Here is a 130006-nt window from a genome sequence, read left to right as displayed (position 1 = left end):
TGGGAGATGATTCCAGTCAGCAGTCTGAATTCAAGAATATTGTATGCCTTGTGTATGGCCTCTGTTTCCCGAACTGGGGAGTCTCTGCCACCTTCCTTCTCCTCCTCAAAAACCAATGACATCTTGCCACCAACTTCTAGAAAACATGTAGTGTGAGAAGAGTCCATTTTTTCTTCTTCTTTCATTGGTTGTGGCACTGAAAAGCTCTGCAGAGTGAGATCAGAGCTGCTGCTGTGCTGAGCCTTCGGGATCAGCAAGATGTGAGAATGAATTCATTCTTGATGTCTGGATCCTTCTCTTCTTCCCTAGATCAATCAACCAGAGCACGGAAGAGTTGTGATGGCAGGAATATAGAGAGCAGTCACCAGCCAGGCTCCTGCCTGCTTGCTGTAGCCTTGAGTAGAGGGAAGCAAGTTTTCTCAACAGCCTTGTATTTGCAGTAGGCAATACCCTTGGATTAGAGCTATAAACAGGCAGACCAGGAAATGCCACTATTGCCTTGCAAAGCTTTAATATATGCCTTCTCATACCCAGCATTATATGTAAAAGGGGTACTGTCTTCACTATGGGTCAAAAAAAGTAGATTTTTTGAGTAGGTGCTAAGATTTTTCTGTTCTGCTGTAACTTATTCCTTTCGTCTGGTTGTCTCCAAAAAGGCAAAAGAAAAAAAAAGATTTGTCTGCGCTTCAGCCTTAGTAACAGCCTGTTATGCCAACATAAAACTAGAATAATGCTGTGGAGAACTGGGCTCCCAGAGTGCATACAGTTAGGAAGTGTCAGGAGAGTACCAGAGAGCACCAGAGGTAACTTGTGGATAGGAGTCTGGATCCTCCTGACAACTCTCCCATCTGCATTAAAACTAATTGGGCTAAGGTACTGACTGCCATTTTTTCTTTTTATTAGTAAGAAAATCACCTTTTGGATTAAAGCAAGCATAGAGAACTTCAAACAAAGGAGAAGACAGTGAAGTTTTTGAAGCCAAATGCTGTCAGTAATCATAATTGTTAAGCTTCCATTCCTAGGCTATTCAGTCATTTCCAAAATGACTTTTAAAAAGAACATAACATTTGAGGACAGATGTTTTATATCTTTTCTAATTTGTCCTCGAACACATCACAGCATATGATCTTTAACTTGTTTTTTTTTCCCCCCTCTATTATGTATCATACCCACTTGCTTAGAAATAGTAAACACATCAATTCAGGAGGAAATAGAAGAGCTGCAAATAACTAGCAATGCAAAAAAGCAGGCCATATTATCTTGGCTAAAATGAATCCGTACAGGATAGATGTTAATGCTCTCTCAAGAAGAGGAATTCTTGGAATTGGGGAGCCTATAGACTGAGGGATTTTGTTTGTATTGTAAGATGTCTCCAGGAAAACTTACTGCCCGTATAAGAGGTTGAAAATGATGAAATGAAGTGGGAAATAAAGATCAGAATACCTGTGCTATTAGTGAACTACTGTTAAGAAGTGGGGGAACAATTCAGAAAGATGAATTTGAGGTAATGTCCCAGTTTAGCTATGCACTATTAGAAACAGCAGCCCAACAACAAATACGAGAATACAGTTTTAAAGGGAGATGACATGGTGTACAACGTGGTTTAGGAGGTAGGGGTCCTTCTTCCTACTGCTGTGTTCTATTAGGGAACCCACCAGCTAGATTAGGGGAGACTTTCACTCTATCCTGTAATATGATTTGTTAACTTCTTTTGAGGGCAAGAGACCAGATGTAGTGGTTCAGAGGGTATGGCAGCTGCTGCATTGCCCTGCAGCGGATTAACTTACATGATTTCTGATCAAAATCCATTGGTCAAGCACTGTTTAAATCACCTATCATTAAACAGACACTGCACTATAAGTCCTCTAGATGTGTTAAGCTCTGCTGCTTCAGGAGGAACTGGTAGAAGACTGCTTAGCCAAAAGACATGATTCCTTCCATTGCTCCAGTCTGTAAGAGAAAAGTGATAGGACACAGAACATCTGATATTCTGGCACCTGTCTCTATTCTTGCTTTTTATGCTTTGGGTTTCCTCTCTGTTGCTCCTCCCTCCTGTTCATGTTGCTGCTGCGGTCCTGCAGCGACAGTGCAAGCTAGTTGAGCTGTTGTATTTGTTCCCACTGAGCCTTCCGGTGTTTGAGCTGAGTGGCAAGTCAAAACATTCCCCCTGTTGAGAACCTGCTCAGAAGGATGGGAAGAAGTACTAGATGCCTAGTAAGAAACATCTTCAAAATGCCCAGTGATATATTTCAATCTAAAATTGTTGCAATGGATTTGCTACAATGTCCTTCAAGCTTTTAATTGTTCTTGAAAATGTTGTTGAATTCAAGCTGTACCTTGGAGTTTTGCAATAAGCAGTTATGTCACCTGCAGTGTAAATGAGTAAATATTTGACAGAGCTATACTCTTAAAACCAAATTAAATGATTCAGCTTTTTAGGGGCAGTGGGAGAAACAAGTTCTTTACTTTGAAATTCACTACTGGAAATGCTCTGTCCTTTTGTGAGTGCGTAGGTGCTGCCAACAGAACGTGCCAGTAACACCATAACCATTCTGCATAACACCTCTCAATAGACTGGCGGCTTAATTTGTTGCCACCCACTGTTTCCAATATATTCATTATCACTCCTCATAGATTGTGAGGCAGCTCTTCAGTTCTTAATTACAGATAACTATGGCAAGGGCCAGAACAGAAAAAACTCTTGCAGTCATCATGTTACATACAGAGGATAAGAGGCACCCTGGATGAACTCTAATAGGTATGTTGGTGCCATTCTTGTTAGAGCGTTCCCTGTACCAAACAATGTGCCTCCGTCTCAAGTGAGCTGAACCCTAGCCACTTTGCCGCCTATCCTAACCCATGCAGGTGAGATGCTAAGCCATCTAGATTCAGTTAGAGGGCCCAACATGAAACTGATACTGGCGTTGCCACAAAAATATCTCTTATTCAGAAGCGTAATCCCAGGGTCTCTTAAAAACAGGAGTGTCACCAGTCAAATGTGATGACATTCATCTCAGTCAGTCAAGTCAGTAACATCTTAGGGTCAAAGTATTGAAGGCTGATGAAAGGCTTAAAAATCATCACCAGAATGCCCCAGTTGTTCATTTTCTGTTACTGGTGACAGGAGAAAAGGGGGATTCAATGAGTAGGACCAAAACAGCCTTTCTGCAGTACCACAGCAGCAGTTCATTTTGGGCATCAGGGAATGCCCACAGAGGTAAAGCTTCCTGCAACTTCTCGCTAGCAGGCTAGAATAATATTGCTTATGCTATCAAATATTTGTTAAGATTAACTCCAGAAGGAAATGAGCTTTGAATATAGGAAATAACCTTTGGAATAATTTATTATCACCCAAAATTTAATTTGGCATTTTTTTCTGCTTGATTTTACCAACTGTAAAAGGCATGAATCCAGCTTGCCTAATACAGCCAAAGTTCTCTGTGTGCTTCCTAGAGCTGGTATGTGAAATTGGCCAAAATTCAGGAGGAAGCAGTGCTACATTCGTCATAATTTCCAAACACAACTACAACTCCATCAGACAGATCCAGCCAATTCAGCTTATATTTTATCAATCTTATCCATATAAAGTGTAAGTATATGAAATACTTACCATGCACGGGTTAGCTGAGCTGTCCACCACAAGGCCAGTTCTGCTGGACAAGACTTTGTGTATGCTAGTCTGGTATTGTTGAAAGCTTATTGCTCCTATAGGAACCACAATGTAGGAAATAAAAAAGCTAGAGCTGATTCAAGACAAGTTGCAGTGGTTGCCACAACTATTTTATATAATTTATCACAAGTTGTAATGCACAAAAAAAAATGAGAACATGACAACAAGGACTTGACATTGTGCAAGGAATCTAAACAGTTAAAACATTCCATTTTTGCCATGTAGAAAAACAAAAAAGTTATCAAATCTTATACAGGAGAAGAACGGAAGCTTTTAAGAGGTTCTAAATGTAACAAAAAAAAATTCCTTGAGAAGTGGGACAACCAAGTCCAGGCATGGCACTGCCTGTCCTCCTTCCTCAGCATTTGCTCTCAGATGAAGCAAGCTGGCCTTGAAAAAGTGGCTCAGTGCTGAGTGCTGTGACCTAACATGAAACTGGAGCAGTTAGATTTGACAACAGCTCCCTTCCTCACATTTGGCTTGATAAGCAAAATCCTTTCCCCTTTCAAAGATGTTTTCGACTTACCTAGGTACGTTGCCCCAGTCAATATCGTGACTGTCTGCTGTAGCCCTTTGGACTTTGCACCCTGCCTATTCACATGATGCTCTCCTCCTTGTGGAGGCAGAAAGGCAAGTTCCCGCTGCTAGGGAGTGGAAACTTACTGATTGTACAGAGGTTGGCAGCAGCTTCCAGCTGCAGTAGCTCTCGTTCCAGCCTCCTGGCAAAAGCAGAGAGACAGGCTGCATCTTTGTAAGTGCTAGGCCAATAAAAACCTTCCTATTTCCACACTGATGCTTCTTATCTTGCTGTCTGTCCCCTCCTCCATACTGAAGCCAAGTATGGAAAGCAAGAAGGCTCCTCATTCCTGTGCCTAGTCGGTGACACTGAGGCAAGGTTTGGAGCGAATAGCATCAAGTCCCATTATAATAACATTTTTGTTAGAGCCCTGCGGGTGGAGTTGCCTACGGCAAGTGCGCAGATTACATTTAATGTCTGGCACGTAAATTTACATTAACATATTACAGCAGAAGATGGAACTGTTCCGGAGAAGACAGTCCCCAAATGAAATAGCAGTACAAGCTGGTTTTCTAGTGCTTGGCGCTGTGTCCAGCACTCCATGTTTTAACTCCATGTTAGCCTCAGCCCAGGGCATGGAGAAAACTGCAGTGATTCTGTGAAGTGGCTGCTCTCTACTGTTACAGTTCAATGATTGTATGAGCTATTGTTTTACTGTAATATCCATTTACTTAAGCTCTTTTCTGTAATGGAAGTAGATACCTGGGTATTGCAAAAGCAGTATCAGTGTATGGCTGTTTCAGAAGAGAATAGCTCAATGCACAGGACACAGCCCCTTTTTAAAAAAAAACATTCCTACAAGCAAACTTCAAGAAGGTGGTTCAAACACACCACTGACCTAAAAGCCATAACTGTTATTATGCTATGCAGATGCTTTGGGGAAGGCTTGGTGAGGTATTCCTGGAGGTTCAGAGCAAAGTCAGCCAATTTCCACCTTTTCTTTCTATTGCTTGATGTCTTTTTTTAATTAAAAGGGGTCCTTTAAGTAGTAACTGGCTGACATGACTTCTTAATAAAGTCCTATAAAACATGCATTACGTGTGATACCACTTATGGGAAGAGACATGCACAATGATCAGCCTTAAAGGTGCATCTCCAAACTTTCATTGAAATAGCCAAGATTAGCTTTTCAACCAGGTTGTTAAACCTTTATTTTTGCAGGCATGCACTTGCGTCTGGTATGCCTGCATTTATGATATATACAAACCAAGCAGAACACAGCCTTAGTGTTCTGCAATTGTGCTATTGAAACTGCGGATGAGATACTTAGAAATTTAAATCTAAAACCAGACCTTCTTACAATAATTCTTACAGAATAGTAAGAAATATTAAAGAACTAGGTCTTCTGAGTTTGGCTAAGTTGTAGTGCAGGGCTGAGTGTAAATATATAGTTAATAAGTCTCTGATGGGTATGAATGCCAATGGAGAGGAGGATTGGTGTTGTACTAGTAGTTATGTTGAGATGTCCTTTGATGAATCAAGAATGTGAAAAACTCTTCTTGGTATCAGCAAAATCCATAAAGTTGAAGTTCAGTTAAAAGGTTCTTCTTTCTCAAGAAATATTTAAAAATCCAGATTTGGAAAAAAGCCCTACTGAACATAAGGACCCGGCTTTCACTTCCAGGAAGATAAGACAGATGAGCTAAGGCTTTTTCCCTCCCTCTCCTTTTATGGCTTTATCTCCTCTGCTTGGCTGCTGGCTGCTGCGTGCTGTAACTCACCAGCCACCCTCCACCCTGAGCAGAGGAGCCAGCCAGGAGCGCGGGGCGGCTGGGTAGGGAGACACTGGCTCCCCACTTGGCAGGGAAGAGTACGCGGCACATCAGGAACAGTCACTGCTGGGCAGGCAGAATAGTTATAGTTCAGCCTCCTATTAATTCAGAGAAAGAAGGTACTGAACTTGCTAGGTTTTGCAGCAGGGCATAGATAAAAGATTGGTAAATTTGTTCTTTTTTCCCTACCCTTGCCACTGTCTCCCCTTCCCAGCCACAAACAGTCATTGCCACAATGTCGCGGCAGGTTTATTATCTACCATCTGTGTTGCATCACCTTCCTAAAAGGCAATTTTCCCCTGGAAGTACTATCTTGGCTGGGAACCTTGAACCTGTACAGGTCATAGTCATTTCTAAGTGGCAGAATAAGACATGACAGGGAAGAGGATATCATGGCTAGGCATAGGTAGCTTCTGGTTATAACATCTATAGCACAAACAGGGGGGAGAGAAAATGTCAAATAGTGGATGAACAGACAGCTTGAAGTCCAAGATCTTGTATTATTGTTTGGGATTTTGTTCATGAGCAGTGACTAGCTCCATGGCAAAGGACTCTTGCACTGTTTGCTTTTTTCGAAATATAAAATATTTTTTATGGAGAGCACTGGGAGAACTTAAAAAATTAAAAACAAAAGAATTTATTTCATGGAGCAAGGCCCGCTATGAGAGATTATATATTATACAATTAATTAGTTTAAGAAAGTGTTTTCCTTAGCTAAAAATTTTGAGAATATGTAAAACTGAGAAAAATGGGGAGCTCCTCAGTGCAGTGAGTGAGTAGAGGCCTTTTTCTGGACAACTTGATTGATTTTAAGAATGAAAAGGAATTTATAAAGAAATACAATGTTATGGAGACAATTGTTTGAACTTTGGATTTGCTAATGCTTATAGCCTGCTGATATCCTTGAGAGGAAAATCCTTGGTAATAGGGCAGAACAAGCCCCAGTGCTTTGATCTGCATTGGCAAAAGCTGTGCTGAAAACATCACTGCTGTGAATAAAAGAGGAGAGAGAAAGAGTTACTGTCTGATCTGCCTCGAAGAATAACAGAGATGAAGGAAGCAGTGTTCTGAGTCCAATATAGATGAAGTTAAGATTAAGCACTTGGATTTGATTGTCCAGCAGTGTGGTGAGCAGTTCCCCTGAGAGTTTGATTGCATCTTAGTGGAAAGCTGGTGTTTTATTCTGAAGTTAGATTGCACATTTCTCAGTAGGAGATATATCTTTAAGCTTCTCTAGGAAAAGCACATAGGGGCTTAGCATCTTTGGGGATGGTAATAGAGAATAATCAGTTCTCCAAAAATGTTGCAAAATAGGAATCCAGAAATCCTGGTTTAGGCCAGAAATAATATTAAAGCCATAATGTAGGCTTTCCCTCCTTTTAATGTGTAACAGGATTTAGATCTGGGCTTTACATTCTGCCTTGTATCTGATGATAGCTGATGACAGCTCTGAGGGAAGTTGTTGTGTCGAGAACTCGTGAGAAGGCCAAGCAGAACTCGTACTGAAAATGTTCTCTTTTTCTCCAGTTATCAAAGTCCTTGCAGCTCCCCGTCAAAGCAAGCAAATCCACAACACCATGTACTGAACATGGTAGTTAATCCTGAATGCTTAAAAACAAACTAATGTAAGGCATCCACATAATCTCCTTGGCTGATGCCAACTGTTATTTAATCACTGTGTGCATTTCCCACCCATCATCTGTTTCGCTTCCTTGTCTTCCATCTTGCTTTGAAGTTAGTATCTGCCAAGCTTTGAACTGTGCTTAACAACTCTCTTTGAACCCAGCTTCAGCTGAAAGCAGGCCCAACCTGTGGTAGGAAGGGCCTAAAACTGTCTGATTTGTTGTAGTAGAAATATATTTGACTAGAAGCAGACAGGGACGCACTTTATTAAGTGTTGGACTTTCATTCTTCCTTCCAACAAATCAGAGCTGAAAACTGGAGCCCTTTTAAAAGCGGTAATGCTATTACATGTTGTATAAATGCTTTAAAAATCATTTACTGAAAAACAGCCGGTTCTGTTATAGCAGCATTGTTGGGGAAGGCAGTGTAAAAACACAAGCTGTCACATTTCAAGAATTGTCCACACAGGGATAGACAACACAACCAGAAACACCGCCACTGAGATTGATGTGTGTAAGGCACATACTGGACAGATATCCACAAAAGCATTGTAACAGTACCTTCTAGGTGCTAAATGTGCATCAGCTAATTAAAAACTTACTACTGCTACTACTACTGCTACTGCTAAGCAGATATTGTCTTGAGGACCTAACAACGGTGTAGCTTTTGAACGTAGCTTTTGGACAGCCACTACTTGTTTCCACTCATGAGCATGTGGATAGGCACAAACTATTTCACAGCGTATTTTATCAAGACATAATGCACATTATAATTTGGGAAAACAGCAGTTTCATGTATATTCCTTCTTTGCTCCAGCAAAACTCCATTTGAAAAGACTTGAAAACTACGCTCTCTAAAGTCCGTTTGGAGCTCATATAGTCGACAGAATTGTTTCTGCTGACTTCATGGGGCTCTGATCTAAAAATATATACGTAATGGAATTTGTATATTTTATAAGAATTAGGCACTGAAATAGCCTTACAAGGAATTTGAAAAAAAATACTCCCTCTGTTACAGTCTACACTAACAGATTATTGCTTGTGTAAAGATGGAAGCAGGCAGGTTTTTTTAATAATCCCACAGTTCATCATTTCTAATATTAGTAACGAATTATATAACTCCTGTTGTGTGAGTCATAATAAAATCTAGATCAGAGATGTCATTTCCCAAATAATGACTATTCAGAAAGCTTCAGTTCATATGATTCTGCAGATTTTTGCTCTAACAGTGTGAACTTAATATAAGAATAATCAGATGCCACATAGAGATTCAAACATCAAAAAGATTTAACAGTGACCAGGATGAGATGAAACTTGCTTTTTGGCAAGAAAAAAAAGGGACAAATGAATGACATGAAACTTCATGAATGCTTTTCTGAAGCCTAGGGCTGGTTCATATTCCCTGGCGTTGAAGGCATGTGCTTCACCTGTTCTAGTCTCTTCATTTCACCAAATCGCCACATTGGTTGGCTTGTGCGTGCCCCCACCCAGCAGAGTCAGGACCAGAGCAGCAGGGTTACTGCATTCTAGTGATGAGGAGTGTTGGCACGGGTGGCTGGGGCGGCTGTCTGGGACACTGTCTGTCTTCCACACTGCACACACCCAAGTGGCTGTAGTCACTCAAGTTCTATTTAATTAAACTTCAGATCTCAGTTTCTCAAATGCTCCTCAAATATTCAAAATGTAGATGGTAGCACAGGAAAAAAAGACCATAGCAATTCAACTGACCAAGCTTGTTTTCGTCATTAGGCAGGGAAAAAAAACAGTTCATAAGACAGCAATACCTGAGGCAAATATAGATACTATGCTATGCATGCATGTATAAGGCTTCCTTTTTGAAGCTGTTATTAAATATCCTGATTCTTTTGCCTCTACAAGTGAAAGGTTGTCTCATACGTCCCCTCATTACACGGGGCATGAAGGCAGCAGTTCATCAGTAATGCTGGGTGTAACTTTAATGGCTATTCTGATCCCTTCCTTCATCACCTCTCCCATTTGAAAAGCCTGTGCAATAACTCTGCTGGCAGGAAGGGATTCAGGTTCCTCAGAGACATGACAAATGAATAAACCAGTCTGAGCATGAATCACAGCTGAGAGGGGCTGGGTTTTGCATTCAGATTGCAGTGCAACAGTGCTCAACTGGTCATGAAAGCTTTCCAGTTAGCTGCAGTAGTTATACCCATAGATGCATTTTTATGTCTAGATCTTAAAGTGCTGCCAGGGTTATCGACATTGAACATGAAACATTTGCGTCAGATGTGGAAGTTCATAATCTCTTATAAATCAGAATGACAATGGTCATGGAGAACAGAATCATTTCCAATAAAATTTGGGATGCAGGAGAATCCCTAGTCTCTGCAAAGTGTGGGCTGAGCAAAAACCACAGTGGCAGCGCTTGGGAGAATGCAGGGAGGAATGATCTCCTGGAGCTGTTTGCTGCATCTCAAGAGGTGGGGGTTGGATTGATGCTTAGGAGGCTCCAGTACCAGAGGGGGGACTGCATATACAGGGTTGGAGGAGGTGAAATAGAGAAATATGTTGGTCCACACTCTGAGTTACCTCATGGGGCAGCGTTGTGCTACTCCGCGTGATGCTATACTAAAGCAGATCAGCCATGCTCACAGTTAAACGGACCAAGAATACTTCAGGGCAAATTGGGTAGGCTCTACCTGTTTATTCATCCTGCCATAGAGGATGAATTGCAGCTATATAAATGGAATGACTTTTAACTGCTTCCAAAAACTTAGTTCCCCTTTCTGCAAAACAGCATAATCTGAAAGAAACATTTGAAAAGAGACATTCATAGAAATTACATTTACCAGCTTGTGACTCAAAACATGCCTCACAGCATGAAAGAGTCTTAAGATATCTAGAAAACATAAAGCAAAAACTACATAAATGATTTGTTTGCCTTCACTAGGATTAACATCAGCATTTACAAGGCAGGTATTATTGCAGATGTTTACTTGGAGGCATATGAACTTAGGCAGACTCAACCGCTTATCAGAAACATTCCCTTGCCATGCAGACTGAGATCTGACTGACTTGCTCAGGTCTCAGAGCAGGTAAATAGCAAAGCAAGGAAAAAGATCCATCCTGGTGGCTCAGAGATCAGTATTAACGGTTGCATTATTTCCCTTCTGCTCCATGAGGGATAGGCAGAGGAAGAGGTAGGCAGTGCTGTTGGCATAGGCAGCCAGTGAAAGCATCAGCAGTGCGTGTGGTGGCACTGGTTACTGACCAAAAGGGGATGGCAAGGTGGTAGCGTAGCTGGCTCTTGAAGAGTTAACAAGGTAAATGCCACGCTTGGCTGATCGTACAGGCACACTGAAGTTGCTCTGACAACAGCCCTTCTGCTTCCTGGTGTAATCTGCTCTCACCTCTGCCCAGTTTTATTCATATCACAGAGGCATACAATGTGCTATTGCAATGGCAATACCTGGCCACCAGATCGGGAAAAAAAGTAATCTCTGAAATAAAGGAGGTGTGGGGAGAATAGTATTATTTCAGTTATGTTTTAAAGAAAAATTTTTCATTTTAGTTCCCTGATTGGGTGCAAAAAATCAGAAAATGTGTTTAGTTTTGTGAACAGATTCTGTTTCACTTGCTCTGACTTAACAGGTCTCATTCCAGAGTAGGTATGTACAGTGGCATAACTGATACAAATAAAAGTGACCACCAAACTTTAGACTTGGAAATAAACAAGACGTGTGTGCAGCCCCTGAACCACTACTTGACTTCATCTGCAGTAGTTTCCAAGGCCCCCAGCTGCTGAGCGTGTGATGTTCAGCTACTGCACCAGAGAAGCTGGCCTCACAGCACTGCTAAGTAGAAAAAACTTACAATGCTGCAAGTGGGAGGCATTGGTAAAGTCTTGGAACTGGATCTCAGGCTTAACTAGACAGTATCCAGCTCTGTGCAGGTAGATCTTTGATTTCTTCTGTCCATCTTGAAAGCAGAGTCAGATTTCCTCAAATGTGCAGAAATATGCAAAATGCATGTTCTAGACACAGTGAGGGCAAGTCTATTCAAAATCAAATCAGCGACACTCAGCATCACGTCTATGTGACTGGCTCTCAGTCAAGCCAGTGGTATTCTTCTCTCCCTTTTTGATCCAAGTCAGTTAATATTAAATATTTGTAATTCATTTGGAAATAGAAACACAAGGGACACTTGTTTCAGGGAAAAAAAATCACATCTCCCTAACATTTTCCATACCCCTATATGAAGGTAGAGTAGATTATATGAATTAGAACAAACAATCTAAGCTTTCAGTTTATTTACTTTACATGTTTGGAAGAATTGTGTATAGTCAACTTCTGTTTATTTTGCTTGTATTTTTCCACAAAGAAATAGAAAGTAACATTTTGGAGGCATGTACCCCTTGGCTTCCCTAGAAGCGAGAACATTCTGAGGAAGACTCAAGGGCAGCTGAGTTAGAACCTAAACTTTTAACACATGCCATGCTCTTTTTAATTGACTTAAGCTAGTAAGAAGATACAATTTTCATGAAATAACCACACTAGTTTGGATCATTCACAGGTCATTCTTAGAGATAGGCCACCCTGGAAAAACACAAAAACAAACAGGACAGAGAAAAGAAAGGAATTAGCAAAGTTAAAATGTAAAGTAAATCTTATGCTAATAGGAATACATTTCTTAAATCTGGTAAACTAAAGTAGTAAACTCTGCCTCCACCACTACACTGTTAAAGAACAGAGGCTGCAGTATTGGCACGATTATGGGAATTGTAGATGAGGTGTAGGAAATGGTGTGCGTCTAGGAAACAGCACTGAAATTCTTGTGTTCACAGAATAAAACAACAGCAAACATTTTACTGCTACCAGTAATAGCTGGCTGTCAGTTATCTGCTGACATGTGATTTAGTGTATATGCTCTACTTTGCTGGAAATTGGAAGCAAAATAATCCAGAACCATGTTTTTAAGGAACACAAAATAAACAGTTCAGTTCTGAAGCTTGCTAAATGAGTACCACTCACAAATAATCAGATGTGAATTAAGAAATTACTGTAAAGATAGTACCTCACCACTTCTGTACAGTCCAAAGGCTGCTTCTTTTACTGAATAAGTAAATTTACAGCTTCAGGTAAAAAAAGCTACTTCTGATATATTGAATTTCCAAACTGTTTGACCCAGGGAGAAAAAAATCCCAAGAGCAAGCAGAGAACTGAAGTAAGAAGCGTCACTCTGATAGTTTCAATTATTGTGTATTTTGATTCTGTTTCAAAACCTGATTTTTAGGAAGTGTAATGGAAACCAACGCTCCAGTTACTGATATTTAATTTCAGCTGTAACAAAACGCAAAGATTTAAAACTGTAAGAAATACCCTACTAGATCAGACTAACCGTCCATCTACCACACTGTTCTCTAGCAAACTGGGGAGAAAGGACATGCTTTTTAAGGAGATGGCACCAGTCTGGCTGCCACACATCCCTGTGTATGCTGCCAGCATCCACAGTTGTTTCGTTAGGGCTGCCAGAGGATACATCCCTGCCTACTCTCTTAAGCATCCATTTATGGAGCTGTTGTCCATGAACTGCTGAATTTCTTTCTGAACCTGCTGATACCGTCTGCCTCTAGGAACGCCTGCGACAGCAGGCTCCAGAAGTTTCTCACCCACAGTGTGAGGAAGTATTTTCTTTTCCATCTGTTCTAAACCAATCCACCAATCTCCTCCTAGATTCAATGAATGCCACCTAGTTGTAGTATTGCAGGATTTGGTGAATAACAGTACTGCATTCACCTTATCCACAGCTTTCATGATTTTGTAAACCTCAATCATATCCTTCCTCAGCCTTCTCCTCTCTGAAATGAACAGTCCCAGCCTTTTAGTCTGTCTTTGTATGGCAACTGCACATCCTTGTGATCTGTTTAGTTGCCCTTTTCTTCATCTTTTCTAACTCTTCTATGTCCTTGAGATGCAGAGACCAGAACTGCACACTGTACTTAAGATGTGTGCAAAGCAAGGTTTTATATAGTGGCAAAATGATGCTTTCAGAATGTTTTTTTTTTTTCCAGAGCAGAATATTTTGCACCTTATATTCCCCTTATATACCTCTTTATATTCCATTCAGAAATCAGAGCCCTAGAAAAGCAGTTCTTTATGCATCTTTATTTCCTCTGATTCAGTCATATGAAGCACAGATTGGATTAGGCAGCAGCTATGCATCTTGTAGCCTATGCACTTTACATCAGTGACTGGAAGGAGGAGGTGAAATGGCAGCAGCTGCGTTGTTTCTGTGCTTGAAGTCACTGGCTCCTCACGTGTGCCAGTGGTGAGACACATTTGCTATCTCACTATTTCCCTGTGGGACAGCCTGTCTGATAAGGTATCTGGAAGATATTAGATGCTTTTTAGTGAAAGTATCCCACGTAAACAGGAAATCTCCATTTCTGGCTGTTTTGTGGTGCTGGAGTGGCATCCAGCAGCCTCGGCGTAAAGAACTGGCCCCTGGACAATTAAAACTGCACGTCATCTCTGTTTGCACAGTCTTGATGGAGCTGTGGATCAATTCTCTCTCTGCTCTAGGTATAAATAAAATACTAGAGAGGAGCTTATTGCCAGCAGTTACTGAGAAATCTGGCAGTGAATTATAAAAACAAGTGTTTAATTAAAAGATTTATTCAATCTCATGGCCAGACAAGCTCAGAGTAGGCCGTCTGAACGAGTGAGAACCCGTTAAGACCAGTTTGTTTAGAGCACCACTTACAAAAGCATTGGCAAGGGAATTATTTTAGGAACACTGCTTTACAAGGAGAAAAAAATCCCATTTGTTCTTATCAGTGCGGGGTCTGTTTAGCAGGTTCTGAAAACTGCCTAACCCTTTCGTGGGGGTAACATATATTTATTGTCACAGCTGCATTTTATTTTTCTTTTACCATTACTACAGACAAACAACTTTAATGGAAAACTTCACTAAGTAGGATTAAATAGGACTTCATCTAGGCCCAGTTCCCCTTCTGTATTTCCCGTACCTAAAACTTCTTTCTAACTCACCAGCATTTCCTAGGTTTATTCAGGAGCTCCAGGATCTCTGGAGCTTGGTTTGCTCATCATTAGATGCTAGAATATAAGCAGTCTTGTTTATTCCAGTCTTCTGTCAAATATCCTTCTCATGTCTCCTTCAAACATTTATTCAGAAAAATGTATCTTCCCTTTTGTCGATGATTCATAATTCTGTGATCTTGCTTACCCTGACCAACTGTCTTGTGTTTGTCTGTTTTTCTTGTCATATCTTAATTTCTCATAAAAGTAACATTTTACTGGTCCTGTATGCTCTAATATTCCTAAAGACCTCAGTGTGGTATCTTCTGTCTGCAGCCCAGTCCTGTCTGCTCAGGAAGCACAAGTTTCAGAACAGAAATGCCTTTGGACATTCAAACGACTTCTTAACTGAAGAGCTTGATATAATGTGCAAAATCTTTAGGTTTGGATTCTTTGTACTTTACAACCTTGTATTCCCTGTCTGCCTCGATTTCACAGTCTTTCAGACTGAGGATGTTAAAACCTCTGTTTAGTTGCCCTTTTCTATATCTTCTAACTCCTCTATGTCCTTGAGATGCAGAGACTAGAACTGCATGCTGTGCTTAAGATGTGTGCAAAGCAAGGTTTTATACAGCGGTAACATATGCTTTCAAAATGTTTTTTTCCAAAACCTTATATTAATTTATAATCAGTACACCCTTCTGTCAGGCACATTCATTGCCTACTTTGGACTTTAACACCAATGGATAGACTGTATGATGAAGAATCTTTTATAAACCAAATGGGGAAAACTATCCCTCTTGTACACTAAGAGTGCAGAATCTGCTCCAACAATCAACACTGTTTAGGAAACAAGATTGCCTGTGCAGAAGAGCAAATTTTGTCCTATACTGCATGAATTATATTAGACCCACTCTACCTTCTAAAGACCTAAAAATATTATTCAGGGCCAGAGTTAAGAAGACGTAGAACCAACCCTGTTCTAGAATAACTAAAATATTCAGTCTCCAATGGGCAGAATGGCCAAGACAGCACAGAACCACGAATATGCTTCTACCTTTTTTTGAAGCCTTTCAGAAAGGCTTCTTCCCCCTTCCATTTGCTGATCCCTCACAGCATCCTGGCATCTCACATCCTTACACCTAGCACAAGGCCTCCTTCCCTTCTGCTCCCCCCACAGCAATGCAGAAAAGTTCCTGGTACATCTAAAACCTGGCCATATGCTCAGCCTCAAGGAGATTGCTTTGTCTGGGTATACTAAATTCCTGCAAAAAGCACTTGTTTTTCACATCAAGGTGCTATATTTTTCTATTATTTATGATTTACCTTTGTCCTTGGTATGGCTGAAAATATGATACTGTCATATTCACTAGTTGTTTGACTACCTCCTGCTTTACCTTCCAAAAAACCTAGGTCATGCTCATTGTGAGCCTTTTTATTACTCTATAATTTCCATCTAATTGTTATGTTTGAGCGTTCTTCACTGTATGCAAGCAGTTTTCAGGGTTCTCCTTATCTTTTCGTGCTTTATTCTGTATTCCTTGCTATCTGCTATCTGTCCCTTTCACCTTTGAGAGTAAATGCCTTTAAAATTCTCCTTTGATGCATATATTTTTCTACCAAGCTTTTGAATTTATTACTTAGCTTGAGAATTAATGCTGTGGAGTTTTTAAAAATTATCATTTCTTATTTCAACACTGTCTAGAAGGATTTTTTATCATCTCTTTCTTTCTAATCTGAATCAAAGTAGTTGTTCATTCTTGTTATGTCTTGGTGCCTGAATTTTTAGGCCTATTCTTTGTGGATGTGGTCTTTGTTCTGTACACTAGTTCTTATTAGTGAACTCTCCCCAGTGCAAGCCCCACATTTTACATGAGCTGACTGCCCAGTGAAGATCTGGCAGAGCATCTGTGCCAATTCCAGGTCACTTTCTGTTGAGCAGAAATGAATGTGTATCTCTATTAAAAGTCTCACTTCACTTTCTAATTCTTGATACTAATCTGGAGAATCAGTCATTGCTTCCCTTCTTACTTTCCAAAGATACTTGTTCCATGTGATGACATTGATCATGACTAACTTCATCTTTCAGCATTTGAGCTAGGTCTCTGTTCTGTCCACACTGATTCCAGTAAGGATTGTACAATTGCAGGCCACTAATTCGCTGAGAGAGAGTTTTCTGCAGCAACCACATTTCCTCTGAAATGATAGTGGAAGATTTACTTGAAAAACTGGTGATGCCACCCCTTTTTGTTTGCCTGAGTAAAAATTGGTAGATATTTATTTATCTTTGGCCCTAAGATAGTCCTTCTGATAACTGTTATATACAGTTATTATATTGCTATGTATTTACAATTCTTCTATCGTTTTTCCAGGCACTGCATGTTTATTTATGTTAAAACTCCTCCTGCTGTCCTTTTTCCAGATTTTAGGATAGAGCATACCAGGAATGAAGAAAACTTGCACCTAATCCATAGCTTTGGATTTAGTTTTACATGTTCAAAGTCTATGTTGAACTTCAAGTGTGGGCACAGAGAAACTAAAAGTTTACGACAGGAAATTCAGAGTATTGACTAAAATGCTCTTACTGTTTTTACACTGATTATAGAAAAGGAACAAACACTAATAAACTATTTGCTGAGGACTTGAGCCCTAAGACTGTGGAAAATCTTGTTAGGAAAAATTTCCAGGATAGCTAGTATGTATTGAGTTACAAATTGTGTGACTGATTTCTTACTCCACTTTCCATCCGTAAGTATTTACTGTCCTATCTTGATCTGTGAAGAACTCTTTTTGAGGTGAAAATATAGATGAATTCCTGTGTTCACTCAAGCCTTTGATGACCTCTCAATACTGCCAAAATGTCACATATTAGTGCTAGTTTCAGTGGAGGCAGTTTGTCTCCTGAAAATTGCATTGAGAACATGAACGAGTTTCAGCGTCAGCACCAAATTTCTTAAGTCTGATTTTTACTCTAACTAGCAACCACTGTTTCAGTTGTTTCAGTTCCTTCCTTCTTCTTGCAGTGATAGAAACTCCTTGAAAGAATGGACCCTTTAAGTACCCAAGCAAGAAGTGCACAAGAACGCTACCTTTAACTAACACAGCAGCCTTTTCTCAAAGTATCTGAGTGCTTAACAAACCCTAAAAAGGCCCGCTACATCTCTGTGAGTCATTTTTAAAACCTGCTTTACAGGCTGGTGAGCTGAAGCATGACAAGTTAAACAAACCAGGGCCGGAATAAACCACAGCCAGAAATAAACCAAGGCCAGAAAGTAGGTTATATTCAGACTGCAGAAACAAATTTTAAAAATCTGGCCTCTCAATCTGTCTGTGTGCTAATTAGTATAACACACTTTTTACTCCATTAGGCTTCTCAATAACAATATTTACTGCAGTGATCTGAGGTGGTGTGAACCCACTCCAGTCCAGCAGAATTCAAGGGAGGAACTGAGCTTCTCAGAGGTCCAGTGCCTCATGGTGAGCTGGCAGCCCACTCCTCCCATGGTTTGTGTGCCCTTAGAAAACCAGGGACTGGCCTGGGAAGGTTTGTGGCCTTTGGGGATACGCCGTGAGAAGAGCTCCTGCTCTTCTCTTTCTGTTCTGAGTTACCCACGGAAGCACAGAGAACGTTCTGGCCTCAGCGTGAGATGTTGGATGAACCCTGTTCACTTTGTGTGCCTGTTATAATTTAAAACTTGCTTTTAGAATAAGCTGTTTTTTGCATCTGTTGGTTATAAAGTATCCAACATCATTTCTTACATGCGCATAGCTGCTGGGTGGATATAAATTGTAGCAACAAGGTGTTGCATACTGCTTTTCACTTGCCACAGGTTCTAAACTTATGCTGAAGAGGTGGGTTTCATCATTACCAATGATGTATGCATACAGACTGTGGGAAGAAGAGAGCTCTAAAAAAAAGGCAATTAGATTTTGTGGACACACATTTGTAGAGAATACTTCTGAAATCAGTATTCTGTGTGTTCACAGTTCCATGTGAAATCCAAAACCTAACTGTTTGGCTCCTTTTCTGTATCAATTGATTTTAATAAGGAAAGCCAAACTTTTTAGTTATAATAGATTTACAAGACTTGCCTTACATGAATCTATAAATATGGGTGTGTATTTAAGACTTCTGTTACATAAGTTCAAAAATCAAATGCATTTGAAAAACAGATGTTAAATTCACAAGAATTTAATATTCTGCCTTCAGGGGTTATAACTGAACAACTAAAATAATCTTTCTTACTCTACAATATGGCAGATACCTCTGGCTGCTAAAAACCACTCAGGATCCTAGATAACTTGTGGATGAGCTAGAAATGATGAATGCTTTTATGACCTTGGCAGAAGAGAGAGAAAAACAAGCTGACATGTGTTTTGGCTGCAGTATTTCTTATGTTTTGTTCCTCATCCAGGTCTTGCCCTCCCAGCCCTCATTGCCAAGCTCATAGCCCCACTGTTGATTTTGGCAAAATGCTGTCACACGTCACTGAATGTCAAGGCAGGAAAGCACATCCTTTCCACTCCTTGTTTCTGTTTATGTCTTTGCCTGTCATTCCCTTACGAAAGTGTCCTCTCCCAGTTGCACCATCTATACTGATGGTATAGCTGATCCTACACTGAAAGCTTATTTGATTTGTTTTTCTACTAGTTACATAAAGTGGATAAGGAGTATGCACTGATATTTTAATACCTTATTAAGGTCCTCAAGCACCTACACAAAACACTGAAGCAGTGCCTTGATTTTGCTTGGCTATGAGATAGTCTCAGACTCTCTCACATTACGAACTGTTTGGGGGTGGCTCTTCAAATGGTGTTCTAATTTATTTTGAATTGTGTTATCTGAAGATACATCCTGAGATCCTTATACTTTACATTATTTCTCAGTCTTTACTCTCATTTTCCACTTCCCAGTTCAGGTTAACGCATCTTAAATGTAAGTGAAATATGTAAACAAGTGGTAGGAACCAGTTGGTTTGCTCCTAGGGAAAGCAGACTCTAGAAGGCAGATTTGCCACTGAGACCTGTCAGATTCATTAAGTGTTTCGTATCTCTCTGTTCTATTGCAGGTCCCAGAGTATGCTCCTTGCTATGGGCTCGAAGCCCTGCTATTCCGTGGTGATCAGTCCGTTTCTAGGAAATTGCTGTGAAGTCCTAAAAGGATAAATATTGTCACTTTATGATTTTTTGGTCAAAACAAACTCAAAACTGATCAGTGCTGGAGGTAATGTAAGTAAAAATCCCATGTTTTGCCAAATATACTCATTTCCTATTAAATTGTAGAAGAGCTGTTCAAGAAAGACATTGCTGTGTGAGCTAATGTTTCTTAGGTTTAAACAAGTTTCTTGCTTTTTACAGCATTTTTGAGTGCTGTCTAGTACTTATGTAGAATGTTGTGAAAGCACATATATCAGTTTTCTCCAGGAACTGTATGTATAATTAATTTACAGAACTGAGATAAAAATCCCTAAAAAAATTGCTGTTTGGGAAGGATCATCAATGGAAGAGAGAGAAAGAGATGCCCATAACAGAAAGCATCCCACCATGCTAAGTGTGCCTCTGCTCCACGTTGCGCTTTGGGCCTGTGGGGAGTTTAGGCCTGTCTGTGACACAATCCAAGTGCTTGCCTTTCCTTTGGGGGTCGGCAGAAGAGTTTTTAAGCTGTTTTAATTGCAGCTTAAAATGGCAGTACCATTGGAAAATGGTCTCTGGGACAGCCCATTGCCTTTCCAGCCCATTCTAACCACATCTGGGCCTCACAGCAATTTCTTAGCCAATAGCTACTGCTTGGGAAGGAGTGTACTATAGAATAAGCAAGCTGGTGCCAGCACAGGTCCAGCAAAATGTGTCCAAATATCAAAACAAATATGACATTCACAAAGTGTTAAGACCTTAAAATGCTTGTGGAGATGACAGTCATTCTCAGATTGCAGTGGGAGAGAAACCTTGAAGGTGATGCATGGTGAAAGTCAGGTTGTCCAAACTCTGAAAACAAATACTGGAGGGAAGAAAAACCCTTTCTTCATTTAGTGTTGCCTTTGAGCAGAAGCCTAATTAAGTACATAGGGAGAAAAAAATTACCCTTACATCTGGTCAAATCTACTTTTCAAACATTACACTGCCTTAAGCAATGAGAGGATGGTGCCTTGTAGGTCTGTATATTTGTGACCTACTGAAATTTTGGGCAATAATTCATTAGCAAAGCACAGAAATAGTTTACTAAGCTATTTTGCTGAAGTTGAGACACAGACATACATCCCACGGGGTATTTTTGTTTAGCCATAGTTATAGAACAATTTTGTTCCAGTTTGATAACTCTAAATCATTGAAAAATGCCAACCGTAGAATCTCAAGTTAAAGTGGAGATGACATGGTCTCCCATGATCCGTTCGCTTCTCTCTGGTTCTTTGCAGGCTATTCAATACTGTCTAAGTTTGGGGGACCCGATTTATCCTTTCCTTCTCTCATTTGTGTGATCCTAATTGTTTTCAGGAAACTTTATGTACTTTTAAAATAAACAGTTTGGATACATTTTTTAATTGTGCTTTTCTTAAGCAGTTATATGGGCGCATCCTGCCCTCTAGTGATGAAGAAAAATAAGACTAGGCTTCAGACCTGCAAGACCTGTTAAAAAAGATTAAAACCAGTTGCAGTGTTTACCCACTGGAAAATCAAAGGCAGAGAACATCACGCTGTATGGGAGCTACGCTTCAGGGGTCAGTGAGCCAACAGAATTAATGAGTTTTGAAAATGTCCTTAATGCAAGTGATTATTTTATACAAATAATGAAAATTGTTCTAAAGTGTCCAAGCTAAGTTGTTTCGATATTAATAATAATTTGGTTAAGGTGATCTTTGTTGTACAACAAAGGGAAAGGCTAATAATAGTAATAAACACCTTTAACCTATTCCAAAAAGCAAACAAGCATATTACATCAGTGTTATAATCAGCCCTTGGACTGGAAAAGACAAGTTTAACCAAATTCTAGCCAAGAGCTTCTTTTGAAAAAGCCTCACCTCTGAGATTAGTTTGTTCAATTGGAACAATCTTATCAGAGATTAGAGAAGCGCCAGGATTACTGACATGTTGTTTTGCCTATGGTGATACTTGTGGCTTCCACAGCACACACAATTTCCTTTTGCTTATTCTAAAATATTTTTGGGCTGCAATGGGTCAGAGAACGGAGCTGCAGAGCTGCTGGGGGGCTGAGCACTGCGCAGCCCCTCGGCAGGGCCGCGCGAGCCTGGAGGCAGGCGCTGTGGCTGGAGAGCTTGCTACGCAGTGGAGAGGGTTGTTTCTTTTATGCATGGCTGAGCACTGGCTGGGCTGGGAAGAAAAGGATGCATGAAGTGGTTACAGGGGACCATACATAAGCGGTCGCTTAAGTAATTTCCATTCACAGGTCTGGCAGCTTTTTTGCTGTCCTCAGTGTCTGCCTTTTGAAGAAATCTACAGGCTATTTGTTTTGGACAAGTTCTCTCCTTACGGCACAGGATCTTACTAACCCAGCGCTCCCTAAAGAGAGTCCACAAAGAAATGATGGGCTGTTTGCACAGAGCACAGCACATAAAACTACGACCTTTTAAAAAATGTTGGTAAGCAGCAACCGGTGGAAGGAGTGCAGGAAGGAGGTGTGCAGCTGGCAGCGGGAGAGCCTGCAGGGCCCGCGGCCGCCCTGGCAGGAGGGCTTGCGGGATGCTCTTTTCCTTTGGGTCTGGGTTCCTCAACATCTTGTTCTCTTCAGCCCAGCAACATGCTATGGAGGGCACTAACCACAGGGAGGCAGGGCAGGCAGCCTTTAGTTATTAGGCAAAATTTTCAGCGTGTCAAAAGTTACTGAACTTACTACATTCCAAAAATACAAAAATGTTGCCCCTAACTCCTATTAACGGGATATCTTGCTTGTGCACTAATTAAGACACAGAAAAAGAATATAGGCAAGTGATCAGAGAACTGTGTTCACTGAAACAGTGAGAGATGGGGTGGAGTTGCTTGACTTTTTTAAACATAGCTGAAGACTAGCTGGTGTGCAAAGGAAATGACGCAGATGAAACAACGGTGATGCATGAAGTGTTTTTTAGGAGACCACACAGGCAATCACATTTAGTAATTTCCGTGCCATGACCTTCAGCAGGCATTTTAAAGTTCCCATGCAATGATGGCCAATTACAAAGGGAGCTGGAGGGTGGAGGGAGTTCCTCCACATACGTATTTTTTCATTTTTAAAACTCACTGCTCAATGCAATTGAAGCAAACAAGGTTCCCCTGGCATCATAAGAGAAAAAAACAACTCTTTTTAGAAGTCACACTGTTTACTCTAGCTTCCCTTTAGCTAAATTCATTATAGTCTTTGTGTTTCCAATTTTAAAGTGATCACTGGCCAAGATTTGCAACATATTCTTCTCACAACATTACATCAGGTGCCATAAAAGCAGCAGCTTCTTCCAGAGCAGCCTCCCTCAATCTGTTGTGAAACGACACCCCCATCCAACATTTCTGAAGACAGTTCAGTTCATTTTAAGACTTTCTATGCTGCACTAATCATTTTATTCTAGAAACGCTTCTTCACAGCTAGTTTTGTTTATAGCACAGAACATAAAATAGAGTTGTTGTGTGAATTGCATTTCTTCTACTACAGTGAAATTGCAATGGATTTCAGAGGAACTCAAAAAATACTGTTTTTTCTTCACCCTTCCTTGTCTGATGACTATGAACTTTGTTGGGTGCCTGTAGATTTGCCAACTTTTAAAGTTTTTTACTACTTCAGAGAAATGAAATGGAATGCTATGGAAAATGGGCAGAAATCTGGTTCTCACTTCCTTTTCTGGCTTCCTAGCTATCCAAATCAGTCTCATTAAGGAAGAGACCAACCTATTATATTCTCCTTTCATCCAGACTTTTGCAGAGTATTCAGAAGACAAATAATAATTAAGCATAACAAATAGTGACATAGATCTCAGTTTACTGTAATCACATTCATTTCAAGGGTTTTAAGAAACCTAGATAGTATTATAACTATGAAGACACCCAGATGATCTACTAAAAGAATGATGTCAAGTCTTATTAGGGTCCAAGGAACCACAAGAAATACCAATTAATTGAAGCCTGCTAGCTTATTACAGTGCAGCCTGCATTAAGGACCACATCTAATAAACTTTGAATTCTTTGCAAGTGACCACTTTTAAGGAAAACTTTTCAGGATAATTTTATTCAAACTTTACATGGTGATTTAAATATTAGTGCTTACTGGTCTCCTGACCTACTGCATAAGACAATTGTTTGAGACAGCAAACTATTGCTGCACCACTATAAAGGTGGCATTTGCCTGGCAGAGAAATCATCTGAGAATCTGAGAGCTCTAAAATGTCTTTAATCATACAGATGCACTTTAAATAGCAGCAGTAGCCTTAACCATAGCCATTGCTATTCTTAAATTTCATAGCACCCTATAATTTTTTCAGCTTTTTCTAAGCTTTCTTGAGCAGGGAAAAAGCACTGTGTACATAATCTTTTAAACAGACACTGCACCTTGTTGCAGTGAGACATTCATTACCTGCCTTGAATAAGTGCAAGTTATCGCTTCATCTATTCTTTTTCCTTGAAGGAAAAGGACAATTGTGCCTTTGTGTTCTTAAGAAAAGTACCTGTATGCCCCATCTAATTTATTCTGACATCTCTTTTATAGACATATTATACAGCTCATTAAAATATCCACAGTGTAATAGGACATTTCTACATCTGTCTTCCAGAACTGGCTTCTTCACAAAGACCTGGCTCCCTCCTCCATCTAGATGTGAAAGAGAATAACTATTCTCACCTTCCCAAGAAATTTTCTTTTTAGTTGAAACTTAAAATGGAGCAGGGCAGTTTACGCTTTTGGGGAGGAGTTATCAGACTAATTTATCACTTTGCCAGTTTAAGGTACTACCAAAGAAGTGGGCAGTGTAGTATGGTGGGAGATGGCATCCTTTACCTTTGCTGAAGGAGACTGGGATTAGCACAAACTGGGCAGACATTCCTTGCCTCTGCTGAGGGAGAGGGTGAGGTATTGGGGAGCACTTTGGGATATGGGGCAGAGGTCTCCCTCCTAGCTCCATTTCTTCCTCAGCCTACAGAGCAAGCCCCAGCTCCTCTCAGGCCAGTGCTGGTGGAGGGGTGGGAGTTGCTCCTCACAGAGCTGTCAGTGAAGAGAGGGGACACAGACCTCCAGGTATGAAAAATAAGATATCTTTTTCAAGTCTTTCAAAGCCTTCTACAAAGTCCCAAAGCTTGCTGTTGTGAGAGCTCCCGTCTGAAACCTCACTGACTGACTCTTTGCAGTTCACAGCTGTCTTCAGACTTTCCCCAAGATCCCACCGATTCCTTGTAGTGCCTTTTCCTCCTAAACCCTACTGACCATTTTTATTCCACAAAGTACCTTTGGCCTTGTCCCCCTGCCACCTCAAACCTGCTCTACCTCAGCAGGTTTTGCTTCTCAAAGGGTTCTTGGGATAGCAGAATTCAGTTTGATCTGTTTTTGTGGGGATCTTTGAACCCACTCTGACCTATCAGAACCAGAATGGCACTACATTGTCTTTTGGAATAACCCATCTCTGCCTAGATAGCTATTTAGGCTGTTAAACAAAATAAGGGTCATCAGTTGATGAAATGCGATTTGCACTGTATACAGTAGCACGTTTTGTACAGACTCCCTGTGCTTATTTCCCATACTCTACTCCTTGCTTAGCTTGGCATTCCCATGGAGGAAGCTCTGGTTCTGTCAGCAGTGTGGTAGGGAAGTAGGAGTCTGTGCAGTCCATTCACCCCTGCACATTACTAGAAATGTGTTATCTTCTCTGACTTTCACAGAGCCTCTACTCCCCTCTCAAAGAAAGTCATGGTAAATAAGGAAAGGAACTTCACAGGGTTTTCTTCTGCTTCTCTTTCCACCCTGCTACTCTCAGAGCAGTTCAGCTTTAGAAGAGCAATTTGCTCAAATTCTGAGTTTCTGTTTTCTACTCTGTTGGTCCTTTGAGGGGCTATGACAAAACAAAATTGTCATTTATGTTCATTTCCTGCATACGGTTCCAGGATCTTTCAGGGTCAATATTCACATTTGCCTAAAGTCATTACTGCATCTGCTAAGTAGTGAATAATGAGGTTGCCAATAGAGCAGCACTTTATTCATTTCATGAGGGAAATATGTACCGACACTTAGATAGGAGTCTATTTTGAATTTTTCTGACTATTGATCTACATTCTGAAGTGCACCTCAGACCTACTGTCTCTTGACCTGATCATAATTTTTAGTCCTTCATTTACCATGAATTAAAGGATCGTTTCCAGTAAAACCAAGTGCAGCCCTGGAATGTTGCCTAATTTGCTGAGAAGTGCTGTAACTGCTGTTTTCAGAAAGATGTTTGTACTTACATTCTTAAAACACAGGCTTAGGGCCAAATACTGACCTCATTTGCACCAAGGTAAGTCTAAAGTAATTACTTGGCTTTCAGTGGAATCCTTCTCTCTCCCCATCCTCTCTCTGTTTGTGATTTGCAAAACATTTATCAGGAGTGGTAACAATTTCCCATGAAAATATCTCCAGGAAATGGTCAAAAGACCAATTGCTCCAGGAGTGGCAAATCTCATGCGATTTCCCTACATTAGCCAATGAAAAGATAGATACATCGAGTAGGTTATTGCTTGGTCTCTGGTACCCTGTGTTTCAAGGTCTGTGCTTGTACAGCATTTTTCAGAAACTGGAGAAATATTGAGAGCCTACCTAGCTCCATTGTTAGCAAAGAGGTTCTTTCAGCATCCTCATTAGATTAGTCCAATTCTTTCTTCCAAGAATGAAATTCTGTCTGCTCAGAGAATGGGAGGAGAAGGGGGAGCTGCTGATACAAGGTTGGGATATTATAAAATCTGAGCCTCAGCTGAACTGTGATGAGTTAGTACAGACCCTTAGCTATATTTGCAAGTATGAGTTAAACGACTTAGTGTGTGAAGGGAAATGGGTACCAGTGTAGAGGGCACTGAGAAGTCAATACATGCATTAGGATTCAGAGCACTCCTGTGTGCTTTCTGGCCCCCCGAGAGCCGGGTCACAGCTGGCTTGCAAAATGTGCCTCAGCCTTTTAATATGAACTTAGAGCTGCCAGCTGATGCTCTGTTTCCTGCTGCTGGTTGTGGAGGCTTCGTGGTAGAGATCAGACAATATTACAATGTAGAATTGCCTGATGCGGCTCCACCGCTTGCTTACTGTTTAAAATACACCCTCAAAAGCTCTGATGTAAAAGCACGACCACGTATTCCATAGGCTAAATTACAGCTGTTAGTGAGTGTGTGTAAGGGAGACCAACTTCTATGATTTTGTTTTCCATATCACAAACACCATTTTAGTTACACCTCTGCTGGCCAAACAGCACCTAGAATACTAACTCTAAACATAAACACATCAACTGAGAATTTAAGAGATGAATGCATATAGGTCCATTTTGGCTTGCTTCCTGGTTTTTAAGTGTAGGATTTGCTCTGATAACATTTCCAAATTTTCCTCTGAATCTCTTAAAGCTTTAAAAGTCGATAAATGCATCACATTACACCTAAATGCATAACCTAACTGGAGGCCCCAGGAAGCAGGAGACCAGCAGCTTAAATTCAGAACATTACCCATGGATGAAATAGTCAGTGTCTCTCAGGGACATCCAACTTACAGGATCACACACAGAAATTTAACAATAGGAAGCAAAAATTGGTTTGAAAGGGAAAGAAATGTGGCAGCAAGAATAAAACCAAGGAAAACAAGCTATTTTTGTATGACGTGATAGTGGGCTAGGGGAACGGGCTTGCTCTAGGAAGGGAGCTATACCGAAGAGGAAGGAAGTACCCAGGGGGGCAGAGGAGCCTTCATTATGCCCATCCGTCATAGGAGCAGACCTAGCCAAATACTAGTCTGTCTTTTGTAGCTCTGGTAACAGCACAGAGATAGAAAGATAAGGCTACCTTAAATCTAGCTCCGATGTAGCTTACCCCAACTTGCAGCAGGAACAAAACTGGTTAGTTACAATCTCTACACGTATACAGACAAAGCAGGTTGTCAGGCAGGCAAATTTATGAGCTGAAATGCATTTTGTACAACACTGACAAAAACTGGCAGAAAAATCCTTGTTTTCTTTCTACAGGCAATTAAACAGGCCGCACAAAGCCTCTTATTTCCTCCAAGTGCCGTGCAGTGGCCCTGAACAGCCTCAGTCTGCATGGAGGCTCTGGAGGCCCAGCTGTGCCTGGTCACCTCACAGATGCTAATGTCAGCCTGAAAAGCCCAAAGCGCCTTGCAGGGACTCTTAGCTACTGTCTCCTCAGCTGGTAGGGAAGGGCAGTTGTATGCTGTCTGAACAAACAATATTCTTTAGGTTCGGTTCAAGCCTTAAGAGGAATTTTGGAAAATTAAGAAAAACCTGTTCAGCTGTTCTGGAGTTGCATGAGGGAACAGGGAGGAGGCTATGCCAGGAGAGTACAAAGACAGTAACTGGATTTTAGCATTTGGATTTCAGTATTCAGCCAAAGCAACTGAGAAACAGGCATCTAAAAAACCCCAAACCTACAAACAAGTCTTGTTTGTGCTTTGTTTGTTAGAAATTTCTGATAATTTTGACAACTGCAGTTTTAAGAGCAGCACTGTGTGTGGATCCAGATACAAATGCCTGTCTCTTCAATCCAGGTTACCTAAAGCCTCACAGTTCTTGGGCTTGCTTTCTCTGTATTTTCTCTTCCCCCCTCCCCCCCCCCCCAAAAAAAAAAAAAAAAGAAAAGGCATATAGAAACCCAGTGGAAACGGGGAGTAATGATGAGGTAGGAGACATTTCTAGTTGAGCTGTTCCCATTTGGTCGTGAGGAATCCAAGGTGAATGAGACAATTAAACTAGAGCCTGCACTTGCAGTCAACAGCAAAGTTTAAAACAAACTGACCAGGCAGTCCTGAATGGACTATGCCACATAAACACACTTTATCCTTTGTTACTTTTCTAGAAGAAGTAAAACCAAGGCAATTTGGGGATACAAAACTAAATAGCTGCATCTGACAATTAGGAGAATTTGAGGATTGGAGCAAGGTCTGAAAGAAAGCCAGAGTTTGATTGTCATATTCTTTACTGCCTTCATTATGTCGCTGCTGTGGAGATGGGAGCACGGCTGTGCTTAGGGCTTGCTTACCAACTCAGATCCAGCTGGGAAAATGCAATCAGTGCTTCCATGAAGGAGAGGGAAAGTTTTTGCATTTGATGCACGTTCTATTTGCAAAGTGCTGGAGCTCTAAAATTCCACCTCTCTGAGGTGTTTTCTGCTTTTCAGGAGAATTATGCTGAAGGATTCTGACATCCCGTTGAAGGCTTCCTGCAGGAAGGGTGACATTTCAAGCCTATGTGTTACCTGAACCTTGATCACATCTTGTCTGCTATTGAAATATATGACCCAGAAGTGCTTCCTTATGAATTAGGCACTCATCATGCATTTTAACTCCCTTGGAGAAAATTATGCAGTGCTCTGAGTTGCCTGCATGAGTTATCTTTTATTCATTAGAATCCTAAATGTTATTGAAATGTATTCTTAATTATTCCCTGTGGAAAACAGTAGTGTTCTTGAACAAGTATTTTGCATTTGTTATGTCCTGCTGCTAGCATAGTTAATAACCTATATAATAATAAAATAAGAAACTCTCAGTGCAGAAGTAATAGAACTTATTAATATGATTCAATTTAAGAAAATTGTTAGTTCTGGCTTTCACGGCCTGTGAACAACATTGGCTGAATATTTCAAGCATGCAGAATCTTTGCTGTAGGTCTAGCACAGAAATACCAACATTGCTGAAAGGGAAGCTGATAAGACATTACCTACCATCCCTGTATTCATATCCTCTAAATCATTTACTGTAGCAGCACTATACTTAGTGGAACTGACGTTGCTGAAAGCTTTCAAAGGCAGAATTTGGACGTATTTCTGGAATTAACGGCTCTTTATCCAAACAGAAAATAACACCCCCCAAATTTACATTGTTGCTTCAGAGTTTCCCTTATCTTTCCTCTCTTTCCATTGCTCACTCTTTGTGCACACACAAACACTTTTCATTTGCTGTTATCTGTTTGGGAAAGAAAAAGATGTAAATGGATGTAAAAACTCAAGAGTGGTTCTGAGAAACTGTAGAATATGTGGGTCTCCCCCTGGTAAGAGATATAGAAGTGTCAAAAGAGTCACTAAAAATTATGGTCTTTTATTGAGCTATATTTCTTGTGCAGCTGCATCATACCCCTTTGCTACACATCACACGGTGCCTGTGATTTGCCAGCATGACCAGATCCTTCCCTTTAGTCATTTCCATATGTCTACAAGTCCTTAAATGCATAGCTTTGCATGCTGTGCTATTAAATATCATCCAGTCTCTATGTTGTCATCCCCAAGATCTTTCATTTCATTCTGTGGGTTATTTCAGTCCTCTCTGATATCGATAATACTTCCTGTCTTTGGCAAATGTTACCTTCCTCTTCTTTTTATTGGAATTGGCACAATTAAATATTAAAGGGAGAGCTAGTCCCAATTCAAGACCTTGAAAAGACCAGCTAAGAACCTCTTTTCAGCCTTCACCTTTTGGCACAAATTATCAGTTCCTTAGTTTAGTCACTTCCTTAGCTGGGTTATACTACCGTATATTATTATATTACTGTACTAAACATTTTCCTCAGACTGAAGAACTTCCAAAATAAGGTGCTATTTAAACACAGCAGGTCTCAACTCCCTGGTATTTCTAATCACAGAAGATACTAGGATAACCTGAAGGATGTGCTGCTGGTAATCTGATGTGAGATATTATCTCAGTATCCATTCACCACTTGGTCTTCTGTATTTATTGCCTTTAAGATGTATTCTAAATCTTACAACCTATTGAAGACAAACAGACCCATAGTTGCTCAGATTGCTTTTCTTTCTCTTATTCTCCAGCTCTATTCAGGTTAGCTGTCAACAGTTTCCTGTAGCATTTTTTTCTATATCTAGGAATCATAGCATCAGAGAATAATTTGGGTTGGAAGGGACCTCCAGAGGTCATCTAGTCCAACCCCCTGCTCAAAGAAGGTCTAATACATAATAATGTAGGATACATCAGTTCCTCTACCTGTCCTAGAAATAAAATCCTAAACATAATGGCTACTGAAACCCGATAGCTGCTGATCAAGTTACCCATTTCTTTTAATAATGGCATAAAGGTTGATGGTCCAAGATGCTTAAATCAATCAGTAGAAAACAAACAAAATCAACCACTTGCATGTGTGGAAAGGATCTTTGCCGTGGCTGTGTTTTTGATCTGCTTGTTTCAAGTCATGAGCACAAATTCTGTTATACGTGTCACTTATTCACAACATAAAGCAGTTCATTTTCTTACCTCAGATATTACTCAGCTCTTATGATTTCTCTCCAGACACACCAGAAGCCAGCAGATGTGAGAGAGATTCATCTATCTTTTTCAGACTTGTAACAAGATGACCAATGGATAAGACAGATACGGTCTGTAAAAAGTACTGATTACTTTACTGGTATTTTCCATGGTGGAACTTAGTCTAAGTGCAAAGTTTCTGGGAACACCATTCAGATTATACGATGCAGTTTAAGTATGTTGGAAATCCGAAACATTGGCTAAGACTGAAGAACTTAACTCCCTGTACGACCCTACTTCTAGCAGTTACCTTGTTCCTGGGGAACATACATCTTTCATCATGATCTAAATACTAGGTTCTTTGTCACTGCATCCAAAGTTTGGCATGTTGTTTGCTGGTCTTGATTGCCTTACATCTCTTTACATCTCCTCTGCCTACTTCAAGAGTAGGCCTGTGCGGTGCCGTAAAGGTTTTGCCATTTTGACCGAATGACCAGAAAGCAGTCTGTGCAGTAATGTCCATCCAGGAGCTAATGCTATTCCTGGCAGCACGCCTTCTCACAGTTACATGACAGTCAAGCCTTGGCTTTTAAGAAAATTATTATGGCTTTCTCTGCTTTGTCCTGAGGAGAATCTCTTCTTCCCTATATTTCACTACAGGACTTGACTGGCTTTTCATTTCCAAGAGTGGCTTGCTGCCAATTTTTGTGAATATGCAACTCAACTTTTGATGCTTGAAGAGATACTTCCCACAGAGATTACTCAGAGGCAAAAGTGTCAGTGCCCAGCTGGTGTTACCTGCAATGGTGCGAACATGAAAACAAACTGGCACTAGTTTCATTGTTAGATATGTAATAATTGCAAAAGCATAGACAACAAACCTGGAAAAACCTTGAAGAGGGATCAGCATCATGGAAAGATGGTGGTTGGGGTCCCAGAAGCAAGTGAGCTGCCTTAGAAATATATTCTGCCCAGTTAGATGTGCTAGGACTGGAACAAACTTGGTAGTCACTGTGCTGCATAGTGAAGCTAAGCCCACGGCAGATTTAATTTCATGTTTGAAGCAACATGATATTATTGGCTCTGTAAGAAGGCTCTGCTTCCTTAAATATTAACCATTAAGTTTTACAGACTACTGTCAAAACTAGGTGAAGAGAAACCAAAGCAGAGTGGTTAGTTGTTGCTAAAGCTCCAGTCAAGTCTTTACACTAGGAAAAAAAAAGCCACTACCAAATTATGTTGTGCTCTATTCTTTGCTTACAGTAAGTGCAATCCTTTGCATTGAGACTTCCTGGAACAGTTTTACTCTTACAGGTTTGTTAGGGCTCTTAACCCATTCCACACAGTTAGAAGGAAGAGGATATTTCAGCAGGAACTGTTACATAAAAAAAAAAAAATAGGGCAGTTAATCTGTTATATTGAAGAGTGAAAAAAATGCCAAGAAGAAAAAGATATGGAACGCTTTCCAATAATGATAATACTCCACATAATTCATATTTTTTCAATGAAAATGGAGACAATTAAAAACATTTTAAAAGAACCCATCCGGAGATAATTGAAAAGGGCATCAAAATAAAAGATAGCAGTGGACTGAAAACAAAATATTTTTATAATCAGTGATACTAAACGATCCTTTATAAGGTTGTCTCATGAAGGAAACCAAAAGACAAAAAGCAAGAAGCAAAACTGAAAGCAGAGTATATCATATCATTCTGGACCCTTATGTAACTTTTCACAGTTATTCTCACAGCCAGAATAACTGGCTGATGCTGAAACATTTGCTAGCCAGAGTAAGAAGAACCACTAGCCTAAAAAAGTTATTTTGATACTGCATTTGAATATAAGCATGATTAGATATGGGACCAGTGTTCTGTCACTAGTTTTGACAAAAAAGGGGAAGCAACTATAGAGCTGAAACATGTTTGCCATCATTTGAAATGCCTTCAAGTTAAAAGTCTTCATTGCACCACTGGGGGAAAGAGACAAGGCAATGTGGTAAAAGGTGTTTAAAATGTACAGGAATAAAGATTAAGTTAAATTCTTTCCTTATAATGGAAATTCTTTCCTTATAAATTCTTTGCACATAATTTAACTTAAAGATGTGGGTAAATAAAGCAATAGCTGATGGACCATGTGTTAACTAGTATTTCTATTCTTCATCAGCTCATAAAGGACGTGAAGCTAGAGCTCTGCAGGAGGCCATAGGTGTGGGAGTCTGCTAACCCCTGTAGAATTCCGGGTTGACGTACTAATTTCTCAGCTACACATGTAAGCTGTGTCAGAGGAGAGGAACGTGCAAAAGAAGCTGAAATAATTAGAGACAAGGCTGAGATACTAATAGCATTCTTTTGTTATGCTGCATTTTTGGAGAGAAACTTTGTTGGATATATGTTTCAGAGGTATTACCTGGGATCATATAAGATAAAATCACCTTGTGGGCAAAGCTTCCTGACCTGAACATTTTCAGATTTTTTAAAGCAGGCAAGCAATGACATTGTCTCCTTCTCTTCAGACAAGTAAATTCCTCAGCATACAGCCACAGTTTTAGCTCGTCTGAGTTTCAGGTCTCATCCCTGTTTTATTGGGGTGCTGAGTTACAAATGTGTCTATATTCTGTTGACTTTGGGGGCGAGCACAGCGCATAATCACGTGTGCCATATGGGCTGCGATCCCCAACAGGAGCTGGTCCTGTGATAACAATGGTATGTGCTGAGGAAAGGCAGAGGCATCGTAATTTTGACTCTTTTTATGTTTAGTGGATTGAGGTCTGATCCTTCTTCCATTTCTCTTACGATTTTTTCTTTTTTTTTGGTGCTGGTTTATCTAAACTGTGCAAATTTAGACCCACTTTGCCAGACTGCTATTCTAATCTTTATGTACTGCTGCCAACTGACACATAGTAAAGTCTTTCAGGGGATGAGATTAAACGCACTATGAGTCTCTGCTTCATTTCTAATGCAAGTTCCATGGGAACATCACTGGGATCCCTGCTACTCTGCCACAGTCAAAGTTGTATGAGCCCATGTGCCATCCCTTTGTGTATTAGCGAGACAGCAGTATCATAGATACAATGCAAAGTATTCTGCTTTTAGTCTTTGGGACATTCATTGTAAAGAATAGCAAAGTTTTCCCCCTGTCCTCAAAGCCACTTGCTTACCCACCTCCTTCTGTTCAGAACTGAAATGTTTAACTTTAGGCCAGAGAGGAAAACTGTCATTTTGCATTTATTGGCCATAGGAAAGACACACAAAATCTCTGACTATTCCTTATTTAGCATTTGTTTGAACAATTGGAGTGTTAAATTAGCTTTCTCACTTGCATGTTGTATACGACCCCGCCCACCTATTGGCTTAGAACAGAACAGGCCTAAACACCATATTGTCTGCTGTGACAAGTGCTGTGATAAATTAGATCTTAAAACATCATATAATGAGAGCCAGTATCACAAGGGCCTAAAGTCTACCAAACCCTACAGTGACTGGATTATGAATTGCACATTTATTATGAGAAGAAGTAATTATGTACATGAGAGAAGGGAAAACATCTGTTTACTACTGCCCAAGACTGCTGGTGCTGCTTTTTTGGGGTGAAGACATATTTTATCGATTCTGCTGCCTAGTTACCATTTTAAATGAGAAAGCTGTTAAGAGGCTGAAAGCTACTACATTTAATCAACAAATTAATCAGTGTAGGATTTTGAAGACTTACTAAAAGTCTGCTATTAAACATCCCCCGCCCCTTAGGGCTTTTCTAATTTGTTAGAGTAGAACAATCTAAAAGAAAAAGTATTTTCAATGCATTATAAATAGGGGCTTCTGAAAGTTAGACACAACACCCTTAGAGAAACACATTTTGTCTCACAGTCTGTTAAAAAACAAGCATTTGTTCCTCACATGCAAAATATCAAATAAACACCTACAAATAATGCAATATCACTTTACTCACAGAAGGTTTAATGCACAAACCAGGCTAAGGCCTAGATAATGGTTTTACTTCTTTAAGTATAGGCAGCCGGAAGAAGACATTTAAGTTTCGTAGCACACCCTGTGTAGGTCTGATTTTAGTTGTTATTTTTCCCAATCGCATATGGTTCCTCCCTTGAAGGCCATAAAGCTTTACCAGAATTTACCTGAGATGCCTGACACAGTTGGGCTCTCTGGTTTTGACTTCCTTTGAGACTCCTCAGATCATCTTCATAATTCCTATTTGACTTCGCACTTAAGAGCCAACTCGCTTTATATTCATGCCAATTGAGAGAAAATCTGCTTTTCAAATAACCTTTAAACATGTACCTAATGTTAGCAGAAGTTCAGTGGAACTCAAACATGTTTTTAAATGTACAAATGCTTTCCTCAGTCAGAACTTGTATGTGGCTATGGGAGGCATTCATTGCTATCTCTCTTTTAAAAGGAGGACTAGTTTTCCTTCTCTTAGTCATGTGCATGTAAACCTGATATAACCCTGCTGAGGTCACTGGGGACATGGCAGAGTCCTGTCTGTGTATCTGAAATCAGCCTGCAAAGTAAGCACAACCGATACATGCTACTTTAAAAGCTCAAAGAATCTACTAAGACTGACATTGCATACAGGAAAAAATACACTCATATGCTGTTTCAATTTCAGTTTTAATTTTAGAACATCGGTGTTTGACAAAAATGAAGGACAAACTTCAGTGGCTAATCTTATTTTCAAGCTTCTGGAGAGGAATATCAAACTATTGGAAATGGAGAATGGTAATGAAAGTCTCAAAATAGAAAACTTTATTCACTTCAGTGCTGTCAGGAAAATAATACCCCGGTTTCCCACAGCTGTGCAAGCACTGGGAGCTCACTTTAATGACTGCCAGTGAGATAGAGGCAAGCAGCTCCAGTTTCTCTGCACCTGGGCTGTAGCTCACCATGTATAAATGTGTAGCGCTGGGACACAGACCCAAACCCCAGCTTTTCTGTAGCACAGATGTGTGGAGGAGGTTCCAAATCAGGAGATGTCTGTAGATCTTTGAAAACGGCAGTGGCAGCCTGAAAGGAGAGTGCACACGCTCTGCTTGTCTGTCGGGTTGGGAAGGTCTATGGCATGTACTCCTTACCATGCTCCACTGAGACAAGCAGTCTGATGGATCCCTCAGGCCTTGATCCCTGGGCAAGCGCTGTGATAGCTCGGGTATGAGCCCTAATTCATATTTAAAGGGACCTGCAGATTTTTTCTGCATAGCAGCAATAACATTCTCCCTCTCTCTCTCTTCTATATCTGAAAACAAATCTATTAAGGCTGCTGCAGCTGGGTCACTCTTCATCTGAGATTGTGGGATTAATCAGTTTCTTACTGACAGCTCCATTCATATGAATATGTTTGTTTTCAGACACGTACTTGAGCTAATAAGCATTTGGGCAATTGCTTGGTTGATTCTTTTCATTACAGGCAATATGATGCTCATGCATACAATTTGTATTATTTAGCTATTCTCTGTGGTGACTGTTATTAAATAGTCTTTTTTTTTATTGACACACAGTGCATAATTCATTTCTCTCTCTCGCATTCCTGACTCGATACCCTCTCATCTTTTCTTGATCTTGTCCTGCCCTTGAATCATGCTAGTTAGCTGTATGTAAAAACTAACAAAACAAAGAAGTCACGTTTTTTCTGGAAAAAATGTGAGTTCTCTGAATGACAATGACAAATGATTTATACTGGCAGGCACTCTTCATGGACATTGACTGCTGACACACTCTATATTCATGCTAGACATTGGTGACTTCTACCACCATCATTTGGCCTGTTATTAGTTCTTTTAGCCTAAAAATTATGCTGTCCTTAACATACTAAAAATAAAAGTATTATATTTCCCCTTATGACATATGCAATAAAGGGCAATCTCCAAGTAGCCTTCTTAGCATCTGTGATTTTATAGAGCACTTCAAAAGTTACAGTTTTTTTCAAGCAATTGTCAGCTGCATTAAAGAAGATTTTGTTGCCATCCCACTGCATGTACTGGCTCCTCAGCTGTGGGAAGGCATCATTCTCCTGACACAGTGAAGCATTTCAGCTTCGTATCCTGGTGCTTCACCTTTTTGGCTTTGTTTGCACTCTTCACACGTATTTGAACTGACGGTGGAAATCTCTTAAGAGCTGCTTGTTGAGAGCCAGTGATGCTATTGGGAGAATATTAAAAGAACTGATTAATATGCAGCACAATTCACCGAGGAGGAAGCCATTGGACATTGCCATAAACAAGAAATATTGCCAGAGGTTCACATGGGAAAGAAGTATGTGTCAGGGGCCTGAGAGCACTCAGAGGCGCTAATGGCCCTGACTAGCCTCACCTGGGGTTGTGTCCCCCCCCGCCCCGCTCACAGGCCCAGGAACCCATTTAAGCTCAGCCCAGGGTCTTCACTCCCTGCTTGAGCTGTGCAGGAGAGGTGCTGGTCCACTGTGGACCTCCCTGGTAGCACCAGGCCTGACCTGTGGATTGGCTTCACAGCTTGACCTCAGACCTGCCTCAACATCATGAGCTTTCCTGAAGATCTGGACCCTTGGCTGAACCTGGCTACCATTACTTGGCCTGCCCTGCTTGGGGGCAGTGGGATGGGGTGCTGGCTGGCAAGGTTCTGCCCTGCTGGCTGGGATGTTGCTCTCTGCTCCCTGTCCCCTAGGGCCCAGCTGGCCCTGCTGTGCTCTAGCAGTTTGCAGCTGCAGTGTAACCCCATGGTGAATGGGGTGGGCACCAAACAGTCACCAGTTTTGGAGGGTTTGATGACTGAATTTCAAAAGCCTGAGGTAAGTATACCTTCTTCTGATCTCAATTATGCTATAATCAACAGTAGTGGTACTGAAGGTAGTAGAATTGTCCCTATATGTAAAAAGTGATGCTAAATGATATTCTGAGAATAAAGAAGCGGCGCCTTAAGCAAGGGATATGGGGGCAGCTTTAAGATGTGGCTTTAGATTTCAGTAAAGTAAGGACACTTATGACATGAAGATCCAGTAATATGTTACTAAGTTTTTATCAAAATCTGAATGGAAACTGTAAACGCCTTTCCAAATTATGGTCCTTGGATTTACCTGGTTCCTATTCTGGCAAAAAAAAAAAAAAAGGCCTGCCTAAGGCTTTACTAGCTAGGATTGGACTACTTTGTCTGCTAGGAAAAATGATATTAGGAAGAGTCTTAGGATTTTCCTTCTGGGAGAAGGCCCTGCTTGGTAGTGTCCCAGCTGCTCTGAGCTGCCTAAGCAATGCAACACACCCATATACAAGGTCCAGGATCAGATCAATGATGTCTATATTTAAGTTTTATTGTGAAAGCATTTCCTAAAAGTCTGTGTGTCTGAATGTGTGCATGTTTATTTTCACTTCCTATTTATTTAACAATCTCTGTTTTATTTCAGTTAAACTGTCAAAACCTAATTCTGATGAAGCTCTGGCTTGGATCCCTGAGATTTCAGCTGTGCAGTATCTGAAAAGCATATGTGGAAAAGCCAAGTACTCTGGTCTTGTGGAAAAAAGGAAAGGATTAGGAATTGGCTGGCTGCAGAATCCTTATGGATGGGATTCTTCCCAGAATGTACTGTGTGAGGATTTGTAAGGAAACAGGAGAGGCTGAAATGACCTGAAAGGAATTGGGCAGTGTTGCAATTACTTTTTTTTCTTGTCTTAAACTGCCTGGAATACTGTCTTTTGCCTGCTCATCACTGCTGTTAACACCAGGCTCATCCAGGTTGGATGGAATACCAAAATGTTCTTACTCTTCCTTGTCTGAAAGCCAGTTCTCTTAGGATTCAAACAACCTCTAAGGCTACCAGATTTGTTCATTTGGCTAGCCTCCTCAAAAAAGCAGCAAGGAGGAAATTAATATTAAAAATGTTCACCTTACATGGGAACAGAAACAGACGCCCAGCTTAACCACACTCTGCCACTTCCTTTTTCACTATGAGAAGGTGCTATGCTACTCATTCACTTTCCATGATCTACCCCAGTGTCATCTTTACTCCTACAACTCTGGGGAGATGCCTTCCCTTTATTAATAGTGAAGGAGACTGCAGTCTGAAACATGTATCTTCAGACTGCAGAAGCAAGGCCTAAAGAAGAGGCATATTCCTGACCTGAAAATTCTTAAATACAGTTAAAGAAATTATGCTGAACTGTCTGGCTTTCTGCTTAGTACATGACTACTCTTGCCTTGGCACAACTGTAAGTGTTTGTGGTCATGCTGAAAGATCACCTGATAACAGTATGTGTATGTGTGGGAGAAGCCTTCCCCTGATTCACAATATATCACAGCCAGTGTTAACTTCAAGTAGTAAGAATTAAGTTTGGGAAGGTGAGTCTCACTGTGCTATTCATCTTTACTTAAACTAGGACACAGCTCCAGGCTGTACATGTCTTGCATCCTCAGCCAAATGATTTGTTCACAGAAATAGGAAGCAAGCTATTCATATCAAATTACTTGGTGTTACTCATATTTCAAGTAATACAATGACTTATTATCTTTATTCAGATAGTGTCTCTACTACACATTCACATTATCTGTATTTGTGTACATGTATATACATTCCTATATGATGGAATATCAGGTCAGTATGCCAAATGTGTCTATACCTGCTGGGTTTAATGCAAACCAGTGTTGCTGACTAGGCTAAGGAGACAGGTATGTAATATTTGCTGTCCTGTGTGAAGTTTTATAGTGCAAGAGGTGCAGAATGAATAATAGTTGTATATCAACATGAGCTTATATGTACCTCCATCAAGTATCCTGAGGTATTTATTATCTTTGTTTTGGTAGAAATACACTAGTGTGGGACAGATTTTGCTACAGGGGTACCCTTGGCATTGATTTTAACAGAAGGACAATGATGGGAAGGAGCAGCCATGCCTTCCTGTATCTCCCTGAGACCCTTTATGAGCAGGGCTGAAGTGTATCAAGAAGGGGGAAATGGGGAAGTTGATTAGTGATAATTCCAGTGCTGAGGTCTCCCCCTGCCCTGGGTGGGTAGACTTCCTAATTTGAGTTTTAAAGTTGGCAATTTTAGAACTATATATAACAGTAAAAATAAACCTAATGTGTTTAAAAATCATTTGGTTTCATGGACAAGTTTTCAGTTCTCTGCCTACTAGAGGAGCCAGACATCTTCCCCAACAAGGGAGTTCCTCAGGCATGGGAAAACATTCAGATATGTTAAAGCCAGCTTTGCTGGCATCTAACCATCTGTTCTCATCTCTTCCAGTGATGGAAGGCTAGGAAGCTGTCACTCCAAATAACTCTCCTGCCTACCACTTTAGCAAGCTGAATTTGAATTTAACAAAAATTGCAGCTTTCAGCAAGAACGCTCATGAACTAGGAAACCCTTGTGTGAATGTATAAGGGCATTTTCATCTCCTTCCCCCCCTCACCCTTATTACTATGTAAATAATAAAGCATGTGGCTGCTGTGGTTGCCTAGGAAGCCAAGTGCTCCCAAGGGATCTGTTTAAAAAGTGTAATCCTGATTCTAGTCAGGTTCATGAGACCCTGGGAATGGAGCTCTTGAAGAGCAGGGCATGTTGCATCTTTTTTCTTCTCTCCTCAGCTCTTCTGGACTGAGTGAAGGCAGCTGTGCTGCTTTGCTAGACAGAGCAGCTGGACCTTGGCTACTCTTAGAACCAATTAAGTGTTGTAAGAATGGCTTGTCTTACTCTGGGGAGACAGAAGGAGCTGTTTGGGATCATAAATGACACTGGAGAGCAGTTGTGTATGTATGCAGTCATTCTAAGGGTTGTTTTTGAGGCCTTTGCTTGTTTTAAGCACATGCTTACTTATAGGGCATTTGTACTTTCATCTGAGTTGTTTGAAATGTGAATAAAGCAATGATATGAATTCAGATAATCCTTGAGACCTGTGTTTTGGAGGACCATTCTAAGCCCTTCTGTAGAATTTCTTTTCAGAAGTTAATGCTAATGGAAAATTACTGAATGGAGCTTTAAATCAGTGAAATAAACTAGCCAAATAGCACACTTACTAGAGAGGCAAACATGGTGCTCTCTCCAGCTCTGTTTCCATCACATTGCCCTGCGTTCCTGGCTGCTATGTGGAGAGGCAGAGCAGGGCAAACCTGGTGCCTTAATATTTAACACTGGTTTAAGGCTGTTTGAGAAGCTGTCTGTTGTATCTCATATGTGCTATTCAAACTTGAAATTGTATTTGGAATAACACCTGGATGGAAGTATTAATGTAATAACTGATTAGCAACATAATCAGTGCTCATTAGAAGAGACTTTAGAATGTGGTAACAAAAGCTTGAGTTTGTCATTTGTTTATGTTCCCAAATTAGTATAAGATCTTCTTATTCACAACTACTTTAAAATGCAAATTATGAACAGAAACTCTTTGTTCAGAACTGATGTATGATGTGTCATAAGACATTGACTTAATGTCATTCAAGCTCCCTTTCCAGTGGCACTGAGCAAAATGGGTCATGGGTCTTGTACTGGGTCTTGTGCTAATGTGTCCATGATAAAGCAATTTGGCTACAAAGATGACTGCTAAACCTTTGCAAAGTGGCGACAGGTGTTTTCTATTGGGGGAAAAATCAGCAGTGCATGATAGGGGTATTTTCTTAGCATATTTACAAAGTCTATTTATATTGCACTTATTTCTCCATGAGTGTGGTCCCACACAGACTTCCTCTTTCAAAAATTTCAGCCCCAAACTTAATCTGTGGTTTCTGCTGCTTGCAGCGATCTCTCCATTAAGAAAAGACAATACAAACTTCTTTCTCTTCAAAATACAACACCTTGTTTGCACATTTATAAAAAGCACAAGCATGATATTGCCAGATGGTGATACCTACCCCACAAGTACTAAAGCTACTTTTGTGGGTAGCTGACAACATTGTTGTTAAATGTTGTTAAATTCTTTCCTGTTGGAGAGAATGTAATTACAGAATGAACTGATACATGTAAGTAAACTAGGTACTTCTGAGGTGAACAGCATGTTTATCCTGCTGTAAATTTTTCCCACTTTGGAGACTGGTTAAAAATTATGGTTTACTACCTGAAGAGAGCTAACTGCTTTTGACTTAGCCTTTCTGCCAGTCCATGCCATGTGGACATTGTTTTTGACATGCCTTGGTCTTTGCCTGACTGTGTGGCTGTAGATAATGAATATCCAGCAATCCTTGTTGCTTGCTGAATTATTGCAAAGGACTTGATTAACTGGTCTTTGTTATTCTGATATGCACTCGCACATCTCCTTTGTGACCACGTAGGGCCCTGTTAGGATAAGATGTGGCCCTGCTGGGATGAGATGTGTATATGTTAATCCTGTGATTGGTACGCTTCCAGTTGCATGGCAGTGGGGCTTGGAAAAGGAGGGAAGAGGGAGTAATGCGATGTGCCAAAGTAACTGTTCAAGTTATATTTGTTCACAGGTTCAAATCTATTTTAGAAAATCCTGCAACTAAGCCAGCTGATGTTCCAAATGAAAGATTAGTTATTTGCTAGCAGATATCACATATGTTTATACTCAGGAAGTTCAAGCAATGCACAAACAGCAGTCTTCTGTATTCACTCAGAAAAATAAACAAAGGAAGGTTTTTATGGTGCTAGGCAGAAGAAAGGGGAATGCTGGCAAGTACAGGCAGATAAGGCATCTTCTGCCATGTCCATTTAATAACCCCTGGAAACAACGTAGGACTCATAATTATTATTTGGGGTTTAATCAACCAGTAAAAGAGTAGAGGGGGGGAAAAATAATGAAATATGTGGTAATGTTCCTAGAGAGCATGTACTTTAATTGCTGATTGCTTGATTATTGCTGAAATGGATGAGGCTGTGTGATATTATCAGGAAGTTATGCCTGAGAGCAAGAGGTGAAAACATAATATTTAACTTGAACAGGATATGCTGCAAAATGTGTTTGAGGGCTGAACTGAGTGACTGCCTGCAGAGAACTTAAATGCTGCAAAGCTGTATATGTAGTAATGATGAAGAATAAGATAATAGGCATCCTCCTATTACCAAACATAAAATGCTGTAAATGTAGTAGAACAGTTACAGAAATCTGGGTGAGTAGCCTTGGCATTGTATCCACACCAATGGTTATGACATTATTAAAAGATATCAAAAGACCTGATAAATGTCAGATTGAGGTAATCTGGTGAGTAACAATATTGGCAACCCAAGAGGCTGTAAGAATGTGATATTAAAATACACATGTGAGTCATCAAGGCACTCGAAACTATAAAGCGAGGGCTAATTTTGCCAGGCACTGGCTCGATGTATCACATGGCATTTGGAATGATGCAGAAATATGCACACAGCAGCTAAGAAAAGGTGACATCACGCTTCAGGTATGTGGTGGCAAAAAGCAGGCGTAAGTAACTGATTTCAAAGGGTTTCCTTCAAGAACTGTCGGCAGTTTCTTGAAATACTTAAAAGCACTAAGAATGAGACATAAAGCATCTCAGACTGTAATTAACAGACTGAAAGCAGTGCTTTCTAGGAATGAGGGATTGTCAGAAGTGACCTTTTGCTAGATGGAGAGTAAAGACTTTGTATAGCAGCCAGGAAGGTAGCAGAGAAACCCAGCTGCAGTTCAACAGTGGAATGGAAAGAATGAATCAGACTGCTAAAACTCTTGTGTGTGTTTTTAAAAAAAGTATAGAACCTCAAACTGTTAGATTGGAGAAGTAACTCCAGAAGTGATAGCTCATTCTTATTCTATATGAAATAATATCTTAATTACCGTCACATAGTTCAAATCTGATACAGCTTAGAAGTGAGTGAAACCCTCCCTTAAGAGCAAGGCTGCAGCCTTGTGTGTAAGAACAGTGACAGCTCTCTCTTTTCCTACTCACTTGCACTTATGCAGTAAAAGGATGTGAGACTGAAACCTAAGTTTCAATGTACTCTTCCTCTGGTAGATGTCAGCGGCTGAATTAACGTGAGTTGTACCAGACTTCTGAGTAAAGTTCCTGAAGATGCAACATTATTGAAGGAGGCACAAACAGGACACTACAAATCCTGATAAACTGGCTCATATAGGAGTTGTGCAAGCATGGAAAGGGATGGTGCAGTAACAATACCAAGATTGGAAGAATGGAGATAGCTATAACACAGGAATGCATCTCCTAGAAATCACAAAAACAATTCTGCTGTAAATTTTGTGAAGACTTGGTCTCAGTAGAGATAGATACTAATAATCCATGACTTGATTTAAAGATAAAACAGAAACACACAATGCTGAACCAAGGCAAAGATGATTAAGGATTAAAAAAAGGAAATCCCAAAGTGTAAAGCTCATACTGCTGTGAGACTTGAAATATTTTGCTTTTTGTTCTTTGTAGAAAGACTGTTTTGGTGTGAAACAGCCAGTTTTTCTGTTTTGCTCTTTCCTTTATTTGTTCCCTTTCCTCTGTTAGCTTGCTCAGTTTCTGTTAGAGACTCCTTATAGTTATAAGCTCCAGCTCAGAGTTCTTGCTAATCATCATCAAAGAGCACTACTAAACTGTATCTATGCATAAGCTTTAAAAATTTTGAAAGGATGCAGAGCATGAAATGTTAGGACAGGATTACAATTGCTTGAGTGATTTCTAAGAACAAGTCAGCTTCCTGTCTTTTTTTAAATTAGGACAGTGACATGAATCAGTTATTTCTCAGCAAACTTTCAGTTACTTAGTTTGCAATGTTCTTTGCACTTTTCTAGGAAACCTAAATCCCAAGTATTAAATCTTGGATATGAGAGGTACATGAGGACAAATTTCCTATCTGGTACAGTCTAACAGTATTCAGTTAAGGTAAAATGATTCTCAAATGAATTTGTGTCATGTTTACAACTTCCTCTTCAAATACATAGTATGAAATTCAGTATTTCACTTATTTTTTGTTTGTTTTTATTGCAACTTCTTATTTACCAGTAAAATTCAGATATAGTGTGATCAACCTGTCATAAAGTGCTAAGGCTATCTATTGAGGTGCCTTTCCTAAGGAGTATCTGTATTGAATAAACATGTAGACGGGTAAGATGGTGCTAAGCCCTAAGGGACAGATGCTGACATGCGACCATTAGTTTTTCTCTTCATCCCTTCTATTCTTCAGGCTAGTCACCGAAAGACAGCAGAGTAATACAGAAATTATTAGCAGAGTTGAAACCATCATACCTCCTCTTCTCCCCCTAAATTATCAACAGACTCTTCAAATGTGCCCTTTTTTTTCCTCTTGTCACCTGGGACAGTGGAACCACACCAAATCCTTCCCATGCAAGCACTTTGTGCTTTAGCTTCCAACAAAGTTGGGTGTCCAGAACCAGGACCCAGAGGCACTGCAGAAACTCCATTGTTGTCATGACACTTAAAAGCAGTAGGTGGGATCTATTTGGCATTTTGCGTAAAGTCTTTGGGTTTACTTCCTAATTAATTCTTATGCTTTTCTTGAAGAAAAAAATTTTTTTATGTGAAAATGTGATTGTGTACCATGAGTTACAATCTGTCTGTAGGACAATGCCGAGCCAAGCTCTCTCTGCAGAATCTCCCATTTGAGAATGCAGCCTGTCTCTGGAAAACTGAAGGATGTGCAGTTGCTCTGACTCTGACTAGGAATGAAGAAGAAAAACATTAAAAGGTCTTCTAATTGCTCTGACTCACTCAAAGGGTTATATGAGAGAGTCAGTTTTAAGAACAAATTCAATAGTTCCTCATTAGTTGCTGAGGCCCTCCCTAAAAGACATAAGATATTTTTCAGGAGTGATAACCAGAAGCTGTTTCTTTGTGAATTCAGGTTCAGGAGGAGGCTGGTAACACCTCTTATCAATGGAAAAAAGCCTGATGATCCAAGTTTAAAAAAAAAGGGGGGGTGTTTATGCATTTTTTCTTAATGTGTTTTCATTTGACTTTTGTATGCATTGTTTATTTCTTTATAGATAATCCCTTGTTCACAATTACATTATATTAGTCTGTACATAAATGTCTGTTTTCCCATGCCTCTGCTCATAACACAAAGAAGTTCAATGAGATATCAGAGAACAAGGAGACACCAGTTTGCCCACAAGCCATATACAAACCAAACAGTTGGAGTATACTTAATTATCATTAAAATAATGCAGAATTAGAATCAGCAGCCTGAAGTCTAACTAAACCATAAAATTAATACTAACCTCCCTGGATAGGGATGCATTTCAGAGTGACCTATCCCCTGTAATTTAGGTTGCCAGTTTACCTCCTTGGATTGAGGTCAGATAGAGGAACGCTAGTGTTTTGACTACATGTAATAGCAGATTGTCTCTGTAGCAGTTGGTGGATGTTAGTGACCTTACTCACAGGTTTAGCATCCATACGTACTCAAAGCTGAAGTTTGGTTAATGTGCCAAAATCTTTGTTAATTTGTAGACAGTGAAATTCACTCTACCGCAGGGATTCCTGAAGACGTTGCCAGAAGAGCAAATTCTGATGATATGTAATAGTATTTCTGCTATTCAAAGATCTGTGGATTCATAATGGTATGTATAGGAGGAAGTAGATCCAGTTGACCAAAATATCAAGTGAAGTGATATGGTGAGACCATCCATAAACCCAAAGCTGATAGTGATTTGTTGCAGCCTGAGTGTCCTGCCTTGTGAGTATTCAGTTTGTCTCCTCTATTTTCATCTTCATAAAATACAAATAGATGGGGTCTATACAGAGGAATTTTCAGGGTATTAATAGCTTTGAATGCATATGTTGTCCTTTGTGCTATAAATAGCTTAATGATTTTATCTCTAAGTTAAAATGTCATTTGTGTATAGACAGCTGTATTTTATTCTCCAAAGCAAAAAGATTCTGTGAAGAAAATTAAATCCTTTTATTACACAGAACAGATTGGAAGTTCCTGAATTCCATATCCTTTGTGAATTGCACTTTGTTCTGGATGCAGATGGTAGTGTAACTGTCCTGGCAAGCATTTGCTATCATCATAAATCATTGTTTCCATATGGAGATGATTTTTCTCTGAAGTATGTATTCAGCTTTGTGGGCAGGGATAGGCCAGATTTCTTTGTGCTACTGTTGGGATTTATACAATCTTACAATGCCCTGGAGTGACCTAGGCAACAGCAGTCAGAAGTCCCATTGTTCCCCAACTGGGGTCCCATAATTTGTCTTTTATTTTTCTGTAAAACATTTTTTCACATTATTGGCACTGTTTTTAAATAAAAAAAATAAAAAAAATTAGCTGGTAGCTGGGAAGAACAGCAGCTTCTGTGTATTTGATGTGCAGGTGTTGGCCAGGAGGCAGCTCATCATGCTGTTGAGCATCTCTGGCCATGTGCTTAAAGAGCAGTAGTAGGAAAAGGCTCCCCCTTTCTGCCCTGCAGATGGACCACTGCTCTCCACACCACCAGGATGACACCCTCAAGCAGCTGGGACTCTGTTGGGCAAAGCTGTGTGAATTCCTACTTCCTTGCTTGGAAGGTGAAGAGGAGGAGGACCTCAGCACAGGTCCAGCTGCAATCATACCAGTTGGGCAAGGGGAATACTGTGGCCAGAAAAACGTGCTTGCTCTCTTTTGCTAGGCATGTCAGCTCTGGGGATATGCAATATCAAAGAAAGCAAGTTTGGCTGTGTGCTGTTATTGACAGGGCAGTGATCGCTGGTCATCATGACCCCAGGACAGTGGAGGCCACACAGATAAGGCCACTCTCTGGTAGAGTGGCATGACAGTGCAGGTGGGAGCTGAAATACCTGGGATCATAAGTGGAACTGTATTGAAATGACTCCTAAATGCAACAAAAGCTCTAGAGCAATTTGTGGTTAACATTGGTGTGAGTTGTGTAGTGTCGCCACATCTTTCCACTTTGATCCTGTTTGCATAGGTCCTGCACAGGCATGTCAAAGTAGGAGTGAAAAGAGCTAAGATTCAGTGTTCCACAAATCTGTAGGATTAGTCTTAGACTCTTAGTTTTAGGGATACATGAAAAATGGGGATATGCAAAAGATGATCAGCTGCGGGATTAAATGTGTGATACTGATGGTAGGGAAGAATCAGCTTCATGAGAGGAAAGACAGATTAGCATGGAGGCTTTGGATGGGCAAATAAATGGTGCCAAATACTTCGGTGTGAGTGATGAAATGACTTTGCTTGCATTAACTATACAAAAGATATTAAAAAGATATATGAAAGATATCCTGTCTTTAAATTACACAGAATGCTCCTTTGACAGGGATTGAAAATTGGTATTTCTCAAAGTGGCAGTTTGTGTCAACCTCCAGCTGCACTCCTCAGTCAGTTGAGAATTCACAAGTGCTTTTTGCATATAGTCATTAACAATAATAATCATTTTGCTTAGGTCTGTCAGACTTTTGTCCCATATGCACAGCCACGTACTTAAACCCTGGGAGCAGCAGGGGGATGTTGAAAAACAGCACTGATGTGCGGGAACGCGCTCGAAGGGAGTGTTACTACAGCCAGAGCGTCCCTTTGGTGTCTCACGAATGTAGGCAAGAGGAAGAGAGGAATCCCTTCCCTTCCCTTCCCCACCCCCCCCCCCCCCCAAACCACAGCGCTGCGAGGGCGGCCGCGACCGACCTGCGCGGCGGCGGGCGGGTCGGGGCCGCAGCCGTTAACGGTCACCGCGTGCGGGCGGGGGTGGAGCAGGGGGCCGCGCGCGCCCGCTGAGGAGGCGGCGCGGGCAGCGGCGCCTCGTGGCGCAGGCGGCCCCGCCCCGCCCGGCCGGCCGGGGCGGCGGGGCGGGGCGGGGGGCCCCCGCTGCAGGGCCCGGCGGCGGGCGGCAGGGGGCGCCGGAGGGCGGCGCGGCCGCGGGGGGCGGTGCTCGCCACGGCGCGGGGCGCTCCGCGGGCTCCCGAGCCGGAGCCGTGGCGAGGTGGCGGCTCCTGCTCCCGCTCGCGCTCCGGCCGCAGCTCGGGGAGGAGGCGCTGAGCGCGGCGGGGCAGGTAGGAGGCGCCGCTGCGGGCGGGCGGCCCCGTCCCCTCGCCACCGCGGCGGGCGGGCGAGCCGTGCCCCGCGGTGCCGGTGCCGCCGTCCCGGGCGGGCAGGTGGGACGGCGCCTCGGCGCGGGGCCCCGCGGCGTCTCGGGTGCCCCCAGCGCCCCCGTTAATACGCGGCGGCTCCGGCGGGGCGGGGGCGCCGCGGGCGCTGGGGGCTGCGGCCGTTGGGAGGGCGGCACCGGCACCGGGACGGCCGGGCCGGGCACCCGGCGGCGCTGCTGGCGGTGGGGCGCCGGTGCCTGCGGCCGCTCGGCCAGGAACTTTGCGCCGCCCGGGAGGCGGCCGGGCCGGGCCGGTCTGGGCCGGGCCGGTCTGGGCCGGGCCGGGCCGGGCCGGGGCAGCGGCGTCGCGCTGCCGCCGCGGGGCCGGGCCGGGCCGGGGCCGCTGCCGCGCCTCGCCCGCGGCCGCCTCGCCGGGGTTTACGGCGCCTGGCTTTTGTGGCGCTACCTGTCTGTAGCGGGTTTGACAGCGGTCCCTTCCGCGGCATGCGTTTTAACCTAAAGTTTTTCTTTTGTTTTATAGTCTTGAACAGACTTCTGAATGTGCGTCTTTACTCCAGGTTCCTGCAGACTAATTCTGAACTGTTTGAGAAGCACTGGTTATGCATGCATACAATATGTGTATATATACTTATTTATCTGAAATGCTTTCTGACATGCAGATATTCTTGGCCTTCGTGCAGGTTATTGCATTTAAAAAGAATATTTCTATACATATTTTTAATGATAGAGAGTGAAGGGTTGAAGAACGCACTTGTGAACCTCGCAGTATGCGTTTCTGGCTGGCTGGCTTCACCTGAAGGCAGGACAGTGGGGGCGAGCGGGTGGGAGGAGTGCGTGTGGCGACCTTACGTGCCTGGTGTGTCCTCTGCCACGCAAGTCCGGGATGAGCATCTAGTTCAGATCTTAATTTTTCTCTTTTACAAATCTTAGGCGCATAGTTCTGTGTGGATGAGAAAACTACAGACTAAGTGGATCTATCCTTGCATAACTGCAAAAGCTGTCACATGTAATAAGTTATTGTGCCAGTATTACAGTAGTAATGGGATATTAAACCAACACGCTTTAGTAATAAGTAGCTGTAATACTTATGCCCTGTTTTGACGTCTGTAGAAGGAGGATTAGCTCAGACAGAATTTGTAGTGGGAGGGTGTGTGTGGGATGAAAAGCAAAAGCTGCTTAATTTTAATCTTCTCAAAAAGGTAACTAAAAGTAGTGCATATGGTTAAAACACATATGCTTCTCACACTAATGGCTTTTAATTGTAGTTTCTTAAATATTTTATGTAAACTCAGCAGTGTTGAAACATTAATTTTCATAAGATTCAGTGCATACTGAGACAGCTCCATGCTCAGCAAAAGAGGAAGCATTGAGGAATAGCTGGGTCTCGTGTGAAGTTCTGGCAACAGAATTATAAAACTGCTTTGGTGCGATATTGTACAGTAATTACCTGTTTACTTAGACTTTAGACACTTAGTTATATTGTTTCAGTTTTATAATTGTGAGTTTGCTTTTCACTACCAGCATTCACTTGTTTTTTGGGCTTTTTTAGTTTAAAAAATGGACATCTTGGAATGAATGCACACAAAAGCAATGCTTCGGGGTGTGTGGTAGGACTGTCCCCCATGACGTTTGCATTCCCCAGTGGTTTGACAGTGGGGTATATACTCTTGCCGGCTTCTTCTCCCCCACGACCTCCCCAGACAAAAGAAACCCTAAATGTCCTGCAAGACTTCTTATGTAGGTCTTTGTTTCTTTCCATAATCTCATAGGAGATCTTTGCACTTAGGTTCTGGTTGAATTTTTCTGGACAATGCCTTTCTTGCTGAAGTTGCAGATAAATTTTTATTATGAAAGCATTCAATCTTGAGCGTATCTGCATATCATTGCCCAGAAGATGAATGCCAAATTAATATAGTCCTAAGAGTGACTTTTATTTGGATTTATGATTAGTTCTAGTTGCATGTTCTCTTCCTCTCCCCAAGGTTCTCATTCTGTTTTTAAGTAATACAAAGAATACTGGCAATATGAAAAAAACTTGGTGAGATTTGTGTTGCTCAAGTGAGTGTAGGAATGAACTATAAAGACATCTATTTTATGTATGCTTTGTATTCCTCCACCTGGAGGAGCATTGCTTGTGGTAGATGCTACAAATGAGGAGGTGGCACCCTAACCATTCAGCAGGGCGGGATGCCAGATATTAAAGTCTGCCTTTACCAAAACGATGACGATACCCTCTCAAGGCGTAAGTGGGAAGTGCATGCAAAATATACAGATGTTACTTTAAGTGTTAAAGGAATCATTTGATAGATGGAGTGCGAGAGGACTTGAAGAAGACGGAGTTTGTTACAGGTAACACAGGAAGGTTTTGGAGCGTTACTGATAGGAGCACAGACTAGTTACTGATCGGATGCACAGTAAGACAGCGTGGCAGCTCCGCTGTATGGGCTTGCAGTTGACTAGTACGTACAAAGGCTGCAAGACCGCGGCCTTGGAGGCGAGGAAGGATTTGTTCAGAGAGGCCCTCGCTGGTCCAGATGTTGGCCAAACCATGTGGTTGGTTGTGTTCAAGCAGCAGACTGCATTTGAATAGCATTTGAACGTAGCTTTTATATCATGACTCACGGTGAGAGAGAGGAGAGTCAGGAAGCGAGCTGTGCATTGATTCACATTCAAAAGGTTGTCTTTAAAAATACTCGAGCTTGGCTGAAAAATTTAATTTTAAATAAAAGCTTAAATTGTGTAGAAAAATGGGAAGAAATGCCAAATGCCTGGTGGGAGACTTTAAATGTAGATTTCATGCAAGATTTCTACTTGCATGATTTCTAGAGTCATGGTAATTTTACTGGAATTGTACTAAAATATTTCAGTACAGATAAAAAGGTTGTGCTGTAAAATACATTTTCCTTTGCAGTGCTTTTCCAGAATGCCTTCCATAATAAATGCAGGCTGATGCATGGTATAAATTACACAGAAGTAGAAATATAAATGGAAACAGTTGTTCATAAAGCTACATGTGGGATGATGATGACTGAAGTTTTATATAGGAACTTTCCAGAAGGATGCCAGAAATGTTGAACAGGCTATGACTTGCTTCATTTGCTACTAAAATCAGGCTACACTGTGATGAAACCCAGGTGGTGACTCCTTAAACAACCACTTAGCTTTGTAAACAATTTTGGGCTGAAAGTTTAAGAAATCTTATCCTCTAAAAATTGTAGTGGAAGATACTTGAATCTTGACTCATGTCTGTGCAGGAGCACGTGGACAAAGCCCATATGACTTGCTTTGTGGTATCAGGGTTTAGTTTAGAATTCAAAATTTATGTTCTTGTTTGTCTTGAAAGTGCATGTGGTCTTTGATTACAGCTGGGTGTGACATTTTCTCAGTAGCATTTTAAAGAGTGGGAAAAGGTACTGTTGGAATCACTGTTTTACTATGTATTTTTTTTTTTTAATCAGATAATGATATTTTATTGTGTCTGGATAATGCCAGTGTTGCAAGTGTAAAGCTTAATCCTAAACAGCAAAAATGAATGAGCATGTTTTCATTGTGCAATGTTCTATTAAAATAGGAATGTTTGCCAGGAGGACTGCATAGGTGGATGGTAAATGTGTGATGGTGTGCTAAACGGGGAAGGCCTTCAGAGCAAGACTCATGGACTGTTTCATATTGGTTAAAAAGTGGGGCGGGGGGAAACCTGGGCATTGAAAAGCTAGATTATTTATAGGTATTTTTTAAAAACAACTGATTTTGGAGGCTGAAATCATTAGGCTTATTTGTTCATGCCACTCAGAAAAGACACCGTTCAGCAATACTGGTTGGTAATTGATTTGCAGCTGTTTTGTCCTTAGCTCTTGCAGCATCCTTAGCATTTCATGTGATAAGAATGAAGTCAATGCCCACAGAAAGTTGTCATAGGATTAATGTTTTCTAATTTGAAAATAAACCTGGTAAATTTGTCTCAGTGCCTGCTATGATAAATTTCATCATACTTATGCAGTGGAAGACTACTATATTCTCTACTGCTGATATTCTCTGGTGATTAAAATAGAGGCACCACGAATACCCAGTACACTCTGTTGTTAAAGATCGTTTTGAAAGGACAGAGTAATACTGACATTGTATCTGACATCTTTCCATATTTCTCATACTTTGTTCCTCTTCCTCATATTTCTGGTTGCTGAGTTGGCTTCCTAATTGTTCATCGGTTAGCAGCCTGAACGCAGGCTTGCGTTTTTAGGTATGCTTTTGGTTACCTTTGTGAGGAGCTTCCCTCCGGCCCGTCAATTCTGAAAGTAACTTCCTGGAGGGAAGCAACAAAACTGTGTCCCAGGATGAACTGGGGTGTAATGCAGTGGACTTTTCGGATGAGATGCGAGGACATCGCGTTTAATGCCAGTGTGGTTCACCTGAACCTTTGTTTATTCTTCCTTGTGAAGAACTAATCTGCCTGCTAGTACCTCTGTGTCCAAGCTCTCTCTAATAGTAAGATGACGTGTTGTTTCTTGAGCTTAATTTGTGCTACAGTCGGGAGGATGGGGGAAGACGCCAGGCCTGCTCTTCTGCTGTTTGCCAAGGAGCCGGGCGCTTTCCCCAGTGTGGTGCCCAGCACCCAAGCAAGATGGCAATTGTATGAAGTGCTGTGGGGAAGAAAGGGGAGCAGAAGGTGCTCACTGTCCCTAATGCATCTGTCTCATCACCAGTCTGGAGCTAGATTGCAAGAAGAAAGCACAGTAGTCTATTTAGTGCTTTTTTCAGTACGTGCTGCCAGCTGTCAGTGCTGCAAGTAAGTAAAAGTATAACCTGTAGAAAGAAACAAAGGTTTTCTGTTTGTGAGGCAGGAAACACTTGTGTTTATCTACACTGTGGTTTTAAATCCTTGTGACTGTGCAGTGCACAGAGGTGCTTGAATATGGAAGTGTTGGATGACCTAGCGTATGATGCTGGAATGGAACAGATGTCGTAGCAGAGGACACGGTTAGGAGAAAAAACACTTTCAGATGAGGATTGAAAATGTAGCTTGAGCTCAAGGATGGAATAGAAATGTAATTGGTAATAAAAATATCAGTCCTCCCATCCCTTTCTCACAAACATTTCTCATGTCAGGCTGTTGAGCTGCTGTTTTTCATGTATGCATGAGATAGGAATAACTTAGCAAAACTGTTTTTTGCCTTATGGTAAACTTTCTGTAATGGCCAAGTCAACAGATGTAAAATGCTACACCATAGGGTAAGCTGAAATCCTGGCTAGCTAATGGTTATGGGTAATCTCGGGTGAGTTGCCAAGGGACCATAGTGGGTTCAGATTCTAGAAGTTTTCCAGAGGACGAAGGATAAACAACCTCCTGAAAAGGGGATGCAAGGTGGGATGGTGAGTAAGCTGAAGAGCTCGGAGTATTAAGTCAGCTAGACCTTAGAACTTAACTGAAATCTCCCAAAATTCATTGAATTTAGTACTGTGAGCAAATGAGCCTAGTTGTGTGAACCCGTGAGAACCACGGGCGTGTGACCTTTCAGCAGCAGTGCAGGCAGGTGATGAATAGACCCAGCGTAAGATCATTTTGGATTAAAAGGATAGGGGTAGATTTGTGAGCTTAGGTCGCATCTTCAAATCGGTTTAACTTGATCTCAGGACAGACATGTGGAGAAAAATATTGTCCTTCATACTAACATCAACTCAAATGTTGGATAGGATAAATTGAATGTGCTTTAGGAAAATAAACTATATTTCATACATTTATGAGGTTTCTAACCAAAACCTCTTTACTCATCTGTTTGTTCAGCCTGAGCTCGTGGGTTGATTGCAGTTAGTTCTGAATGAATCCCGGCAGCGTTTGCTTTCGAAGTCAGTGCCAGGAGAGGGTATTTGCAGCAGAAAACAACCCCTGACACTGGAGCAGGGGGAGGCAGGTTCGTGATCAGAGGCATGTTCAAAGATTAGTTTTGGAAATGAGGGCATGGGGGAGTGTTATAGGAGGAGGAGTCATTCAAAAAATTTAAAATGAAAAAATTTAAGAACTTAACTAAAAGCCCTATAACAACTCAAGCATGCTAACTGCTTTGCCTTTACACAATTTTTGGAGCTATAACTTTATCTGATCGGCTGCTGGCTGTGATCTGTATGTGATTAGAGTCTGTGCATGTACCATTCGGAGCATATGGGATGCCATTTTAAATTTACAAGTTTAAAATAATTATCTTTTGGTGCTGTTTTTTTTAAAGAATTATTTAATTGCCTGTATCCTGTAGGATGGTTTTTCTGCCAGTTATGATTCAGTTCTGGCCTGGAGCCATCAAAAATCTTAAGGTTTCTGCCAAGTTGTTTTATAATAATGTTGAAAAAGAGTTGCTCAGTTTCCTTTAAGGAAGTAAAAGCACTTCCTTAGTTTTTGTTTTTACTTTCCCTGCAGTTCAGAGAAGTGGAAGTGTATGGCCTATCATGGGAGAGGAAAAGGAATAGGAGTGTGGTGATACTGCCGAAGCTGATAACAAAGAGCTGGGCTTGTGATAAATTCCTACACATTAAATTTTTTTTTCCATGGGGCCTCTAAAGTGAAGTGCTATCATTGATACATATTTTCAAATTTCTGCAGAGTAACTTGTGGGCAGCTGTTGAGCTGTAGGACGCTGACCTTATTTCCAACCAAAAAGCGCTAGGTAAGACCAGGCTAAAGTGCTTATTGAGAATGGAAAGATCACTTGAATGGAAGGATCCCTTGAACTACGGCTTTAAATGGATCAAAAGAAACCCGAGCTAAGGACGCCTACTTTTTGAAGCGTTTCGTGCTCTCAGACGTTTGCTATTGAAACAAGTAAACCATATAAGACCTGTGAATTCATCACAGTTGGAAAACCAAAGCTTGGAAAATTTCAGTTCTTAAAAGGAATGTGAAAATGAGAGAAGAGGCATTAAGCTGGCAAGGGAATTGCAGTAGTCATTTCTGATGTGGCTACTGTACTTGTGATTTTCATTTGCCATGAAGTCTTGTTTAAAAAGAATAGTTTATGATCCAAAGTGATTTAAAAACTGTTTAAGGCTTTGTTGTTTGATTTGATTATAGACTGGATTATATTGGCAGGTTTTTGACACAACAGTGAAGCCTCCCTGTGATGTGAAAGAAAGCAGCCCATGCTATATCATGCTCTGTTAAGATGTGAGTTTTAAGCCACACTGGAAGTTTAAAACAGTATCCATATTAACAGTAACTGCTATACTTGGAGAGATCTTACAGTGGCAGTAGGTACGTGGGTTTTCTTCTGTTGAATGAAATGATCTTTCTCAGTCTTCATTTTGATAACCTAAAACGTGTAGGTTCCTCATACTTTTTTTTTTTTTTTGGATTTGTTTGGGCAGGTTTGTAACTGGCATAGCATAAAATGAATATCCTAATAGGATGAAGGAGGGGAAAGAGGGTCTGTGAAGGGAACAGCAAGGGAAACTTCAGAGCGTTACAAAAACGCAAATGGCAGCAGCATGTGCTTGTACCTAATGCTGTTGTTGGTAGAACCCTTTGTGTCTGGTGCTGCAGATGAGTTTCTGTATAAATCCTATCCTAAAAATAGTGGTCAAAGGAAGAATGGTGTGACCTGGAAAATGTGAAGTTTTATCCATACACGCAGTTTATCTGTGTGTTGGCATAGAGAAAACTATGTTTAAAATACCCCATTCTGTTTTCCAGTTTTTTTTTTTTTTTTTCTGCAGAAGGACATGCCTTTGATGCCAGTGATGTTACTTATTTCTGTTACTGCGTAGCCTTTATGTCCTTTCTTTTAACTAATAGGAGTAAACCAAATCTTTATTTTGTGCTCAGAATTAGAAAAACTAAAAGATACCGCATACTTAGTTTAGATTTTTTTTTCTGTTGGAGAAATGCATAGGCATGAAACCCAAGAGTGTATGAAAGCCCAGGTTTTGCTCTCATGTTTATACAAATTGGTACTACAGCCATTGTGACTTAAAATAACTGGAAACAGCAGTGTAGATTAATTGTAACAAGAGCTCTAATATGTGGGCTTATCACTTGATCTCTGTAAACACTGAAGTAGGAAAGCGCAATGAAAATCTCCTGTAGCATGTTTTCACTCTTATGTTTTGGTGGTTTTGCTGGAAGTGTACTGACTTAGAAGCAAGCCCAGCAAGATAACCTAGATAGGTCAGGTGGCATCACAGCATCCATTGCCATTCCTTTTCTGGATGCTTCCTATTTATAACCAGCAGTTGCAAAGTTAAAACTTTGATCATATTTAGTGCTTGCACTAAACAAAGTGTTGCTGACCAGAAGAGATCAAGTAATCTTGTAAGACCTTCTTCCAATTTGTGTACCTACAGATTTTTTGACATATAATCAATGAAAGATGAGTATTGTTATATTCTGTTATGTACTGTAAAAAGTGTTATGTATACCTTTGGTATAGGGGAGTGTTGCATATGTAAGCTATATATATATATGTATTATATATATATATATATATATATTTGATATGCATGTACTGACAGAATTAAGGTTGGCCAAATCCTGCTAGGAAGAATGAGAAAGATAGATGGTTGGTGGGACTTGAGAATATCTAGAGGGACAAATTCTGCAAAAGGGACCAGGGTAAAGGGTAAAAAGATAGTTTACAGTGATGTATGGCAGAATGAGGCCTCTGAAAAACGGCAACTAGGGGGAGAACTGTCTGGCACTTATTAAAGGTGAAGGAAATATATTTGCCTTAGGACACCTGATGAAAAGAAGAATCAGCACAACTACAATTTGGAAATCCAGAACCCGTGTGGAAGTGCAGACATTCATAATTAGAGAAGTCAGTACTCAGGTAGAAATATATCTTGACAACCTGCTTGAAGGACCAAAGTAAGAGTCCCTGTAGGTGCAGTGTGCAGCTTTGCCCATTCTCCGTAGTGTGGAGCAGACTTCTGTGGAAAGAGGTTCCTGTCCCGGCCCCGAGCCTCCCCCAGGGAAGGGATGTGACTGAGCGTCACCAACCGATGAGTGTGACTACAAATGCTGATGCAAAGAGAGCAAATGCACAAGCATGAATTTTGGTGCTGACCATCACTTTGTCCTTTGGTCTAAATATATGTCTAAATTGGGCACATAAAGTAGAACATAAAGGAGAATAAAGACAGGTTGCAATAAATGTTTCATAATTGCTTCTTTGTGCAGTCTCTTTGTTTACTGTCAGAGCTAATGTAGGCTCACGTCATGTCTGTGTTGTGGCTGACAGGAGCGCTTGACGTTCTTTGTAAATGGAATAGTGGAGTCAGTAGGAGGAGGAGTCCTGCCACCGGGCTGCTGCCAGAGTCTGGGCACAAGGCAGCAAGCTGGCTCCAAGTTGAACCTCTACAGCGGGGAGTATTCTGGGAAGGAGGGGAAGGAGACTAAACTTAAATTGAGGTGTTTTTTAGGGAAGGACATGCAGGACGTAGAAATGTTTGAATTGCAGCTGGTCAGAACTGCTGTGGTATATCCTGATTATGGTTTTATGAAGAGCAAAGAGATTGGAGGCGGAAAAGTGGTCGAGCACAATAGCATGCTCCTGGAGGAACTGGTTACTTACGGTATCTTATGTTTTGGTACTATACCTACCTTCACCCTCAAAAGTTAGTTCATGCGTTTACTTGTTTTCTCTTAGTAATGCTGCTGTCTCTAAGAACTATTGATTATGTAGAAATAATTGCACTACTGATATTCTTTAATGACTAAAAATGATTGTGGTCACTCTTACAAAATACTGTATCAGTGTTCAAGTGCTTCTTAAATGCAATTTTGAAATGTTACTCAATAAAAAGGATATATTTACAGCTTACATGGAGATTATTTTTCTTAAAAAAAATAAAATAAAAAAAGTGCTGTTTGAATTACCAGAAACATTTGGTTTTAGAAATGGTCCCTTGCAAGGTGATGTGTGGTCAGAGTACTGGTGAGGTAGCCTGTTATATCTAAATGCTATTCTGTGGAAGTATGAGAGAGACAAAAGAATCAAATTATGTAATGATCTTCTCATTTTCTTTAACAGTTCTCACACTTTTTTCAGTTATTTTTATTCAAGAAAACATGCACATAATTTCGTCAGAAAACTGATGCAGTTCTACGGAAAATCCAGGAACAGGAGCGCTCTGGCTCCAAAATAAATCGACTTTCAATACTGGAAAAGTCATAAAGGAGACTTGTAATGTTATAACATTCATGTGCACGAAACGTAACTTGAATGTAGACATCTCTGTATGGCTGTGTTTAAGACCAGTTTTATTAAACATTCCATAGACTTGTAGGTTCTAGTTTGCATAAAAGAAATGTATTCTAAAGGACTTGGACTGACAAAAATCAAATGCAAAACTAAATTGTATGTAGAACTTGTCCTGCTTGCATCTGTAGTGGCTGATCTGTGAAAGAAAGCAAATCATAATAGTCATTTCTGAGTAGAACAGAACTGAAAATCTGGGAACTGCTATTTGAAAGATGCACTTTGGTTGTAAGCTGAAAATTGCTTTCCCAGAATTTGCAGTATAAAATTGTGTCTCAGTCCTGTTTAAACCTGAAAGCTGGTTGGGATAAACAGATGGTTAAAATGTTCATCATGGTATCTGTTTGCATACCTTGAGATTTCAAAGCCGAGGTCTGAGAGTGAAGTGGACGTTTTCTTTTGAGAACAGAGGATCATCTTTAAGGTGTGATCTAATGGTCCCTTCATCACTTTTGAAGGCTAAGCAACTCTTCACCTTTACGTGCAACACCCAGTGATAGTTTTGTTAGTACAGGACATCTTCAAAACTTAAAAGGTTGCTTTATTAGCCTACAGCATTCTTTTTTTCTTGACGCAGCTTGGGGTTTTCTGGGATGTTTCTGTTATAGAGATGATGAATTATCTTTAAACTTTCTCTTCCATTCTTCTCTTCCTCCCAATTTTGTTATGGTTAAAGCATTGCAACCAAATTCTAGTTTTCTAAACAAGCTTGTGCATGAAGATTACTGTATGTCTCATGTCAGCCAATTAGAATAATTTCCCCTTGCCCCCAGAAAAGCATCCTCCTCCTCCTCCCCTCCAAGTCATTAGTGTCAATTAGACTACCAGTAGGGAGAGAGGCCTTAAGAGTATTCTTTCAGCCTCTTCAAACGTAGCTGTTGTAGCAGTCCCAACCTTCTCCAGTCTTTTGACCTTTGAGGTTGAACAGTGAAAGTGGTTTATCACACTGAGGATTTTAAGAGTAAGAAATCGTGATTCCTTGGGCTACCTTTCTCCCCCCTGTGTCTCCTTTGAAGTTGTTTGCTATTGCATTCGAGTAGTTCTTGGTCTCTTCCAGCTGAACTTCAAGGTGCTTGCACTGATGGGTTCTCCCGTGGTGGCCCGCCTGTGTCTATGCTCTTTCTAGCAAACAGAGAGCTTTGAAACGGGTGTATATTTACTGCCCAGTCCAAATAATGAGTGCTGCAAAGAGGGACCAAACTTGAGTAAGAGCTCTCTTTAATTCCTCAGCGTTAATGAAGTCAGAGCTTGTGCTGGTTGCTTTGCCAGACTATGCAATACTGCTGTGCCATTTTCAATAGCTTTTGCAGATCTCAAGAAGATCAGCTGTGCCAGGATGAGGATTCTAGAAGTAATAGATAAGGAAGACTTTTGGAGCAGGAGAAAACAGAAAATTAGATGTGGGTATTTAAATGTTTCAAATACCAAGCTTGCTGCTAGAACGTTAAGTCAGGTAATTTGAAAATAAATTAAAAAATGTTTTATAAATAGCTATTACTTTTTACATATTAAAATAGAGTTATACTTGGTTACATATGCACTGCCTTCTGTCCTTTGTGTGCATGATTACTGTCGAGTCATATGTTGCCTTTTCTTATCAGGGCTTTCCTTATCTTATGCTCTCTCATATGCCTGCTGACCTGTTTATACTTTCAGTCAAGTTCTGTGTTTTCTGTAATTACTAATTTACTTCCAGATTAAGCCATGGGGTGGGCTAACGTGAGTAACATTACTGAGCAGGTTTTACTCTTCTAGAAACTTGGTTTTTGTGTCAAGTGGTATGACCTGTTTCACATTAAAGAAAAAAGCTCTCAAAAAAATTGAACACTTGTTTTCTGATGAGAAAATAAATAGAGACTGAGAATTGTGATTAACACTATTACAGGTGCTAGCTTCATTGCTTCATGATGCTATGCAAAGTGCGACTCCAGTGTAGCAGGAATATGTGTCCACTTTAACTGGCTGAAATTATAATTAGCTGCGAGGGTTTTGTAAGGGTTTCCTCAATGTGCCAGTTACAAGTATGAGTAACTAAGCAGGTTGTGCTGGCCTCACAATCAGTTCTTCTGAGTGTTGCTGTTTCTTTTCTAGTACTTGCCATAGGTTTTTGTAACAGAGGTGGATTTGGTCATAACCACAAGAAGCCAGACATTATTTTTCATTTCTGCAGGAATATTGCCCAGTAGGGGGAAAAAAACCCTGAAACCCTTACTTAAAGCACCAAAGAAAACATTAGCTTGCTCCACTTGCTGACACTGTTCTTTTCTGTAATTTCCAGTTTAAGGGTATGGAGTTCTTTAGCTGTCTGAGACTGTCTGGGTGCTGAACTTGTGGATATTAGCAGATGGAAAAAAAGTACTGCCTAGTAGTCAGCTGCTGAATGACTGGGGAATAATTGGTGGAGTATCACTAGTTAACGTGAAAGTAAAGGCAAGAAGTCTTTCTCATAATTGTATCAGGAGCTGTCACCTTCATTTCAGATGCCTTCAAAACAGAGCTTGTTTGGGGAAATAATCCCTCATATGTAGAGGAAAGATGAAAGATGCATCTAAAAGCAATTCTAATTAAAAACTCTCAAGTTGATGGATTTGTCATCTGCAGTGTAGAGACATCAGGCTATTAAGTGAGTCCCTGTGTTCTTCTATGACTTTATCTATGAATGTTATTCCAGATAACCCTTAACATACTTTATATAGGCTTTTTGCCCTCTGTCATAGGCTCTGTGAACTTGCTACAAAATAGACTTGTATGTGTCTTTCACCTATAGTCAAGTACAGACTTAATGCTTCCTTTCTTTTTGAGGAAAGTCACAATTTCTCTCTGACATTTCATTGTGACCATTTTTGCTTACTTGTATTTCAGCAGTCTGTGTCATTTTGATGTGCCGTATCAGATAAATGCAGTAATTTTGTTGAAGCAGACTTTGAAGAGTACTATTGATTATTTATGGAGACATGCTATTTTAATCAAGTAAATTCATTTAAGCTGTCATGGTGATTCAGTGTGATAATGTGCTTAGGCTTCATGCTGGATAGTAGGTCTGTATTCTAGATGGATACAGCTAATTTAGAGGCCATCATATCAGTCAATTGGCACAGAAGTTTGATGGCAGTGGTGGTTTAATGTCATGACTAACTCTACAAGAGACTTGAAAGCGTTCATGTCAAGTTATTTTCAGGGCTTGATTAAAAAAAAAAATCAAAAGGAATAGTTTGGCTAATAACAGTCCTGCAAAACTAGAGTGTTTTTTCTGCACTTTGCACGCAAGGGGGTGGGGAGTTGCATGTGGAGCAGTAGCTAGAAATACCCAGCTCCTTCTGAACAAGTAGGTTAGCTGTGCACTGGGGAGCCCCATGCTTGCTCTAGGCTTTCAGCATTTTGTGTGTGTGTGTGGTTCAGATGTGCTGCTTTTGTAGCATTTCTAGGTAGTTATTAACTTTTCCAGTCAAATAGCCTGAAAGCAAGAATGTGGCTTGACCAAATTGTTCCAAGAGCCTGCAGAGGCATAGGGAGAGTCTCCTGACTCCCTGGCCTGGCCTTTTCTTGTTAAGACTGTTTTTACCCTTGTGTGAGCATGCAGTAGTCTAGCAGCTTACATTAGTTTGTGTTGGCATCATCTTGCGTGATTAGGTAAGAGCTGAGGGTACTTTAAATGCTGTGAGTCATTCTGGCTTGTTGTGATGAGTTGAATCTTCTGGATTATGTTTAAAAGAAAAAAAGAATTGGTTAGGTAGGTATACCACAAAAGGTGGCTCAAGAAATAGCCTTTAAATTATCTGCATTTAGATATAGGATGTTTTAATAACAACTATTCTTCAGAATGTCTAGCCTGCTTATGTGCGTCACTCTTGGAATTAATGTTGTCTAACTAAGTTCCTGGTCCTACAGGGCTTTATCCAGTCTCATGTTCTGTCTTGAGCAAAAGAGCCGTTATCAGCGCTGGGCTAGGAAAGCAGTGACTGGGGTCCGCTTGTGAAGCTACTGGCAGAGCGCTAGTACTCAAATGCTGACTTCTGCCTGGTTTGCAGCACAATAGTCCTTATTGATCTTTGGAGCTAGTAACTACTTACTTATCTGGGAGGAAAAGACCCAAAACTCAGACCTGGAGACTGGAGAGGCAGCACTGTCAGTTGTTGATAAAACTGACCTTTGGGTATACTAAGAGCTTACGAGTGGAGATGGTGAGGCTGGACATGACCTGCACTCTGGCCCGTCTGCAAATTAAATAGGTAAAGATCAATATTCTCTAAATGTCATGTTAGCAGCAGATGCTCTGCAACACTGCAGCCTCTTATGCAGTAGTATTTTCTGAATACCCCAAATGTGCATGCTTTTTGGCAGTGTACGTAGGCAAATGGCTTTATGGGGAGGTAAGGTCGTTGGTTTGTTGTTTTTTTTCCTTAAGCTCCCCACTTAGGATATGCTCCTAAGTGCTCACTTCACTGAGTGCTGGCAATGCTTGTTGTATCGCGTCCACTTAATGTTGGCTGGCTGAGTGCTGCTTTCCCCGTGGAGCCTGTGGGTGCCGGCACCGAGGAGCAGCTGCGTCCGTTCTCAGCCTCCCGCGAGCTCACTGGATTCCAGGATGTTTGCTAACAGGACAAATTGGATTGGCAGCCTCCTGTTTATCAGTTGCTCAACAGGAACCCTTGCTACTCCTAATCAGTCGTGACACAGCAACTTTAGTTTGTTGATGGGCTAAAGTGCATCTAAAAGAAAAATCTTTTCACCTTGTTTATAGTGTCCTAACTATTTGTACCTAAATGTCTTAAAACATCTGATCTTACAATTAAGGTTTAAACCTGATTAAACTTTTTCTCTAAACTATTTGCTAATTTGAGGTGCGTGTTACCTTCTTTTTTTCTGACATTGTCATCTATCCTCTTATGTGGCAACTTTTATTTATGCAGCAGCGCCATTAATGAATGTAGACTGCACACAAGAACTCTTGTTCCTGAGAATTTTTAATATATTTTACCTATTCCTCCCTGCTGAGTCTAATTTTGTTTTTCCTTTGTTTTTCCTTCTGTTATTCCATCTGTTTGGCTTAACTGCTTCACACTCTCCTAGTGTTTTGTGTTCACTAATCCTTGTACCTTCTTTCCTTTGCAGCTTAGTTTAGTTTCAGCGGTGAGGTTGGCATACCTTTCCTTAAGATGTTCCAGGAAGAGCTTTGATTTTGAGTAATTGAGACTGTTAAGTTAAAATCCTTCCTTCTGCCTCTCTCTTTAATTTATTTTTATTACTACTCGCTCATGCCATCTATGGTGCTATTGGCATTTTGGGAAAATGCTGTGACAGGTCTGGTTTCTTGCTTCGCAGAACCTCTAGTTCTTTCCGTTGTTCCAAAGTTTTGAAGGCTGTAAAGATGGTTCTCGAAGTAAAATGAGACAGGCAGACCTTGGTCCTGCAAAATGTACATGCATTCTTAATTTCATGTGCTGGAAGTCCCATTGATTGCATTACTGGAAGATGACCATTTATGCTCTGAGTCCCATTGCTTGAAACTCAGGAAATCACATTGGGAAATGGCCAGTTCACAGATCAAACAACTCTTAAGACTAAACACAATAGATGCAATAAGAAATCCAGTGATTCATAATACTTTTTTGGAGAATTTTCTCATTAGCATTTGAAAATAATTGCTTAAATTTTGAAATTTTGAGTCTTGTTGGGTTATCAGTATTCAGAGACTGAGATCAAAATCTTGGTAAGGTTGTTAGTTTTTTGAACCCAGAAGGATTTTGGTAAACAGGTATTTCTTAATTGTATGTGCACATAAGCTTTTTTTTATTCTCAAAAGCAGAAAAGAAGCAAGAGAGATCTCTTTCTATGAGCAAGTAAGTGTTAGAGCAAGAAAAAACATTGGTGGGAAAAAAGTTCTTTTCTGTCAACATTTTTGGATGTGCTGTCGTAAACAGAAGCCAGTTCAAAGGACCTGGGAATCTCAGAAGATTTCTTTCAAGACCAAGCAATTTCCTGCAATGTTCTGTCAGTGCTAGAAAAAGGCCTCTTTTGCTTATAAGAGCAGCTGACTGCTTTTTTTTTTTTTTTTTTTTAAAGGGGGGGGACAACAAAACCCCAATATTCCTTCTGTGGAACCATTTTCCATCAGAAAATGGACATCTGTTAAAACAGTGCAGTTCAAATTCTGTGCGCTTTTGTGATATCATTTTGCAAGGAGGAAGGGAGACATTTTTACTAGCAGTGCTACTTATTCAGGTATTTTCAAGAGAAATATATTTTTTTAACTCTTGCAACAGCTTATTTGAGTTTTGAAGTTTCTATAAATATCTGTTGATTTGAAATATGTCATTCTAGTCTTTGTCGAAACAGTTGTTTAAAAATACTTTTATGCAAAATTATTCCAGGTGTTACTCCTTATTTGATACACTGTTCCATTCTCTGCATAGTGGTACTGGTAATTTTTTTAAATCTTTATTTTCTTAAATAAGAACTTAAATTTAAGTAAGTTTGTATTAGTAAAAGGGCTGCTCTTTAGAGAAACTACTTTGAAACATATTTAATGGGGAGGGGGAAATAACTTTTTTAGCACATTATCGGATTATGTTCTTTTCTAGGGGTGATTTACTAAATTGCTCTTGAGAGCCCTTAGATGATAATATTCTTGTCACAAATTGTTTTGCATTGGAATGAGATATTTTTGTTAAAGAAATGTTGATAATATTATGAGATGAGCCTTAACCTTGCATTAGCAGAAAAAAACCTCTACGGGAAAAAGCAAATTCTTCATTTACTTGAAAGGTTCCTGTGTTGTGGAAATATAGCAAATGTAACTGCTGTCAAGACAACTGCTTGATACTGCTTGAATCACTTCACGTGCTTGCCTTTAAGAAATAACTTTACACTGTCAAAATGATATTTGAATTTATTTTGATGCTTCTGCATCTGAAATATGTTTGCCTTTGTTTTGTTGTTTGCAGGAACCATTCGTATACAGAGATGAAACCATGAAGAGAAAGCAGAACGAATAATAATGCTTTTCCGAAACCGTTTTCTGTTCTTGCTGGCTTTGGCAGCCTTATTAGCCTTTTTGAGCCTCAGTCTACAATTCTGTAAGTGTGTCCTCTTGTGTTGTCTGTTTATGGTGGTATACAGGTGTGGTTAAAAATGGGCATGCTTACCCTCTTGTTATTTAAGCATTCAGTTTGTGTTTAAATATTCATAACCTTTTCAATAATAGAAAAATAGATATAAAAATAAGAAGTGTTGTGTGCCATGTAGAAATCTACAATCTAGAGTGTTTTCAGATAAGGCCATTTCAGAAAAAGTTGTAATTTTGTAGTGATAGTGTAATTAAGTAACTGAATGTAGCTGAGTCCTTCAATGAAACTAAACAAAAAATGTTTGAGTAAAAACTACAGCAATTCCTGTTAAATTGCATCAAACTAAATGGGACTGAGAAAAAGCAGTGAGAGGACTGAGTGCTGGAACTTCCCCTTGTTTGTGCCCTTGCATTAGGAAACTTTAAACAGTTGAATTGGCTCATCGCAAGCGACTGACTTGTTTAAGAAAAGGTAAATTACATTCTGCTTCAAATCAATTAATCATGGGTAAACCCAGAGGACTATCACTTACTGAGGAGTAGGAGAATGATAGTGCTGAATGCATGTTTGTTTATGCTGACAAATAAGCGTTGTGCCAAATGACTCCTTGCCACCCAGTTTATGAATGATAACATTTGCTAAAGTGATGTGTGCAAACCTAATACTTGCCAATGTAATTAATTGCTGATAGAAGGCAAAGAAAAATACATATATGAAGTACAAGCTAACCCTTTTTTTGTCTTGCATCATGTATTTTACTGTAGATTGTAGCATGGTTTAACTCCCTGTGGCCCTTCTACTGATTATGTGTTGTTTTTTTTTTTGTGTGTTTTTTTTTTTTTAGTTTTGGTAGAATAAGTTATTTTCTGGTCTGTGGCTAAAAAACATAGAGGATTACTTTGGATTTAAAAAAATGTCTTTTGTGTATATTGAACAGTTGTTTGAGGGTTTTTTCTTTTGTTTTGTTTTTAACTTGGTGGCTTTATGATACATTCCTTGTGTTTAAACTCATCTGCATGTAACACAGAAACCTGTAGCTCTAAACTGCTTTATTTGGCCTCCTATGGGTACATGCCAAGCCCATCTGACTGCAGCTTGCTTTGCTCTTTATGGATCTGCCCTGATGTTATAGGCTTGGTTATGAATTGTGTACAGGGTGAAGGTGCTAGAGGAACCTCAGCTGAAATACAAAACTGAATTGCTCACAAAAATGAGCTTTTCTTAAAGAAGAAGAGGTAAGCATGTAGGAGAGTGAATCACCTGTCTTCAAAAATGCAAGTTAATTTCCCGCTTATTTAAAAGGTGCCATTTCTGCAAGAAGGATTCTAGGAGATGAAGAAGTTTGAGGGGGTGCTTTAAAAAGCACTTAAGCTGCAGCAAGCAGCCATCATGAAGGTTAGTGCCAATACTGAAATACATGTGGCGATTTTTACATAATGAGAACTGCAGTACACGCCAGCAGGAACCAAATAGTTTAAAATGTGCAGATAGCCTGATATTTCAACATCTACCGGCTTCAGCTTGGAGAGAGATTGGTTCAAAATCAGAACAAAGACTGTCTCCAAAAGACAGGCAGTGTTTGCTTCTGTCATCATATAAAACTGTTAGGAGAGCAACCTGGAGTCTGCAGAGCTTAAAAACCAAACCAGAGTCCTAAAACTGAAAACAATTCCTCACATATTGAAAATGCTGTTTCAGCACCTTTCTTCTGTCCTTGTGAATCTGTTACCCCAAGACATCACTCAGTTCAGAGGCATGCTTCCCCCTGTTTGTTTGGTTCTCACTGTTGCACGAAGTAGTAGTAATGTAACCTCTTGTTTCATATATAAAGTCTTTTTATGAAAGTGTTATGTGCTCGTTTGCTCTTTCAACAGATCATAAAACCTAGTTTCCAAATTTTAATCATTTCCTTGCTGCCCAGAGCAAATTTTAGTAATATTGCTTTATAATTTGTGTCAGATCATAGAATGAAAATTAGTTTTTATATATATATATAAATATATATATGCACACACACATATATACACACATATATAAAAAAATCGATCTATATATATATTTATATATAAATATATTTAGACTCTGGAAAATGCCCAGGCCACTGATTTTTACCTATTTTTGAAGGGAGGTATCTCCTGGAGCATTTGGAGTGGAAATGGATGTTTTATGGATGTTGTGAGACTGTGAATCTGTTAGCTAGCAGCCCACAGCTTTGGGGAGGAGACCTAGTCATTTTAAAACATACTGCTGCTTTTCTAAGCAGTGCATGTTGAAAATGTCTCTTCCTTTCTGAGCTAAATTTGTTTAGAGATGTGAAGGAGTAACATAAATGCATAATTATATAAACTATATATGTCTTCCTTTTCTTAAAATTCCGCATCAGGGCGGAGCATCACTCCAGTGAATGCTTGATGCTTTTCTCTTGTCCACGCGTGGAACTGCAGCAATTTGAAGCCAGGCCTGTGAGAGCTGTAGCTGATTCTGAAGTGAAGGGAGCAGCGAAGGCCAAGTTCGGAGGGGTTTCCGCAGGTTCTGACTTGGTAGTATGAACAGCTCATGCTGGGATGGCTGACAAGATTACAGGGTCTCTCCTGTGCTTGAACTGTGAGGGTGCAGGAATTGCTTGCAGCAGTTTACAGCCCAGTGTTTCAAATCAAGCATAAACTGGTGCTGGTTTATGTTAATAGGTTATGCCGAGAAGGGTCTGAAACTGCTTTAAGAGCAGTGATTTCTGCAGCCATGGTGAAGTGGAGTTGATGGGTGTCGTGTCTGCAGTCTCAATGCAAGTCCTTCCTTTTAAGACGAAGTACCAAGGCAACTGTTTGAGTTAACAATTGCCACATCTGAGGTTTGGAAACAAGGAAGAGAAACACTGGGGGAAGAACAGCTAGTACTGGACCTCAGTCCTCAGTGTATGGATCTGTATTTGTAGACTGGGGACAGACCCAGAATTGATGGATCACTTTATCTCCCGTTTTGATGTGTGTCTTTGTCCCTTTGAATGGAAAGCATGAGCTCAGTTCATGAAGGGAACTGGAAATGTTGCAGTGGTGGGAAATGGTTCCCCAGCAAGGACTGAGAGCAGGAGATCCCTGTTGTGAAGGAGGGGAGAGGGAGGGAAGTTTGCCATTACTATGGGTCTTTTCTTTCTGCCTGTTTCCATCTCTCTTAGGGCTGTTAATGGAAAAAATTCATTAATTCTTTGTCTTCTGGTTAGAAAGTGGACAATTCCAGAATGGTATTTCCGTGTTCTTGACAACAAGATATGTTACTGTGCTTTGACACCCTTTTTGTATTACTCATGTTTACTGTCTCATTCTCCAAACAATATTTCTGCTACCCAGTACTTGATGTAGAAGAATGGGCTTCAGATTTATAGGGGGGTCTACCCTGCATGTCTTGTTTCCAGGGCAGAGGTGGCACTGAAATGCCTCTTAAGATTATCTTCTACAGTGGCTTCTGAGTTCTGATTTAAACTAGACTGCTTTTCTGTGTTTTTCCCAAAGCTACTACTCTACACAGAGCATATAGAGCATACTCTTTAATGCTATTTAAGCGTAAATCATTGAGAAAGCTTTCCCACCATCCCCCCCCCCCCAACCTGTTTTGGCGACAGCTGACTGCTCCGAGTGCTAAAAGTGTTGAAATCATCCCAACAGCAGTTGAAATGGATTGACGTGGAGCAGTTGGCAAGGCTCACTTCTACCCATGCAGAAGTTATCTACCTTGTCTGGAATGTCATGATACCAGAAATAGAGAAGGCAGCTCCGTGGAGTGGTCAGTTTGCATTTGTCAAACATTGCATGCTGGACTGCGTTGCTAGATCAGGTGCCAGATCTGGAATACTGATCTCCTAATTTCTCATCGGTACAGCTAAAACTTCCTCATTCCCACTGTCCTGAGGAGAGGGAGGCATATGAGCAGACTCTACCTCGCTGAATAGTTGGAAAAAGTGTAGGTTTTTTGTTTGCTTGTTTGTTTTTAACTCTATTATTACTTGTTCTTCAAGGTAGTGTAGTTGTGGATCCTGCAGCATACCTTCATTCCTGCTGCCCGAGTCCTCTGTTACTTAGGCTTTGAGCAATGAGGGACTTGAACAGTTCTTTATGCCCTCATGTAGGAGCTAAAGGCACAGGGTTATGTGTACAGTCTTCACATGTGGAACAGATTCGAAGCTTATGTGCCTGAGGTGCATGCCTGCTTCCTGGGTATTTTGCTTATTTTCAAGTTATGGGTATTTATTTACATACATACATATTTTTTGAGTGTTCAAAAACTTATTAAAATATTCCAGAATGCATTAATAGTTTTTCCAAGGTTGTCTACAATTTGTAGCAAGTGCATAGAAGATTTCTTTTAAAAAAATTTATACCGTATACAGTTCTAGGCATCTTTTATATAATTGTGTGTCCTAGCTTTTGAAGCAAAGGACTGGAAGCCAGATGTATTTTCAAATTCAGTTTGGCTATTAACAAGTTGTGCAGCGTGAAACCTGGATCAGATGAGCAAGAGAGAGACTCAAATGCCTATTTTAATTTTTCAATAGCATAGAAAAATAGGAATTTTAAGTTCAGACTCCAGAAATGTTCCATTGCTGGCTGAAAGCATACTGCAACATCTCTCTGACTGGTAGATAACTGCAATGAGAGTTTATGCTTGGAAATCCCACTGGATAGGGTGTCTGGTTGACTTCCAAACCAAATACAACTGACAGCTTGAAGTTTTATTGGCAATTGTCATTGATTCCCTATTGTTTTATGTTTGAGTTCAGATCTGTGTGAAAGACTGAAGAAATATGTTCCTTGTGGTATTTATCACTGCATGCGTGCTTTTTATTTTTTGCCCGTTTATGTAAACGGTCATGACTCTAAAACAAATTAAAATGCTTCCCCAGTACTAGAGACAAAAGGAAAACTGTTTTTGATGGACTTTTAATTTAGACTATTGTAAAATGGAATTATGTTGTTCTTGTCTTAAAGACTTCGTGTTATGCTTTGTCAAAAAACCCTCCAAAACTGCAGAATGGAAAAGTGACCTGTCCCAGATTTACAGAGACAAAATACAGTTCACAATCTTTTCTATAATGCTCTTGAGTAAATCTGGGCATTTTACTTCTGCAGAAACAGAGCAAATGCAAGTTGTCATATCTTACTGTTTTTGCCAGAAGAAGAGGGTGCAGTGACTGAGGCCATCCTTCCTATTCTGTGTTTGCAGCACAAGGAGATTGTAAATGCAGTAGCTGGGGGAGTTCCCGCAGTGCAGAAATGGAGGATGGCAGCTCAGTTAGATTCAGGTTTGATGTAAGGAATGTGTCAGAGTCGGACTGTGGCTCATCCAGGTGGTCCAGCAGTCTCACATTGGAGGTAAGGCATAATTTAGGACCCTATCAATGTTAATTATGTTGGTTAGGCCTCAGATCAGCTCAGGAACAAAAGATTGCAAGTATGCCTTAGGAGTTGCATCCCCTCCTGAGGTTGGTGTAATACACAAGAACGCAATTATTGGGCATGCACACATCATACAGTATAGTGAAATATCTGTGTCTGACTGCAGAAGCTGAAGGTGGGTCTCATCAGGATGTTTAAACTATTTCTTTTTGATCTTGCCCTGAATAAACAAACTGAAAGGAAATTGAAAGCTAGCTGTTAATGACTATGGATTTTTATTTTTCAAATCAGATGCTTGTAAATGCATTTTTTTTCCTCAACAAAATTGAATAAATCTCCCCCCCTCCCATTTCCATTTACTGAAAGCCTAAAGAAAGAGACAGTCAACAGAAGAGGACTAAAAGTATAGTGGGAAAGCATCTCTTTCTACTAATTATTTATCCCTGTGGCAGGCATAAATTATACACTTTCCTTTTGAGTCTATTTGTTTCAGGCACTTGCAGAATCTTTAAGTCCCTGGCTCTCAGGCATATATAGATCTTGCATATATAGATTCCCTTCTTTTTTGAAGGTTGTTTTCCTAAATGCTTCGATACTTTGATCAGTGCTTCAAGCCTGTCTTTCTGTAAACCGAATTTTGGTTTTTGCCACTGATTTTTCTGGATGCCAGTACGTTCACTGGCAGAGTGCTGGTTCTGTGTAAAGTGCAAGATTTCTTTCTTTAATTTAGAGTAGTTTGTCTGCCTTGATGCACCAGACTTGGATGTTGGTGCTTTAGCACATCTGGATATGGCATTTTGCTTTTTCGGTAAATTTTATTTCACTCTGTGTTCTGTCATCTTGTTTTTGACACTGAAGGTTTTGGTTTTACAGATGAGGTCATACAAAACAAATCAGGATTCTCCACAAGGAAAAGTAGCAGAGTTTTGTTTTTTTGGCATGAGCGCTGCAAACAGCTCTTATTTTACAAGGACTGGAAAGAGCACCGAATGCAATCCCACCAGTATGCTTGCCTGAAGGTGACGGTTGTGTTGCCACACAGCCCCTCTTGGAAGCCCATTCACTTCAATAAACTCAGCCCCTCTGGAGCTATTGCTGCTGTTTGGATTCCATATAGCAGAATAAGAGTAATGTGGCAGTCTTTTGAGTTTAGCTCGGTGTCCTTGTCACTGCTTGCTTCGGGTCCTCCTGTGAGACAAGCCACAGCGCAGTGGATGCTCTCGCAGTCTGGGCAGGAGCCACCAGGGCAGCATGTGCCAATGCTGGGCACTGAGCCAGGACTTGCAGGTGTCAATGTGCATGGAAACCGAGGGGCTGTAGCATCCCTCTTCCGCCTCTCCATTCGCAATGCAGGATATGCTTCCTCAATTTGTGAAGCTGCGGCTGTGGGGCTGTGGAGCTGCCCCTATCCCCGTTTTGGTCGGGAGCTGTCTCCACCCTGGGCCTGACTTGGGCTGTGAGCTGCCCCAGCAGCCCCTTGCCCAGAGGATGCTAGTGAGGCTTTGAGAGGAGCGGGGGTATGCAAAGTCTGTGCGTACTGGGCGAGTTGGCTTTTTCCAAATTTTAATATCTGAAGGGCAAGGGGGCAGGGGGCAATGCAAGCTACTCAGTGAAAAGCTAGTATAGGCTGTCTGGCAGTTTCTAGACAGAATCCATTTCCAGAAGTGGATTCCTTACCACCTCTTACTGTTTCTTACCACTTCTCTACCCATAAACAGTAACTCAGGTTTCTTATCTTAAGAAAACTACTTGTTTGGTGAAAGAAAAAATTATAAAATCACATTTTGCTCATTTATGAAATTAACTATATTTAGAAAACTGCAACTTTGGAATTCTTGATGCAGAGAACTTGTTTTTGTCGTGTGTTACCAGTATAATAAATTAAAAGAAGGCCAGATATTTCCTGTTCTGAATTTTGCCTGCAAACTCATAAGCCTGGCAGCTTTTCTACTAATGAGACGTTTCTCTGGGGTTTTTTGAAAGTACTAATTTAATCTGAATTTAAGATTAAAGGGGAAAAACAGCCCACAAATAATATATCCAAGACTGTGTATATTTTAGTAGTGAATGAAGACAACTAACTGTAGATGTACAGCTTTTTGTTAAAGTTACTTTTTATGTCGTGACTGGAGGTTTCAATAACATTTTTATGATTCTCAAAGTTGGTGGTATAATATACCATTCAGGACACAGGGTGCATGTTTATGTTTTCCAGAAATTCCCTCTCTAAGGGGGAGGAGACACAGTGAATATTTGGGAAGGATACTATGGGACATTTCTGCTTTCTCCCAAAATAGTGGTCACTGTTTTAATTATAGCTCAGGTTAAGTTGATTTAGACAGGATTTGACCAGTGAAAAAGGAAAAGCATGGAAGTCACTTGACAGGCTACAAAATTTTATAAGTCATCTTTAAATATATGTTTTGGCATCATCCATTATGGTTACCTGAAATGTATTTAAATAGAGATTAATATGAGCTGTTAAAACTTATGGTTGAAAGCTACAGTAAATAAAGTCTACTACTTCACAAAAACTAACTGCAAGTCAGTAGTTAGGCTTCTGCAAATCCTTACTACATTGTTGTGTTAAATCCTAGAGGGAAGGAGATGAGACTGGAACATAGTGAGCATTTTTAATATAATTTCTCAAAATTTGACTCAAATCTTGGTACTACTACTTGCATGAATGTTTGAAAGTGTTGAATTTTGCATTTAAGCCTTTTAATAGTTACAGTAGTGTGTATTGCAATTATTTTAAACTTACAAGGGGGTTGGCAACTTTTTGTAGGGACAGTCTCACAGTTTCATTCCTATTAATTGCCTAAATTTTGAATGAACTGTAAACAGTGGGGGGAAAATGAACATTGACAGTAGGAGAAATATCTTATACCTAGCAATTAATATTTCTATCAGTCTTTGCATAGATTAATGCATTGAGCTTAATTCCCTTTATATAGATTTATTCTTGGATCAAAGCTTGTTTTGTTACTAATAGTTAAGCCATCTTTGTGGAAATACTGCTATGCTATACTTAAATCCTTCCTGTGTCTGGTTCCTGTCAAATTGGACTTTTAACTAATTGCAAATATGGCACAAATAGGGTCTACCAGAAGATGACTTGTATATTATTTATAGCTATATATTATATAAAAAAAAATTGACCTACATCTCTGTCAAAGACATGGGTAATATCTTTTTTCCCATACATAGAATGGAGTCTTGCCATGTAGAGATACTGTGGTTTTACCACCCAAATTCGGCTGTACCACAAATGGGAGGTAAAATAAGAAATAAGGAGAAATATGAATGGTGTTCATAGTGACTGTGTGAACTGGACCTGTAGATTTGTTGCCTGAAGATGTGAGTCAGGCCTTCGTTTCTGCTAAGGTACTCCCTAGCATAAACAACAGAACTACATACAGTGGCCCTCAGGTAGTCTGTTCTTGCGGAGGACCAAAATGTGGAACCAGCTCTAGTCCAGGAAGGTCCCCGAGGGCGTGATGAATTCCTCAGTGAACTGGACGACTTGTTTTTCTGCAAATCAGTGATGTGCCAGTGTAATGGCAGGCTCTATCGCAACTCAAGTCTTGCAACAAATGCTGAAGCAACCACATGCATAGCTCATTTCTGTGCATAAGGTTCTGTGGAAGTGTAGGAGACTTCGGGGAGTGGCGCGAAGGAATTTGCGTAGTGTTTTCTTCTGGTGACTCACATATTTTGTATTTTTTTTTTTTATTTCTTAAGTATTGCAGTCATTTTACAGGGTGACCTGTGACCTTGTTTACATTGTATAGTGACCTTGTTTACGTTGTATAGTCTGTTATGAATTCAGTAGTGTTTGGCGGTTTTCTGGAACCATTGCTTGGGATTTTAATGGCATAATTGCAGTTGCAGGTAATTACCTGCCCCCCCTTCTTTTTTCTGTGCTCTTTGCTGCTGTGTCATGGTGCCTTACAAATAACTGCAGATATGTTTTGGATTGGCATGTCTTTTTTAATGCCAAAAAGTGTTCGTAGGATTTTTCTGTAGGCTTGTTGTATACTGACTTAAGCTGTTTTTAACAACCATTATTTTATTTATTCTGAAATTCAATTTATTTTGCTTACAGATAAAATAAAGGACAGTTTTGTTTCTAATATGCAGATACATCCTTTATAAATGTTAAATTCAGTTTGGTGATTCAGGGTTAGTTCAGGTAGGTGAGGTCTGCATTATATGAGCCCTCGCTTCTCCTAAGAGCACGGCCCCTCTGCGCAGAATTTGCATTCTAGCTCTCGTCTGGGATTTTCAAGATAGACTTTCTAGCTGCAGCTGTGTGGAAACGGTGCCCACAACCACTGTCTGTCGAGGACTGTCCTGCTTTGAGCAGCTCGGCTCTTTTTTGAGAGCCTGCGGGCTAGGCAGCAAAGGCAGAGAGATTGCCTGCCTTCAGTTCTGCTGCCCTGGTCCTCTTCCTCCCCAGCGAGCTTTTCTGTCCTTGCTGGCTGGGCAGTGGAAGCGATTCTCCTCCCTGAGGGTGGTGGTGGTTGTTGTTGTTGTTGGTTTTTTTTTTTTCTTTTCCACATGTAGTTTCTCAGCTGCTTGTCCCCTTGCTGTATGCTGCCTTCCTGTGCACCGTCGTTTATTCCATGTTTTACAGAGATGATGTGATCAAAACAAAATCTGCATGTCTTAAGCTAAGGAGGTAATGACAGCCTTCTTACCTGCTGCGTTTTAATACAAGCCCTTTGTTAGTCTTTTGCTGGCCACCCTGGTGTTAGATCAGTTTTGTGGGCGTTTGCAATCAATTCAGAACGTATTAGATTTATCCGTCTCATTTTATTTTCCTCAGAGCTTTTGGGACAATATTATCTGTTAACTACAAACTGATTCCTCATGCAGTAATTACTCACTGCGCTTTTGTTTGAGATCTTTGTTCTACATCTTTGTTAAAGGCATGTTCTGACCCAAATACCTTTTCCCCCTTGGGTTAGAGTGCAGACACTTTGGTTCAGTTGGAGAGAGCAGGGAAAACTATCTTAACATCAAAGAGTATGACAGAACCCCCTGCCCCGCAGCTTACAGGCCATGTGGCATCTTCAGGAAAGCATGGACTACTTAAATTTTAGATTTAGCAGTAGGTTTGTCTTTCTGAGTTTTGCTTTGTGCCTGCCTTGATTCCTGCTGCGCTTCTGCACCATGAACTGAAAACCCATCAGTTTTGTGGATGTGTTAGTTCTCCTGTATGTATCCATTTCAGATGTATGTAATAGTCTTCAGATAGTTGTTCGTGTTTCTTCTTGGTCCTCTTAATTTTCCTCCTGCGACTTACCTGGCAGGCAGTTTTGTATCTTTTATTCATGCTTTTGCTGGGCTTTCACTTCTGAAATGACACAGTGGCTTACTCGATCCAAAGTATCTTGTCATTTGGCCGTGCAGATTTCTGAAGAACTGACTGTGTCTTGTAGGGCGTGCATATCTGCTGTGACTAATAGGCTTCGAAGCTGCTTCTATACTGATCGTGTGGATTTGGATGCTTTGAATGCCAGCAGGTAATTTTTGATTACTCTTTCTAAAAAAGTAATCTCTGTTCCTGAAGTTACTTCCCTTTAAATTTTTAAAGCTCACTCACTGAGAGAAAAGCAGTGCTCACATGTGCTAGCGGGCATTGTGCTTTGTTTGCTAATGAGGCGGGGGGTCTAAGCAGTTGTATTTAAAAGACTGAGGCATGCACAGAGTTGCTGCAGTGAAATATGGAGCCTTGGTAAGGGGAAGTGATCTCCCTTGGAGAGAGAGATATATATATATATATATATATATTTTTTTTTTTTTGTAAAATGTTGGGATTAAAAGAGAAGGAAGCCCTAGGTACATAGTGCAATTTTGGGCTTACCAACTGTGCACATTAATGCTGGATGAACACAAGAAATATGAACCATCACCTTCCTCTAAGCTGGTTTCCTGCAAGTGTCCCAAAGACATCAATAACTCTGTTGCAGAAAACACTGTTCTGAATCTTTGAGCTCCAGCAACTGTGCCCCTCATTGCAGACTTCACCACCAACAAAATCTCTCGGGCGCCGCTGTGTTAAGTGCATTGTATTGGATTCACTGCTGGCAAATCCATGGCGGCTTTCTGTACCCTGATGTCTACTGGGACCAACAGAGTGGAGCATGGCAGTGCCAGCTTGGAAATGTACTGGCATATGGTGTTGAGTGCTTTCTTGAGCAGGTCAGTTGTTGGACATAAGAGTTGAGATTAGATATGAAAAAGGTGCTAATTTAATGCAGAATTTAAATTATTCACTTGCATTTGTAAAGTTTTTTTATCTTAGAAGGACATTGATGTAGGGAAGTGCCAGGTATCTGTGGACTGAACTTGACTCATGGCATAAACTGTTTAATACGTTAATTTTTCCTGTGCCTTTGCATGGCTGAACCATAGATGTGTTTTATCCTGGCTGTTGGGTGCAACCCCCTGAGAGAAAGGGAGCTAACCATACCCGACCCAGGTGTGCAGAAACGGGGATACTGCTGAGGAATGCAGCACACAGCTCTGTTGAGAGGTGTCAGGAAGATACTTTTGCTAGTGAGCTGATGTACAGTTTGTGCAGCCCAGAAACGACTGACTTACTATCCTGAAACTACGGGAGAAACGTGTAAAGAACATAGTGGGCAGGTCAATGGTGTGCTTATAAGTCCTTTTGTTTCTTTGTTTTACCTAGGTACTTGTGTTTTGTTTTAATAGCTGGGTGTTCCTAGTTCACACTGTAATGCAAGTTGACTCTAGAGTTTGAAAAGCTGTTCTGAGTTTTTTGGGGTTGTTCTCTAAGGCAGTCCCTAAGAAAGAAGCAGACACACCCCCTCAAAGCTCTAGCAGCTCTTATCATCTGGTCTTTCAAAGAAGAAAGCGTTTTATCTAGACCGATAGGAAACAATTCTGCACGCTTCCTGCTCACATCTGTTTAAGGAGTGAGAGCACAGTAGCAGGGACTCTCTGCTATTGAAATGTGAATTCCTTAAAGAATAGACATAGGGGAAATATGCACATTTCAATAGCAGAGAGCCCCTGTAACTGTCAAATGCGGAAGCATTAGCAACGTATTGCTAGATGGCAGAACAGGAGCAACCACTGCTTTAAAATCTTCTTGTTGTGCCCATGAATTTTGTTAGATAAGCAATAATGGCTGGATCTACAATATTTATAAAATAATGCTTTTGGTCCATAAAAATTATTTGGTTGTTGCATCTCAAGCCTTGTTTGGTAGCCTTTAGGGCACGGATTTGGTATAATCATATTGCTTTTCACAGCCTGATGAGAGGTGGCAGCTATGCAGATAGATTGATAGGAATGACTTCATTTATAGCATCATGTTGCAGTTTATGTAACACCTCTCATTTGTGAATCCCAAACAAGCTGGTGGTAGGCAAGGGACTAACAACTGTTACCATAAGCAGTGGTGGGTATTTTTATTTTATCTATTTATTTATTTATTTATTGCATCTCGTCACTGACTAACCTGGAGCACAAGTAATACCTGACTTCAGTAATGCCTTCAAAGAGCAGGAAATCTGTCTAGCTGTCTAGGTAGGGGATTCAGACCCTTTCACATTGACTGGAGAGCTAAGCGGTAAGGTAATTAAAGGAAAGCATGTAAGGAAAAGCCTTATTATGTATATATCTTTGAGGGTTTTGTTTTGTTTTTTTAAAGTGAGTATATTTAATTACTGGAAATATAAATCCTTTGCTTTTTGAACACTGTAGTTTGCAGTGTAATAGGAAAATAGAATAACATATACAGGAAAACTTCTCATTTTGGTAGCAGAAGTGGAAAATGACTGTCCTCTAGAATTTAAAAAGGCTAACACTTACAGTCAGCATTGCTGCTTTATTTCTGTCAAGCTGAAAATCCTGGAAGTTAAGTAATGCCATATGCCCTTCTGAATTGTCGGTTGAAAAACAATTGGAAAACTCCCCAAAACTATAAAGCCATTTCAGAACCACAGCTGGACTGAACAAATACAAGCACCCATTGTATAATTTAACAAGTCTGAATGAATTTGGTCCCCAAAACCTGACGCTTCTGGCCCTTTCTTGCACTGTGGTGCAGGAATGGTTTTCTTAGCATATTCATTTTACTTGTGTAAGCCAGGTTGGGACCCTGTAAAAAAAAAGATCAGCAAAGTATACAGGTAATGCAGCTGGAAATAGGAAACTTGTTCACAAAAATCCTGGTGTGAGTTGGGTGTAGTTGGTAGAGCTACCATGCATGGAGGTCATGTGTGGTTGGCTTGGTTTATTTATTTTTGAACATGAACACATGCACAAGGCAACCTCTGGCCTTCCCCCCTGCCACTCCAGAGTCTGGAAAAGAAGGTGGCCCTGAGTCGGTACCTACCAGCTATGGCTCCGCGGGGTCTTGGCAGTTGTCCTGAAATGAGGGAAAGCTCTAGAGAACTTCCCAACTTGTGGTCCAGAAAATAGCTAGACCAATACACCTTGATCTACTCCTGGAAGTTCGGAGGGGATTTGGGCTATTTCTAAGTCTGTGGAAAAACAGCTAAGAAAAGCAATTTACAGTAGTTCTGAATTTCCCATATAGAAATTTGCATCTCCAGTGGAAAACTTCAGGGATTTGAAAATCAAGAAGGCTGAAAACTATTGGTCTAGAGTTAGACTGAAGAATAAGCTTTCAAAGTTACATTCCATGCAACAAAATTATGTCAGTATTGATTAATAAAATTAAGAAGCACTCAGAAGTTGCAGCTACAATCATATCTGTTACAGGGGAGGAGGAAGGACTGTGTTGTGAAAACTCGTACTGGGGCATCTGTGTACGTCTGCAGTAACAGGGCTATGCTTGTAGCACTCTGAAGCATGTGAATAGAAATCTTTGATTCTTCTTCCCCTCCTTAAGAAGTCTTCTCTAGCATGACATTTTGCTCAACTGAAATTTAGCTTGCTTTGTACTTGAGCTCGTGCATGGCAGGAGACCGTTGTCAAGTCATTAGTTTTGTCTCTCATAGCCTAGTATAAATGAGTTGTTCTTAAAAATGCCTAAATTAAAGAAAATGAACGCTTTAGAGCTCACTCTCCTTTCAGCTCAACCAGATCTAACTTCTATGAGATTAGTTAAGGTACATCAGCATCCTACTATCCCTGCCAAGGTCCCATTTTCTGTCAGTATCCCTGTGATGGGCAGGTTGCTCCTGAAAACTCATTTTCCTACAGAGAAACAGCATTTTTATTTACTTATGTAGTTAAAAATGCCTCAGACTTCTAGGGGGAAAATCACTTTGTAGCGGAGACTAGTTATTGTAAAAATGTAATGAAAACTTAAAGAACTGGGGGGGAAAATAGAAAACCTTAGGTAGCATTTACTTAGATTTCATGTTTCTAATGGACATGCCCTTCTCAGCCTTGGGATTCTCTTCAGGTTACAAAGAATATCAGAGAATATCTACCAGGAAACAAAAAAGATGTTTATTTGCTTTATTTTCACCCTGTGCTGAAAAATAGTGAGTAGCTATATATGTTCTTCTGTTAGTTTTATCCTCAGCTGCAATTTTTTTCTCTAACCATGTCTTTGACCCCCTTCTTTAAAAGATAGTGGAAACATCTTTACTTTTGAGTATTCATTGACAGCAAATGTGGCTTAGGCTGATGGTTCCCAGCTGTCGTTGTGATGACGATAACCGAATGCTGAAGCGGCGCGGTGTTCGCGCGCGGAGGCTGTGCTCAGAGGGCAAGGCAGGATCGTGCAGGCTGCCCTCCGAGTCTGCCACGCGCGAGGTGCGCACGTGGCTCCTTAGCGGTGGTCTGCCGCGGCGGCTCTCCCGCGACTGCTGCTCGTCTGGTGGGTGGCGAAAGCTAAAGCAGCAGCGGTTGAGGTGAGGTATTGGGGAACACACAGGCATTACCATGTACTTTAATTTGAACGGCGCTGCCCCTTTCTTAGCCAAAATGTTGTTATATCAACAGATGTCAGCCATAAAGCTATGTCTTATAGTGTAGGCGATGGTGGGCTGAGCTCCCTGCTAGGGATTGCAAAAGAAATAGCTTTCGAACGACTCGTCGAGGCAATGCAGAGTTCATTTTAATTCAGTTTCCCATGAGTATTTGTCCAGCTAGAAGAGAGCAGTCTCTCACTCTTCCCCCCCCCCATCCCATCCCATCCCATCCCATCCCCCCCCCCCGTTTGTAGCGGTATCAGTCTTTCCTCGCTGGGGGCTGAAGGGCAGCTGTAGCTGAGTATCTGAGCTCCAGCTGGAGGGCACCGTGGGAACTGAGCCTTCAGGCTCTGCAGTGACTTGTTCGTTCTTGGTCTGCAAGAGCAAAAGAAAAGGGAAATCTGCCTCTTCTGTCTTTATCAAATCACAAGAAGTAATTTGGGAAGGAAATAGGAGTATAACTTGTATGTTGTCACTTTGAAACAGAGAATGTAATGTGAAGAACACGAGGAAATAAGAACATAGCAGTAAAGAACTCGACAGAATTTTAAAACCTGTGTTTCTCATATTGACCCAGATAATGCAGAAATTCACTTTACAAGAGTCAGTGTGTTGAAGTGTGTGTGTTTGGGGAAACGTTTGTGGATTTCACCCATTTCTCTTGACAGGTTTATGTTTATATTTAAGAGTTCAGAATCTGATGTCCTCTTCCACAAGTCTGCTGGAGCATTCCTCATTGCCTTCAGAAGTAATTGATTTTTTTGCTGTTGGAAAGCAGATGTGTACCTATACCTGATAGGATCAACAGAACTATTCAAGTGGACTTTAACTGCTGGTGTCAGTATTGCAGAAATCTGTGGGTTCTGCAGTATGAAGTGTATGTATTCAAGGCTGCCATAGCATGCATATTTTAGCACTTTTGATTAGAAGTACTGGTTTGACAGGAGTGTTTATTCAATGGTATCTGCTGCTTGGTCACTACACTTTTAAATACTTTGCATAAATATCTGTAATACAGTCTCTCCTTGAACTTGAAACATAGGATGCTGGCAATGGGGTTGTGCTGTAAATCAACAGACTCCAGGAAAATTGCCTAAACTACTGTGATCTCATATGGGAGGAAAAACAGCAGTGACAATCCAGAAAGTGAAAATATATCAAGTGGGTATATGTCTCGACACACCTCAATCCAGAATGTGCTCGCTACTAGTGCTGACTCTTTTCGAGTGCTCGGACGCTCGGGGAAGGGACCTGCTGTCTCTGCTCAGTGTCGCTCCCATCCCACTCTTCTGTGGGTGCCATGAGGCTGGAAACTCTTGCCTGCTTCTGTGACAAGGTTGATGAATTTCTGCTTTGGGTCATCCCTTTTCAGACTTCTGCTTTGATAGCATTTTTAAGTGCTTACCTCTGTTGCCCAGCTACAGTTGTAATCTGGAAGCTGCACATATGTGACCTTGAAACACATACTTATGATTGCTGGGGTGAAGTATTGTGGAGAAATTACACTCCTAGCAACCTTCTTTGGCTTGTCAGGGATTTGTCAAAGCGGGGCTTTTTGTTGTTGCTATTCTAGGTTAAATTTGGATTTTTTTTTCCTCCATGCTGTTCTTTCTGTTATCCCCCTCCCCATAGCTCTTTTCACTCTCTGCCTTTGGAGGGGTGCAGAGAGAGGTTAGCAGCACTGTGGGAAGAAGGCCTTGAAGCTTGGAGCCCATGGTACGGTAGAAAGGGCAGCAGTCTCCCAGGGAGCTTTCTGCAGAGAAAACATCTGTGCTCCAGGGCCTCCTGGCTGCGCTTCCTCGCCAACAGGCAGAAAACGTGTTAGAAGAGGAGGAGAAAATGGAAGGGTAGATGCTGCGGGAAGCAGAGGTGTGGAGAAAGAAGTACATTCAGATATGGATGGCTGGGAAGGAATAGAGACTCCAGAGATACTGAGGACTGTCACTTCTTCAGAAGCTTGCTGTGGACAGACTATATATGTATTTTTTATTTCTGCTTCTGGGCCATATGTTCAGAGGCTTTACAATGCCTTTTTTTAAGGTTTTTATGCTTGTTTTTCTTAATGGTACTCGATTGCTTTACCAAGGTGGGGCTAATCAGCCTTTTCTGTTTGTGTGATGATACTCAGCTTTCGCGTGGAGCCCGCTAGTAATTGTGCAGTTGTGCGTTATGGATAAAGGCAGTCGCTGTTAATATGGCTCGTACCGTTAAACTTGCAAAGCCTGTGTTCAGCTGTAAGAAAGAATAAAATGAGAAGGGTGGATTGTGTGTCACACAGACATATTTGAGCTTTGTTGATGTTCAAATACATGTTTGTAGTTGGAAGCAGAGCTTTAAAAGTGACCCTAGGGACTTGCTCCTGAGGCGTGAACACGGGATGGCAGGAATCAAACCCGGTGCGGCTGAATGTCGGAGCTCCTGCCGTGCTGTTCCCGCTCCGCCTCGCTCTTAAACTGACGGCTGGTTACCTTGTACGATGTGCTCTTCAGCCCATAGGTACTTCACCTTTTTTTATTATCCAACCCCCCTCGCCCCGGTTGTTTTTGTTTCTATATAAATCTTCACCTGTTTTTCTGCCATCTCAGTTGTTTTGAAGCACTCCTCCCTTTTCTAATTATTCTTTACATCCTCTTCATCTACTTTTCCTTTTCTATCTTCCAGTTTTTCAGAGAGAGAGAGAAAAACTAAAAGGAAAGTCTACATTCCTCAGCAGAATTTCAGAAGTCTGACTTTTCTCCTCTGTGCTAGGCAACCTTGTTACTGCCCTATTAGGAGCAAAAAAAGAGGAGGGAAAAAAAAAAGATAGAAGAGGGATAAATAACTTTTTGTGTTCTCTGACATGCGCATTTATGTGTGTGTGTGTGGTTTTTTTTTTTTTTTTAATAGCATATTAGCATATGGTTACCTACATTGGGGTGTTCTTGCATTTCTGCTGTGTGGCTTCATTTCCATGTGACTGTTTTAAATAGTATGTTTGCATGGAGCTGAAAGAACCTTCTGTTTTAAAAATGATGAAAACTTTAGGTCTCCATTTAGTCAAGGGAAAATTGAAGCTAGCATGGCTACTTGTGTTGCTGCTTCTCAGGCTGGTTGGGGTTACAAGGGAGAACAGAAATGGAAAATCATTTTATTGCCTGTCTTTCTGCTTTTAGGTAAATCTAAAGTGAATTTTTTTCATGGATAAGTCTTTCTTTTATGTAAACAGTGGCAATATCTTCGTGTTTTTCAAACCGAAACTAGGATTGCAGGGGGGAGAAAAATTGGTAATGGACTGATTTAGCATTTAATTTTGTGTTTCTTCTCCATGAATTTGTGCTTTGTCTTATGTTTGTTTTTCTGCTGTACCGAATTCCTGTTTGTTTTGTGTCAGGCTTTTGTAGCCCTAATCCAGATTGGGCTGGCTCTCTTCTGAGTATAATAGTTGATATGATAAACTTGACATTCTTCTTGTGTGTCGTAATTGCTACAGTCATTGTAATGAAAGCACTTCTGAATGGTTCTCTCTCGCTTAGGAACTACTTTTCTAGTTTTTGTCTTTACTGGTGTATTTTCTTGCATTCAGGAACTGTGGTAAAGGGAAAAAACCTGACAAATTAGCCATATCCTCTTAAAATAGGTCACATGTAACGTACACTGACAATAAAACAGTATGTCATAACTTTTCAGATACCGCTGTTTATACTCAGTAGTAAATTTCTTAGCCAAAGTTATAACTTCATTTAAAATTTTGTCTTCAGGTTCTGTAGGGCAGTTAGTGTGACTTAAAATAAAAAAGTGCTGTAGACTTTTTGTTTGATTACACTGTACACCACTAATAAATTGAAGGAAAGTGAACATAAAAGGCAAATTTATGTAAAATTTTCTAGCTCCATTAAGTTAGTGTCTGAGTTTAGACTTTTTACTCTAATTTTGTCAAATTAAGGAACTAAAACGTATTTGAACTTGAAGGTGTAAAAAATGCCTGGCGGCAGGGTTCTGCCGCAGCCCGGAGCCGTTGCGGGGTGCCCCGGCCGCGCGGCGCCTGACGGGGGGTGCCTGGCCGTGGTCCTGGGGGCCGCGCGAGTCCCAGAGCAGCCGGCGTGTTCAGTTTATTTCATGCCTCAAATTTTTCTGGTGCAGTGGGGCACCTCTCGGAGCTGCTGTGAGGTGTCTTCTGTTTTAATGTTTCTGTGAGCCTTGTATTTTTTGTCCCTGATAACGTTTTTTTTTTTTTTTTAATGTTTCAAAGTAGTTCTTGTGTAGCTTCTTTAGTTTTAAAATAAGCATATGAATATTGGGACAGAAAATGTTTTCTTTCCCTCTTTGTCATCAAACTACCTCTATCATAATATGTATGTATTCTTTGTAGTTTTGGTGTTGGCAAAGTTTCCAGAAATATCACCAAATAAGTTTCAGACAGTTTGTTAACTGCCCTAACTTTGGGAATATACAGAGATCAAAATCATCTGATACATTTGTTTTACATTGTTATATTCCTGGCATAGTAAAAAAGTGAGCTTTGAAAGTCAGCAATGTGAAGATCTTGTTCAAAAACACTCTTAATCAAAGATTTAAGCATGACCGTATGTTCACTGGCAGACTTCTGTTTTGTGCAGGGCATGTAACAGTGAACTAATAGACCAATTCATATAAAATAGTGTCAAGCTATAAAAAGCTGTGTAAAAGTTACATAGTAGAATTATAATCTTACAATGATTTACAGTTGAAAGCAGCATAGAGTTAGGAAAAAAAGATGAATTTCAACTCTGTACGAGTGACTTCTTTTTTTCCTGCTCTGCGCTGTGTCAGTCTGGTATTACTTGTGAGTATACTGGTCACGTTTGGACCAAAACCCCCACTTGGGCGACAGAGGTGGGACTGATCGTGCAGAGGAGGACTTTCACTAGTGAGATACTGGCATACGGGGGAAAATGGATGGTTTTCAGAGCTTTAAATAGCTGCTCCTTGTGGTGTTAGAGGTACCTGAATGGAGGAACGCACGGAGCCTGCTACGCAGTAGGGAGCTGGAGAGGATGAGGTGTGCCCAGCCGGACGAGGCAGCTGGGAAGCAGGATAAATGAAGGCAACTGGGGAGCACAGAGCTCAAGTACTGGGGGAAAGGGAGGGAGAAAGGAGAAGACATTATAAAGAGGCAAGGCACTAACAATGTCCAGGGAATGGCAGAAAATGAGAAGCTGTAAATAACTGAGGGAGGCACCCGAGACTTCAGCTGTCCATATGGAAAATACACGTGACATTATTTGGGACAAGCGGAAGCACCAAGAGGGGCAGAACTCCATGGGGTCCTCATCCAGGCTCGTGGCTGCCTGCGAGGGGGTGTGACGTGGGAGGAAGAGGAGCAGCTGTCCTGCATGGGCTGTTTGGGGTCACCGTGCTGGTGAGGCTGAGCGAACAGAACGCAGCTTTCCTACTGAAAGTCATACCTCCTTGGGCTTGTGTTTTCCCCTCTTCTGAAATACTCACTATTTTAATATGTATGCATTTAGTAGAGATTTTCACTGAACTGCCTAGACTGGTGTCCAAATCATACTTTTTTTTCTTAATACATACAGATGAATTAAAGACCCAGGTATTTGCATATGTAGTTTGGTTGATTTCTTCCAATATGTGTTACTTCACGTATGTTAAAAGTAAATGCTACCTGTTGTGGCAATGCCTGTTTAAGTGACTGGAATTCTTTGACCTTTCTGATAATTTTCTTTGCTTGCCTATAAACAATTTGTACCACGTAAGTCAAATATCTTTGGAAATCCAGTCAACATGTTTATGCCCTTGGAGGGTTGAAAGACAGAAGCTCCTTTAGCCCAGTCCTTATCTGAGACACTTGGAAGCAGACAGGGTGGTAGCTGTTTAGTGGGGAACTCCTGTGCCCTTTCTTCCGCCCTGGTATAATCAAAGCTTATTCACCAAACAGTGCATGTAATATTTACCAGCTACTACTAAGTAGTTAATAAATGTAATTAGCAGCATTACTTAAAATTTAGGACAGGCTGTTACCAATTACTTTTATTCATGGTGTGAAGTATTGTTATTCCTGATCTTTCTCAGAGTCCATTTCCAGTCCATGGGAGAGTCTTAATTTGCACCCAAAGCTGCTTTGTCTGAAGAGTCTCCTTTAAGGGTGTTTTGTCAGTGGCTTTTGTGAAATTTAAACGTGTCATCTGATAATCCTGTAGATGCCATTTTTAATATGCAATTTTACTTTTAATAATTTAAAAGGAGTAGATTCTTCTTTTAAAATTTAGTGGTTTTCCTTGTTCTTAAATTTGTCTGGCTGTTTTAAAGTATTTCTTCAACTGATTTGTTTAGAAATGAAACTTGCTATCTCTAGATAAAATATGTGGCCCCATGAATCCTAAGGTACTTGATCTCAATAAGCTAACATGCATCTGTTGACTGCTGTACTTAATAGTCTTGGTGCAAAAATCGGATGTGTTCAGCTGACTTGGTACATTTTTGAGATTAAGTTAGTAGCAACAATGTTGTGGGGTGCTTTAGAGAAAACTTTTAACAGAAAGCTAGTAGTAGTTACTCTTAACACATTTCTGTCTAGGAAACTTGACCAATATAATACAGCTGCTGTAATCTCCTGTCTATGCTTTTATTAGACATGGCAACTACTTTCTTGTAATTCTGTTTATTCGCAGAGGCCAGTAGTTACTAACATAACACATTCTTTGGGATTTATATCCCAAATACAAATTCTCTGCGAGTCCCCTTCAGGCCAGAGTCATCAACCTCTGATAAATGTTCCCCAGATTCCCTGTTATTAAATAGAGTTTCTCCATCAGTTGTTGGCACTCTCTCACAATGTACAATAGCCTTAGCATGGGAGGAGCTGAAGAATGAGTCTGATACGTAAATCGGCGTGGGAATGGCAGCTGAGCCCTGCAGTTTAAATGGCCAAACTCAAAACTGCAGTTTCGTGTTCTTGTCAAGCACAGTCCTATGGGTAATTGCATACAAAATCTGAAGTATCTTGAGGAAAGGTTTGAAGCCATTGCTCTGTGGGTATTTGCCATGTCAACAGTTATAGCAAGGGTATGGAAAATACTTGTATTCTGGTTTTGGCAGGCAAAGAGAAACCACATAAATGTTAAAAACTGTGTATTGTACTATAAGAATGAAGAGTCTGTGTTACATTAATGACTGTGAACTTTTAAAATCTTTCCATGTGTTTCACTTCAGTTTGCTGTCTTCGTTGTTCTTTGTGCGCACAACTCTACTCCAGAACAAATTTGCCTCTCAAGTTAGGACTGGGAGTCAAGGTGCAGCTGAGGAACTGGCCCAGAAGAATCAAAACTCTGTTTTGAAATTTGTCCTCTCTGCCTCTCTGCCATATTTTATTTTGTGTTGTGTTATTTTTGCCATAGAACACCAATAGTGGGAACAATATGAACAGTTTTCCTCCTCATTTTCACTCTGAATCAGCTAGTGTTCAAGTTCCAGAGAATACTGCCAGGAAAAGAATTGTGAACATTCGTTATTACAAGTGTCATCTTGTAAGGCTTGTAAATTAACTAGCGCTTTCATATCAAGACAAGCTAAAGAGCCGTTGTCAGTACAACTCTGACCTTAAATTCAGATACTGTGGAAGCATGCTTTTATATGTCTGATGACTGGTAAGAGTATTTCTGTTAATTTCCCTGCTACGTGTGTGTTGAATACATTTCTTTCTAATTAAAAGTTTTGTCATGATAGCTTCAGTTGCATTTCAACAATAATATTAACATTTGTGCACATTTTCTTTAAATAGCCAATCTATTTAAGGCTGGCAAGGTAGCCGAAGGAGGGGAATTAGTGAGAAAAGCGATGGGCAATCTAGCCCCTTCAATCTCCATTACTTTGTTTTCCCAAAGGTTCACAGTAGCATGGTCTTAACTATGCTGTGTTGTTGGTATCACTGTTATGGGAGGTTCAAATGATATCACGAATTACCAGTTAAAAGTAGATGTCTGAGTTCTATGCAATTTAAGAAAATAATTGGGAGCAAGGAGAAGTAATCTTACTCTATGAGTTCTGTCCTATTAATGTTTTCTGGGATGTTGTTATATAGAGTATTTTTGTCTACCTTTCAACACAGGTGTGATAGTTGTGAGCATCTTGTGTTACTCTTTCTTTCCATCTCTAGCTTTTCTTCTTTCATCTTTCTCCTTCAGTCTCTGTCTCCTTTTGTCTTTCCTCTTCCCCCTTCTTCCCTCTACCCTCGCATCATTTTTGGGTCATTTTCATTTTTGCGATAGCTGTCTCCAAGGATTGAAGAGAGACTGACTGGCATTGGCTGATGTGCTGTTTGATAGTTCAATGTCAATTTGACATTGTGACATTGTCAAAGTGAAAATGATGAGGGACAGCTGGGCCTGTTATGGCTTGGTCCACATGCCACACATTTTTGAGTGCCCGTTTGAAGCGGTCATTGGTTAGCAGTCTTCCAGTCGAGATGCAAACATGCAGGCAACTGACTGCTTGCCTCCCTGTGGAGGAGGGATCACATACAACTGTGACTGTGATTATATATTTTTAAAGCTTTTCTGAGCTCATGCAGGAAAGTATTCAGTCATGTAAAATATTTCAGCTGAGGTTTTTCTGGCATTCATTCACCTCTGCCATTCTAATCTAATTAGACTTTCTACTTTTGTTGTCTTATTGGTTATACCTTACATGTTAGGTGATGAATCAGAATTAAAATGCCTTGCCTTCTTCATAAACTGTGTTTCCCAAAGGTACCAGTTATTACTGTATGCTAAAATTTGTGACATTTTGTACCGAATGGTTCCCTTTTATTGAATTATCCAAAAGGTTAAATAAGAATGACCAATACGCATGCACACAAAAGGATGAAATTTTGCAAGAATGACAGGGTGCTCTGGATCTGCCCACTTACTGCTGAGTTGGTGCTGTGGTGCTCAGTACCTCACATTTCTGAGGAGGTGATGAGACATAGAGCAAACTATTTTATCTTTTTCCCTGAGGAAGTGCCGAAGTGGACAGGCAGTTGGCATCTGTGAAGCACTTCCTGGAGTCCAGTTCCTGGTGTAAGCGCTTGTGATGCTTGTTCTTGAGATCAGGCAGCAAACGGGTGCAGTCCTGAGCTGAGGCCTTCAGGCTTCCAGCTGGAGCAAGGCAGGGGAAGTTCATCGCTTGGAAAGATCAGGCTAACGCAGAACAAGATTTTTCTTTTCTGTAAAGGAAAGTCTCACTTTTAATCTAGTTGCATTTTCTCAAGTGCTAAAATCATATGAAGTCTCTTTGTTTTCAAGAGGTGTCTGTCTGTCTGTCTGACTTGAGCAGTATTATGCTGAAGAGTCACAGCATTGGCAGTCAATGCAGGGTAGTAGGTAATGGTTGGTGTGCTGTCTGTGAATTATCTGAAAGGTATGGTTTTTTTCTTCCCTCTTCTTTCTATTCATGCATGCTCTTAGAGCTTCATGAGAGACTGTGACAGAAAAAGCAGCTTCAAAGAGCACACAAGGCAAGGCAAAGTAGTTCTATATCCAGATGGATTTCTGCAGTGTTAGCCAAGCATTGACTTTGCTAAAGAGCTCTCTGGGCTTGCCTTGTTGACTGTAAAAACATGAAAAATTCACAACAAAGATCTATACTCTAGAGTGGCATCCTTTCATAGCAACTGTAGTCTTTGTGTATAATTGTTTTCTTAAAAAAATAATTCCTAGTCCTTTATGTTCTTCAACCATCCTGAAGATTTAATTAACTAATGCTAGTTACTAACTAGCATTAATTTATTGCATGCATGGTTTGTATCTTTCAGTGCACTTAATCCCAGTAAACCCCATCAGGGAAGATGGGCTGAATCCTAAGAGCCGGAAGAGAATAATGCCTGATTTGCTGACTGAACCCCCTGCAATAGATCCTGTTTATGAAGCTCATGTTTACTGTAATATTCCCACCATTGCCGAACGCAGCATGGAAGGTAAGCTTTGTGCATGCAGATGACAGTTTCATTGCTTGTTTCTACATGCTGACTTTGGAAATGATTACTTTGTGCGTTGTCAGTTCTTCAGTGCTTGGAGCAAGGTACAGCAAGGCCAGCTGGTTGCTGAATTATATTGAATCATTCAAAATGCTTCACTCTTCTTTCCCTCCCTTCATATCCTCGCTGGTGTCTTAAATTTTGGAAATGGTCTACTGCAAAGGTTCTGTTGCCTGTTAACAATGAACTGGAAGTCCATAATGGGAAGGGGTGGGAGTGATATATTGTATATTTGACTAATAATGTTTATTACGAGTGAGCTGTATTGGAAATTATTATTAATGTCTGAAATACAGTTGATTTATAAGTCTGAAAAAAACAGAGCTAACTCGTGTTAGAACTCCAGACCAGTAGATATGGTCAACTAGAAGACACTTTTGTGTTCCTTACCCTATAGCAGCTGCAGCAGCAAGTTAGCCTGAATGAATTCCTTCATTAATGTATCCCACTAGTGCATAGAAAATAGAAACTAGTATATCAAAAAGCTCTAAATTGGGCATGCTGCAAAATGTATCTTTACAGTAGGGGCCTAGAAGTGGCATCACAAATGTGGGGGGAGTCTTACTGTGTTGGCAGAGACCCCTACTGAATAATTTCTTGTATGGTTGTTGGACTTTGGATGTGCTGTGGAAAAAGTGTTAGGCACCTGAGCCTTGTATAAATCCTCTTGCAAATTAAAGTGAAATGTTCATTGGGACAAGAAGTTATCATCTCTTGTGTGCCCCCCCCCCTTGCAACACCAAAGTTATCAAATTTATTATGCTTGCTTTTTTTCTTAAAGCACTAGTATTCAGCGGAAAGATTTAGGTAACATTCACTTTATATATTTATTTATTTGTTTATTTTCACTTAGGTCATGCACCTCATTATTTTAAACTAGTGTCGGTTCAAGTGTTGATTCGACATGGCGATAGATACCCACTGTATGCCATTCCCAAGACAAAGAGACCTGACATTGACTGCACACTGGTGCCTAGCAGGTACAGTTCCTGGCTTCTGTCATTACTGGATGCACATATCATTTCATATTTCTTTTGTGAGCTCTTCAGGGTGTGGCTTCTGATCTTTCTGTACTGTGGTGAATTAAAATAACTTTATGATGGGTGTGCAACATTTCCTTTGAAACATTACATTTTGCTACCAGTTCAGACCAGGAGAATTCTGGGTATTTCTGTTTCTAATTAAAAAATTAGGACTTCATCTGCTCTATATAGAAAGCAAAAGTTGTGTAATATTTAGGTTACCATTCCCCATAGATAAGCTTCCTCACATTTAAAAAATGTGATACTTGTATTTTATATTATCTTTGGCTTATTTCTTTTAACTTTTCAGAAATATAGGCTATGAGAGTTTTCCCTTAAATTAATGATTTATATCAAATTTATTTCAGGAAGAAAACATGAAGGTTGTACATTTAGTTATTAGAGTACAGGCTAAACAGTGTATACAACTGTTTGCTATTTAAAAACTACGCTTTCTGTAGTTACCACTGACTGCTTGAAACTGTCACACCTCAGTTTTCTGTCTCTGGCTGCCATTAACATGTCATTTACCCTTTTGTTTCAAAATATTTTGCTTCTGTCTAACATCACATCATTGTAGTTTCCTGGTGCTTATTTTGATATCATGATCAGTTCGAGCTATGGATGTGCTCTGAATACTTCTCCTTCTAGAAGAAACAGTTCGTTCTTCTTTAGGTTTTACTCATTGATAAAGATGAAGTACAGTGTAAAGCAGTAGAAACAGGGTGATGCAAGTTCCAAAACCTTTGTCCCAGCTTGCTTGATTACGTGTGTTCTTTTTCAGTAGGATCTGTGTATTTTTTTTCCCCAGCGGAGAACTTTCCCTGTGAACTTTCTGAATGTTTACTGTTAAAAGAAAAAAAGAACACACGTTAGCAAAGCCTTTTGGCAAATCGACAGCTTTATACTGCTATCCACTCAGCAGGGCGAGAGTGAAGTGTGGGGATTTCCCTGCTGGGCGCTGCCTCTGCTTGGTGCGCGTGCATGTATTACTGGGGAAAGAGGCATAATGGGTCTCTTGGTATACAGAGCTGTGCAGATACACCGTAAATACCTTTTTCTGGAGTAGTGTGCAATCTCCTCCATCTCTAAGGAGATGGTGCTCTGGCTGTCCTGGTGCAGAATCTTTCAGAGGTGGCTTTGTGCTCTCGTGCTGAAAAAGCAACAGTGGTGAAAGTGCATTTCTGACTGCTAGATGTATCAAATGTGTTTCTTGTCTTGGTAGATTCACGGGCCATGTTTCTGAGACTTTTATTAGCCTCCCATCATCGGTAGCATTTATGATTTTTATCTTTCATATCTGAAACACTCTGTCCTTTCAGCTTTTCCTCAGTGGGTTTTTAACAAAAGAATCTCTCTGTAGGAGAATGTGGACTATAGTAAGCTTTATGTTCATGATGAGCTAGTCTGCAGCAGTTCCATTTAGGAAGCTGACTCAATTTTCATATTTGGTCCTGAGTCAGTTTTTAGTTTGAGTATATTAAAACCCCAAAGCTGTAGTAATATTACACAGTAGGAATGCTGCTAAAATATGCAGAACCAAGATAAAAGGATACCTGCAATTAATCGTTAAGTACAGCTTCACCTCGTACTCATACAGCTGATGGGAACCTTGATTAAAGAGGCTTACTAAGTAGGTGCATAGAGGAGTGGACGAAAAGGCTAGCAGAAAATGATCAGCAAATCTGGCAGTTCTCTGAAGAAAGCTGAAATACCTTGACTTGCTGTTCAGATATATGGCTGCATAAGAGCAATTGCCCATGTTGGGAGAAGATGTCCTGAAACCTGCAAGGCTTGGAGTGTTGTCTTCAGTTGTAGTCAGTGTTGTAATCTGGCATGAATAACTGAAAAGTAACCATAGCACTGACAACGCTACTGTTGTTGGTGAGTGACTCCACAAGGGCTTGAAACTGCGAGCAGCTTTGCCCCATCAGTGTGTCTGCTGTAGCTGTTCATAGGAACCAGGCTTAAGAGGTCCTGAGTTTTATTCAAGTTACCCTAAGTTTTGTACAAAGGTCTGAACAGAGAGTGTGTGTGTGTGCGTGTACAGAAGTCTCAGTGCAACCTATTAGTGAAATTAAGGCTCTGTTGAAGATCTGTGCTTTTAAAGGAAAAATCTTAAATATTAAGACAGCTTTTATTTTTTAATCTTGTACAATGTTTTTTATATGTATATAATATGCATATATACATTTTTATATATAATGTATACAAATATACATAGGAAAATATATGCACTTTTAAGAGTAAAACAGGAGGAAAAAATTAGACATGAAAAATCTGCTTATTATAGCTAACATTGCACTGGAATTGAGAAGATTTAAATAGCTTCTGTTTTCACTATTTTTAGGGTATGTACGTACTCATATCTTAGCTGCTTGATGCAAGTATCAAAATTAGAAATTGAGCAAAAAGAAATCCTGATTTTTTTTTTTTTTTTCTTTTTGCCTCCTCTTTTAAAGACTGCTCATCTTTTGGAGTGCTTGTCTGTGAACACCAACAGAAATACCTGATTTTCTAACTATACTGAAAAAGCTTTATACATTATAGTGGTCTGGGATGTCTTACAGAGTGCATTGTTTTTTTCTTGTTTGGTTGTTGTTGTTTTTTTTTTTTTTTTTTTTTTCGAACTTTTCATCCACTGTCTTGTTGGCCACTTCTCTTCTTTATTCACACTTAGGCTTCCACCAAAATGCTTGTTTTGTCCAGAAGGGGCATCCTCTGGCATGAAATTAGGGCATGCAACACTCAGATTGCAGACAGGAAACCCAATTGCAGGTATCTCTACCAAGGAGTTGAGCAGGCAATTAGTTTCTCTAACAAGATGAAAAATGAACAATTTGCTAATAGCTATGATAGTATTTTAAATGAGCTGCCTCTAAGGGGTGAGGTTATTTTCAGAATGAAGCACTGAGTAAAGAAACATGATTTAAATTCTTCTGGGGTTCTTAAAGGCTCTGATCTTGCTCGGTGCCTGCCACATTAGAATGTATGGGTGACCTTTTTTATTGAAGAGATGTTAACTGCAAGTGGTAATGTTGGATGCATAGCTGTATTTCTCAATATTACAATGGCATATGACCTCAGTTTTGTATTTGTCAGAAAAGCTTTTATAACCGTTTCCACTTTAGTTTTGGGCAAGGAATATAACAGGAAGGCCTTGGAATTGGGAAAAACTATCCATAAAATGCAAGTGCCTAGTGCCACCTTTGACACTGCCCACAGAATGGCCAAGTCGAGCAGCTGGAGGGCGTAATGCCAGGCGGTGGTGAGATGGCCAGCAGATAGCTACCCTGGCCCGTTACTAATTTGTGGGGCATTAGAACATCAGTGTACGGATGATAGGTCCATTACAGTTTACAGCCACTAAAAATGAGCAGAGAATCAGAGACCTTGTCTCTTTCAGAACAAAGTTCATATAAAATAGAATTTCCTGGCTGACTTCGAAAGGGCAGCAGAAAGATTAAGAGAGTTGGCTTTGTGCCATATTGTCCAGAAGTTTTAGAGCTGACATTTCCAAACACAGCTAGAATTTTTAATGTTTCTACCATTGTTTTGAATGGTGTATTTATTATTTTAACATCAGGAAGCTATTTGCTGAGTTTGGCTGTCAAGCTTATATTCCTTTGATTTAAATTTGGTGCTTGATTGTAAATGTATTTATATTGAGAGTATTACAAGGCATATAATTGCTACCTTTTAACTGAAGGTTTCTTGATGCTGTATAATTAAGTTGAGATGTCTGATTAAAAGTCTGACTCGTTTGAGCTCTCTGGACTTCAGTTTCAGATAAGTATGCTGCTCATATTCAGTCTGCTCTTTATTTGACTTGGCATTCAGCTGATGGAATTCATTAATTACGCAGATTATGCTACAGCCCCATGGACTTCTAATGGGTATGCAAAATAGTCTTGAGGTCATGCTTTGGATTTGTGAATTATGGATTGCAACATGTAAGTGTGGAATGAATATAAGCAAATGGATTAAATGCTTTGGAGATTACTTCCATCTAAAACTTCAATTTAATATTATTATTTTCATTGTTCTGGATGCAAATTTCCAAAATGAACTGAATAATATATACTCTTTTCCCTCAGAAATTTAATTGACTGGTATTAGTGAAAATCCTTCCATTGTAGTGTTTGCTTTTGGGGGAATAAGTTAATTTTCAACTTTTTTTCCCCTTTGTACCTTGCTTGTATAGTGTCAAAATTAACAAATATGCCATGTTTCTTCATTGAGGTTATATTTGAGATAGAGAAGAAATACTTTTTTGGAAAATATTAAAATGATTTCAGAAGACTGCTATACTTTAATAGCATGCTGGGTTAACTGGCATGTGCTTGAAGGCATTTTGAGAGGTGTTAATGTTAATCATAGGAAGCTTAGTAACAAATATTTTAGTTTCAATACACTCTTGTCTTGAAACTACTATGAAAAAGAGAGGAAAGTGGGAGTGGGAAATATTACATTGTGAGCTAAAGGAGGTGTGGATTTGACTAGATGCAAGGTCAAAGTATGATCCAGACCAGAATTAGGTGAAGAAGGGTCTCTTGAGGCTTTTTATGACTTCTCTAAGGCCTCAGAGGAAGAGTGAAGAATACAGGCATACCTTGTTTTATTGTGCTTTGCTTCATTGCGCTTCGCAGATATTGCATTTTTTACAAATTGAAAGTTTGTGGCAACCCTGTATTGAGCAAGTCTATCAGCGCCATTTTTCCAACAGCATGTGCTCACTTCGTGTCTCTGTGTCACATTTTGGTAATTCTCGCAATATTGCAAACTTTTTCATTATTATTATATCTGTTATGGTGATCTGTGATCAGTGATCTTTGACGTTACTATTGTAATTGTTTTGGGGCGCCACGAACCGTGCCCATACAAGACGGCGAACTTGATCAATAAATGTTGTGTGTGTTCTGACTGCTCCACCGACCGGCTGTTCCCCCATCTCTCTCCCTCTCCTCGGGCCTGCCTATTCCCTGAGACACAACAGTATTGAAATTAGCCCAATTAATAACCCTGCAATGGCCTCCAAGTGTTCAAGTGAAAGGAAGAGCCACACGTCTCTCACTTTAAATCAAAAACTAGACATGATGAAGCTTAGCGAGGAAGGCATGTCAAAAGCCAAGACAGGCCGAAAGCTTGGCCTCTTGCGCCAAACAGTTCACCAAGGTGTGAATGCAAAAGAAAAACTCTTGAAGGGAATTCAAAGTGCTACTCCAGTGAACACACAAATGATAAGAAAGAGAAACAGCCTTATTGCTGATATGGAGAAAGTTTGAGTGGTCTGGATAGAAGATCCAACCAGCCACAACAGTCCCTTAAGCCAAAGCCCAATCTAGAGCAAGGCCCGAACTCTCTTCAGATCTATGAAGGCTGAGAGAGGTGAGGAAGCTGCAGAAGAAAAGTTTGAAGCTAGCAGAGGTTGGTTCATGGGGTTTAAGGAAAGAAGCCATCTCCATAACATAAAAGTGCCAGGTGAAGCAGCAAGTGCTGATGTAGAAGCTGCAGCAAGTTATCCAGAAGATCTAGCTAAGAGAATCAATGAAGGTGGCTACACTAAACAACAGATTTTCAGTGTAGACGAAACAGCCTTCTGTTGGAAGAAGATGCCACCTAGGACTTCCACAGCTAGAGACGAGAAGTCAGTGCCTGCCTTCAAAGCTTCAAAGGTCAGGCTGACTCTCTTGTTAGGGGCTAATGCAGCTGGTGACTTTAGGTTGAAGCCAACACTCATTTACCATTCCGAAAATCCTAGGGCCCTTAAGAATTATGCTCAATCTACTCTGCCTGTGCTCTATAAATGGAACAACAAAGCCTGGATGACAGCACATCTGTTTACAACACAGTTTACTGAATATTTTAAGCCCATTGTTGAGACCTACTGCTCAGAAAAAAAGATTCCTTTCAAAATGTTACTGCTCATTGGCAATGCACCTGGTCACCCAAGAGCTCTGATGGAGACGTACAACAAGATGAATGTTGCTTTCATGCCTGCTAACACAACATCCATGCTGCAGTCCAGGGATCAAGGAGTCATTTTGACTTTCAAGTCTTATTATTTATGAAATACATTTCGTAAGGCTATAGCTGCCATAGATAGTGATTGCTCTGATGGATCTGGGCAAAGCAAATTGAAAACCTTCTGGAAAGGATTCACCATTCTAGATGCCGTTAAGAACATTTGTGATTCACAGGAGGAGATCAAAATATCAACATTAACAGGAGTTTGGAAGAAGTTGATTCCAACCCTTATGGATGACTGAGGGGTTCAAGGCTTCAGGGGAGGAAGTAACTACAGATGCGGTGGAAATAGCAAGAGAACTAGAATTAGAAGTGGAGCCTGAAGATGTGACTGAATTGCTGCAATCTCATGATAAAACTTTAATGGATGAGGAGCTGCTGCTTATGGATGAGCAAAGAAAGTAGTTTCTTGAGATGGAATCTGCTCCTGGTGAAGATGCTGTGAACATTGTTGAAATGACAACAGAGGATTTAGAATATTACATAAACTGAGTTGATAGAGCAGCAGCAGGGTTTGAGAGGACTGACTCCAATAGTGGAAGAAGTCCTATTGTGGGTAAAATGCTATCAAACAGCATCGCATGCTACAGAGAAATCCTTCGTGAAAGGAAGAGTCAATCGATGCGGCAAACTTCACTGCTGTCTTATTTTAAGAATTTGCCACAGCCACCCCAGCCTTCAGCAACCACCGCCCTGATCAGTCAGCAGCCATCAGCATCGAGGCAAGACCCTCCACCAGCAAAAAGATTACGACTTGCTAAAGGCTCAGATGATGGTTAGCATTTTTTAGCAATAAAGCATTTTTTAATTAAGGTATGCACATTGTTTTTTTTAGACATAATGCTATTGCACTCTTAATAGACTACAGTATAGTGTAAACATAACTTTTATATGCACTGGGAAACCAAAAAATTCATGTCACTCACTTTATTGCGATATTCGCTTTATTGTGGTGGTCTGGAACCGAACCCGCAATATCTCCGAGGTATGCCTGTATTGAATCACTGGACAGTTTGTTGCAAGGCTGTAAAAGCTGTAACATTTTCTTGAATAAATAAGCCCTAATGGTCTCTTAAAGATCCTTTGTGTAGACTAGGATAATCTGTTGTTATTTTTAATGGGTCTTTCCATTCATTTGTCTTCTAAAAAAGGAAACTGATCCTTTGATCTAAAGCTTTTTTGACTACCTGGCCTTCACAGAAAAAATATGTTCTTTTTGCCTTGAGTTATAAAATTATTTTCTGCATTTTAAGTAGAAGAGAAAATAGACTTGCTTTTTGGTGCAGACAGAATCTGGTATGATATGATTATGAAAAGGTGAAGTTCATTTGTCAGAAGCTTGGTGCAGCAGCTTAACGTTTGGCATGGTCATGTTTACTTACCCACTGTGGGCTCTGCAGCTCTGTCAGAAGTTTGGTCCTCTTGGTTTTTGCAGATTCTGCTTTTCCTAACACAAGTGACATTTGCATAGATAAATGTAGTTTAAAAAAAAAATCAGTGTTTTGTTTGATATCCCTGTCCACTTCTGCAAGTTCTTTCCCAAGGCATATAGATCTCCTGCAGGACTCAGGAGTCTAGTGCTGTGAGTGGATAGCACTGTGCAGTAGCAGAGGTAAGCTGAATAAAAACTTACCCCTCCTGAATTCTGCTGAGCATCCATAATCTGCTAACCGGCAGTTTTCCACTTGATAACTATTCAGTTTAAGCTTTTAAATAAGTGACTCTGCTTAGGATTTGGTCTCAATAATTACAATATTTCTTCTATTGCTGTTTCCCTTTTAATCATAACTTCAACATCTTATTTTTCTGTTTGTCTATAGCATCTTATATGACTGTCAGGCTATGCTTTTTTTTATGCCGCTCTGGATTTTTTACAAATATGTAAATGATTTAAAAAAAATAAAAACCCCTGTAGTTGCATGTACTTTTGTCAAGATAATGACTTTCCACATCTGTTTCTAAGCACTTGCTTCATACTAATTAGCTTAACCTTGCAGTCTTTATAGATATGTAATCTCAAATTAGTAGGTGATTCAAAGGAATATTCAGTTTAATGAGTTGGAAGACCAACCGAATGGTGCAGCTTGAACATCAGGTTTGAAGAAACAAAACTTACACTCTGTACTTCATTTTACAGTATACATAGTAGAAATAAGGCCATGGTTCAATGATCCCATAGCTTTGGTAGGAAAATGTATTAAAGGAATTTTTAATAGGCTGTTGCTATGCTGTGCTGCTGCTACAATGGTGATGGCAGCACAGTTGTTTTTAAGACTGAGCACTAATCCACATCAGGGAATAGATTTTGACTGAAAATACTGCTAAAATTAAAAACCACAAGGATTGAGGGGTTGGGAATTTTGACCGAAATTGCCTCTGTTGGGGCCTGATCTGCAGCTGAGACTAAAGGAGGCACAAAACTATGCTCTGTGAACCTGATTTTTTTTTTTCTTTTAATTCTTTACTGAAAACAGTTTCTGCTCACAGGGATCACTAGGTAAGAAAATCTTTCACAAGTAGACAATATAAATCAATAGTAGTATTTTCCTGAGTGGTCCTGATAAGCATGGACCATTTGTGGTATGGATTACAATTAGCCCTGATAAATGTGGATCATTTTCTTCCTGCTCTGTGAATTAACCCTGAAGTCTAACAATGGTGATGTAATATCAGACATGTGGCTTCATGCTGTGATTTTTAACAAAGGTATCTAGTTCAAAGAGCTGTTCCTTCCAAAAGAGGCTTCCGTGCATTTGAGCATACTGAGCAACAGGGGCAAAATGCCTCAGTCTTCCATAGTAGTTCTTAAATACTGACTTTGAAGTCTTGAATTCAGCTTAGTCTTATGGGGGAGGGTGGGGATGGACACTAACGCGCACACAGGCACACACGCACGCACACTCTCCTGTAACAAAGTTTCTGTGCTGCTACTCAAGAAATGAGGTCTCGCTGTATAATACGTATGAACTTAATGTTGAGAACTGCAAGAGTTGTATTTCTTAAATAGATGCAATAAATGCATGTTTCATGCACGTTTCTTGCACAGTATTTTGTACCATTATGGCTAATTCGTCCAAAATCCAGTAGCGGATTTTCTGAGGTGTCTTGTGCATATTCTCACTCTGATACTATATTTCTCACTTTTCCATGCTAATTCTGAACAACCTTCGAGTTAGTGTTCACTTCTCATCAAGTAAAATACCTCTAGGTTTTTATATCTAAACTCCTCAAGGAAAAAGAAAAAGGAAATTCTCATTAAAGGATGTCAGCTCAGTTGTTGGCAGAAATATGCATATGGTTCAAATAGTTGCGTAGAATTTCTTTACATGCTACACTGATCACAGCACAGCAATAAAGAGACAATGTCATATTTCAGTATTAAAGCTTGTTAAGACTTTTATAAATAAGATACTTAAATGTTGGTCCATTTTAATGCTAGTGCATGAAAACTGCACTATTAAATTTGGGATCTATTATCCCATGTTTAGTTCTTAAAGAAAAAAGTCAAGCTGAATTATTATTGGAGGGAAGTGTCCTCAGTTTTGTTAGATACGCATTATTTACCACAATAAAATAATGGAAGTGCAAATTTACAGACCCTAAAAAAGGGAAATAAATGTTCAAGATTAGGAAAAAATAAGTCTGTCAGTGGTAATGAGCCTTTCCACACACTGATAAAATTTGAAATATTTATTGTATTAATATGGTTCCCAAATACTGTAGCTTACTGTCATAATGTCAAGCAAATTACAGAGTAAATATCTTTTTAGTCCATTTTTATTTTCTGGTTACTTTTATGGAAACAAAATTTTAAGGATATTTCAGTCTTTTCAACTATACAACTGAGTAATTTTCTTTGCTTCCTGCTCAAACAGTCCCAGCAGTCTTAGCTGTGTTGCCTAGATACTCCATCTCCTGCGGCATCTGTAAATTGGGCAATTCAACAGGAGGATTTGTAAGCTTAAAAAAAAAAAAAAAAAAAAAAAAAATCCTGGGGGAGGGGTGTAATAATTTGTCAGATAGTAGCCTAAATGGTGCTGTAAAAACTAATTATTTCAATAGCAAAATTTCTGTTTGTTAACATGTATGGGGTTAATCAGGAGAACTGCTGGCATATTCATTTTTTTGTTGCATACACCAGGTTTGCATTAAGGATAGAAGCATATTGGAGCCTGGGATGTCTGTCCCCTTTAGGTAGAATAGCTCTTACTTCCTTTGTTTGATCTTCCCCTCTCCTCCTTCCCCCCCTCCCCAAAATACATTCAAAAAGTAGTAAGCTTTCAATTAAAGGTCCAAAATTCATGTTCAGAAACACATCCAACAGAGTCATATTTCATTGTTCACTTTTGTGGGCATGCGCTTAACTTGTGCTTACTTTAAAAATCATTTAATGAACAGTTAAATAACTTACATCTATGTAGATATACGACCAGCTATATTAAGGTATAGTAGTATAAGTTTTACCAAGTCCTGGATATTAGCTTGCCTTGTCTGCCATTGTTTAGGTGTATCTTTTTGCATTGCACTTGACCATTTTTAATAGTGGAAGGTACTACCTGCTATGTGCTTTTTTCTTCCTTCATTCCTTCCCATAAGGGCTTGCTGATAGTTTCATCAGTGCAGGTTTGATTCCTTTAGAATTCAGGTTTTGTAACCAAAACAGCAGAGCAAGCAGAATGGACAGTACAGTTCTTTCCTAGTGTTTTCATAGGTATATTTGCCAAACTTGCTAATGATGTAAGTGTGGTTTAAGGAAAATCATGATTGACAAGCTATTCAGGGTTTTTTAAAGCGTAAAGTTTAGAAAATGGGTCGTTCAGACTGCTACGTCTGTAACAAGCTTAAAAGCTATTTGCAAACACTGTTCACTTAATTTCCTTAACTTAAATCTTCCATTTTAGATTGTACTGCTGGGCTGTGGAAAATACCAAATCTACAAAAAGTTCTGTTTGAGATTCACATCTGGAGCTGGATTAAGCTCTCAAATGTGTACTTAATAAACAGGAAACCTCAACTGATCTAGATAGGAACAAAGCCTTTTACATGCCTTTGCTTCCCAAACATTAAGCTTTCTTTGAGTTGTTAAAATTATTATATATGGAAGAAGCTATGGATTTAAAATGTCATAAATTGACTGGTTTTCCTTTCAATTTGAAGTAAAAATGAAAAAATGAATATTTTCTCTCATTTTGCTGCTGTCTAGCATTTTTCTTGCTGGCATTTGTACCATAATTTATAGTAACATTTTTCTCCTAAGTTTTTTTTTTTTTTTTTCCCTGAAGGTAAATTAAATACTGGCAAATTCAGATTTTAGAAAATATGACAACGCAATTCCAAAAAGCTAGCTTTCTATCAAAGGAGGGGGCTGATGTCATATGAGACCTACTGTATTTGCATGCGGTGAGCATAGCTTTGCGACAGAGGCTTTCTTATTTGAGAGCACCTCTCTGTTGGCTCCCCTGTGTAAGTATTAGGGTCTTTGTCCTAGTAAAATTTGATTCCAGACTTTAATTCATACTTTAGTAGTGTTGTGGCTCCCTCTTGTGGTTCTTGTAACTTTGGGAATAAATTGTTGTTGTTGTTGTTGTTGTTGTTGTTGGGCCTGAGGTTTGGTACCAAAACAGTATATTATTCTAGCAAAGTGTAAACATGAACATGAAATAAAAAAATGCTGACTATTCTATAAAACTTCTCTGACCAAATTTATCTTCATGAAATCTTTTTGATAAATTTTTTTTGTGATCAGCATCAAAAAATAGACTACTGTATTCAGGCTGAAAGTCCTATTAAAATGCTAACCATCTGGGCAGAGCTGGACTGCTGAGCAGTTTCTGATCTAGCTGCACACGGAAGTAGAGGTGACTGCATTTGTGCACATGTGTGAATACTAGCAAAGAACACTTCCTCACAGAAGAGGGGCAAAGAAGAAATGAGGCAATGTTAAATCAACTGGGGTGGAAAAAGAAAGTCTTAAAGTGCATTTTATATGCAGTGGTGTCTAGGAACTTAAGTGATGGGGTGATGGTTTTCAAAGCATTTATCAAATGTAAATGTTAACAAAGAAAATATTACTTATGTAGGCTGATCGTGGAAGTGTGAGCACAGATTTTTAAGGTTTAAATTCCTTTCTATTGCATTGTTTGTGGACTTCTATTTATGTAATTTTCAGCATACCAATGCAAAAGTGAACTGAGTTCATTTGTATTTGAAATTTGCAGAACAGTTTAGGAGATGCAGGTATTCTTTCACTGACTTGAATTCAGTTTGACTGAGTTATCCTAGACTCTTGCTTGCATCTCTTTCCAGTTGTTTTCATGACTTGTATTATGGGTGTATTTACAGTCAGTTACTATTATTACATCTGCTTTAGAATTAATAAACTCAAGTACAGAAAAAAATGGCTTTCTCGGGGAAAGACTAAGCAGCAGCTCTACAACAGTCCTTTTCTCCCAGTCTCCATCAGCTTGGCCTGGGCTAGCCAGCTTTCTGTAATGATTATCTGTACATGAACAAAAAGAGGCAATATCTAGTGGCCACCTTGCTGCGTTTTGCTGCCACAAATGTTTGGATCGTTACCTGTCTTGTTGCTCAGAGCATTTTGAAAGGGGCTTATTGGGACTGTGTGTTCTTACATTAGCAAAGAAAGGAATTACTCCAGAATTAGAAGCCCTGTATCTCTTACTTCCGGTGCCAAGGAAGCAGTTTTAAAGTAGCAAATATTTGTTTTTCTCATAGCATTCTTGTAATAAATACTGTATTTGTGGAACAACGCTGAAATGCAATTCTCTTACATGACAAGACTGTGCAGAAGGGTGGTTCTGCCCAAGCTGTGCTTTACTCAGAGACAGTACTGATCTTACAGGAAAGGTGCTAAAAGTTTAAGTAGAGCTTGTACAGTGCCTTGCAGCATACTTTGAATTGAGAAGTTTTATTGTCACTAGTGAAGTGGTATTCACATCTGCAGTCAAGACTTGGAGTGCCTTTGCAAGACACTGATCATATGGGCTATTCTAGGTGCTTCTTTTGAAATACTGAATGTTGAGCAAGGTTGAATAAAATGGACAATGTGTTGACATTCACTCAGACACACCACTGTGTATAATCTCTAGTCTTAGATGTTTTCCTAAGTGTAAAGCTTTCATGGATGGTATATTAAGTATGCCATGAATATTTTTTTCTTAACCTAAGATGCCGCATAATTTGGTCTCATCCAGGACCAAAGCGTAGGACTCTTTCTTCCTAGGTATAGTACCATACCCAAAACTACGGGCTCCAGTTTTCATTGGGCCACTGGACGCTGCTTTGCAGGTACTCCTTAACTGGGGCTGCATGTGCTATTTGATGTGAAGCCTGAAGAAATTTGAAATAAAGAATGTGATTGCAGTCAGCATTTTACATTACCAAACTTGAGAATTCCCCAAGATCTTCCACTTCCAGTAGTGGTTAGTTGAACCCCTTTAGATTGTTAGTGTCATTGGCCATGTTGTTGAAGTGCAGAGGTACTTCAGAAACTGGAAAAAGTCATTTTTGCAGGGATTTAAAAATACTTGAAAAATTCACAATAGTATTATTGTTTGCCTTTAAAAAAAAAAAAAAGTGTTAAACTGCAAGCAAATATTTTTCCCAGTTGCTTACCGAAAGAATCACAGCTTTCACATGCCAAGGCATCCCACAAATATCCCTTAGTCTCCCTGTAGCTCTTTGCTAGAGAGGCAACTAAGTAGTTGGATTTCTTTTGCACACTTGCAAAAGTCCTGAGTAAGAGCAGATGCTGTCTCAGTGGGAAATAATCTCTCACCATGAAACTTTCTGAGCTGACATAGTTGGAATACTTGACTCTCTTGAGCTGTTTTCCCATATACTTTTGGAAGTTTTCACATTTTTTCATTGTTTATCTCTCTAGGAAACCTTCTCATCCTCAGCTTGAAGCTTTCATTAAACATATGTCCAAAGGATCTGCAGCCCAAATGGATGGTACCCTAGGCAGCCTGCCTCGGTACCCTAGTCATTCTTTGTGTGAAATGGGAGAGCTTACACAGACAGGTAAGTTTCTGTAGCGGCTTTATTTATCCTTTCCTGTGCTCTATTAAATATAGCCCGCTTGAAAAGGGATCTTCTATTTCTCTCTATATTAAAATGTGTGTGTGTGTGCATATCTGTATATCTAATTTTATGGAAGCTTATAATGTTGGTCATAACTTAGATTATGCAGGAATATGAATAATATAAGAAATGCTGTATACTACAAAAGTGGTAACAGTTCTAGTTAACTGTACTTTATCCTACAGCCTGCCTGCATTCTGTTACAAATTGATCACTTTTGGCATCTCTTTTCACTTTATTTTTAATAAGTTAGAACACCGCACTGTGAAACTGCTTTGTCCCCCCCTCAGAAAATGACATTGCTCAGTCCCTCGTGAGAAAGAATTAAATTCTGTTACTTACTGGTTTGAGATTCAGAATGGCCCTGGTACTGAAGAACAGTCACTTAATTGCCAGTTTTCACCTGTAATATAAGTAGAGTGTGTAGTGCAAGAGATTCAGGTGTACAGACAAATTTGATGCTTGTATTACGGAAACAGAAAAGCTCTTTTGACCATGTGGTGCCCCCCCACCCCACCCCCGGCCGCCTTTGTTTTGTTCTAAGCTTTATAAAGTGTCAAGAGCATTAAAGAAGCTGGGCTGAAAGGTGTTGGACTCCTGTTTTCTGGTGTATTTATTCACGTGTATTTTCACCACAAGGAAATGAAGCTTCATTCACATATTCTGTGTCAATTCTGTTGAGCTTAGTTATTGGGAGAAAAGGTGAAAATACCAGCACTGAAATTCCAAACAATTTCTTAAAAAAAAAAAAAAAAGAAAAGAAAAGAAAAAAGTGTAGAAGAGAGACTTTGTTAATTCTACCACTGAGAGAAAGACTGTTGAACTCTCCTAGTGAACATATGCTTTAGTTTATCCATACCAAATAGTAGGGAACATGGGTGATAACTGGAAGTGTTGCAGTGGGGATATGGGTATGCAGAAGAAAGCATGTGGAGAGCTGGGAGTATTGTGTTGCTGGGGGCAGTGGGAATATTAGAAGGAGCTGAAGGGCTTGGGATTAGAGAGGAAACTGGTGGTAGTGCTGGGTCCAGAGAGTGATGAAAGAGCCATTGGAAGCATCTGGGACTGTTGGCAGCAGGGGATAGTAAATATGAGGGAAACAAAGGTTGAGAGGAGAGAAGAATAGAAACAAGCTGTAAACTGGTAAGAAACAGCTTTTCACTGATTCCACAGTTCATGGAATAGTTTGTATTTTCTGGATACTGGCTGAACTGATGTGAACTTAAGTCAGTGTTTTAGTTCAGTTCCTTTTTTGCATGTATTCATATTGGTGCTTCAAAAATAAAAAATGAGTACCTATCCATAACTGGGGAAACGTAACTGTTGCACAGCCGTGCATGTGCGTTGTGAAAAAGGTTGATCACAAGTAGATTTTTCTTTTCAATATTAATTTCATTTGAAAATTCACGTTAATAGTACTCTTCTGTTTTCCTGTGCCTTTTCAAATTTTAACAATCTATTTTATTTCATTCCCACACTACAGGCAATCACTTTTAATTGTGTGTTATCCTTTTCCTAAATATCAGTGACTAAAGGAGCACATTACAATGTATCTGGAGAGTCAACAGATTTGGAGACTGTCTAGAGAGAATTAAAAACATGTAAATTTGGGGGTTAGTGCCACTTCTCTCTTGCCAGCTGTCTCTGAGAATTTCTTTCTGTATTTGTGAATTCAAAAATCACCTGTCAAATCCTCATACCTTCTGGAGACCCATCAGAAGAATGGCTTGCATTAGGCAAGTCACTGCAAGTCTTGCAGAGTGACCTCAGGAGAAATGGAGTCAGTTTACTAAGGAACTCTTACTAACACAGCACAGTGCATGGGAAACTGAATTCATCGTTACACACAGCTTGTAATTCAGCTAGTATTTGGGACTTGTCGCCTGTAACAAGGTATACAAATGTGCTGATGCATGCAGGGTTCATGCTTGTTACTTGGCTGCTGTAGAGGGATAATACAAGGAATGTGGATTCTGGAGTAAAGGTATTGGCAGGGGAGGAGGACACACACCCTCTTCCTTTCCAGCTGAGGGTTAGCGTGAGAATTATCAAGGAATTTGAGTACATCCTGAAGGAGGATAAGGAAGGAAGTCTGATGATGCCGATTCCCTTACCTCCCCACACTGTTTTGTGAGTTTGCACGTGAGTTTACACTCTGTGTTCATTTGAGTGCCAGTACTTTTACCAGCTACCATAAATTTGCAGGGAGCACAAGCATTCACTGCCTATCTGGAAATTTGACTCAGGTGCAGTCTGGATCCACTCTCACAGGCACTGTATTTTTATAGTCACGTTAGATTTTCTGTTCAGGCTTGTCTCTATTCCAAAGAACAAACATTAAACCACTAAAGTTTAAATGAATTATACAGAACCAGCTTTTTCTCTCTGTATCTTAGTTTAACTCCCAGAATCTGAGAGATAACTTAAGAGAAAGTATTTTGTATTTCATGCGGTTTCCCTGATAGCCAAGCATAAGTGAAGTTCAGCTTTGAAGTTCATAACTTTTTAACTAGTTTGTGCATTATCAGTAAGACTGATAGCTATGTTTTTCTTATTTTTCTCCAAAACTAAGAAGGTTCTGATCGCGTGTTATAAATTATTTTAAAAATCTCTTCTAGGGGTTGTACAGCACTTGCGAAATGGACAGCTATTACGAGAAATTTATATAAACAAACATAAACTGCTCCAGAGTGACTGGACAGCAAAACAGCTCTACTTGGAGACAACAGGAAAAAGTCGAACCCTGCAGAGTGCACTGGCACTGCTCTACACGTTTTTGCCAGATTTTGACTGGAAGAAAATTAATATGAGACATCAGTGGAGCACCATTTTTTGCTCTGGAAGCTGTGACTGCCCAATGCGTAACCACTACCTAGAAGAGGAACAGCGCCGACAGTACAGCTTACGGGTGAAGAACAACAATTTGGAGAAAATATACGTGGATATGGCAAAGATTGTAGGCATTCCCACCAGGCAGTTGAGAGCTTCTAACCCAATAGATTCTCTCTTGTGCTATTTTTGTCATAATGTCAGTTTTCCGTGTACTAACACTGGCTGCATTGGTATGGAACACTTTAAAGTAATCAAGAGACATCAGTTAGAGGATGAGAGAGAAAGACAGGAGAAGAAACTTTATTTCTTGTATGCACTATTGGCTACTCATCCTCTCCTCAACCAGACTGTTAACCGGCTGCAGCGTATTGCAGAAGGCAAGAAAGAAGAAGTATTTGTTCTTTACTCTGCACATGATGTCACACTGTCACCTGTTCTTAGTGCCTTGGGCATTACTGAAGCCAGATTTCCAAGATTTGCAGCCAGATTAGTCTTTGAGCTGTGGCAGGATGGGAAGAAACCCAAAGAACACTTTATCCGCATCCTCTATAATGGTGCTGATGTCACATTCCAGACCTCATTCTGCAAGGATTATTATAAACGTTCCAGCAAGCCCATGTGCCCACTAGAAAAATTTGTTAGCTTTGTCAAAAGGGATATGTTCTTAGTTTTTAATAGCACTAGTTACTATGATGCATGTCGTAGAAGACCACTGTAGGGAAGGGAAATGAAAAGGAAGCAATGTTAGCTTGTGTATCAGTGAAAGTCTCTGTATCTTTTCTGGTGGAGGGGCAGTTCAGTTTGGTTATTTCTTGTACTTGTTTGTGTAAGTACAAAAGAATATTGCTTGAAACAATTTTCAGATAGTTTTATTTTCATTTAAAAACCATAGATGGTCTTCAATATAAGAATAAATACTGAGGGAGTATTACGTATATGTGTGTATGCTCACGTATGCTGTGTTAACTGTAATGAATTGATAAACCACATGGGCTACTGTAACCTGGATGTTGCTTGATAAAAAAGTGAGAGAGCTTAGATTTGATTTCTCTGAATTCCAGAGCAATACTTGTATACCATGAGTTTAAAAAGAAAACTGTTCTTTTTTTTTTTTTCCCACCACCACATCACAATCATTTTAAATGGCTGTATCAAGATATTTATAAATTCCAGGCATCTGTATGAAACCTTTTGTAAAGAGTTCTTGAAACTCCCTCCTCACAGAGAAGCATTTTAGTATTTTAAGGGACAGGTCTTTAAGAAGTGCATATGTGTATCTGTGCATACTTAGCTGGGCGTGCACAGGTGAGTACATGTCTTTTTGCTCACAGACCTCTAAATATTTGGCTTCTGTTGTCTGTGCCAGAGAAGGGTGTCCTGGAAAATAGATACAAAACTCTATTCTTTGATTGCACTTTCAGCACTTTGAATAGTTCAAACACAGTCTAGAAATATGTAAAGGTCTTGTGACTACCTTTATAACAGATAGATAGCAAACACTAACATTACCACTAAATCTGAGTGAGAAATTAGGACTATAAATCAGTTTTACGGTGAAGTGTTGCATTCTTTCCCATTAGGAACACTCTCAAGCTGCTATGTTGTGGAACAAATCAGTGTTTTAGGAATTTGATATAGTGGCTGCTTGAGACAGCTTGACTAAACACTACGAAATTTTGTAGTTCAGTTAGTATTTTTATGGACTAGGAAGCTCTTATTTTGTAAGACCAGACTTGTACATATTGTACTGTGTATATTTATAACACAGTAAATCTTTCGTACTTGTTTAGTTTGTGAAGAGCTGTGAAAAGCTGACTTTTAGACATTTTTTCCCTCGATTGGGATGTATAGATTTAAGAATAAATTGTCTTTTATGGGTAATTTGAACAACCCCAGTAGATACAAAAACTTGTATTTTAAACTGCTTTCATCTTCTTTAGGAGTAGCAAATTGAGAACCATTTTTTAATATAAGTGTTTGAAAAAGATTTTTCATTACTAGAATATTAAATTTTATAATGGTGGAGCTTTTTACACATCTAGAAGTAATTTAGTTTGTGACTTGTGATTCAATGGTGCTAGTTTATCGAAAGAAATATAACTAAACATAAATTCTCTAACTTCATTGGCATTCCAGTCTTTCTCTTTCTCTCTTTCTCTGTTTCTCTGTCTCTCTCTCTCTGTGTTTGCAAATGCTGCATTTGAACATGTTTCTTTTAAATAAAATTTTGGGGACTCTTTGTATACTTGTGTGTTACACTTAATTCTGATTTCCTTAACTGTTTGCAGTAGCAAGTTTGTGCATTTTGTAAGCTGCTTGTCCCATTATTAACTTCCATGTTGGCTCACAATAGCACTTAACATGTTCTGGTTCCAAGACTGAGTAGGAGAAGGTAAATACTTCATGAATGCTGAAATAGAAATGATGATAGAAAATTTGGGGCTTTTGTGGCATATTGGAGTGTAACTGCTAGAAGGGCTTTCTTTGCCTAAGGGACTAGCTGTATTAGTTGGCATACATAATTTTCTGTTGGAAGGCAAACAGGAAGAGGGAATCTGAAAATTTGAGCTCGCTTGGAGTAAAACTTTTTTTGTATAAATGATGTGAAGTGGATCATTGGTCCAAAATAAGCAATAAGTACTGTGAAGAGTTCTTAAGTTATCTGGGAAATGCTTCTGTAACTCTTCAAAGTATTGTCTCTGGGAGATTTGAAGCTGATTTTGTGACCATTTTCAGGAATGATGCTGAAGTGCAGAAAACTACCATAGGCATATCATTGGAGTTTAATGTGTTCTTTAGAAGCTTTGAACCATTAACTGCTTTTGCAAATGCCAGAGTTGATATCTTCAAAAACTTGTGCTAGGAATAGCATCTAACCTTGCACCTTTATCCAAAGATAGACCATAGAAGTGTTTTCTTTTGATTTGCCTTTGCAGAAGGGTCCCTTTTGTTGTAGGGATTTTGCGATACGGCTATAAATTGGCATGGACGTGAGTTTGGATGGCTTTCTAGTTTGTTGAGCTCAAAGAACCCTTGAGATCCCAGATGTTGATGGATATTGCAGCTGCTCTCTAAACTTCTAACTTTACTATCCTATAGAGTAGTAAAGATGTACTGATTTTTATGTGCCTTTTTTCACTGGTCAACTAATAAGCACTTTACTTGAAATCTTAACTAGATTTTGGGGCTGATAACCTAAGTGAATTAGTCATGTTGGGTGCTAGGAAATATGTGTTTGGCCTGTACAGTCAAGAAGAAAGCGGTGAGACAGATGCAGAAAATATGATGCTATTACGGTTTGTAGTTTCTCAGATTGCCCCAGATGTCAAATGCTTGTCTTTTCTGGATGTCTAATCTCAATCAGTGCTGTTATGGAGATGAGTGTGTCCCTGATAGTGCTGCTGTTGTGAATATGAAGTACTCCTATCCTCTAGCCAGAGTTTTTTTTTCCTTAGAGTGGTATGGGAAGTGATATTTCATTCCTCATTTCCTTTTCGTCTTTCTCAGTCTTTGCTTCAGTGTTATCAGTAAGTTTGCCGCCACGTTTAAAGAGGTGGAAGAGTGGGTAGAGAAACGTGTGCTCTTTTTCTAGCATTGTGCAGGCCAAGCACTCCCCCTGCTGTCAGTACTTACTGCACAGCCTCTGAATAAAGGGATGATGCTTCTCATAATGTTTTTAAGAATGTTAGTGTAGTGCCAAGTATTTAAATGGAGGAGCACAAGCTGAATGTTACTCTTTCACCTAGGGAAACGTATATAGAACATTATTAAATGTTCTCTATAAGAAAAGAAGCTGTGTGGCCAGAATGGAATGCAACATGGTGAAAAAAGCAACGCAGTTAATAGTTGTTCAAGTTTTGTCTTTGTCTGTTTTTCTTCTGGCATCCAGTCCATAAGTTTGTGCTACCGGGCCATATGCATGCATTATAGTAAAAGGCACTTACATTATTTTGACTGTTTCCATTTGCTGCTCTTCCTGCACGCTCTTCTCCTTATTTTGAAAAAGAGATATGGGTACATGAAAAATAACAGATAAGTAACTTTCGCTATTTCTAGGGGAAACACGGATCATTGTGGTTTGCTTAATCACAGGTATGATTTTGCTAAAAATGGAACATCTCCAGAATTCAAATAAGAATTAATACCTTTTAGAATATTGCAGTATCTCTGAAAAGGCTCTTCAGATTGTTCAGGTCAGTCTCTTGAGAATGTAGCAGATACAACACATCAGTATCTCTCTGTGTCTGCAAGACTGAGTCCAGTTTTCAGCTGCATTCATAAAACTAGGACTGAGTGTGCCACCACTGTTAGGAGAATGGACTTTGAGTCTGAATCTGCTTGAAAAAAACTCTGACTTTTTGCTTTATACCTAAGAAAAGGCTAAACCCATGGAGAGCACTTGCTGCAAACTTGACATCAGACTGGAGTCACCTCCATGATTTGCATATGATGGTGATGGACAGAATAACAGGACAGAATCCAGAAGACTGGAGGAGGGAGAGTTAGGATGAAACTCTGAGTCCAAGCTTTGGGACAAACATTTTTTCATTAAGATATCTAAGTCAGACTTTGCAATTTATCAAGGATTCCATGATTACAGGAGGGTTGTTAGAAAGCAATTCTTAACCTGACCTGTCATTTATTTTTTTTAATCATGCATTCGGTATTAGAATATGACCAAGTAACTGTCTGCAGTTATTAATGGCTTGCCTACCACCTCAGCACCTGATGCAAACATCAGATGATACATTATAACTGATCTTGTGTGTGCTACTAAAAATTTAGCAGCCATATTTTAGTTTCTAATGCTAACTAGTCATTACTATGTCTCAGACCATTCATTTGGCCATGCTATTAGTCTGAAACCTTTTGATATGTGTATTAGGCATACTAGCATTCATTGGCTGTGAACTTGTTTGTAGAAAATAAAACCTTATTAAAAAGTATAACAGCTGTTTCAACCAAAATGGGCCTTGCACTAAAGTAAGGATGGTAGTAAGAAATCTGGATTGGGAATATATGAGAAGCAAAATCAAGAGGAAAATCTGGAGCAAAATTTTCAAAGATGCATAAGGGCCAGATTCTTCATATTGTTTAGATGACTTAAGATGTAGAACAGTTGCATCAAAAGGTGTCTTTGTGCATCTGAGAATAAGACTCCCTAATATTTTTATTCTTATAACAAAGTTAATACATCACAGCCTTTAAGAATATGTCTTTACCTAACCCTTAGAAATAATTACCTCCACAGAATGACTATTTGTGAGGTTTACCCTCCTCTTAAAGAAAAATCATGCTTGTTCATGCCAGAATGATGTTCGTATCCTCATTCAGTAACATTTTAATAGCGCTAAAGGCAAGCTCATTCAGCAAAGGCCACAGTTGTTCACATGTTCAGGAGAGGAGGAGCAGTGTTCTGGAAGACAGATGACAATGTGAATGAAGGCTGAAAGCAGTCTTGGTGCTGTGGTGGCTGTGTGGGTAATAATAATCCTCAGACTGATTCTGGGTTTATTAATGGGCATCTAAAGACAGCTGTGTTGTGTCCAGTTGTGCTATTTGCATTTGTAAAAGGGAGAGAGGAGGAAATCTTCAAGGAAAGAGCAGCAAGAGTGGTCAGAAGCTTTTTAAAAATGGGCCTTGCGGAAGGCATGGAGCCCCTCGTGAACCTTGTGTTTTCCTTATCACCAGGATAAAATGTGACTTGGCCAGAGTATGAAGCCAAGGTCTTCTAGCAGAGATTTGGTGGATGGCATGGTAAGATGTGAGGGCTGAGTGTTGAACAAAAAACAAGTAAGGAAACTGCAGTTCTTAAAAAGTGGCAGGGTAATTAACCACTTAATTAGGGATGTAATTCATTTGCTAACCATTTGAGTCTTAAATTCTAGACAGGATGTTTCATTAAAAAGATATGTCTTACTGAGGTAAGATGTTAAGAGGTTTACATGAGGGAATCAGCTTTTGGATTTCTGGGCTTTGTGCTATACAAGAAGGCAGAGTAGATTATGTTAATGGTGTTGTCTTGATTTAAAATGTCATTCAGCTGCTTTATGTTTTGTTTTTTGACCCAAATATAGCAGAGTGTAAAACCAGCTATTCTTTCAGTATATAATATGCCTTTCCAGAGTCTTGAGATTTTCAATAATGATGTTATAGCTTGTTTCTGTTTCACATTTTTGTGCTAATATCAGAATTTGTTTTCCTTCTTTTCCTGCAGCAGTAGACGTGTGAACAAAAAAACTAACTTACTGCGTTGCTACTACCCACTTATGTGCATGTCCAAGAGTTAGTGGATGGGTGTTACCAAATCTCTAAGGGGAGGGAGGTAGCTAACAGCTAATTATGCTTCTGTATATGCATATTTCAGGATGATGTGCTTATCTGCCACCTCTTCTGAGCTGCATACATGGAGGATGCAGAGCAATGAAAGACTTGATGTGTCTCCAGTGCTGCTAGAGGGGTTAAAAGAAAGAGCTGCAGTGCTGAGATCCTTCTCGCATACCTCCGAGTTAGCTATGGAAATGAAATGATGAGCAAGTTGAATTATTGAACTTGATTCACTGTAAGAATTTAAAGTTTGAATGAATTTATGGTTCAATTAGAGGATTTATATTTGGACCAAGGCCATAAATTTAACTACCTGAACAATGGAAAGAGGAATTAGTGGGAATTTATATTTATCACCAAATTGATGAATGATCTCTCTATTGGGATGGAATGAAGAATTCCCTACTAACTGGGAAACCTTGACTTGAGCAGTTGCATGGTTTCATTGAATGATAGGGCCAGAAATAAAACCTGATGCTGCTTAAGGAATGCTCTTTGAGATCCTATTGCTGCCTTGAAATTGATGTAGGAGTGGGATGCTTGCTTTGTGTGTTAAACACACTATTTAGAAATCAAAGTTTTAAAATGTTGAGTACTTTCAGCTGAGGTGAGATGTCTAATGTTTTCTCATATAATTCAGTTTATTTTGCAGTGCTGATGCGCAATTTTTTTTTTCCTCCTATATTCACTTCAATTCTGGTAGGTACAATAGTTTTACTTTCAAATGCTCCTTAAACATGATGAAGGCCAAATGGCTTGCCTTGAGCTCTCATATTTTGGATTTGTATTTGGGAAATGTGGAAAAGGCATCTAAATGGAAAATATTTAGGTGCAAAGTAGTAAAGAACAAAGGTTTTTTTTGAAATACTGTTCAAGACTGGGGAGGGGAGGGGGAGGATAAGGAAATGGGCAGTTGTATTTACAATAGATAAAAAGGGATGCTCTCCTGTAGTGGTTTGCTGTTGGGGGGGAAAAAAAGAAAAGGTATGGTGTGAATTAACCAGGGGAAAAAACATGCCTTTGCTCTGAAATTGCAATATTGTGAAAAATCACAGTTAAAACCAGGTAAGTTGCAGATGGTTTTCATCCTGGGGTCTGAAAAATACACTTATTTTTCCATGTTTTAAGTCAATAGTTACTTATTTATAGAAGATGCTCAAAACCTGGGGTGAAGTAGTGATGATGATGACAACTGTGACAGCTGTTTTGAAGTGACCAGTTCATACTACTAAACATAGGTGTGTCCTGCAGGCCCCTGTAGCTTTGCTTTCCTGTGTGCCTCATTCAGTTCTGCTCTTTTCAGGAGAGCAAGATTTTAAGTTAATAAAGCCTATAGTGTATGGAGTTATAAACCAAAGCATAAATACTTTGATATTTCCCTTCCGTTTTTTGGGTTTGGTCTCTGGTGGTTTCCCTGTCTTGTAATTAGGTTTATTCCTCTTTTCCACATTGCACCTATGAAAGGAGCCGTGCCATGTTCTGTGTATTACGTCATTTTTCAAGTAGCTGAGCTATGACAGGCTCTAAAGAAGAGAGAAAACCCGCCACAAACAGCAGCTCACACCCTTGTGTTATGCAACAACTACTGTATGTCACCCAACTGGGCCATTCCTGTGCAACTGGGGACTCCTGCTGATGGTGACTCCCTGCAAAGTTCTTAAAACTGAAAACTTGAAGGTACATTAGAACAGCGACTTAAACCAGTGGCTAGCCCCTCTCAGTTGACTCTCATTGGAGGTTGTACAATATATTCAGGACACAAACTGCTTACCATCGACCTTTGATTGTTTCTGTAAATTCTTCACTTCTAATGGTATAATAATTCTCTGTTTCTCCCCTGAATGCTGGCACTGCCCCTTGGAAGGGCCGCTGCTTACCCCAGAGCTGAGGACTGTTTGGAAAGCTGTTCCTTCAAACTGAAAACAAAGAAATGCCACTGAGCACTTTGCCCCAAAAGTCCTGGACAGCCATGTTCAAAAGTAATCTGGAACCATTTTAAGCTATTTCTTTAGCATCCTCTGATAAAAATCATCATTAAAAGTTTGTTTTTGTTTTTTCAAACTTCTATTGAAAGTACAGAAAAAGAGTGGAAAAAAAGCAGTGATGTAATTTGAAATGTAAAGCTGTCCAGGTTTCATTACAGGAACAGGCTTTGCTGTAGAGAAAACACAATGCATCTGTTTGTCAGTCTTTCATGTGCCATTGAAAAATGGTGGAGAACGTGGGGGAGAAAAGTTTAACTGAGAAAGGCTGAAGCTCTTGCTGCTGAAGGCCCTTGCAGGACAGGGGACACAAGATACAAAGCGGAAATTGATAGCAGAAATAGAACCATGGCCTCTGTCTCTGTTGCAGCTTCCCTGGAGCAGGGACAACAGGCCATCATTTTAAGCACACCAAAACCTTGTCTAATACAAGGCTATTTTAGAGACTCTTTTTGTTGTCTCTTCGTGTTCATGTTGGTGTTCCCAAAGAGGCAATGCCTGTCAATGAAAAAAAGAAAGGAAAGGGATGCAATGGAGGAGGTAACAGGAGGAATTAAAGTTGCAGGTTCCAGATGTTCAGCTTGATGCTGTGCCAAGATCCTCTGGATCCAATCACTATCTCACTGCAGTCAAGATATTTTTGTTAAGATATGGGATAAAAGGCTCCTCTCCATGAACACAAAGGAGCACAGAGGAGCAATGACAGGTGGAGGAACCCCAATAACCTAATCAGAGACACAGAGCACCCTGACCTGGCTTCTCCCAGGGCTGGCATGGGACAGTGATCAGCCCCCTTGTCCGCGTGTGAAACCCATGAAGATGGGTCAACAGGAGAGGCTCTCTGGAGCTCCAGCTGTGGGACTCGGGCTCGCGTGCAGCTGCCAGCAACTGGGGAGACTGAGGAGCCAGGACCAGCTACTGGATAGACAGAGTGTCCAAGGCGAGTTACTGGGGGACACATACTGCATGTGTGTGGGTGCCAGTGTGCATGGGGGTGTGCGAGGTAACTGGAAAGCTGGGGGAGTCTGGGGCCTGTTAGCAGGCAGACTGTGCCAGTTACTGGAGGAATCCACATTGCATGTATTTTCCACTAACATACCTTCATTCTGATCAGGCAGAGAGGGGAACAGGATGCGACCGTTGGTGCTGTTCATGTTTGCATGAGTGCTGTGTTTTCCAATTGTGTTGTTCTGTGTGGCTGGCCCTGTGTATATGTATATGCATATTGTAGGCATGTGTTTGTGTATGTGGCCATTGGGAATACGTGCTCAGTCTTGCTACTGGAGACACGGAGCTACAGCAGCCTCGCCTCTATAGCGCTACCAGATTGGGCAACCCCAAACCATTTTGTAATCAGAAATAGTGATCTAATAAAGGGATTCAGCAGATGTAGATGGGAGGATGACAGTAATAGTGATAAAATTTTCTCCTCTTTGAAAAATTTCATCTCCCCCAAAAAAGGAGTGACAGAAGGAATCGAGTCTAGTTTCTGATGAGCTGATACTGGTCCACTACTTGCTAATTTCCTTCTCCTTTCTGAACTGGTCAAATATTTAACATTTGTCTTGCACAAAACTGTTTACAACAGGCTTTCGACCAATTCAGTGTCATCTCCATTTTTAAGAAAAACTTTGTATGTAACAGGCTACAGAGGTCTTCTGCTACTTTCATACATGCATAGTTCAGGCATCAGAAAGGTGATTAATGACTACTGACATTACTAGCTGTCAAGCAGGCTATGATAATAGCTTGAGTATGTTCTTATCCCTACCCCAAGTGCCAGAGAGGTACCTTTTTGCTGAAATCTTTCTCAGAGAAGTTTAAATGATGTCCATTACTATGTAATAGAGCTGGTGTAAGATGACATTTGTCAGCAATTACTGTGCTCTCAGCTGTGTTCCCCACCCCCTTAGATCTGAACTCACAGTTAAGTAGGTTTATGGAAAGTTTTACCTGTTAATTATTAACTTCTCCTTCAGTCTGCGATGTGGTAATTGGGTTTTCGTGAAAAAGAACATTGCAATGCATCAGCTTGCAGAGGTGTCATAAAAATTTTCCCTTTTAGTAGGGGGGTGCAACCAGCCAGTCCCACTCTGAAGCAGAAGCTGGTGGCTGTTAGGAGGTAGGCAGCCAGCTTAAACACATGCACGTAGACAGGGTGTTATGAACTGCAAAGGCTTGTTATGTGTTTGTAATACTTCTGACAATGTTCATTCAGACTGGCATAAAATGTAAATTAATTGTCATGGCAGTACCCTTGTATCCTGATACCCATGTGAAATAGGAATCACAAGATTGGACTGAATTTTCCCTTTTCATGAAGGACTGGTTGCCATCCTTAATCTTTGTAAAGCACTCTGGCAGCCTTAATTTCTGCCTGTTGGGCCAGCAGCCTGCTGAGGAAAGAAATTGCTGTAAACCCTGAAAGCATGCAGCAGGAGATAAAACGGCATTTTTCTTTCCTTGATAGCTCCTTTCTTTGAAGTCATGCTGAATTGCAGCAGCTGCTGAGGATCTAGCCCTGCACCGTCATTAGTGTGAATCCTGTTGCCGTGTTCCTGCTGGCGGGTGACACAGTTAAAATCCAGCTTATTTGCTCCTGCTTATTTCCATAGCTGCTGATCTCCTTTTAGTTGTGTCATTCCCTGATGTTTGTGGGGGTTCCTGAAAAACAGTAACTGTGGGCCTTGCGAGCGCACCCTGCACTGGTGTTCTCCGTACTTGTACACGGCGGTTAGCTCTACGATGTGCTTCTCCATTCAAGCAGTACAGCCCCGCCGCTGTCTTAGCTGCCAGGCCCGGCTCGCAGCTGTCAGGTCTCGGCCCGGGGGCTGGCGGGGCGGCCAGGGCCGGGGGGCTGCGGGCCACCTCCGCTGCCGCAGCCCCGCGACGCGTCCAGCCCTGCGCCGGCGCGGCACAGGCCCTCACTGCGCCTTCTCCCTCCGCCCGGTACAAGGGCCCCGGGCCTCCTGCGGGCTCTGCCGCCGTAAGGCGCTTTCGGAGGGTCCCTGTGCCCTCTGCCGCTCCGCGGGGCAGAGGGAGCTCCGTTGCGGAGGGCAGGAGGGAAGATACAGGCCCCTCCGCGGGGGAGGGGGGGCGCCTGGATGCGGCCGCTGGGAGAGCGCCCGAGCGTGCCGGGGCCGGGAGAGCAGGGTCACCGCGCCCCGCTGGCGGCTTGGAACCGCTGAGGAGAAACGGCCGAGGCGGGGGAGGGACGGGAGGCCCGGCCCGGCCCGGCCCGGCCCTCTCCTCTCCTCTCCTTAGGCGGCGCGGGCCTGCGCCGCCCCCTAGTGACCAACGGCCGTAACGGTCGCTGCGCGAGGCGCCGTGTCGCGGGGGTGGCGCCCGCCGCGCCGCGAGGGAGCTGCCCCCGGAGGGAGCTGCCCGCGGAGGGGCGCGGGAAGCGTGTGGAGAAGGCAGGGGGCGCGGCGGGTCCTGCCGCGGGGCTCCGCCGTGTCGCGGGGGTGGCGCCCGGAGCTGCCCCCGGAGGGAGCTGCCCGCGGAGGGGCGCGGGAAGCGTGTGGAGAAGGCAGGGGGCGCGGCGGGTCCTGCCGCGGGGCTCCGCCGTGTCGCGGGGGTGGCGCCCGGAGCTGCCCCCGGAGGGAGCTGCCCGCGGAGGGGCGCGGGAAGCGTGTGGAGAAGGCAGGGGGCGCGGCGGGTCCTGCCGCGGGGCTCCGCCGTGTCGCGGGAGCGGCGCCGAGGGCGTGAAGCGCGGTTGCGCCTCGGGCCGCGGCTGCCGGGGTTTGATCTGTAGGTATGAAAGTGCTAGTAAAATAATATTTTGATTGTAAATTAAAATCACATTAAAAAAAGCTAAAAGTTTAAAAATCACAGTAAAAGGTTGCCGGCATTAAAGTTCTGGCAATAATGAAAAGTCACTGATTTGCGAATGTTGGGCTATGTTGCGTGTAGTATTTGCAACCCTGGGTATGTGCTTTTCCTCACTTATTGCATGAGTGAAATCTTAGCAGAATCTGTGGTGAAATACATTAGTCTTCTTGAGATTTGTCTGGAGAGAGGGGCTCTCCTCTCTCTAAAGGCAAACTCCCAGAAAATATTCCCTTGCTTGAATGCCACCTCGGTCAAGCCTATGCTTCCTCTGAGAAGTCGGGATGCAGGTTGAGTCCATGCCCCATGTTGACGTTGCACCCCAACTTTGAATGATATTTGATTGCCAGAGAGCATTCTTGCTGTATCTGTAGAGGCACACTATGATACAAAGTGTCATCAGCTCTTGTAAAAATGTGTATTTCCCTGTAAGTATAGCTATAGGTTTCATCCAGCTGTGGCCATCATGAGAGTACCGAGGCAGTTGCTTGGTGCGTTTGGAAATTGTCTCATCAGGAAACAGAAATACTGCCGCTACCGTGTGAATGAGATGAGACAGATACAGAACAACAGATAACAAAGAACTGGAAACAACAGGTGCAGGGAACAGTTTAGGGAAGCCCTAAAGTGAAAGGTGTCATGTAATTCATTTGAATACTTCTGGATGTTACATTTCAAAAAACCTGAAGTTGGATTGTGGTTAATTTGTGAAAAAAAAGTTGGGCTTTGTTAATAAATGATTCATTGTGAACCTATTTAGCGCTAGAGTGAACTAGCTCTAAATATACTTTGAACAATTGCGTACTGCCCTGGAATGGGAGATGTAGTGTTGCTTTAGTTTGTTTTAAAATCGCGTTCTGCTTCATCAGTACAGAATATAGGGGTCATGTTTTCTCAGTCATATGTGTCTTTAAATAATGAACATAGAAGAGATGAAGCATGGCTCCAATTTCTATCTCTCTTTCTTTTTTTTTTAACTTTCAATTTACCATTGAAGCATTTGTAATTTCTCTTTGCTCTTCAAGCTCCTGAGTTTAAATGTATTATTTTATCAGTATAAAATGGCATTAAAAGAGGAAACTAACTTGCATAGTCTTCAAAGATTTCCTTCTATTCTTTCTATTTACTAAAAGAAAAAATGCTATATGGTTGATACCAGTTAAGACAAAATGTAAATATTTAACAATGAAATTATTTCAGTTGCAACAACAAATTCATAATTACTTTGCTTAAGAGTAAATGGGCAGCTAGTATGAATAAATGTATCTCCCTTGATTTCTATGCGATTACAGCACTTTCCGTGCCCAGGGAATGTTTTCAAACTGTTTGATGAAACAAAGTATTTGAATTTGACACAATACCTTGCTTTAAATTAAGGATCTGTGGCAATGGTCTTTTGGTGAATTTGATTAATACAAGGGACTCCAGAAACTTTCTTCTCTCCTTCCCTCAAGAATATCTGGCCAAAGCATGTTCTTTTTTGAGGTATGATGTAACAGAGTAGCTCCTGCTGGTTTCCCAAGTCGTTGGCTTAGGATAGTTGGTTGGCTTATTCTGGGAGAGGTGGTGGAGAAGATGGCATAGAGGAAGGACAGTTTGGGGAACCCCCCTTAGTTAGGCAGAGATGGGGCCCTTCAGGACCTTGAGAGATGTGCAAGAGAAAGAGAACCAGAGCCAGGGGATGTTACTGTTTGTGGGCTGCATGAGCGAGAGGCAGAGGGAGAAAAGGATGGTATACTAAAGAAAAAGTATGGCCTACACAATGCACGGAGTAATCTTTTTACTTTTCTCAGTGCTGGTTTGGACTTGCTTCAAGTGACACGTTCAGTTTTGGACATGAAACCTCAAGAACAATGAGACGGCTTAAAAATATGTTTGAACAGCCTGAAGTAAGATAGACTATGGAAGAGAAAACTGAAAGGGGAGAAGGATTTAATGGCATGCAAAAATGGTTACTACGAAAAGGGAGAAAACAGTCTCTTCATGTCTGTCATGGTTAGGGCAAGAGGTAATTGTAGCAAAGAAGATTCAAGCTGGATACTAAGAAAAAATTCCAGGAGTAAGTCTAGCAAAGTGGTGGGAGAGGACTGGGAGGTCACCAGTCTTCAGTGTCTTTAGGAACAGGGGATACAAACATCTCCCTGTGAAATGAATAGGTGACTTCAGAGTCTCTTTCATCCTTATTTTTCTCTGATTCTAGAGAAATCTTTTATTTTTTCAGTATGGTAGCCATTCAACTTATATGTTCCTAATGTCTATTGCATAAAGTACTGTTGGCATATATTCGTGACAGTCTGCTGGCACACTACTTGGAAATTTGGAAGTTGTACACTTCTTCAAAGTTTTCAAGTCATGTACAGCTATATGATGACTTTTCATCCATCAAAAAGAAGCCACAGAATTTGGCAGGGCTGGGGTTTCTCTCAGTTCCCACAGGAGTGTGCAAATGCAGATTTCCTCCCTGGGTTCCTGCCAAAAACCTCCTCAGGGACAAATCTATACTGTCTGAAACTGCTACCTTTCATTACTTCCTTTTTTCCCCTTTCTCTCTAAAGAAGTTGAAATATTTTCTGTTAAAGCAGTGACAGCTCGGGCCACTTCATCAAAATATCAGTGTGTGTATGGGGACTCCTTTTCCAGACACAGAATTAAGTTGGGTTTGTTGCATCTCTAATCCACCATTTTTAGTACATTTTTTAAGCATCTTATTTTTAGCACGTGTATGAATATAGCAAAGTTTGGCCCTTCCAGAGCCCAGATGGTGTCTGTGAGTTAGTTTGCATTTGTGTGCATGTCCACATATAAATACAAATTTTTGTAATGGGAATCTCTTAAATAATCACAGAATCACAGAATCGCTGAGGTTGGAAGGGACCTCTGGAGATCATCTAGTCCAACCCCCCTGCTCAAGCAGGGTCACCTAGAGCACATTGCACAGGATTGCATCCAGGCGCGTTTTGAATATCTCCAGAGAAGGAGACTCCACAACCTCTCTGGGCAACCTGTTCCAGTGCTCTGTCACCCTCACAGTGAAAAAGTTTTTCCTCATGTTCAGATGGAAGTGTCTGTGTTTCAGTTTGTGCCCGTTGCCTCGCGTCCTGTCACTGGGCACCACTGAAAAGAGTCTGGTCCCATCCTCTTGACACCCTCCCTTCAGATACTTGTACACGTTGATAAGATCTCCTCTCAGCCTTCTCTTCTCCAGGCTAAACAGGCCCAGCTCTCTCAGCCTTTCCTCATAAGAGAGATGCTCCAGTCCCCTAATCATCTTTGTAGCCCTTCGCTGGACTTGCTCCAGTAGTGCCACATCCCTCTTGCACTGGGGAGCCCAGAACTGGACGCAGTACTCCAGATGCGGCCTCACCAGGGCTGAGTAGAGGGGGAGAATCACCTCCCTCGACCTGCTGGCAGCACTCTTCCTGATGCACCCCAGGATACCATTGGCCTTCTTGGCCACAAGGGCACATTGCTGCCTCATGCATAACTTGGTGTCCACCAGCACTCCCAGGTCCTTCTCGGCAGAGCTGCTTTCCAGCAGGTCAACCCCCAACCTGTACTGGTGCATGGGGTTATTCCTCCCCAGGTGCAGGACCCTGCACTTGCCCTTGTTGAACTTCATGAGGTTCCTCTCTGCCCACCTCTCCAGCCTGTCCAGGTCTCTCTGAATGGCAGCACAGCCCTCCAGTGTATCGGCCACTCCTCCCAGTTTTGTATCGTCAGCAAACTTGCTGAGGGTGCACTCTGTCCCTTCATCCAGGTCATTGATGAAGAAGTTGAAGAAGACTGGACCCAGGACTGACCCCTGGGGGACACCGCTAGCTACAGGCCTCCAACTAGACTCTGCACCGCTGATCACAACTCTCTGAGCTCTGCCATTCAGCCAGTTCTCAATCCACCTCACTGTCCACTCATCCAGCCCACACTTCCTGAGCTTACCTATGAGGATGTTATGGCAGACAGTGTCAAAAGCCTTGCTGAAGTCTAGGTAGACAACATCCACTGCTCTCCCCTCATCTACCAGCCAGTCATTCCATCATAGAAGGCTATCAGGTTGGTTAGGCATGATTTCCCCTTGGTGAAGCCATGCTGACTACTACTGATCACCTTCTTGTCCTCCACGTGCTTGGAGATGGCCTCCAGGATGAGCTGCTCCATCACCTTTCCAGGGATGCAGGTGAGGCTGACTGGCCTGCAGTTCCCTGGGTCCTCCTTCTTGCCCTTTTTGAAGACTGGGGTGACATTGGCTTTCTTCCAGTCCTCAGGCACCTCTCCTGTTCTCCATGACCTTTCAAAGATGATGGAGAGTGGCTTAGCAATGACATCCGCCAGCTCCCTCAGCACTCATGGGTGCATCCCATTGGGGCCCATGGATTTGTGGGTGTCAAGTTTGCTTAAATGATCTCTAACCCGATCCTCCTCCACCAATAAGTACATGGGGAGAAAAAAACTCTATATTCAGCTCTCTGATCTGTTCAGCATATCAAGTCAGAAGCATGCTTGAATAGTGCACTGTGCTCTGCATGTCCTGTTCTCTTTCATCAGGCGCCTCCTAAATGTGAATTTTCAAAATTCCTTTATGCATTTGTGCAGCTATGTTCCCTCCAGGGAAGGTAGTTTTTGTAATGAAAACATTTCCCTGCAAGAGGAGATTTCAGTCTCTGTCCTGTTAAATGCTGATTTAAATTTTTGGACTATCACAGCATTTATCAGTTCAGTTCCTATAAAAAACTACTGGGAGCTGTGTAGTTTACTTGCACAAAGCTAGGGAAAGGTACTGGTCATTATCTTCTTGAGGTGTTAGGAACAGAAGATAACTTTTGACAGTAAAGGAGAATTAGGTGCCTCTTATGAAACACTTTTAGCAGCCACCTTTCCCATTTAAGAGTTTTCCTCACTCTGATGGAGTGCTGATATGCTGCTTATTGTTGGGCATGTGGAAGAAAAGAACATATAGCTTTGGTACTTTAATCTGGTACTCAACTAAATCTAGTCTGTTGTTAGTATTTTAGCTTGAAAATGAGGTTTATATAATCACACTCTGTGCTGGTGTGTGGGGAAGTCTCCTCTCACTAACTTTTGAACCTGGGTTGATTTAAACAACATTAAACACGAGGGTGGAAGTCTCCAATTTTCTACAGATTTTGTGGAAATACATGGGCAGATGGAGGAGAGAGGCCTTCCATGTGCCTCAGCTGTAGGGAAAAGTTAAGAGGCTCTTCCGAAGAGACTGAAGTCAGTCAGAGATGAGATACAAATCTGCAGATGCCAGGCTTCTTAAATCCTGAATAAATGTTTCTTGCTTGTTCTTTGTCAGTAAACTTTTGTTCACAAATGTAGTACAACTAAGCATTTCCAAAACCCTACCCATAGCATCAGAGAGCTGATCTGCTGTGAAAAATGTCTGTAGAGAGAGTAGATGGGTAAATTCTGGATTATCTTTTTGACACGATAGTCTGCTTGTTAGTGTCAAGAGAAGAAGCAGTTCCAGGGGAATCTTTCTGGAAGCTTTAGCGTAGGATTTGCATTAAAAAGATCATACATGCCATCTGCTTGATGGAAGTTGAAATTAGGCAACTGAACTTGGCCCCTTCACAACTGTATTCTGCAATGAAACTTTGAAAAAGCTAGCCTGCACCTAGACTGAGAAATGTGAACTATATTCCAACATGGAGTGTCAGTAGGCTCAAACTGGGAATAAGATTCCACTAGGATCTTACTGACCACTGATATTGCCAGTCAAGTGAAGAAATGTCAATTCAAAATAAAAAGTTGCTAAGGGGAGTGCTACATTAATTCAAGTTTTACTGATTTTTACAAGAGCAGTGAAAGGAATGTTAACCCTAGTGTGCTGGTGAAATTCCAGACGCTGTAATTACACTGGCTCTGAAGTGCACCTGCAGCTTTAATATAAAAGCTGTTCTGCTTCCAGCTGTAACCTGCTGTGCAGTTATGCTGCTCAGTGTCAAACAGGTGCTGGAGTTCATCTGAGAGGTAAATGATAGTATTAAATGTACGGTTTGTACAGTGCTTTGTTGCATTTTTCAAAGCCCTTTCGGGTTTCCTCAGGCTAAAATACACACCAGAAATGAGAGACAGTTTGAAATGAGAGACTCTTTATCAACCTGCTTTATGAGATAACTTTGTGAGGATGCTAAATTTTTATGCTTAATTATGTGTTTTGCTAAAACTTGAAACATAAATAAACTATACAAATGAATAGCATATCAGTCCAGTGTCCTGGAACTCAAATATACTGTTTATAAAAGTATGTTTATCAGGGAAAAGGTCTTATATAGTGATTGAATAGAAAATCTCAATGCTGTTCATTTAGGAACATTTTCTAAGTTTTGTTTGCTGGGCTGGTCAGATGTGTATGAGCTCTGAAATAATGTGCTCCCATTGCATCTTGAATAGAAGGGTTTTAATCCTCTAATTTGAGGAAGAGGCAGGAAAAAAAGGAGTAATCTGCAGCTGGGTGATGTCAAGAGTGTGCAATCTCTCTGCAGTAAGTATGTAAGAATAGTGAGTATTTTTGTAAATGCAGGCATTGCCCAGGATCATTCTGTAGTTCATGGTGTAAGAGGGCTGGTCTGCACTGTGGATTGCTGACAGGCTGTTGTGCTTTGCCAGAATTTTGCAATTTCTTTTGAAGATTTTTCTTCAAGGAGCCAGTTGTAAATCTCTTAACTCACCTGTACCATAAATTACATTACTTTCTTTTTAAGTAAGTATTCACTGTTCTGTTGATAGTGGTTTACAAATAGAACACCTCCTAATGTAGCAGTGCACAGGACTTTCAACATGTATAGTCTGAATTTTGGCTTTTTACTGGGTGAATGACATTAGACTGCATTAAAATTCCTTGTGTAACTCAAAAAATTTCCTATTGTAGTGCCCTAGACTGATAATAATTGATTCCATTGGTTATTCCCCATTAATCCAACTCACATGATGATCAAAATGGTAATCTGAGTTCCCCGTGTGTGATAGCTTTTTTAGATAAGTATTTGTGTATTTAGTAGTGAGGCTGCCAGATGAGATAAAAAACCCACTACCATAGTACCAGTGAATACATTCAGTGAGAGGTGACCCTTTGAGCAAAACAGACTGGACAGTCAAAGTGCTTTGACTAGACAGTCAAAGCCAAAAAGAAGTCTTGCTCTCTGATTCTCACCAGAACCTTAGCTACTTCCCCTAGTGCCAGTTTCATGCTATAAACTCTACGAAACAGGAGCATCTTTGAGGTGTTTGTACTTAATTTCCATCTTGCCTGTCTTCAGTTTTTCCACCAGCACTATCACATCACTAAGCTCCATTCCTGCTGTTTACAGACCAAACCTCTCTTTCGCAGGTTAGCACTTGCACAAGGAAATGCTCAAAACCTCTTTCTTCTTCTTCTTCTTCTTCTTTTTTTTTTTTTTAATAACCCCCAAACTATAATTGAATGTGGAGCTGTCTGAAGCCAGTGCAAGGCAACTGCTGAATTTAGTCAGGACCTTAATGTATGTTATGCATCCATGTAAATCTCAGTCCTTCCTTAAAGTGATTTGTTGTTCTGTTCATGCTTGTGTAAGAAACCACTGGGAAGTGAAGATCATGGCTGGGGCGAGAAGGGGGAGAGCGTAAATGATTTGAGTAGAACTACTGGCAGAGTAAGCTGCTACTCGGTGTGAAGTGACAGGCTGAGCCCTCAGGTGACTATTTAGTGTTTGAGTAACTTGCAGGAGGGAATATTTTCCAGTTTGCCTTGAGCAATGGGAACCTTTGTGCTCAACAGGGCTTGGAAACTCTCTCTGCAGACTTTCTAGGAGCTGCACTGCCTACCTTTGCTATTTCTTCCAGCCCTGAGGTAAACAGGGACTGAACACTCCCTAAGCAGTGAGAAGTAAAGCCCCTCTGATCAGAGATAGTCTGAGCGGTGTGCTACTGCTCTGTGCCTCTGCTGACGGTTTCTAAATTGGGTTGCGACCTGAGAGAGGTAACTGAAGTTTGATCATTTGTATTTTATTAGAGACTTGTCATAGCACATGAAGGCTCTGGTTAGAATAGAAGTTCCCCAAATGAGAAAAATGTACTACCAATGTCAAATGAAATTCACATCAGCAACCACACTGAGCTGTGACTCTTCTCTCCCTCCTCCCATTCTTTCACAGAGTAGCATCTGATTAAGAAATCAGCAATGTCCGGTCAGAAACTCCACCAAGAGAGCTCTGTCACTCTCTGCATACAGAGTAGCAGCCAGCTGCCTCCGGGTGTGAAAATGAATTCCCTAG

At 40.5% G+C, this 130006-nt stretch overlaps 1 protein-coding gene and 1 long non-coding RNA gene across 3 annotated transcripts; one reads left to right on the top strand and one right to left on the bottom strand.

The window, feature by feature from the left end:
- Nucleotides 1-1879: 1879 nt before the first annotated feature.
- On the bottom strand, nt 1880-4363 carry LOC136992608 (uncharacterized). Its single transcript, XR_010884972.1, has 3 exons — nt 4197-4363; nt 3611-3705; nt 1880-1950 (listed from the first exon to the last, which is right to left on the bottom strand). It is a non-coding gene; the product is annotated as an uncharacterized lncRNA (long non-coding RNA).
- A 44458-nt stretch (nt 4364-48821) lies between these two features.
- On the top strand, nt 48822-111837 carry PXYLP1 (2-phosphoxylose phosphatase 1). 2 transcript variants are annotated; one of them, XM_067301471.1, is made up of 6 exons: nt 48822-48938; nt 66183-66314; nt 91391-91552; nt 92466-92592; nt 106565-106704; nt 109383-111837. In XM_067301471.1, exons 2-6 carry the CDS (start codon nt 66236-66238, stop codon nt 110312-110314), a joined length of 1440 nt encoding a protein of 479 aa, XP_067157572.1. In that variant the 5' UTR covers nt 48822-48938; nt 66183-66235; the 3' UTR covers nt 110315-111837. The 2 variants fall into 2 exon arrangements, with proteins under 2 accessions (XP_067157572.1, XP_013799863.1); XM_013944409.2 differs by lacking the exons at nt 48822-48938; nt 66183-66314 and adding an exon at nt 82477-82498.
- Nucleotides 111838-130006: the final 18169 nt, after the last annotated feature.

Source organism: Apteryx mantelli, chromosome 9, assembly GCF_036417845.1.
Source record: "Apteryx mantelli isolate bAptMan1 chromosome 9, bAptMan1.hap1, whole genome shotgun sequence".
Classification (NCBI taxonomy): domain Eukaryota; kingdom Metazoa; phylum Chordata; class Aves; order Apterygiformes; family Apterygidae; genus Apteryx; species Apteryx mantelli.
The sequence above is the reverse complement of the archived record's forward strand: the minus strand, read 5'-3'. Positions and strand labels throughout refer to the sequence as shown.

What these genes read in the sequence shown, in the direction of transcription:
- PXYLP1 (XM_067301471.1), top strand. Translation starts at nt 66,236, where the DNA reads ATGCTTTTCCGAAACCGTTTTCTGTTCTTGCTGGCTTTGGCAGCCTTA. An exon ending in GAGCCTCAGTCTACAATTCT is followed by an intron (nt 66,315 to 91,390) that starts GTAAGTGTGTCC and finishes TGTATCTTTCAG; the next exon opens with TGCACTTAATCCCAGTAAAC. An exon ending in GGGAGAGCTTACACAGACAG is followed by an intron (nt 106,705 to 109,382) that starts GTAAGTTTCTGT and finishes AATCTCTTCTAG; the next exon opens with GGGTTGTACAGCACTTGCGA.